At 42.3% G+C, this 144179-nt stretch overlaps 5 protein-coding genes across 7 annotated transcripts; all 5 read right to left on the reverse strand.

The window, feature by feature from the left end:
- Positions 1-10675: 10675 nt before the first annotated feature.
- On the reverse strand, positions 10676-22578 carry inhbb (inhibin subunit beta B). Its single transcript, XM_061724072.1, has 2 exons — positions 21583-22578; positions 10676-12098 (listed from the first exon to the last, which is right to left on the reverse strand). Exons 1-2 carry the CDS (start codon positions 21956-21958, stop codon positions 11278-11280), a joined length of 1197 nt encoding a protein of 398 aa, XP_061580056.1. The 5' UTR covers positions 21959-22578; the 3' UTR covers positions 10676-11277.
- A 19051-nt stretch (positions 22579-41629) lies between these two features.
- si:dkey-3d4.3 (leucine-zipper-like transcriptional regulator 1 homolog) lies at positions 41630-77780 on the reverse strand. Its single transcript, XM_061724557.1, has 8 exons — positions 77693-77780; positions 68110-68302; positions 57522-57604; positions 57365-57443; positions 53298-53341; positions 49675-49795; positions 47060-47249; positions 41630-43370 (listed from the first exon to the last, which is right to left on the reverse strand). The coding sequence occupies exons 2-8, from the start codon at positions 68267-68269 to the stop codon at positions 42758-42760; spliced, it is 1290 nt and encodes a 429-aa protein (XP_061580541.1). The 5' UTR covers positions 68270-68302; positions 77693-77780; the 3' UTR covers positions 41630-42757.
- An 8813-nt stretch (positions 77781-86593) lies between these two features.
- slc10a2 (solute carrier family 10 member 2) lies at positions 86594-93894 on the reverse strand. Its single transcript, XM_061724074.1, has 6 exons — positions 93387-93894; positions 90877-90995; positions 90318-90406; positions 89549-89724; positions 89287-89444; positions 86594-87654 (listed from the first exon to the last, which is right to left on the reverse strand). Exons 1-6 carry the CDS (start codon positions 93782-93784, stop codon positions 87467-87469), a joined length of 1128 nt encoding a protein of 375 aa, XP_061580058.1. The 5' UTR covers positions 93785-93894; the 3' UTR covers positions 86594-87466.
- Positions 93895-106820: 12926 nt separating this feature from the next.
- Positions 106821-120452, reverse strand: gtpbp8 (GTP binding protein 8 (putative)). Of its 3 annotated transcripts, none has more exons than XM_061724560.1 (9): positions 120338-120452; positions 117731-117831; positions 117401-117598; positions 117160-117313; positions 114258-114356; positions 112014-112144; positions 110842-110941; positions 107921-108039; positions 106821-107006 (listed from the first exon to the last, which is right to left on the reverse strand). In XM_061724560.1, exons 3-9 carry the CDS (start codon positions 117562-117564, stop codon positions 106916-106918), a joined length of 858 nt encoding a protein of 285 aa, XP_061580544.1. In that variant the 5' UTR covers positions 117565-117598; positions 117731-117831; positions 120338-120452; the 3' UTR covers positions 106821-106915. The 3 variants fall into 3 exon arrangements, with proteins under 3 accessions (XP_061580544.1, XP_061580542.1, XP_061580543.1); XM_061724558.1 differs by having other exon boundaries at positions 120328-120438; XM_061724559.1 differs by lacking the exon at positions 120338-120452 and having other exon boundaries at positions 117731-117905.
- A 4172-nt stretch (positions 120453-124624) lies between these two features.
- Positions 124625-127681, reverse strand: LOC133445625 (interferon-induced protein 44-like). Its single transcript, XM_061722949.1, has 5 exons — positions 127463-127681; positions 126350-126508; positions 125910-126078; positions 124981-125081; positions 124625-124897 (listed from the first exon to the last, which is right to left on the reverse strand). Exons 1-5 carry the CDS (start codon positions 127679-127681, stop codon positions 124736-124738), a joined length of 810 nt encoding a protein of 269 aa, XP_061578933.1. The 3' UTR covers positions 124625-124735.
- Between the last annotated feature and the right edge of the window lie 16498 nt (positions 127682-144179).

Raw genomic sequence — 144179 nt, forward strand, 5'->3', positions numbered from 1 at the left:
TTACACACTGATCTACGTTAAACTCCCAACACGACAGCCATGAGTCACAGGGATTCCTTTCCCCTGTAAATGGTCTCGAGGAAAAAACCCTAATCTGTCTCAAAATACCACTGCGAGCTAAATTTAACTGGTCAACAAGTCTGGGGGGGTTGATGTACAACAGCCTGAAAAATGTGCCGCAGGGGAGGAGGACAAGGTCAGAAACTGAGCCAGGGTGGGGGGTGCTAGCTCCTGGACTGATTACTAAAAGTCATGCAGAGAGAATAAAGCTTTAAACCAAGTAACTGCAGTGGAAACAGGGTGGAAACACCCTGTTTTAAACTGTGCAGGTTTTGACTGAATTAAAATTCATTAAATTAGTGGAATTTAAGTCATTTTAGTAAAATGATTTGTTTCTCTTATCAGCTTAAATCTTCTACACAGACAGCATTCATACTGTTCTCTGGTCAGTTATGGTTCCTCAGTTGGTTGAGCTGTCCCACAGGACTCTATACTCTGACCGATGGGTTTTCCTTTAAATGTGCTTCAATAAGGTCACATCATTGAAAACTGTTACTGTATGTTATGTAAGGAGGTTCTGGTCACAAAGGGATGAAAGGATGAAAAACTGAAGCAATAATTTGGAAATGTTTTTAAAACTAGACTTGAAATAACAGTATTTGGGTTATGTTGTGTTGCAGTGAGTCCTTCAAACGAAACTGACAGTGAACGTCCAGAACCTCTTTAATGCTGGAAAATTAATTTCTCTTTCTGGAACTGTCATCATTTTTATTCTAAAAAGATGGAGCCAACTGCACCTTGTTGCCAGTCATCACCGGTAAAGTCTGCCTGTGGATTCAACTCGGCAGCCTCAAAGCGTCGTCAGTGGATGATCGGTTTAGTCCGCGTTTGAGATCAAGGAATCCAACTTATGTGACCGTATGTTGTTTACAAACTGACAAAAGAGGATAAATGAACAAATGTGTTCAGAATGAAAGCAATGTAAGTTAGCCTCACCGATTAGCATGGTTTGAGCTAAGCTAACATAGCAGGCCAGTGTTGGTGCTCCAACCAGCTGTCGTTTCTGGATTAACAGAAGTTTGGGTAGAGTCAGCTCCTGCCAAGACCCAAAGGTTAGGCTTCAGAAACCTGCAGATGGCATCAAGGATGGTTTGTCCGGTTCTCTTCAGGCTATAGCTGCTCCCATGGGCACCAGGAGGTGCTGCCACTTGGATAAATATCATGACCATGTCCACAGAAGGACAGATGTTTGTCTCTAAGTGTGGATTTCGGCTGCAAATACAACAAACCTGACTTGAACCTCTTACTATGGCTACTCCAGACGACAGCCAAGAAAAGAACATGTTTCAGGTAAAATCCAGCCCAGTGTCCGGACCACAACACCTCCAGTCTCCATTCATTCCCCCCGTCTGGCTGCCAACGCTGCACGTTTGTTCAACAACACACACAACACAAGCGAAGGCTTTGTGGTGTCTGAGCGCACTCGGTGCTGGGAGTCAGGAGGTCAGGGTGGTGGAAGGTGGGGTGAGAAGGTGAGGAGGCCTACAGCTTGACGGGGAGACAGTTTTTGTGTGGAGGGGGGTGTCGACAAAGCTTCAGTTGTTTTAACAACCTGGGGAGGAACAACCCTGACATTATGACTCACAAAAATACACAGTGTGTGTCACGCTGACCTCTGGATGTCCAAACGTCCATCACTGTTGGATGTGGAGAGAAAAGACAGTGGGGATAGAACCACGCAGCAGGAACCAAGGAACCATCTGATCATCGTAGGATGAAGCATAGAAATAAGAAATAAGAAAAGTCATTTGGGCAATCCTAAGTACCCCCTTACTGCTTCCAAGAGCTGCAGCCAGGATTGATCATTCAGGTGTGTGTTTACACAACGCCAAGAGAGAAAGACATCGGCAATGGACTTAGAGAGGTTTCAAGATGTTTGTCAATCTTCCAGTAGTGGACATCCCAGAAGATGTAACCCAAGGTCAGACCATGGCATGACTTCTATGATGTTGTCACGCAAGACAACGTAAGATCAGTTGACTGCGCTCCTCAGGTAGGTGCAGCGTTGCTATGGCATCAGACATCGTGTTGTCAACAGCAGGCTCACCTGGCCGAGCATCTTTAAAAACATCAGCTTAGATCGGTGCTGCACTGTTTGGCCCGCGAGGAAGGGATTCCTAGACGTAACTCCCGACCTGTCGGAGCGTTGATGAATCATCGCAACGATAGAGAAAACACTCCAATGTTGATGTATGTGATTGACAGGCAGGTGGGAGGGCAAATAAATGATCTGGAGTTGTTTTGAACATTGCGGTGCAGCTCGGGTGGATGTGTCGCTGTCTTGTCATGCTTCCCACTGCCTGCCAACATTTCCACAAGTGGAATGTTAACGATGCCGTTGATGCCGCCCTCTCACGCCAAATCTCCCTGAGGGTGTGTCATTCCTCGTTTGTGGTAGCAGTTATAGACTGTAAAAGAAGAACTGGACAAAACCCTGGTGGCGTCATCGACAGGTTTCTGAGTAGTGTTTCTGAAGCCTCTCTCTCCTCGTACTGCATGGCGCCATGTGGCACTGGGTAGAACAAACAGGTCTGGAAGTCGGCTAGAACATGCCCACTTTATGTCAATCAGAGTTGTTACTTTACATTCCTTCGATTAAATCTGTCTGAACATCTTCATTTCAAGTGTCGTTCCCGAAACATCGTCTGAAACTACTGCTGCAGAGCGGAAACAAGGACTGGTGGAGCTCTGCCGGGACCCGCCACTGCTTGGCCTGCTGATACCAGCGTTAGATGTGTTTAGTTAGACAAACCTACGCAGCATCGCCAACTGAAGGCTGCAGACTTCCATTCGCACACGTCCTGAAATGATCTGTTGTGACTCCTTTAGCTGATCCATGGAGGACATTTGGATATTCACATCAGGACCTCCCGTTTCAGAGGCGCCGTCAGAAGTAACCGCTGCGTTTACAGACGCTGGTTAACGCAGACCGCCTGCTCTTAACCAGGCGAACCACAACCTTGACCATAGTGGCCACAGCGGTCACCGTGATCTAGGGTTGCCACCTTTCAGAAATAGAAATAAGGGACGCCCTGATTTCAGCTGCGCAGGAGCCAAAAAAAAAGCCCCAAAACTTCTAAACTGAATAAAAATGTGTTTATTTTATATGAAAAAACTAAATGCTTTGATTTAAAGTTTAAAGTGCTTTAATAGCATTGAACTTGCATGACTGTACTGACAGCCAACCATACTAGCAGCTGAAATATCCTCCTATGCTATGTATGTCCACATCAGCCCAGATGTAATATAGCCTACAGGTGAAGAATATGGTGTAAAAGTTAATTTATTTCAATAATTCAACTAGAATATGGTGTAAAAGTTAACTTATTTCAATAATTCAACTAGAATATGGTGTAAAAGTTAACTTATTTCAATAATTCAACTAGAATATGGTGAAAAAGTTAATTTATTTCAATAATTCAACTAGAATATGGTGTAAAAGTTAATTTATTTCAATAATTCAACTAGAATATGGTGTAAAGGTTAATTTATTTCAATAATTCAACTAGAATATGGTGTAAAAGTTAATTTATTTCAATAATTCAACTAGAATATGGTGTAAAGGTTAATTTATTTCAATAATTCAACTAGAATATGGTGTAAAAGTTAATTTATTTCAATAATTCAACTAGAATATGGTGTAAAGGTTAATTTATTTCAATAATTCAACTAGAATATGGTGTAAAAGTTAATGAAAATACGGTACAAATCGTGTCCCGTATTAGTTCAATACGGGACGCAACATTTTTTTCTCAAATAAAGGACAATTCCGTATTTTACGGGACGGGTGGCAACCCTACCGTGATCTAAGCGCCAAAAGTGATGATAGCTTGCCACACGTTGTGTTGGCTGCCAATCAGAAGATCACGCCCCTAAATATACATACGTGTATTGCTCATATCATTTTACCTGATGAGCTACAAAATCTGACTGTGGAGACCAAAGCTGTTTTATGTGGCGTAGCCAGACCCTGGTGGTCTGCAGAGGAACCGCAGCTCCGGATCCGGATGCTTGTGATCGGTAGAGGAACTGTAGGTTGCATGCTTGTTGCTATGGCAGCGCCATCCTGAGCGCTTTCACGTGGTTTGTTGACATAACTGTGTGCTCTTTCTCACAGAGAGAAAAAATACACACTCATACACAACCTCTAAAACCCCCGTTATCAGCTTAAACAAATATTGTCCTCCGCTGACCCCCCAAACATCTGATACCTTCACAGGTTCAGGTCACGACGGCTGTTGAGCTGACGGGGTCAACTAGTTTATCGCAGCCGTGTTCATTCTTCAGATTCAGCTAATGAATTTGTCGGTGTTCACGGCCCGAGGCGCAGCATTCCTCTGCCGGCATCCAGGTCCTCCGTTAACTGGCTCTTTGTTTCAGGCCCAACGGTTCATGTAAAAGCAGTCTGATCGTGAGGATTTGTGCTGCGGGCTCCTCGAGATGGGGGCTTGTTCCAGGCCTGTTTACGTCTCTACACAACCCCGGGTGACATTTTGACCTTTGCCACGATGTGGATTGTGTTCCCTCCAAGCTCTTTCTTAGACGGATTACCCAGGAGTAAAAAGGCTCTCCGACTTGAAAGCATATTTGTGAACGCTAATGAGCGAAAAAGCAAAACTTGAGGAGCTTCATGGATTGTTGGCTGGAGCTTCTCATCCTTTTTATTCGGCTTCACAGTCATGTTCAAAGTTAGTTTTAATACTGTTTCTTTCATTTTTCTTTAAAAAATAAAAACAATTCTTAGTATTATGCAAATGTAAGCTTAGATGGATCGCTCCATTATTTAAAAGATAAAATCTTAAATAAATAAATAAATAAATAAAACCATGTAATCCTGAGTACGGCCACCACTCATGCATGTCTGAGGGCTTTGGGCATTGGCTAGGGTTGCCACCTTTCAGAAATAGAAATAAGGGACGCCCTGATTTCAGCAGCGCAGGAGCCAAAAAAAAAGCCCCAAAACTTCTAAACTGAATAAAAATGTGTTTATTTTATATGAAAAAACTAAATGCTTTGATTTAAAGTTTAAAGTGCTTTAATAGCATTGAACTTGCATGACTGTAGAGACAGACAACCATACTAGCAACTGAAATAGCCTCCTATGCTGTGTACGTCCCCATCAGCCCAGATGTAGAATATAGATACAGGTGAAGAATATGGTGTAAAAGTTAATTTATTTCAATAATTCAACTAGAATATTGTGTAAAAGTTAATTTATTTCAATAATTCAACTAGAATATGGTGTAAAAGTTAATTTATTTCAATAATTCAACTAGAATATGGTGTAAAAGTTAATTTATTTCAATAATTCAACTAGAATATGGTGTAAAAGTTAATGAAAATACGGTACAAATCGTGTCCCGTATTAGTTCAATACGGGACGCAACATTTTTTTCTCAAATAAAGGACAATTCCGTATTTTACGGGACGGGTGGCAACCCTAGCATTGGCTAACGCTGTCCACCGCTGGGGACCGCTAAGGACTGCTGGGGACATCCGTGGTTCCACTCCCAGCAGGAATCTTTCTGCATGGACTTCACATGTTCAGCTTGTGCTTGGGGGTTTTCTCCAGGTTGTCCGATCCCCTCCCACAGGCCAAAAACACATTTGTTAGGTTAATTGATCATTTGAAATTACCCATAAGAGTGAGAGTGTGTGGTTGTCTATATGTGGCCATGTGATAGACCGGTGCCCTGTCCAGCGTGGTCCCCTGAGGTTCTGCCCCATGACCTGGCCCTGGATTGAGCAGGTGAGCTGCATGGACCTCTTCCATGATTGAGGTGCAGCAAACATTTACACACACCTCTTCATAGTATTATGGAATTAGGAAAGGAGTAATTAGTGTTGCCCATGTGATATTCTTCGATTCTTTTTTTTTTTTCTCCATTTTTGGGATTACCTAATACTATGAACCAGTATGATCAGATAATGTTTATTATGTTTTTATTGAAGAGTGTACAGCGCATGACTGTACACAACTGCATCTGTGCATTTATGACATAGAATCATGTGGAAATATGTAGACAGTAACGCTACCATCTGCATGCACATGCACACAGACGTTTAGTAATCTGGCACAATCTACAGATGTTTCTAGAGCTGTTAATCACTGCTGTAATTACTGTTCTACAGTTTATGAAAAACAGTCAGTCCTCAAGCAAGACAGGAAAGATATGTTTTTACGTTTCAACTAGTGTAGACCGGGGCTGAGATGTGCTTTTGTTTAGCTTGCAGCACCCAGCTATTTTAGCCCCGCCCTTTAGATAAGGTGGGGCTGACAGAAGATAGAGAATCGAAACACCGAAGAAGACACTTATGGTGCCAGAAGGTAGAACCGAAGATATGAAGAGGCTCTACCATAATACCAAAGAAAATATGTGTGCGACTAACGACGCAAATGTAAAAATACCAGATACAAGCTGGCCCCAAGATTGGTACAATACATACGTATATGAGGCCAAGCTCAGTGTTGTAAGTACACAAAGATACTACAGAAAATGCGTTTGCCAACGGTGTGTAATATAAGATACCAACTATACGTACAGGACTGTCTCAGAAAATTAGAATATTGTGATTTTCTGTAATGCAATTACAAAAACAAAAATGTCATACATTCTGGATTAATTACAAATCAACTTAAAAGCAGGCCTTTTATTATTTTAATATTGCTGATCATGGCTTACAGCTTAAGAAAACTCAAATATCCTATCTCAAAATATTAGAATATTCTGGGAATCTTAATCTTAAACTGTAAACCATAATCAGCAATATTAAAATAATAAAAGGCTTGCAATATTTCAGTTGATTTGTAATGAATCCAGAATGTAGGACATTTTTGTTTTTTTAATTGCATTACAAAAAATAAAGAATTTTATCACAATATCCTAATTTTCTGACAGTCCGGTATATAAAAAATACCGGTATATATATGTTGTATGTACGCATGTGTAAATGAAGTAAAAAATACGAAGAGGTCCAAAAACATGAATAAAAACACACCAAAGAATATACGAATACACCCAACCACCAAAGAAAATACGAACGGACCCAACCATTAAAGAATATACAAATACACACGACCACTAAAGGATATACGAATACACCCAACCACTAGAATATATACGAATACATCCAACTACGGTACTAAAGGATATACGAATATTCCAAATATACCACTAAAGTAGGGCTGGGCGATATATTGAGATTTTAATATATATCGATATATTTTCAAACGCGATATGGTACGAGACAATATCGTTTATATCGATTTAAAAAAAAAAAAAAAAAAAAAGTTTTTTTTTTTTTTTTTTTGATTTTGATATAGCTTATTTGGTGACAAATTGACTTGAATGTTTTATTTGAGATTTGCACAAATGTTTTGTTATTTGCACAACTGTCAACCTCAGGGGAAAAGTCTGCCTGTTACTGTCTACATTGTATTAATTGTACAGTGTATTTTAATTTAATTGTTATGCAGGAAAGGGATATTTGTTTTATTTTATTCAAGAAGCATTTTTATTCTCTATATGCAGGCAGTTTATTTTTATTTCATTTGTTTTATACATCTTGATATTGTGCAGACCTCTGTTAATAAAGGTACCTGTGTGACATTTGGCACGAGGCTTTGTATTAAAACTGACTGTTTTTTTAAGGGTTTGCCTCAGAAAAAAATGAAGCTAACAGAGATGCTATGCTATAATGCTTTGGGGGAAACCCCAATTAAGGCACAGAAAAAATATCGAGATATATATCGAGTATCGCCATTCAGCTAGAAAATATCGAGATATGACTTTTGGTCCATATCGCCCAGCCCTACACTGAAGAATGTACGAATAGTTTGGGTGTGTGGCCTAAATATGAAGGTATATGAGGGTCTGTATGTGTCAAACTTTAAAGAGAAAAACAGTAAACATCAACAAAACATAAGAGACATAAAAGTTATAACATACTTAAGAAAACATTTTATTTTACATTAACTGTACACATGACAATTCTTTGACTAAGTGATTCATAATGAACTAAAAATAACTTTCTCATTAAATAGAAAACTGAAACAAAAATAGAATTAAGATGAAAAATGAAGTGTTGCTTATTGTACAAAACAGAATGAAAATAGAGCTTAGAAATGAAACGCAGTTTATCGTACCCTGATGCAGCGACAGGCCTTTCACGAATCGTCTGTTCTGTACAGAAACTCAGTGACCTTCTCAGCACAACATTTGGCCTCTTTGGTTCCATTAATTAGGTAAAATACATCTGAGACATAATTACGTCTATAAAAATAACTTTTCAATGGCAGTTTCTGTTCGCTAATCCCGCAACTTTTCAGTGCAAACGTCACAACAATCATTCGCTTTGGAAAGGAGCGAAAGATTACATTTCAAGTATTTCTTTAACAATTGAGGACTGAAGGGAAGAGGACGAATGACAGAAGAGAACTGAGTGTGAAGAGCAGATGGAGGATGGGTACAGGCTACTATACATTGCATAGCTCATTCGGCACTTTTTTAGTGATCTGACAGGACACTCGGTACCCCTCTGAAGGCATTTTTTTGTTTGTTTTTTTTTTATTTTTAGTACAAGTGCTTTTCAGGGTGTGCATTTCAGTTTCTGCAAGTGCTGCACTGCACAGTGACGGCCCGTTGGGCCCAAATTGTGATCTCCGTGTCTTTGACGAACCTTGGAGGGGGAGAAAGAGGAAGCAGTTTTCTCTCTGACTCTCCCAGTGCACAGGCGAGGTCTTTCCTCACCCGGTTGTCATGGTAGCAGGGCCTGCCAACGTCCCAAATCCCAGGGGGGCTGAGGTCCAGGCCCGGCGTTGACACCAGAGAGCGGCGAGAGAGCGGCGAGAGAGTGGCGAGAGAACGGCGGCGCCGGTGGCTCCTGCGAGGCATCAAGTGCTGCTGGTCCGATTCCACCGGAGAGGACAGTCAGACTGCATCTGTCGGGATGGTCACGAAGTGCTGGTGTTCGGAATTGTGTCACACAATGAGTTGTCAGTGCTTTAGAACATCAAATGTCTCTCTTGTGCTTACAGTTGGAGGAGCAGAGCTAGGGGGCGGGGCCAGTCATGTCATCGACTGGTCATGTGACTGTCTTTAAGCGCTTATTTAAAATCTTCATTTACAGACGTGCAAAAGTTAGTAGCCCTTCTTTTAATCCTATATTTTTGGTGTGAAAAGATAAAAATCATCTCGTCGTAGTGGCTCTGATAATTAGACAAATAGAAGCGCAGATGAACATAAGACATTTCTTTAGTGTCACTTAGGGCTGTTCGATTAATCGATTTTAAATCGTAATCGCGATTATGTAATTAGAACGATGTTAAAACGTGAAAATCGTAAAATCGATTTTTCACTTTTTTTAAATTTTTTTTTTTTTACCTTGTCTGCACACATATTAATGATTGATGGAAATACCTCTCAATACCTGCAACAAGTGCCCCATCGGAGAGGCTCTTTAGTGTAGGAGGGGGCGTTGGAACATGCCACCGGGTAGACCGGCTCGTGTTCCTTGCAAAAAACTTGCAAATGTAATGACTGACATTACACACCTCTACCTCCTTCATGGGTTGCATTATTATTTAGCATGCAAAGACCCAGTTTAGTTTAATTAGAAAATGTCTTGTTTTATTTAATTGGAAATATAACTTACTGTATGTTTGCAAGTGCTGATTTGCTGATTTTTTTTTTCAGAGATAAAAATGTATATTTTATTATATTTTTTAAAACTTTTTTTCAACTTATTTTACAGAGTTTTGCACTTTATTTGTTCATTTTTGGTTTAATAAGAGCAAAGTTTGCACTTAAAGCCCAATGGGGCAAATGTTCAATAAAAAAACAGCATATTTGAAATCATTTCTTTGCCTTTTGTCAATTCACAAAATAATCGTAATCGTAATCGAAAATCGGATTTTGAGAGAAAAAAATCGAGATTTTATTTTTGGGCAAAATCGAACAGCCCTAGTGTCACTATACAAAGTAAACAAACGTAAGCAATGTCAGCTGGTTGCCAAGCAACCCGAATCATGTCTACTCTGCTGAGCGGGGCAGCGAGTATGAGGCGCTGAAACGCTGTCAGCAACCCCATGAGTCGACAGCAACAACCCACTGTCAGGTCCACCCCAGCACCTCAACCAGGTTCAGGTTCTTCACTTGCACCTGGTCATTTCCAGAACCTGGATTCTTCTATGTTTGTTGCTGTTTGAGATAATTTCCTGTCACATGACCCAGTTTTTAGCCAATGTTTAGGTTTGAGACAGATGCCTTTTTCCCTAAAATATTCTGGTCTGGAGAGGAGTTCATGTTCCACTCGCTGACTGCAGAGAGTCCAGCAACCCAAGACCACCACTCTTCCACCACCAGTGGGTCTAAGGTGTTTCTGCTGGTTTTCCTCCAGTCATTATTCTGGACATGAAGACCAAAACACGTCCACTGTGGTCTCCTGTGTCCAGAAGATGCAGCGACTGCCTTGAATGTTATCCACGTGTGAATATGTGTAAATGTGTAAATGTGTAACTCCAAACTGTTTGGAAATGGTTTTAAGACCCTTCCCACATTGATGTCCAACAATAACCTTTCTAAGACCACTGCTGATACCGTTCCCTGCTTTTATGATCAATGAATCAATTAATCAGCGCCTGACATCCTAATCCAAACACGGCATTTAGGCAGAAAACCCCTCAGAAAGTGTGAAGAGTGTTGCAGGGTGTTTTTTTCATTTGGCGAAATCTTTTTAAATAGTTAAAAACAGTTACGTGTTGTTTTGTTTCGGGAGATAGTTTTTGGCAAAGATCCTCTAGAATCAGGTGACATTTATGATTTTACACTCAAAACAAGATTAAAAGACACGCTCTAACTTTTGAGCAAGCCTGTAAGCCATTGTTTTTTGACTAGATATGGCAAACTAGAAGTATCATTTGGTGATAATGGTTCCCTTCTTGACTCGTCGCTGACCCGTCGGCTTCAGGACGGACAGAAACTGGCGGCGAGCGTTCCACTCAGGTAGATAAATACACACTCTCACGCCAGCGCACACTCACACACAGATACTAGGCTGGTCGCGGTGATTGCGTGCCTGCCGGCGTGGCGGGAGCCGCGTGCTCGTTCAGTAGATGCAGATGTTCTTGTAAGTGTGGCGTACAACAACGTCTCGTTTGTACAAAAGGCCTTTGTGACGGTTCTGAGTTTTGACGCCAGGGGGGGGGTCGGGGCGCGCTCAGGCGCAGCCGCACTCCTCCACGATCATGTTGGGAACGTCCCTCTTGACGATGTTGTACTCGTCGTCGAAGTAAAGCATGGACATGGTGCTGAGTTTGGTCGGGATGCAGCAGGAGTTGACCGAGCCCGGGCTCATCCCTCGCATGCGGTACTGGTTCACCACCGCGGTGTGGAAGGAAGAGGCTGATCCCGGGACCCCGGCCATGTAGGCCGGGCAGCTGCCTTCGCAGTAGTTGCCGTAGTAACCGGCCGGCGCAATGATCCAGTCATTCCAACCGATTAGGCGGAAGTCTATGTAGAACTGCTGCCGACAGCACAAACCGCCGCTGTTGCCGTCACACTCCAGACCCCGCTTTCGGATGCGGTGCTTCCCGTCCACCTGTCGCGTACGCACCACTAGGAAGGGCCGATGGGAGGGGTCGCCCGGTTCAACCAGCACAGAGGCCACGCCGGCAGCGTCACAGCCGTCGCACTGGACCTCCAGGTCCTGTCTGCGGTTGCCCTTCCCAAACACGGCCCGGACCGCTTCCGACAGTGGGAACGTGTGCCAACCGCTGCGTTTCAGGTCCACCCGCTTCTCCACCAGCACCCAGCGGCCCGTCCCCCCTCCGCCGCCTCCGGGGATTCCCTCGGCACCACCGAGAGCCCCTGCCTCCTGGTAGTGGATCTTGACAGTGATCTTCCGCCGGAGGCCCTTCTCAAGATTGCCCGGAAGCAGTCGGAAGTATAGCCAGAGGTTGGCCTGGGACACGAACAGACTCTGGTGTCCCTCGTTGGAGATCAGGAAGAACAGGCCGGATTTGGGAGACGTGTGTTCATCTGTAGGAGAGAAAAACAGAAAAGTCTGATTGTTAGTTAGAGCTACATCTGGTTCGTTAATCCGTCAACGCAAACAAAACGCTCCTCATATGACCACGAGAATAACAATCTCCAGTAACCTCCAAGTTCAAATGTCCAAACACATTTACAGTCAGGTAAAAACAATTTGTTTGGCGGAAAAACAGGCTTCAAAGTGCCCATAGATGGCATCACAGGGGGCGTGTCCTGTAATGAACCATATACATTAGGGCTGGGCGATATATCGAGATTTTAATATATATCGATATATTTTCAAACACGATATGGTACGAGACAATATCGTTTATATCGATTTTTTTTTTTTTTTTTACATTTTTTTTTTTTATGATTTTGATATAGCTTATTTTGTGACAAATTGACTTGAATGTTTTATTTGAGATTTGCACAAATGTTTTGTTATTTGCACAACTGTCAACCTCAGTGGAAAAGTCTGCCTGTTACTGTCTACATTGTATTAATTGCACAGTGTATTTTAATTTAATTGTTATGCAGGAAAGGGATATTTGTTTTATTTTATTCAAGAAGCATTTTTATTCTATATACGCAGGCAGTTTATTTTTATTTCATTTGTTTTATACATTTTGATATTGTGCAGACCTCTGTTAACAAAGGAACCTGCGTGACATTTGGCACAAGGCTTTGTATTAAAACTGAGTTTTTTTATAGGGTTTGCCTCAGAAAAAAATGAAGCTTACAGAGATGCTATGCTATAATGCTTTGGGGGAAACCCCAATTAAGGCACATAAAAAATATCGAGATATATATCGAGTATCGCCATTTAGCTAGAAAATATCGAGATATGACTTTTGGTCCATATCGCCCAGCCCTAATATACATACATATATACGGATCGTTATGCCACTTTTGGCCACTGCTGGGTTTTGGAAGCGTTGGATTTTCTTTTATCTGCTGGCATGTGAAAGGTGAAGAGTTATCTCATGCCCCAAGGATGAAACTTTAAGAGTGTTTCCAGGAAACTGACACTGAAGTCAGCAACTTCATCACTGGAATCAGCAATGTTCTGGTCAGAACGGCAAGTTAACGTCAGCGCTGCTCTGGGAATTTGCACCGCGACACACAAACCCACACAAGACCAACCGCTTTGTCCTCAACGATTTGTTCTCGCCTTGTTTCGTCCACTAACTCTCAATCACCGCGTCAGCTGATCTCCGCGGCAGCACCTGATAGGCCAACCGCGGCGGGGCCGGTTCTGGGACTGAACCCAGTTGGCCTCGGGTCCGGCTTTTGTAAATGACAGCACCGAGAGAAAGGGAGGAAGGACACGAGCGAGGACAGCAGGAGGGTGGTGGGCACGGCTGGAGCCCGCGGGGGGTTCACCGAGTTCGCCGTTCGTGTCCGGGCCGAAGCTGTGACCCGCCCCCTTCTACTTCCTTCCAGCAGCAGCGCCCTGAGAGTGACAGCTGAAAGCCCCCTGGGGGGGCGCTGGGAGGCGGCCACGCCGTGGCGCCGCATTCAAACGCGTGGCTTTGCAGCGAAAAGCGTGATGAGGGAAAATAAGCGGCATTTACATGACACTGGCCACTTTCTACGGCAGCACAATGAAGAGATCCCGGCTGTCTGAAGGAGACCCAGTGTGTTCTTTCTTCTCCCGGTTCTGCTCAGAAGCCTAATGATGTCTTCCAAATTACCCGAGCTAACTTGAAAGGTTTCTATTTCAGGAGACCTGCTACAATGTGCTCGAGCAGTGCCTTTGAAAGCAGTTAAATGACTTTGTTTGCCCACTGATTAGTGTGTGTCAGTGTCAACAGGTGGCCACCAAAGAAGGGCCCTGTCTTTAAGGTGCCTGTTCCTCCCGTAAACCACAGCCTTCCGTGATGGAAGAGGCCTGTTCAGACCGGCTCTGGAGCTCTGCAGCCCGTCAGCTGCAGCGCTCCTCACACACATCGCTCACTCCACATAAAGGAATCAGCTGTGAGCGCTGTAAACGTCCCCGGGCCACGAGAACTTTGCCTGCTTCGCCGCCAAGAGTCCGTACGTGCCTCGACAGCGCCGAGCCTCGAGGAGAGAAGAGACGAACGCACAGCGACTGTTGTAAACACACTGGGGCCTGTTTATATGACCTTTGGACACCTAAATCGCGCTGGGAGTTACAGATGGGTCTGAAGACAAACTTGAGAAGCTGCAACTAACCGGCAAGGCTGGTGTACAAGTGCAAGAGGCGAGAAAAAGTAGTGCAGCCCCTGAAAATGTCGGCTTTGGTTCTGTAAACCTCAACCGCCACAGGGACATGAACTAGAACAAGGGAAGTGTGACGACCCACAGCTTTTCTGAAGAGTCGCTCTCAAACCTGATCGTATCAGAGCTCAACTAGATGCCTTCTTGACAAAGGTTAACTCCGCCCACTCCAGTTAATGCAAACATTACATATTTGACATTAAGACCACAGAAGTCCTCTTTGGTCTCATTTGCTGATTGCCTTTATAAATTCATCATTGCAGATAGTTTAGAAATGGTTCTGTAATCCTTTCCAGATTCTCTGTGACTACAGCTGATGTTTTTCTCTCTTGGCATTATGTTAACACACACCTGAATACAATATGAAATACCCCCATGAGTCCCCAGCATCCACCTTTAGCCGCAATAAGGTGGAGTAGTGGTTCCTGATTGGCTGCAAATCTTTTAAGCTGCTTCAACCCTTAAAAAAATGTGACACGTACAGAGGACGTGGTCCGCCGGTCCAGGTTCAAGTCCCAGCCCGTGATGCTTTGCTGCACGTCTGCTTACTGTTGATAATAAAGGCCTCGACAGACACAAACATCAGAAGCAAACTTGGAAGACTAGTAGGAAATGATGATGCAGATACAAAAGAGCACTGATTCACTTCTTGACTTTCTTTTCTGGGTCATTCACAGCCTTTCCTGATCAGGACTGATGAAAATTAGGAGGAAGAGGACTGATGATGATGATGATGAGGGACTGATGAGTAGGAGGAGGAAGACAGATGATGAAGAGGAATGATGATGAGGAGGACTGATGATGTGGAGGACTGATGAGGAGGAAGATAGATGATAATGATGATGAGGAGGAGGAATGTTGATGATGATGATGATGATGATGATGATGATGATGTTGATGATGATGATGATGATGATGATGACAAGGGGGAATGATGTTGATGAGGACTGATGAACGGGAGGACTAATGATAAGGAAGAGGAGGACTGATGATGAGGAAGAGGAAGACTGATGATGAGGAAGAGGAAGACTGATGATGAGGAAGAGGAAGACTGATGATTAGGAAGAGGAAGACTGATGATTAGGAAGAGGAAGACTGATGATTAGGAGGACGGATGATGATGAGGATTAATGATGAGGAAGATTAATGATGAAGAGGAGGAAGAATGATGATGAGGAGGACTGATGATGAGGAGAACTGATGATGAGGAGGATAGATAATGATTATGAGGAGGAGGATATATGACGAGGAGGAGGAAAACTGATGATGAAGACTGATGTTCATGATGAGGACTGACGATGATGATGATAATGAGGAGGAGGACTGATGTTAATGAAGAAGAGGAGGAGGACTGATGATGAGGAAGAGGAAGACTGATGATTAGGAGGACGGATGATGATGATGATGAGGATTAATGATGATGAGGAAGATTAATGATGAGGAGGAGGAAGACTGATGATGATGAGGATAGATGATAATGATGAGGACTGTTGTTAATGAGGATGACTGATGATCAGCCACTGATGATAATGATGATGATGATGATGATGATGATGATGATGATGAAGAGGACTGGTGTTTAGAGCAGCACCTGTCTGCGATTTCTAAATGCTGTAGAAGCACTAAGGGGGTACTTGGGATTGGCCACATGATTTCTTTGTCCCTCATTGTTTTCAGGGTTTTGTTGAATAATCATGGTGTGATAAAAGATGAAGATTAGACGTTGCTGCTCATCGGAGGTTGTATTTGTTGGATACTCTGACTTGTATTATTTCTTTACACAATAAAACCCTGAGGATAAAGAGAGGAGGTACCAGCCTTTGCCCGTGATCACATCTCCTGATGAAATCTTAATTGGAGTCTTTAACGACGTCACGAGTTCACTGGGTGCAAACGGCTAAAGTGAACAGTCGAGCAGCGCCGATCTGAACTCTCCACTGACCCTTATCTCGTGCCCCCTCCCTGCCTCCCAGCTCCCTGCTCCGCTACCCTGGATACGGGACACCAAATCCGTCAGCGGGGACTCATGGGAGCGTATCAGCTCGGCACCGTCTCCATCACCTGCCCGGGGCGGCTTGGCAGAGCCGCCACCTCTGTGCAACCGGAGATAAGACGATGCCGCCGTTCACCCCGCGCTCACCTATCCACCTCCATTACACACCGCCCCTCCTCCCCTCCTCCTCCAGCAGCTCCCCTGGCAGCGTCCATCATGGGGGGGCCAGAGCCAACTGGCCAAGAGGCAGATGGGGGTCCGGGGGAGCAGGGACCCACGCCAGCACCATGGTACAATGCCACACAAAGGCTCAAAGGTGTGAGGAAGAATAGAGCTAAAAAAAAAAAACAGAAGCAGAAGAAGAAGAAGGAGGCCAGCGAACCTCAAGAACGACAAAAGCATTCTTTTCATCCCTGCAGTATGAACACAAAAACACCCATACCCCCCCAGAACAACCCCACTGGGACTCAGATGTCTCATGCATTATTCTGAGCAATTTTCTTTTGTTTTGCTGTTTTTTTCAGGAACATTGACATGTTCAGCAGGAACCTACACCGCTCTTATAATAATTGCCCCGCTTTTGTTCGCCTGTCATGAGCGCGCTTACATCGTCCCCGTTGGACGGCACGACCTTCGGCCCATTGAGGGTGATTGTACCAAAAGAAGTAGCGGTGCCTTTACTTACTGAATGATCGATCCAAAGTGAAAAAAAATTAAATAATGGGGGCAACCCTAAGTACCCCCTCACTGCTTCCAGAGGATTTAATAGCATCACTGACGAAATGATCATCAGCTGGTGTCCAGTCCTGTAGAAAAGTAGATTTTCCGGCAGTTTGCTGGTCTGGAAAATGAAGGTGTGTGTTAAAACACTGCCAAGAGGGAAATAAATCAACATTGGACTTCAAGTATCAGGTTCTGCTGTGAAATGGTTTTCCTCTGATCTATCTGGAAGATCGTTTTCTGTGGCTGCTGATGAATTCACATCCTCTTCTGCATCACTCACCTTTGGTGTGCCACAAGGGTCTGTTTTAGGGCCTTTATTGTTTATGTTATATCTGCTCCATTTGCAGCATATTGCCCTCCCTCTAGGAGCCCCCCTTCCTCTGGGACCCCCCTCCCTCTCAGTCTAAGATCTTTAGACTGTCATCTCTTTTAAAAAGCAGCTAAAAACTTTTCAAGCTTTTGCTTAGTTTTTATATTTTACGTTTTGTGTTTAATTGTGAATTTTATCTTGAAATGTTGCTCACTTTACTTCGAGTAGCAACTGTTGCTGCACTTCAGTCTGAAAATTACGACGGAGTATTAGGGCCAAACAAAAAAACAAAAAAAGGAAATTACGAGAATAAAGTCATAATGTAATGAGAATAAAGTCGTAAAATTACGAGAATAAAGTCATAATATTACGAGAATAAAGTCGTAAAATTACGAGAATAAAGTCATAATATTACGAGAATAAAGTCGTAATATATTATAGATATATAAATATAACTTCACAAGATGCTCAATATTCCTCATTTTAACACAGGGAGAAGAAGCTCGTCCTGTTAGAGTTCTCATAAATTATATTCTCATAATATTACGACTTTATTCTCGCAACATTACGACTTTATTCTCGTAATGTTACGAGTTTATTCTCGTAATTTTACGACTTTATTCTCGTAATATTACGACTTTATTCTATTACGACTTTATTCTCGCAACATTACGACTTTATTCTCGTAATTTTACGACTTTATTCTCATTATATTATGACTTTATTCTCGTAATTTCCAATTTTTTTTGTCTTAGTTTGGCCCTAATACTCCGTCGTAGAAAATGGCCAAAACCGTTTTGAAATCATCTGGAGTTCAACATTCTCCACTGGGAAAGTGGAAAACATTGGGACGGACTATCAGCAAAGACACACCCAAGACTCCGTCTCAGAGCCTACCGGACTCACTGAGGTAAGGTTCATGGAAACCTCCGTGCCCCTCCGTCGAGCACGGCGGTGGACGGATGACGGTCTGGGGACGACGGGACTAATATCACAGGCTTAAAATCAGTTTGAGAGTTTGTGACTGAAACACGAAACGCATCGATATTTGACTCACTGACGTCTGAACAGTCAACATTTTCTCAACTTCTCCCACGTAACGTTTTTCTATCAGAGAGATCAACTAGAACCCGAGTCACTAGAACCTGACCCAAAGTATCGGTAAGGTCGGAGGAGAGGCTGTTCTCACATGAATGTGTTCAGCTTCTGCTTAAAGAACGCTTCATCTCAGAAGTTCTCAGCACGAGTGACAGATCGTAGGTGACGGACCGTAAGTGACGGGTGCAGGGTTCTGTGGGCCGGTGCCTTCAGCTGTGTTTGCATACGTTCAGAGAGCAACAGCTGGCGTCTCTGGACTTCTAACAGACAGTGACACACACAGCTTTACTAAAGAAAGGGTCAAGTTGAAGGCCTGTGTTCGTATTTAAACTGGGGATTAATCGATGGGAGTACAGAGCGTCTGAATCTGGACTCGGAGGTCTTGTTTTCATCCCTCCAGATGATTCGTGGAGGCGGTTTAAGGACTTTATCTTCCACCCGTCCACGGTTTCCATCAGCCTGAGCAGCTTGCTAGCACCGGGCGTGGTGATTTGACCAGAGGATGAAGGTGACGGCTACGCCGGTCCCGTCAGTTCACATTTGCTTTCCAACACTTGCTGCCTCGTCCTTCGTGTCTCCAAGTTGGTGAGCCGAGCCTCAAAAATAGGATGTCTGTCTCTGGGTTTGGCTTAGGTGGGCTTTCAGGTGGCCACCTCACATGCTGACAGTCTGGTAAACCTTAAAACCAAAAAACTTAGTGAACCCTTGACAAAAATGAGATTAGCACCATCAAACACCAGGGCCTGAAATAGGGATGGGCGGTATGGACTAAAAAATGTATCACGATTATTTCTGGCATTTATCCCGATAACGATAAAAATGATGATAAAAAAGTAACAATTCAACTCCACTTTTTTAACTATGAATCTATCTCGCTCTCAGATCCGCCATGTTTGTTACACAAAAACGTCATCAACGGGAATCTTTCTTTCTTTCTTTCTTTCTTTCTTTCTTTCTTTCTTTCTTTCTTTCTTTCTTTCTTTCTTTCTTTCTTCCCTTCCCTCCTCCTTTCCTCCTGCTCTTTCCTTCCTTCTTCCCTTCCTCTTTTCTCCCTTCCTTCCTCCTTTCCTTGTTTTCTCCCTTCCTTCTCCCCTTTCCTTCCTTCCTTCCTTCCTTCCTTCCATCCTTCCTTCCTTCTTTTTTCCCCTTCCTTCCTTCTTTCCTCCTGCTCTCTCCTTCCTTCTTCCCTTCCTCCTTTCTCCCTTCCTTCCTTCTTTCCTTGTTGTCTTCCTTCCTTCCTTCCTTCCTTCCTTCCTTCCTTCCTTCCTTCCTTCCTTCCTTCCTTCCTTCCTTCCTTCCTTCCTTCCTTCCTTCCTTCCTTCCTTCCTTCCTTCCTTCCTTCCTTCCTTCCTTCCAAAAATCAGCTTTACACAAAAACATCATCAACGGGAATTTATCGTTTTTACCGCGACATGACAAATTCTTATCGTGAGGAATTTTTTGACGGTATATCGTGACCGGTAAAATATCGCCCATTCCTAGCCTGAACACATGGGATCATGGGAATTATATATTATAAGTATATAATTATAATAAACCAGCCAAGACATCAGGAAAAGAACAGATGACCTTCACAAGTCAGGTTCATCCTGGATGGTCCCACCTTGGATGGGGGGCTCCAAAACCACTGTAAAACAGCCAACAGCAAGAACAGTTTGTGGATGCGTGCAGAGACAAGGAGCTTCAGTAACTGAAGTGTTACATCATTGTTGTTCAGGGGGGGGCAGGAGTAAGCTTGTAGGGCCCAGAACATCATCTCAACTGTGAGAAACGGAGGTGGCAGCACCATGATGAGGGGCTCATGGAGTCACGTGGAAACGTCCCAAGAAATCACCCAACAAATTCCAGTTTGAGCGTGAAGGTGTCCTCCAAATAAACATTAACATAAATATTCCTCCAGATTAGTTGGAAAGTGGTTTACAGGACACATCTGGTCCTCACGATCCCAGCAAGGGTTTTGACAAGTTTCTGGAAAGTTTTTCGAGGCACTTGAGCCAAGTTGAGGAGATTAGAGTAGCCAGCAGCGATCAGATGTTGTCTAGGCAGCTGAGACCAAGCAGGTGCTTTAGCTCCATGTGGTGAAGTGGCAAGAAAAAGTATGTGAACCCCAGGAAATGTTTTTCTGCACCAATTTATCAAGAAACCTGAGCTGGTATTAACTTGAACAATCAGTTTAATTGGAAGGATTTGGACTGAATATAAGTGGACAACCTCAGACACTAGGTTAAATTTATGTTTCTGTGATCAGGCCGTCAAACCTGGTGTCATCGGTCTCTTCCGAACATCGGTGCTATTGGTTATTGATCATATTCAAATCTGAAGCATGCTTTTTCGGAGCAGAAACAGGACGATCGATAAGTGTCCAAGAAGAAACTGTAATCATACTTGTTTTAAGGTAGTTCTGAAGTGGGATGCCGACTCTCAGACATCCAAAGACCACAAGGTCTCAGTACCAGAATCTTCAAGACCGGTTCTTTGTTCCAAAGCAAATCGACCAGGAAGGTTTTGGAATTTGAAATCAGTCATGAAAAATCTCTGCGAAAAACCTTTGGGAACTCCGACCTTCAGCAGGAGGGTCCCCCCTTATGAGCCTGGTCCTGCTCAAGGTTTCTTCCCTCCTAAAGGGGAGTTTTTTCTTGCCACTGTTTGGCTTAAGGCTTTTCTCCCACTATGGGAGTTTTTACCTGCCATTGTTTATGTTATTATGTTATTTAAATTAAATACTTTCTGAAAACCGCGAATGAGATGTGTACCTGGCTGCGGTACTCTACTGCCCTTAGTTTTCAGCAACTTGTGCTTTTTATTATTTTACCTTCTTTTCTCATCATTTTATTTCATTTTATTTGTTATTTACGGTTGTGTCTTGCCGCTTTTAATGTTGATGTAAAGCACTTTGAATTACCTTGTGTTGAATTGTGCTATATAAATAAACTTGCCTTGCCTTATGTTTATGTAATAATTTCTCGTTGGTCATGTTCTGGGTCTCTGGAAAGCGCCTAGAGACAACTTATGTTGTATTAGACGCTATACAAATAAAATAAAATAAAATTGAATTGAATTAATTGGAGAAAGTCCCTAACTAATGTGGTGCGTGGGCCGGGCGCGCGTCCACAGCTGAGTCTTACCGGACTCCGCGAAGCTGATGATCTCGGAGGTCTCGGACTGGACCTCGTTGTTGAAGTTCTGCCCGTCCACGCTGGGGATCTCCACGCGGCCGTCCTCCCGCACCTTCCCCGCGTGCAGCCTGCGCAGCGCCGTCACCATGGCCGCCTTGGGGATCGGGTGGGTGATGTTGGGCCGCTCCCGCATCTGCAGCCGGTCCAGGATGTGCCTCTTCACCGCCTCCACGAAGTCGATGTCCACCACCGGCTGCTCCGCCGTCCTGAGGCCGCAGGAGGCGCATGCATGCGGGGCAGAGGGGTCCGAGCCCCCGCTGCCGTGCACGCGCAGGGCAAGGCATGCAAGCATAATAATGGCCACATGCAAGCCGGAGAAACTCATTTTTTTTAATCGAGTTACAGAGAAATGAACAGAAAAGGGCTCAGGATGTTAAACGCGTGTGTAAGAAAAAAAATGTGCAAGTTCCGGAAGAAAATCCACTGGAGCTCCAAAAGAAATCCACAGACGTCCCGGAAATATCCCCCCACAACACGCACAAAAGTGCTCCAGAAACTCTGAGTTCCACCCCAGCCTGTATCAATTCAGCGTTTTATTTTTATCCGGCTGTCTTGTGCGCAAAATGAAGGCTCATCTCTGGGATTTCGAGGCGCACGCACGCACATTGACGCGCAGCAGTCATTCCACTTTCAGTTCAAATCTGCCGCATCAGACAAAGAAACGCCACAACATGAGCGAGGAAAACCACCTGGCGACTACTTTCCATCCGTGTGACCCACAGTAAGAGAAGAAAAAAACAGCAGAAAGTGCACTTGTGGAGCTGCGAGTCCCGGTGTGTCCGTGTCTTTTACGCGCCCGTGTGTTTCTGGATGCTCAGCTGCGTTACTGCGTTACTGCTGCAACACCCCTTTTCTGTCTCTTTGCGATCCACGGAGACTCCGCACCCAAAGTCTTTATACGGAGTGGAAACCACGTGGGGATTTCCACCAACAGGCCGGCGGATTAGAGAGGCGCTCCTGCGTCTTCAGGTGCAGTTTGCATAATGTTTCCCCTGCAGGCGGCTGTCACACTCCTCACACTCCTCAGCCTCCGGGGCTGAAGTTGGGCTGAAGTTTGGCTGTGGAGACACTTCTGTAGCCTGCAGACACGACTCTGTAAAACAGCTCCCGCTAAGCTCCAAACATCACTTACACTGCCATTTACAAACTCACTTCAAGGAATAATGTACTACCAAAAAATATTAGAGGAATGTTCACAGAGAGAGAAAGGGGCTATAATCTAAGGGGAGAACAGAACTACATTTTAGAAAACTTAAAGTACGAACAACAATGAAAAGCATGTGCATATCGAACTGGAACAGTTTGGAGCAGGAAATGAAACAAAGTACTAACATAAATCTGTTTAAAAAGAGATACAAAAAATGATTTATAAACAGGTATATGGAAGAGGAAATGGGTTAACGAGGAGTGTGATAAACAAATAAAATAGGAAAAATGGTATATTATACTTGCTTAAGATATGTTTAGATATTTATGTGGATATTTATGTAGTATATATTATATGTTGAGAGGGATAGTTATAATTATGTAATATATGTTATATATTTATTATGTTTGTAGCATATATATATATATATATATATATATATATATATATATATATATATATATATAGGGATATATAGGGATATTTATGTAGTTTATATGGTGGATATTTATATAGATTTATATACAGTAATATTTATATAATTCTATATATTGATATAATATTTATATTTTCTATATACTTATATGGATAATTATGTAGTAATAGGCATGTTTACGTAGTATTTATATAGACTATATTTATATGGATATTGTGTATATATAATAATAGCAATAATGTAAATTCATAGTTATAGAGGAGTAGGAACTAGGAAATAGTGTATACTTCTTCCTACTCATTTTTTGAACCTATATGTGCATATGAAGATGTTACTGTTTATTTTTATTTCTTATATACATGTTCGAAATAAATTCATTCATTCATTCATTCATTCATTCATTCATTCATTCATTCATTCATTCATTCATTCATTCATTCATTCATTCATTCACTTCCACTCAATACGAGTAAGTCAGCATCATTTCATCCATCCACGGTTCTGGATGCTGGATAAAATATTTTACGTTGAATAAAAACCCAATAAACTTTAACGCTGCCTGCAGGAGAGTCGTTTGGTACAGACGTCGAAACAAACTCCATCATTCCAAACAAACGCTCAGATCCATATCAGAACTGTTTCCAATTGCACAACATCATATTTATTTATTTTTTATTTTTTTATTTTAATCTACACGTGACACTTTCCCTGAGGCGCTGTACTATTATGTTGTTATATGTTACTAACCAAGTTTTTCCACCCTCGGGATTAATACAATTCTATCTATCTATCTATCTATCTATCTATCTATCTATCTATCTATCTATCTATCTATCTATCTATCTATCTATCTATCTATCTATCTATCTATCTATCTATCTATCTATCTATCTATCTATCTATCTATCTATCTATCTATCTATCTATCTATCTATCTATCTATCTATCTATCTATCTATCTATCCAGACAAACGTCTCCATCTAGCGGTAGAAATAACTCATTACACCCTTGCTGCTGGTTCCTCCTTTAATTATTATGATTTATTTTTTGTGTGCAAAAACATTCTTACATTTCTTAAAAGTTGTCTGATTGTGACAGGTCTCATAATTATCGAAATAAAACCCTAGATAAACACAAATCTGGGTTCAAGTTAAATCAAAGTCAAAGTTAAATCCTAACCATGTCCGGTTTGGCCCGTGTTTGGTTTGGATCATGTCCGGTTTGGACCGTGTCTTGTGGATATTACAAAGTTCACATAGAGCGTCTCTAACAATGCTGTTGAAACATATTGGCCTGTTTTTTAAATTAAGATATCATCTGCCTTTATCCACACTCTAAACTATGTACAAAACTCTCACATTATAATGACTAGAATGTTATATGGTGCAACACGTACCCGAGTTATCTTAAAAAACATAAAAGCCTTCAAAAGAAGATAATAAGAGCTTTGTCATGAGTATTCTGCCCCCACATCTCATCTATTCCATCACTTTTGTCTCCTTCGGGTAACAGAATTAAATGTGTACCAAAACGTAACATAACAAATAATAGATTGACTGAGCTCGTTCCAGTCAGTGGTCTACAGCACACCGATAAAACCAAAAAAAAAAAAACATCTTATCTATGGCACAAGAAGAAGACCGAACCATTGCTTGCAGGGGCCCACAGATCTGTAACGAGATCGACAGGGCCTTAAAAACATTCAAATTCATCTCCACCATTAAAAAATCCTTAAAGACCAAATTGCTCTGTTGATTTACTTGAGACCATTTGTTGAATCTGTAACTGATTGATCAGAGGTAACAAAATCTGCGCTGTGTGGAATGAAAGATGTGTTTTTGTTGTGTTGTTATTATGCAGTAAGTACACTGTATGTATCCAGGATCCCCCCTTTCCAGAGACCTGATTCAGACATTGATAACTTATAGCTATGTACGATATGAACATCATTCTCTGTGCGTGTGTGAATAAGAAAAACTTAAACTTATCTGTATGAGGCTGAGTCCTCGCAGTCCCGTACCGTGAGTCTTCAGGGTTAATAAGGGCTAAGGGTCCTGCACATGTGGGCTGGATCTGGGCCAGATTTGAGCCAAACATTTCCAGTCAGTTTACAAATGTCTGATTTTATACCATCAACATTTTAGATTATCCATCCATTTTCATCTGCTTATCCAGGACCGGGTCGAGGGGGCAACAATCTGAGCAGAGATGCCCAGACTTCCCTCTCCCCAAGCCAGACAAGAGACAGTCATGTCCTGGGTCTTCCCTGGGGTCTCCTCCTGGTGGGACATGCCTGGAACACCTCCTTAGGGAGGAACCCCTCAGCTGACTCCTCTCAATGTGAAGGAGCAGCGGCTCTTCTCACCCTCTCTAAAGGAGCGTCCAACCACCCTGTGGAGGAAACTCATCTCGGCTGCTTGTATTCGGTCATTACCCAAAGTTAATGACCATAAGTGAGGGTGGGAGCCTAGATTGACTGGTAAATCGAGAGCTGCGCCTTTCGACTCAGCTCCCTCTTCACCACAACGGTCCGGTACACCGACCGCATAACTGCAGACGCTGCACCGATCCGTCTGTCAATGTTACACTCCACCCTTTTCGAGGTGAGAACCATGGTCTTGGATTAGGAGGTGCTGATTCTAATCCCAGCCGCTTTGCACTCATTTGCAAACCGCTGCAGCACATGCTGAAGGTCCTGGCCCGATGAAGCCAACAGGACAACATCATCTGGAAAAAGCAGAGAGGAAATTCAGTGGTTCCCAAACTCCCAAACAAAGACCCCTATAAATCCTGTCCATAAAGATTATGAATAGAACCGGTGATGAATGGTAGCCTTGCCAGAGTCTAACATGGACTGGGAACAGGTCTGACTTACTGCAATGCGAACCAAGCTCCTGCTCGAGTCGTACAAAGTACGAACAGCCCCTAGCAGAGGGCCCTGGCTGGACCCCACACTTGCGGAGCATCCCCTACAGAATACCACGAGGGACATGGTCAAATGCCTTCTCCAGATCCACAAAACACGTGGGTTGGTTTGGTAAACTCTCATAAACCCTCAAGCACCCTGTGGAGGGTATAGAGCTGGTCCAGTGTTCTACGACTAAGACGAAAACCACATTGTTCCTCCTGAATCCGACGCTTGACGATCAGCCAAATTCTCCTCTCCAGTACCCTGGCGTAGATTGGCCGAGAAGTGTGTTACCATATTTAAGCACATTCTCTGGTCTCCCTTTTTAAAAATAGGGGCACCCTGCCACGATTGCTACCCAAACCAGATTGCATCTGCCCCTCATGGCCCTTCCTGTCGGTGGTGAACATACTGGAAGGCGGGCCAACATCGCCAATTTGGGCTGAGCCCTGCCAGGTCCCACGTTCAAAGATCCAGCCAACAGGCTTTTATTTTTTCCGAGCCCCAGCCCCAGGGCTGGCTCCAGTATGGGGCCCCGGTGACGCCAATCCGGACTTCATAACAGTGCTTGTTGGTCTTCTATTCATGATTGGCATGATTTTAGACTAAATGTATTCAAGTAAGCAGAACTGATTCACAACACATTCAATTCAATTCAATTTTATTTGTATAGCGTCTAATACAACAGAGTTGTCTCTAGACGCTTTCCAGAGACCCAGAACATGACCCCCGAGCAATTATTACATAAACAATGGCAGGTAAAAACTCCCCTAGTGGAAGGGAAGAAACCTTGAGCAGGACCAGGTTCATAAGGGGGGACCCTCCTGCCGAAGGCCAGATTTGAGGGGGGGGGGTGATTTGTGTGTCATCAGCATAGCAGTGAAAAGAGATGTTATATTTTCTAAGAATGGATCCCAGGGGGAGCATGTACAGGGAAAAGAGTATGGGCTCCAGAATAGACCCTTGAGGAACACAAAAGGGAGAGGAGCAGAGGGGGATACCAATCCCTCCAGGCAGACAGAAGAACTTCTGTCTGTTAGGCAGGATCTAAACTGTTCCAGAGCCTCTGATGCCAGCACAGTGTTCCAGACGTGAGATTAAGATTCCGTGATCTACAGTGTCAAATGCAGCTGTGAGATCAAGGAGGATCAGGATGGCAGAATCTCCAGTCAGTGATTGACAACAAATCATTAAAAACCTTAAGTAGCACTGATTCAGTGCTGTGGAAGGCTTTAAAACCAGATTGGAGAGGTTCCAGGATACGATGTGTATCTAAAAAAGACTGTAGTTTTTGCAATACAAGTTTCTCCAGAATCTTGGATAAAAATGGAAGTTTTGAAATAGGTCTGTAGTTGGACAGTACTGAAGTGTCTAAATTGTTTTTTTTTTTTTTTTATCAATGGCTAAACAACAGCATGCTTAAACTTCTTAGGCATGACACCAGAGGCAAGGCTATTGTTTATAATTGATAAAATGCTGGGACCTGTAGTCTCAATTGTCTGTTTAATGAGAAGTGAAGGAACGGATTTGCTTAAAGCGGAGAGAGATATTGGCTCAAACTGACTAAAAGTGACAGGACAAGTGACAGAGATCGAGGGGTCAATAGAGGGAGGGGTTATCACAGCTCTGATGCTGGTAATTTGGGATGTAAAGTACTGCATGAATCTTTCACCACTAACTGAGGAGGTGTCCAACTCAACAGGCTGGTGGATATTGAGAGCAGTGTTAATAGTGTTGAAAAGAACACGGGGTTCGTTACAATTGCAATATCAGACAGTATCAGAAAAATATTTATTTTTTTCAGATTTAACAGTTTTTTTTAATATCTGAGCCATGTTTCCTTTACAATGTCAAAAGATACATTAAAATTATCTTTTTTCCACCTGCGTTACGCCCTCATACACTCTCGCATGACTGAGCGAGAAGTGTCAGTTAGCCATGGCTCTTTTTTTGTTTTAGGGCGCAGTGTTTTAAAAGGTGCAATTCTGTCCAGGATGTTTTCGCAGGTAGAATAAAAAGCAGAGGTTAGTCGCTCAGTATCAAAATGAACAAGAATTTGAGCCTCTGCAGCACTTTTAAATGCAGCAGAGAAACGAGTAGCAGTAGTTGGGTTTATAATATGGCACCTGCGCGCCGGAGCGCAACGGTTAGCGGTATGACCGTCAGAAGGGATTTCAAATAACATGTGTGACAGCATGTGATCAGAAAAAACAGCGTCATGGACCTTTAGGTTTTGCACAGGTAATCCACAGGATAGCACTTACCTAAAACTATTATGAAAAACACGTTTTTTCTTGCTTTAACATATATAAAGTGGTCTCCCCTCAGCCTGCCAACACAGAGAAGGAGGAAAGCAACCAATTTCTGCAGGGTCTGTACAGCCGCCCGGATGAGCCATCCATTGTCATGTGACTTCTACGAGCCGTTCAGATTTGCGCATTTTCGTTACATAACCAAAATGCAAACCACGCCTCGGTCGGCCTCCGCTGCATGAAACCACGCCCACAACTAACTCCGCCGGCCGGAGCTTCCGCCATTGTTCCGAAGCGGTGTATCGTGTGGCTGTTTCAACAACGAGGGACAGTAAAAATTAGGTTTTGCATCGACATTTACCCTCATAAAAGGATCAGTTCCAACAGTATGGACCCGGCAACTGCACACAAGGCAGCGGTAAGTGACGGAAATCTTTTAGGTTATTTATATTTGTCTACAAGTATGATCTTTGCATGCGTTAGTATTTAGCTTAGCTAACACCGGAGCTCTATTAATAATACATTTTTTTCTGTTTATGGTTTCAGATATTCCAAGCAATGCACCTGAAGTTGTTTATGTACGACACCTTCAGAAGACGCACGGTCCTTCCTTGAGCCAGCAATAGTGCATAAATGTTATTTTATTTTTTTTAACACTAAAGTTGCCATTTGTGAACATTGAGTGTTGTGATTTCTTTACAGTTAACATGATTCATTTGTCTTGTAACATAAGAAATGAAATGATGAGGAATCGGAGTAAAGAACTGTGGTGTACCTGTTTAGAATTCAATTAAATCTTCCTGTGTGAAGACGGGGTGACCCCTTCCCTCTTCAGGGAACTAAAGGCTGATTTTTGGTTCTGCGTTACACCAACACAGAGCCTACGGCGTAGGGTACGCGTCGATTTAACGCAGAACCGTAATTCAGGCTTTAAGATTCCAGGGAGTCGTTTACAACGTGTCATAACTGCATGCGAGCGTCCGACTATTGCGTCGAGCTGCGTGACATCGGACGCTCTCTGTCCACACTGAAACCGTTAAACTCGCGGCCAGTTAGGACAGTCCAATAGAAAATAAAGCAATGGAATTGATTTTGTCACTGGCGCTCGCTTGCATCGCATGGGACACGCTTTAATAGTGTACGGAGCCAGTTCTTCTGCCCGGAGCAAGGCTTTGTGTCCTCCCCTGCTACAAGCCATTCAGGCAGCCAATCAGCACAGAGCCTCATCATCATAGCCTCCCCTCCCCTCAGAATCCCTCATAGAGAAGGAGGTTAGAAGCGGTAAAAATAAAGACATGGCCCAGAAGCTGAATTTCTGATTTATGTAGAAAAAACAAGTTTCTGATTGTTTTTAAGACATCAAGGCCTGTTTAAAATATACATTAAATGCGATAATATGTCACCTTTAATCTAACAGCCAGACACATGTTGAACAAGATTAAAAGACTATGGGCCCAATTTACTAAGATCCTAAATAAAGAGTACTAAATTGCGTGTGCACTGAAAAAGTTTGCGCGTGCTGTTGTTGTGTGGTTTGCAGGTGATCAACTAAGATTGCTTGCGCAATTGATAACAGGTGCAAACTGCAGTATTTAAATGAGGTGTTGCGCGTTACGGTTTGCGAGCGCAAACTTTGCGCCATGGAGAGTCTGGATGAATCCGTGTATCATTCGTTCTTTCCATTTTCAATTGCCAATCAAAAACCAAAACATGAAAAAGTGACTGGTTATGTTGTTATTAGTTTTTTATTATAACACAAAAAACGGAAAAACGGCTGGTTTTTCATATTTCAATTTTAGGCACAGATCAAAAATACGAAATCGAAAAATGGGCCACAGGACTGAATTTGATTTTAATATTTAATTGGTCGGGTTTACGTGACCCGGCGGTGCTCGGCATGATCTGAGGAGAAAAAGACAATCAGAGACAGAGCTGGAGAGCGCTTTGATTCATCTATTTATGAGTTAAGTTTTTATTCAGATGTCCACAGTATATTGCAAATATTATATATTATATAGCAAACACTGACAGTAAATGTGTGACAGACGGGACCATCATATGGCCGAAAGAAGAGAAGAGACGTGTTCAGAACAGCGCACAGAGCGCACACTAAAGGCGTATTTATGGTTCCGCGTTACACCAACGCAGAACCGACGGCGTAGGTTACGCGGCGACGCACACCGCACCGCGACCCTACGCTGTCGATTTAACGCAGAACCATAATTCAGGTGAAGCTGCAGTCTGTCTGCGCTGATACTGACACAGCGGGTCGGAGCGGATTTGGTCATGATGTTTAACCTGTGTTTTGTGATTAATAAGCACGGGTTTTAATTAAATGTAATTTACGAAGGATGATTTCACGTTCAATAAGATAAATAATCAATAAAATACAAAGTTTTGGCACAAAGGCTTGGCTTGCTTGTGGGCGAGTGGAGTGGGGCACAATAAGAGAAGGTGGCAAGAAGGCGGAGAACTAAAGAAAAAGTGGCCTTTAATAAAACCTCTGCAACCATTTTTAAAATAGCATGCAGCAGAATAAAGACTCTCTCTCTGCGTATTCTTTGATTTTGGATGTCGCCTCCTTGCCACAATAACAGCAGCAGCAGATTAGCACCTTCCTTTCGAACGTATTAAATACAGACGAAATCACAATACGCGCAATAACTTTCAGGCTTGGTAAATCTCATTGCGTGTGTAAATGAACATATTTGCATTTTCCCCTCCCAGTATTTAGCGCTTTCTGGCGGTTACGCCCCATATTGATTATTCATCAGGGCAAAAGTATTAAATGGATTGCGTGCGCTATTCTGCGCATTTCAGAGACGCAGTCCTCTTTGCACGCCGTTAGTAGATCAGCTCGCACATTGGTTTGCGGGTGCTGTCAAGTTTGCACAGGTTTTTACGCACGCAAACCTTTAGTAAATCGGCCCTATGAGGTTAATAAAATCGTTTGAAAGAGGTTTGGAGGGGCAGCAAACATGAATGTTGAAATGTCCAACCATTAAAACATGATCATACTCTATTTAGTCATGATCCGTGACAGAAAGTGAGAAAAGTCCTGAATGAAGTCCTTATTATATTTCGGGGGGGCGGTATATTACAGCACAAGCCTCCCCCACGTCCAGTTGTCCTCAGGGAGTTTAAATAGGAGCAATCAGGGAATAAAAGTTCTGCAAAAGGGCTCAATTCACCAACACATAGCCAGGTTTCAGTGAGGCACAGCAGATCCAAGTTGTCTGTTTTGAAGAAGTCATTCAGAATAAATGTCTTATTCCCAAGCAAACGAGCATTAACAAGTGCAATCCTGATAGAAGCCGCCTCACTCTCCTTCTGGGGTGCCTGGCCGACTGGCCGAAGATTATGCAGGTTTACCCCACCTCTGCGGAGACGTGGTGAGCGAGCGTGTTGGGTGTGGACCTCCTCCGGAGGAACGCTGATTGGCCTCAGCCAGGTGTAAGCAGGTTCCAGGTAGCGCCAGGACACAATGACTGCAGTCCGTTGGAAAAACTGATGCCAGAATCCGATGTCTTGATCCTGGAGTAGGTGATAGAAGGAACTTCACCCTCACCAGCAGACCGCTGCGCTTACCCCGGCGTTTGCACGGCCCCGGGTGCCGATGGACAGGAGCGTGGCGTATACATGCAGGTATATCTGATAGAAGTGGATAGAAGGGGGAGGAAAGTACTTTCCATCATGATCACGATACGCCAGGTCTTTGTAAGACACACGGATGCTGAGGAGTGACTGTCGATCATAGGTCCTAAGACATTTAACTTTGCTGGTAACAAGTGTAAAAACCAGGACTAACACAGACAGATACAACAGGACTGACAGCAGCTGACGGCAGGCCAAACACACTGGTGACATCGTGGAAGCTACGTCACAGGTTCAAAATGCCAAAGAACCCAAAGAATCAAAGAATCAGATAATGTTCTCACACATTTGGAGAAGCATGGCATCAGGGTGAAGCTGTCAAGATGTCAGTTTATCCAGAGCAGTGTTGAGTATCTGGGACATTGCATTGATAAAGATGGTTTACATCCCACAAAAGAAAAGGTGATTGCCATAAAAAAAGCACCTGAGCCCAAAAATGTCACAGAACTGAAGTCTTTCGTAAGCCGGGCATACACTGTGCGATTATCAGCTCGTTTTGAGCCGATTTTCCAGTCGTGCGACTTTTTTTTGATCGGGCCCGATTTCTACCCAATCGTTGCTCGTGCCTCGTGCAGTGTACGTGGGGTAACGACGAGAGATTAACACCTCACGACGAGCTCCCGATCACAAATCGTGAGGTCGCAAGAAAATCCAGCATGTTTGAAATTCTCGTGAGGTACCGCACAGTTGAAGCAGTGCTGCGACCCGATTTGCCTCATCCTTTTGCAGAGATCATGCGCAATCTCTGATGTCACGTCAAAAACTATTATTTGTAGTTTAAGGGCCAAATCCACAAAAGGATTGCGCAGCTTTTGCGGCCGCTAAACCGGTGCAAATGAGACAAAAAGAGAGCGTCTAATTCACAAAGCACCCGCAAAGGGGGAATTGCTCCACAAACTGCGCTGCCAAGCAAATAGTGGCAGTCTGCGCCTGTGCCATTTGCATGCATGCAAATTAGGTAATATTCATACATTCGGCGCAAAATTGCCCCCTTTCTATGCAAATAAGCCTCATTGCAAAAAGCGCCTAATTCATAAAGGCCAGGGCTATTTGCCACACGCAAAAATAGTGGAGCAAAATACCGTCTTTTGGAAGCGTGTATTAAACTGCGCGCAAACTCCTCATTCCCCATCTCTCTGTTTCTCTCTCTCTCAATGTCATTCAAGCCTGTGTGATACTGAATGATATTAAGGGTGAAATCTATAGTCAGACATGACTGTACACAATCAGATCAAGTGGGGTTGTGGACTTATCTCGGATTTAAATATAAAAATAACAGGAGCTCAGGATTCATCCATGTACAGTAAGGGGCTGCTTTATTACAAACAATTCCACCATATAAACATATAAATCTAGAATGTGTGTGTTTAACAGCTTAATAATGTCATCACATATCACAACATATATTAGACTTATAATAAAATAGCGCTGATCGTGTCCCTGTGAAGCTCAGCATCAGTCAGGACTCTCAGCTGCTGCTGCAGATGCAGCCGCTGGACGGGTGGGCTGCCACCCGTCCCTTGAAATACGGAATTGTTACGTAATTGGGAATTAGAATTCATATAAAACCGTTTATTCCGTATTTCACAATCGTCCCATGCGCGTCTGTCACATACGCACACACTAGTTAAGCCTAATTATGCTTAAATAATGGTCCGCGTTAAATCGACGCAGAGACTACGCCGTAGGGTACGCGGCGACGCGCACTGTACGGTGCGCCAGCCCGTACAGTGCTCTGCGTCGATTTAACGCGGAACCATAAATCAGCCTTCAGTGTGTGCGCTGTCTGTTGTTGGGAAAACCTCTTTTTTCTCTTCTCACTTTGCTGGGACGCCGGTCCCTCCGCCGAGACACAACTTTTGCGGTTTGCGTTCTTTGTTGTGTCTAAAAATGATGCGCAGTGCCCACCCAATCAGAAACGGTACAGATATTTTGGGATTGTTTTAATATATAAAAAATTTAAATTATAAAAAACTAAAGGATCCCCATAACCTTTGATCAGGTAGGCAGCCAGGACGCACGTTTGGGTGGGAACAGCCCACCCCAAAACCAGCCTCGAGTTCCAGTACACAGAGGTCCGACGGGAGGATTATGAACGTATAGTGTGAGCAGACGGGTCGCATCCGAGCATTGGCTCGTACAGTGTGAGAACATAAATCGTGGGTTCTGAACTTTTGAACTCCGCGATCTAGTCGTGCAGTGTGAGATGGGGCAGTCTCATACGATTCAAAATATCGCACAGTGTATTCCCGGCTTTAGGCCTTCAGAACTATTACAGCCGGTTCCTGCAAAACCTCTCCACCGTGCATCAGGCTCTGCGTAACCTGATTAAAAGGGACTCAAAGTGGGTTTGGACTGCTGAATGTGCAAAAGCATTTGAAGATGCAAAGAAAATACTGCAGCAGAACATGGTGTTAGTACACTACAACACCCGCTGCCACTGCAAATTGCATGTGATGCATCACCTTATGGAGGTGGAGCTGTAATTTCTCATGTAACAGAAAATGGAGAGGAACGACCGGTGGCATTTGCATCAAGGACACTCACTGAGCCAGAGAGGATCGAAGGATACTTTGTACGCAGACAGGAGTTATCTGCTGATCAAGGCTGCATTCTCTGGGGGGCAACGAGTCATCATACCCCCAGTTTATTGACAGAGGATCTCCATCTCCATCTCCATGGAGGATCTCCATCATGAACATCCAGGTATCTGCCGCATGAAGGTTCTTTCCCGCAGTTACCTCTGGTGGCCAGGGTGTGCTCAGTCTGCCAAGCAGTCCAATAAAATGCCAGTGGTAGCGCAGTTACATCCTTGGTAGTGGCCAGAAAGCGTGTGGCAAAGAGTTCACATTGATTTTGCAGAGAAAGATAAACAGTATTTTTTGGTTGTCATAGATAGCCATTCAAAATGGTTAGAGGTGTTCCCCATTTCCTCCATCACTTCTTACAACACCATTGAAGTGCTGCGTGGTCCGTTTGATTCGTATTACCTGCCCGAAGAGCTAGTATCAGACAATGGCCCGCAGCTAGTGTCAAATGAGTTTATTCAGTTTCTGGAGAGTAATGGAGTCAAACACACTGCTGTACCTGCCTACCACCCAGCATCAAATGGAGCAGCAGAGAGATCAGTACAAATCCTAAAACGTGCTCTGAGGAAGAATGTGCTGGACGCAGAGGGCAAAGCTTCCTTGCCACTCAGTCACAGACTTGCAAATTTCCTTCTCATGTACCACAGCACACCCCACACAGTGACGGGACGTACTCCAGCTGAGTTATTCCTGAAACGGCAGTTAAGAACAAGTTTCAGTTTACTCCAGCTGGAGCTTGGCAGACGGATCGAAGGAAAACAAGCAGCTCAGAAGCATCATCATGACCAGGGGTCAGCAACCCGCGGCTCTAGAGCCGCATGCGGCTCTTTAGCGCTGCCCTAGGGGCTCCTGGAGCTTTTTCAAAAATTTTTCACCTTTTTTTCATTTTTTTCCCCTTTTTCTTCTTTTTTTCTTCCTTTTTTCTCTTTTTTTTCTCTTTCTTTTCTCTTTTTTTTTTTCTTTTTTTCCTTTTTTTCTTTCTTTTCTTGTTTTTTTTGCTTTTTTCTTCTTTTTTTCCCTTTTTTCTTCTTTTTTTCTTCCTTTTTTTTCTCTTTCTTTGTCTTTATTTTCTCTTTTTTCTCTTTTTTTCCTTTTTTTTCTTTCTTTTCTTGTTTTTTTTTCTTATTTTTTTCCTTTTTTTCCTCTTTTTTTTCTTCCTTTTTCCTTTCCTTTTTAATCTCGACATTTCGGCTTTTTTCTCGACATTTCGACTTTTTTCTCAACATTTGAACTTTTTTCTCGAGATTGTACTTCAACATTAATCTCAACATTTTGACTTTTTTTCTCTAAATATTGACTTTTTTCTCCACATTTCGACATTTCTCCTTTCACCATTTGTCTTCATTCTAAGGTTTATACCTTTAGACCTTTCATTTTTTGCGGATCCAGACATATTCGTTTTTTGTGTTTTTGGTCGAATATGGCTCTTTCAACATTTTGGGTTGCCGACCCCTGATCATGACAAAAGGGCCCCCCTGTTCATTTTTTCCTGTAGGAAGAGGCAGTTCGAGATTTCAGGGGAGTGGAAAAATGACGACGAAAGTACTGAAAAGACTGGGAACTGTCAAGAGGGACAGAGACGGCGCACACTGCATGTGGATCACATGTTACCATGGCGAGGAAACCAGGAGAGACTGCCAGTGTTCTTGTCTCCACCAGTTCCAGAAAATGTGCCATCAGTACAAATGGACAGTGCTGTTCCAGTTTCATTACCTACACCATCAGTGAGCAAGACACCACCCACTGTCATCACTGAACCAGATTCAGGGACTGCTGAGTTGCCATCATCAGCACCCAGATCACCCAGAACCAGAACCCCGCTGGTGGACCGCAGGTACCCAGAAAGGTTTCGAGTACCACCACAAAGACTGAATCTCTGAAGACAGTATATTTATCTGGTTGAAAAATGTATAAATACTGTTTGTATGATACTTTATGTTCCTGTTACAATTAAGGGTTAAGAGTTCAGTACTATGGAAAAATTATTACTTAAGTGGATTTTTTTGATTGTGGGGGTTTTTCTTTGGAAGAACGGCTACAGTTCTAAAAGGGGAGGAATGTAATAGAGTGATCTATGTTGTTTTTGTTGCCATCTCCTGGTGAATGTTAGGTAATGTGCTTATGTGGTTACCTTTTGGTTGGCCAACGATTTATGTATGTGGTGCGCAACCGGTACGCAGAGGTGGACAGAGTACTCGACCCCAGTACTTGAGTAAGAGTACAAATACTACTGGTCAAAATTTACTCCGTTACAAGTAAAAGTAACTCAGTCAAAATATTACTAGAGTAAGAGTAGAAAAGTACTTGCTTTTAAAGGTACTTAAGTATCCAAAAGTAAATGCTTTTAAATTTACTTTAAGTAAAAGTAAGAGTAAGAGTAAGAGTAAATTTCTTATTTTCCACATCAGTAAATTACTATATTTTTTCTAAATTAATTTAAGGATCTTTTAACTCTTGTTTCTGAGAATTAACTCTTTGAAACCAGCTGCACTGATGTGCTGCTTTTAGAACCACAATGTTATATAAAACCTGCAGAAACACCAAAAACAAATCAAATGAATGGGATCATAAGAGGACAGCAGATGATGCAGAGTTTATTAACAATCATGAACTGAAACCAAATGAACCTGCACCATCCAACTAAGTCTGGATCCCCCTCAAAGACCACTGCTTTACAAAAAACTACATCTCTGCTTTCAATAACTCAATGTTGAAGTCACTTAACTTTACAGGAAGGACATGTACCAGTACAATATAGCAATATAGAGCACAACAAACTGTGTCCCCATTCAGCCATTCAGAGGCTTGACATATTTCCGCTTTACGTACATCCCAGTGGAGAGCGTGCACTGTGATAGGTCTCCTCCTTTGACAAAAACAGCTTGTGTCCAATAGGATTTTAGGGAAGAAGAAAAAAGAGCAGACCTGAAAGTTACGAGTACTTTTCAGCCTTCCTAGAAATTTACTCGAGTAAAAGTAAAAATATTTGTCTTGGAAATGTATTCAAGTAAGAGTAATACGTACCAAAGAAATCTAATACTCAAGTAAAGTACAAATCCTCTAGATGTGTACTTAAGTACAGTACTCAAGTAAATTTACTCCGTTACTGTCCACCACTACCGGTACGGAAAGCTGCTAGTCTGTTTTCGTAAGCATGAAGTAAAGCCACTGTTCACTTCATCACCTGGCCTGCTTATTGACTCCAACCCAGTATATTACATTCACCTAATGTATTGAAAGTAATAATAACACTGTTAAAACAAACATATTGTGATTTAATAAAGAAAACTATGTGTGTTTTCTTACATCTCTGAAGTGGCACAACAAACTCAGGACCGAATTATGATGACGTAGCAGCGAGACAGTCTCACTAAATGCAGGCCAAGCAAAACCAGAGTTATGATCAACAGTGTACACTGCACTTTTTTCTGAATATTGTCATCACATTTGATGCACATTTGGTGCAGAAAATAATGGGAAAAAACCTGCCATTCTCATTAGCTCTTGCAAGCAAAAGCAAAAACCAAATCTTGAGACCTCCTTTCCTTTTGGTGTAAAAATGCATGTCAGCCAATAGACAAAAAATAAAAAATAAAAAATGATAACGCACAGTATTTGGTTGGTGAGGAAGAGGAGACCTTTGTGGGAGTGAAAGCGACAGAGATAGTTTTGAAATGCTGAGTCCAGGTGGAAACAGCTGCAGAAACACACCTGGAAGTGTCCGGACTGTGACGTGGATGTCTTGCGGTGGACAGTAACTTTTCTTTTGTAAATGGTACAAATAATTTGTGTGCCGTCTTATTTTGACACTTGATTTTTTTGGAAATCGAAAAAAAACATGAGGCATTGATTCCATTCTAATATAAAATGTGTGTATCTTTGTTGTTTGCTGAATTTACTCAATTGAATTAAAAAATACTAACTGGAAATTAGGAAGGAAATTAACTGATACAGTAGTCATTAAAGTCTCTTCAAAGATTCACTGTATAGAGTTATTGCTGTGGGCAGGAAGGATCTCATGTAGAGGTCTGAAGGGTCTCCTGTAGAGGTATGGCAGATCTCCCATAGAGGTCTGCTAACAACTAGTGATAGTGCCAGACAGTTCTTTGTTTTTCAACCACCAGCTGACAGGACAGTGACAACAGTGAGCAGTAATCCTACAGCCTGTTGGCAACGATATTTGGTTGGCAACGATAGTGCACATCCTCCTGATAAAGATATCTATGGGCTCAAATTAAAGCCATAAATATTTTGTATCTGTGAAAAGATGTTCACGTGTAATAAGGTTTTGCAGCTGTATAAAACAATTTGTGCTTGTGAAAATAAACTTTGTACTTGTAGAAATATTGTGTGCATGTGTAGAACATTTTTGTAGCTGTGGAATTAATTCGTCTGTGTGCAACATTGGATATACAAAGCTACAAACTTTTTTTTACAACTATGAATTATGGCACTGTTTTGACGTGCCAATAATAAGAGCCAATCAGCGATCTTTGGCACGCATTTCAAAGCCAGAGCAGTCGATAAAACAGAGTGGCGACAACTTTTGTTCTCGCCGCCAGAGCGGTCACGTGGTTCATGGAGGCCCCGCGAGTTTCCAAACAAAGCTTGAGCTGTCATGTTAGTCAATGGGACAGACAGCAGTGAGCTCGCTTTTGAACGGTAAATATTAAAATAAACCGTACACAGGTACATTTGCAGCTGATAATGAATCACTGTGAATACATCAATGTCAGTCACGTGTATTGAATGGCTGGATGACAACTAAAAGCCTAATTTGACAAGCTTTTCTGTGTTATTTGGGGGGAGGGAAAACTTCGCTTCATGGATTGCAGATAAATTAGCAACTGAACTGTAATCTGGTGCAATGCATCTCTTGTGTAGCTACATGAGATTCATGCAAGCGATTTAATACTCCCTTACAGGACTGTCTCAGAAAATTAGAATATTGATTTTCTGTAATGCAATTACAAAAACAAAAATGTCATACATTCTGGATTCATTACAAATCAACTGAAATATTGCAAGCCTTTTATTTTAATATTGCTGATCATGGCTTACAGCTTAAGAAAACTCAAATATCCTATCTCAAAAAATTTGAATATTCTGGGAATCTTAATCTTAAACTGTAAGCCATAATCAGCAATATTAAAATAATAAAAGGCTTATTTGTAATACATTTGTAATCAGCACAAATTATCTGTCCCCATATGATAAAATCCACCATCCCTCCCTGATTTTTTATTTTTTTTTACAACTCGAGTACTGTTGGGGACCTCTATGCTAAGTACAGTAGAGAGTGAGGGGAAGGATGAGAACAAGGCAATGTGGACTGCTTCGTCGAGTGGTGTGCAACCAACTATCTGCACCTTGGAGTTTACCTGGATAACAAAATGAACTGAGCAAAGAACACTGGGACTGTGTACAAGAAGGGCCAGTCGTCTGTATTTCCTGAAGAGGCTCAAGTCATTCAATGTTTGTAACATGCCGGAAATGTTCTACCAGTCGGTGGTAGCCAGCACGTTTTTCTTTGCTGTTGTGTGCTGGGGCAGCAGGCTGAGGGCAGCAGACGCCAACAGGATCATCAGAAGGCCGGCTGAGCCTCATTTGAGGAGGTATACACAATAAAAGTGGCAGAAATAAATAATATCCTATTATTATATAGGTCCCGGAACATCGGACGGGAGGGAGAGAAAAGGTCCTGTAAGTGGGGAAAAAAACATTTAATAACTGCGTGTGGTGACGCAATCAAACGGCAAACAGCGTGGAATGAGCGGCGTGTGGTGTTAAATGCAGCAAACATGTCAGCATGTCAGATCATTACTGAGATGTGGGGAAAAAGCAGAGGACACGAGAAATGATCCAGGCTGAGTTGGATTTGGGAAACGGCTTGGAGCTTCGCCGGTGTATGGAGAAGGATTGTGGACCAGGTAGATATATATGTCCGCAAACGACAAATCTGGCAGGTTTTTGGCAGACTGGAGTGGAGTCAGTAATTAATAAAGCTATTATATACGGATCGAAACCTAAAGTATCAATTTTCTGTAGATACCGTTGCTGTTCTTCGGGAGTTAAGTGAGTTATTAGGTGAGACGTCATATTGGCTGCGCGACGGAAAGGTCCTCGGTCGGTCCTCAAGATGGCGCTGACAACAAAAAATGTCACGTGACTGAAACCCATGAATACTGGACAACTCTCACCCTCTCCACCAGGTGCTAACCTCGAGCAGAAGCTCTTTCAGCATCAGACTCATTCGCCCCCGGTGTAACACAGAACGCCAGAGAAAGTCTTTTCTTCCTGTGGCCATCAGACTCTTGAATTCAGCCACCTCCTGCCGTGAGAGGAACAGTGGACACACTGATGTCACTCAGTCTTCAATCTTCACTTCATCACTTTACTGGTTGTACAGTTAATGCAATTTATGCTACTTATCACTTTGTCTCCGTATTACTTATTTAGTGTAATATAGTAAACTTATTTTTATTTATTTACTATTTTCCTGTATTATTTCCCCAACCTGTACTGTAACTGCTGCACAGAAATTTCCCTCAGGATAAATAAAGCATCTTGAATCTTGAATTCAGCTCTCAGCTGTTAAATTTTGCACAAGGTTGTTTAAATGTGCTCATTAAAAATAAAAGACAAGAAAGACGGACACTTCATTCGAAAATACACCTCTCAATGAACTTTGCTGCCAGTCTCCTTGGTGTTGCATCGACCACCACTATATCGTTCACCTGCTGCTGTACTTTATTGCACATGTGCAACTCTCACCAGGGATAGGAAGGGAGGGTGATGCCTCACTCTGTTGAACATGTGGTTACAATTTTTGGGATATGCAATTATCAGCAGAGATAGGAATGAGGATCAAGCTTCACGCTGCTGAAACTTTCTTTTTTCCCCGACATCTTCTATCAATTTTTGTAGACAATGTGTACTAATCATTTCACCCCTAGAGACGACATGTACGTAGCTGCTGCACAGAAATACACCAGACTTGGAGAGGGAACTTCTTCTGGTCTTGCTGACCACTTTAATGCTTTTACAGAATAAGAACTGTACCAGTACGGTTCAAGTTTTAGCCAAGGAAACTAAAACATGGACTTGAACCAGCAACCTGCCGCAGAAAACAACTCTGAACCTTCTGACTCACTCACAATCTTTATTTATTGGTATTAAAATTGTGCGCGGATCATTTTAAGTCCCGCCGGGTTTCACATCAGTTTGGTTCTGGGAGGAGTATCCGACCTGGCAGGTGACAGTAAATGAAAGTAGCAGTTCAGATGTTTCTATACGTCCATCTGTGTAAAATGGATGTTCAAGTGTTCTTTAAATACAGTGAGTACAGAAGTTAGTACCCACTCATTTTTCATCCTGTGTTTATTTTGCCAATCCCAAGAGGGAAAGACATCAGCAAACTGTAACTACATGTTAGTTTAGACGGGGTCATAAAGGTGTTTCTTAGCGATTCCGAGATCAACGTTCTGCAGCGAGGAAGAAAACACTCCAGAAAGTTGTCTTCCAGGAGTGGACGTCTCAGTAAAGGCAAAGCTCAAAAAGAAAACCATCTTAGAGCCTCCAGGCCTCAGCAGGTATGTTAATGACTGATGGATGACGTCCAAACCCTCAGCCCTCCACCACTGCGCCTCACAGGGGTATGAAGTGTTTCTCTTCCTCTGGACAGATTAGACCAGAGGGGAGATGTTTGGTCCATAACACTGTTTGGAGAAAATCAAATACAGCAGCTCAGCAGAAACTCCTCAGACCCACTGCCAAGCACGGTGGTGGAGGAGTCATGGTTTGGGCTCGTTTTCAACAGGAAGTGGTTCCAAACGCAGCAGCACATGTGCATGAGAGCGATGACATACTGTATAAACCAATCAAGCCTGTTGATCATCTAATATTAAGACCTGCTGGGATCAGATGATTTGATATTTCATTTCAATGACTGTGCATCATTACTTACAAATACTTGCGTCCTTCAAAAAGGTGTGAAATGTATAAATTCACATGAAAACATCATGAATTTAGAAAAGTATCAAAATAAATGAGTATTTTCTTATTTACAGGCTGTCAGAAACCCTTTTAACACACTTGTTTCTGCACTGATACGCGTGGGGTGTATTGGTTACAAAGTGCTACGAGTCCGTCAGGGTCATCTGCCAGGTGGAGATGGGACTGTGTCTGGAGTGCGGTCTCCCCCCCAACACCAGCATCAGATCAGGCAGATGATCGCTGATATCTCCATCCTCCCCATCCATCAGCTCCCCCGTCAAGCTCAGCTGCTTCCTGAAACCTTTGTTCTCAAACGTCAGGCAGCTTCCCATCAGCTTCGGGTCACTCCTGTGGTCCGGTTCTGAAGGGCGGTTCCTGTGTCTGTAGCTCTTGTCTGGGCTGAACGTCTCCAGCTCTATTGCGCCTTCTGAGCCCAGAAAAGTCTGTGGTGCAGGGTAGCACTTGTTGTTAAAGGCCTTGGATTTCCTGTCCAGTGCCTCGGTCTGGAGTCCCGGACCAGAACAGGGTCCGTCGGTGCTGGACGTGTAGCTGGGACCCAGCCCTGCGCAGCAGTGGTGAATTTTGTCTGGAGGGGAGGAGCCTGGGAGCGCGGCGACCTTGGTCCAGGTCTGAGAGCTGAAACAGTATCTCCATAAGCAGCAGTTTGGAGAGTTCTGGCTCTCACCGCCTCCGAAGACCAGCATGCTGTCTTTGTAGGTGACGGCCGAGTGGCCCACCAGCCTTGGAGGTCCAGACCTGAAGAAACAACCACAGGTGGAGTTAATGCCAGGAAACAAAGCAAAAACGCGATGGCCAAACACTCAGATGAAGAGCAGTCAGTGGTGGACAGTAACGGAGTAAATTTACTTGAGTACTGTACTTAAGTACATATCCAGAGGATTTGTACTTTACTTGAGTATTAGATTTCTTTGGTACTTATTACTCTTACTTGAATACATTTCCAAGACAAATATTTTTACTTTTACTTGAGTAAATTTCTAGGAAGGCTGAAAAGTACTCGTTACTTTCAGGTCTGCTCTTTTTTCTTCTTCCCTAAAATCCTATTGGACACAAGCTGTTTTTTTCAAAGGAGGAGACCTATCACAGTGCACGCTCTCCACTGGGATGTACGTAAAGCGGAAATACGTCAAGCCTCCCCTGAGGGGGATCCAGACTTAGTTGGATGGTGCAGGTTCATTTGGTTTCAGTTCATGATTGTTAATAAACTCTGCATCATCTGCTGTCCTCTTATGATCCCATTCATTTGATTTGTTTTTGCTGTTTCTGCAGGTTTTATATAACATTGTGGTTCTAAAAGCAGCACATCAGGTTTCAAAGAGTTAATTCTCAGAAACAAAAGTTAAAAGATCCTTAATTAAATTAAATAAATCAAATTAATTTAGAAAAAATATAGTAATTTACTGATGTGGAAAATAAGAAATTTACTCTTACTCTTACTTTTACTTAAAGTAAATTTAAAAGCATTTACCTTTGGATACTTAAGTACCTTTAAAAGCAAGTACTTTTCTACTCTTACTCGAGTAATATTTTGACTGAGCTACTTTTACTTGTAACAGAGTAAATTTTGACCAGTAGTATTTGTACTCTTACTCAAGTACTGGGGTCGAGTACTCTGTCCACCTCTGAGAGCAGTAGACATGTTCCACCATGTTGTAATACAGAAACAGAAAAGACTAAATGAAAAAGTGGTTCAGAAGATAAACCTGAGAAGCCCCCAGGGTCAACTCAGCACAACTCTCACATGGTCGACCTTCCCATCATTGGACAACCCGCTCTAACACCTGAGCTACTGCCGCCCCATCTACATGTGTCTGTACAAGACTCTAATCTGGGCCGCTGTGAGGCTACAGTCCTCCTGCATTGGTCACAGGTTTGAGTCCTGGCCTGCGGCCCTTTGCTACATGTCGTCTCCATTCTCTCTCTTTCTACCCTTTTCCTGACTACACTTTGAATAAAAAGCCACTAGAGCCACAGAATCTTTGAAAAAAAAAAGAAAGAAAAGAAGAGTGGTCTACAGAGGACTTCATCGTCCACTGAATGATTGACACGTGTCCAGGTCCAGACCAGCATTCCTCCACCACCAGTGGGTCTGAGGTGGTTCTGCTGGTTTCCTCCAAACATGGTTCTGGACATGAAGACCAAACATCTCCACGTTGGTCTCGTGTGTCCAGAGGTCTGCTGGTTTGTTCAGATGCAGGTTTGCAGGACATCAGTCCTTAAACTTAAAATGTATTTATATAGCACTTTTCATGCACCTGGAGTGCAACACAAAGTGCTTTACATTAATACATAAAATAACAATCTCCCTTGACCCCCCCCACTCCCCGTACCCTTATTCATACGACATACAAACAGCATATTATATAGATGCATACACACCCGGCACCCCCCACCCTTGTAATAAAAATGGAGTATGGCTGAGCACTGATAGACCAGGGGTCCGTTTCACAAAGCAGGTTCAACAAACTCTGAGTCTAATCCTGAACTCTTAGTTGATCTACTCTGAGATCAGAAACTCTGAGTTTTCGGTTCCAGAACAGCGGATTTGAGTTAATTTACTCAACTCTAAGTAGTTTCACCTGGAGTTAAGCGCGTGCGCCACAACTATAAAAAGCCAGTATCTATAGAGCCCTGATACAACAATTCACCATGGCAACCGGCGACACAAAAGATCCACATACTTTTTTTTTTTGTAAACTTTATTTAACATTTCAATTTACAAAATCCCTTTGAGGAAACGTTAGTTTGCATCTGAAGATCCACATACTTCACGCCGTGTCCTTTTTCACCCGAATGGAATTAGAGATTTTAATGCGCGCATACGGCGAATTTGAACATGTTTTTCGAAAAAAAGAGTAACACCGCAGCACAGAATATAATATAACATTAATTGAACAGATCTCTACATCATTCACCTGCAATCCTGTGGAACCCCTTGATGGCTTGGACAGGTTTATGTAGGCTTGCCACCCGTCCCTTGAAATACGGAATTGTTCCGTAATTTGGGAATTGGGAATTAAAAGTTGCGTTCCATATTGAACCAATACAGACACATATTATGCTCTTATTTATTCATGTCATAATATACAGGTGGAGGTCGGAAAATTTGAATATATTGCAAAACCTCATTCGTAGTAAATTCAACTTAAGGTGAAACAAATATTATTTCCCACTACATGCAAAGTGAGATATTTCAAGCCTTTATTTGTTATAATTTTGATGATTATGGCTCACAGTTTATGAAAACCCCAAATGAAAAATCTCAAAACATTAGAATATATTATGAAATCATTAAACAATTCAATCATCAAAATTATAACAAATAAAGGATTAACATATATTGCTTTGCCTGTAATGAGACTATGTATAATGTACATGTATTACGTGGTCTGATAACCATCTCCCGACGAATATTTCATTCTCTGCGCATTAATTCTGCACCTTCATCAATTGTGTCTTCATCAAAAGGATATGCCATGTTCGTGACAATGGACTTTTTAATGACAGACGGCAGAACTTCGCCAAAACTCCCCTGCTGACTGAATGAATGAGGAAATGAAATGTGCGTGCGGCTCTGAAAGAGGGGGAGACGCAGAGAAACTCCAGGTTCATTGAGATAAACCTGGTCCCGACCAGATAAGGTTCAGAGCGTCTGTTACTACGGTAACTGACCGAGAGCTTAAGTTACCTCTCTTTGTGAAACGGGCTAGAGTTACCTCTCTTTCTCTGGTTTGAGTTACCTCCCTTTGTGAAACAGAAAACTCAGAGTTTCCCTCATTTCAGGGTTAACAGACTCAGAGTTTTCACTAAACCTGCTTTGTGAAACGGACCCCAGGTGAGGAAACACCATCCTATGGGAACCATCCACACCGAGTGGAGGGTCCTGCTTCCAGGATCTTGTTAGACTGGAGATGTTTTCTCCTGGAAACTTTTCAAACTAAGCATCCTGGTCCAGGCTTTTTTCTAACTGAGCTGTCATTAAGACCTGCTCCACTTAGTTACTGTTGCTAACTCAGACACCATCAGCGTTTTTACAATTTTACATCAGTTACTTTCTGAGTCAAAAACATCTTGAGATGACAGATGAAAACATCCAGGGTAATTTACTTTAGAAAGACATAATTTCTGATCTACTATGAGCTACCCAACTAAAACACGTCTGGTGTTGGGTCGATCCACCCTCTGAGACGAACTCTCCCCTAGTGGATGTTAACGTTAACCAATTTATCTGAGATTGAGTCTGTGTTTCTACATAATTGAGAACAAATACGTTTAGGAAACATTGTTCTTAAGTCATGATGCAGTGTGGGGTGGGAGGTGGGGAGGGGACATCCGTCCTCTAAGGGAGAAGCTGCAGAATCTGTCAGGGAAGCCCTGCATGAAAGACGTTTTCACAGAGAAACATTTCTTCTCCACAAACTTACTTGTTTCTCAGCGACGTCCACGTGTGGTTGCTGCAACTCCACTTCCAGAAGTCTCTCTGCTCCCGCAGACCCTTCAACCCACCAAAAACGTACATGCAGCTCTGGTAGACGGCTGAAGAGTGGCCGTGTCGGGGCCCGGGGCCAGAGGAGCCCCGCTGAGGGCCGCTGAGGAGGGACCAAGTCATAGAGTCTGAACAGGTAGACACACAGGTAGAAGACCATCAGAGTTCAACTCAGATCTAGGCTCCCCACCCCCTCTGGCGCCAGCCGGGGCGCCAGAGGGGGTGGGGAGGATATGGACGGAATAATGTGATCCTTCCACGCGCTACGTCCGGCCAGAGAAACCCCACCCTGTCTGGTGAAAAGAAGCGGCCTGCTCACTCCTCAGGTTAAGGAGGAGACCTGAGCTCAGTGCAGGGCCCAGGACTGACAAAGGTAGGAGCACTGGGTGGGATCAACAGTTTTTAAAAATCTTAGACCCCGTCCACACGTAGCCGGATATCTGCGGGTATCTGCTAAACCGGAGATATTTTCCTACGTTTTGACCTGTCATCCACACGAAAACGCAAATAAACGAAGGTTTAAAAAAACTCCGGGCAAAGTGAAGATTTTTGAAAACTCTGTTTATGTAGATGCGTGTAGACACACACAACCGGAGTTTTGCGTTTTCGAACGTCACATTATGCGCCAAAACAACAACAAATCTGCTCTGACGTGCGACTTTTGTTTACTACAGATGATCCAGCATCTGTTCTCCAAGCTATTTATTAAATAAATGGTCTCTGCTCTTGACCACCACTTACTGCGTTACACCGACACAGAGGCTACACCGGAGGGTACGCGGCGACGCGCACCCTACGGCGTAGGGCCCGCGGAGCCCGCAGAGGTGCAGCTTCCCCGGGAGCCGCAGATGATCTACAGGTTAGAATGCCTATGAATGTGGTCGAAAACGCAGATCTTCGGTTACGTGTGGAAGGGTTTTTTTTTAAAAACGATGTAATGTGGATGCAAATTTTTTTATAAACGGAGGGGGGAAATATTCGTTTTTAAAAATACCCGGCTACGTGTGGACAGGGTCTTAATTTCATACAGTAAATGAGCAGCGGAACGTTCTGAACGTTCAAAAAACAAAAACAGACAAGTAAATGAAAGGAAATATAACATAAAAACACAATAGAGTAGTAATGATAATGATAATAATATTAATAATGATGGCTGGTTTACTACTTAAGTTTACTTCTACGGTAACTGTTCCTGTTAACTGGGTAGATGTGTGCAGTAGAACACCAGTGTTCTCAGGTGTACAGTAGAACATCAGTGTCCATCATATTTCCTGGAGGTTTCCTCTTCTCCTGTTGGATCTACGATGGTTTCTCAATGGTCGTTTTGCGGCGGGGTGAAGGCTCTGTAGATCCACAGATGTTTTGAGTCTCACGCCCGAACGTTCCTGGGTGTTCCACCCTGATCATAGAACGTTTGATCCGTAGCAGGCTGGCTATCATGCAGATAACTCACTATAGTGTGTAGGGGTGGGCAAAAATATCGATATGGCAATATATCGCGATACTTTTCCAGCCGATTCAATATCGATATTCAAAATTTGAATATCGTTTTTTTTTTTTATTCCCGATCTTTTTCCCATTATATCACCCAGTGCTCCTACCTAAGTGACAGTCCTGGGCATTGCCACTCTCTACCAACCCTGGGAGGGCCCTGCACTGAGCTCAGGTTTTATTTCACGTTTTATTTCATTTTATAATTTCTTTTTTATATAACACAATTGCCTGTCCTTAAAAAATGAAAAATAATGGACAGAGGTTTATTTATTTATGGATTTATATCTATACTGACTGATCACTGTGCCTGTCCTTGGTTTTAGTACCCATCTTTCTTGTGTTTATTATCATTTGCCACATAATTAAAGCAACCTCATACTAAATTTAATGTTAATTTCATATGATGTAAATAATATGAAAAACATATACAAATATGTTGTAACTTTAGCTTGTATAGTTATAATAAAACTTTGTTTTGACTCAGTTTGTCCCATGAATTGTCACTATAATCTGATGAACGTGCAACTCGGATTTTAAGATCCATCACTATCATCTGATGTACATATATACAACTTGGATTTTAAGATGTGTAATGCATTTTTAAAATTTTCGGTGAACTATGTAGAATATAATAATCGGGATATCGCATAATCGGGATATCGCAATGTGTATCGTATCGTGGCTCAAGTATCGTGATGCGTATCGTGAGGTCCTTCCCAATACCCACCCCTAATAGTGTGCTCTAAGCAGCAAAAGCAGATCGGATGAGCCTCTAGAGACATTGTTGGGTAATACTCACTCTGTTGCTCTTATTCTTTGTTTTTAAATTGTTTTCCTTTTGAAAAGTCAGTTGTGCTTTAGAATTGGCCATGTTGCTTATTTGGTCTCTGACAAGCACCTTTAAGGCTCTTCATCTTTTACTTACTGAAGTTTAGTTTTTAACTAGAAATGAACGTGTTGATCCAGAAAACAGACAAAGCCAGAGTCACTCATGAACTTCTTTAGCTGGCTTTTATTCAAGCTAGGAACCAAACAAAATGAATTCAGTTTTACACTCACCAAAGTTCAGAGTCCAGAATTCCTGCGAGGGTCCTTTGATGTCTACAAAGCCGCCGTACACCAGCATGGCAGAGCCGAGCACCACAGCACTGTGGCCTTTTCTGTTGGTGGGCATCAGCAGCTGCTCACAGAAACATGAAAACGGCGGCGTCACCAAGAGATCGTCACACAGCAACCAGAAACACTCCAATGTCATTGAACAATGCCACGTTTGACCACACAGGGGCGTACGCATCTGCCGTGGCAATAAACCAGCCACTGGTCTCATCTGTCTCGTCTATCTGCATATCCTCCAAAAATCTCTAAATCATGGCATTGGTCAGCTGGTCTCAACACAATTGACCAGATTTTCTGAAAGATAAGACGGAGTGGAAGGGAGCCCTCTTGCCCTGACGGGACGTTTGCGGCTGGATACATGAGAGGCTGGCAGAAGGGAAGGATTGTGTGCCTGTCCATACTGTCGGTTCAGGATGATGAAGACATGGATTTCTGATAACAGGATTTGTTCCTTTGGGAGGTTACTTGGCATAGACAAATTTGGAAAACGTCGGCAGCTATTCTGGGTCTTTCAAGGTGGCCTGGCGCATGTGATGGAAATGTTGTGCTCAGATTCAGATGCTGTGTGAAAAATAAATAAATAAATAAATAAATAACTAATACTAATAAAACTAATAAAAATATAAATCGCAAACTGAATGTGATTGTCGAACAGAATTTCAAGCTAGCTAGTTTTCAAACTGATTGGCGGGTTGGAAAAGACCTTGGAAAAGTTGGAAGCTCAATTTGGCTGAACTTGACCACAATTTTGTCTGTTTGGAGTCTCCATGTCGATGAACCAGAGAGACTTTAAGGCCGATGGAAAATTACTGGAGTTGGCCTGACCCAAATACAATTGTTATCTGAATTTGGCCTGGGCAGTGATGGAGCTCAGAGCCTCATCACAGGCTAGACCCAGTGGATGCAGACGTTGAGAGGAAGATTCAAAAGAAAGCCAAGACGTAATTGTAGGAGAAAAAAACCTTAAGATATTTGGTCAATTATTCAACATGCAGCACAAAAGACAGCATCCTCAATCAGAATCCCTAAGTATCTGTTGGTCAAACCCGCTCCATTTCAGAGCCCTGGAAATTAGTGAAAGACGGAAGATTTGTGGACTTTTATTTTGTTTTTGTAAATACCATGAGTTTTGTTGGCGTTAATGACTAGTTTCAGCCCACACCAGGTAATGATCATCATCAAAAGCTTTCTGGGGCTGAGCTAAGGCCCGAGTAAATGAAGGAAGCACAGTACATTACAGTCCCATCAGTATAAATGTGAACTTTAGCATGAGACACTTACTGACTGAGATTATTAATGTATAAATGACCAGACGTGGTCCCAGGACGGATCCATGAAGAACAGATCTTTGTTTCTGAGGTAGCAACCCAGTCTTTCTGTTAGTATGTTCTGATCCACTGTGTCAGAATTAAAAAAGCAGTACAGTGTTTACTATCTGGAAATTCTGTTCTATAATTTCGTACTTTTAAAGCTGCTGTTGTACTACGTCGTTTTTCTAAAACCAGACTGATATTCTGATCAGATTCTGTTAGTCAACGCATACTCTTTCACTTGTTCACTACCTGTGAAACTTTAACTCAAACAGACAACAACTCTAGATTAACTAGAATTAATCAGATCTACTGGGTCACCTCGCTCGGATGAATGGTTAGGGTTGGACAAAAGCAAATTTCCACCCAGGAAGGAATTCATTCATTTGCAGCAAGTTAAAACATGTGCAAACTATGATGCAATGAAGTAAAAAGAAAGAAAAATCAAAGAACAAATCTCCAGATTGTCCGCTCCTGCAGATTCTTTAGTCGGACCTTTTAAGAGCTTCATGAACTCCTGAGACTGAAACTGGGTTAAAGCTAAAACAAAAAGTATTTATCAAGAACTTTGCTGTGGATTCTGAGACCCACTACATTAAAACATATGAAAGAACACACAAAACAAAGGACTAAAAGGGGAAGTATTCATGTCTGAGCACGACTGCATAAGAGAGAAGGAACTGCTGAAGCACAGACGAACAGAGGCTGAAATGCTGAAAGCAGAATAAATGTAGCGGGTTGCTGCAACATGTAGAACCCCATCAGGTACAATTATTATGAGGCCATAAACTCACGTATAATTGGGGCGTAGTTTTTTTTGACTGACATTACAGCTCGCTGTCTTCTGGTGAACTGGACCTCTGAGTTGTGAATGAACACCTAATAGGAATGGGCGTTATTTTACCGTTCACGATAAACCGTCAAAAAAATTCCCCACGGTAAGAATTTGTCATTTTGCGGTAAAAACGATAAATTCCCATTGATGACGTTTTTGTGTAAATCTGATTTATGGTTCTGTGTTAAATCCACGCACAACATACGTGAAGAAAAAGAAAGAAAGAAAGAAAGAAAGAAAGAAAGAAAGAAAGAAAGAAAGAAAGAAAGAAAGAAAGAAAGAAAGAAAGAAAGAAAGAAAGAAAGAAAGAAAGAAAGAAAGAAAGAAAGAAAGAAAGAAAGAAAGAAAGAAAGAAAGAAAGAATAAATTCCCGTTGATGTGGTTTTTGTGTAACAAACATGGCGGATCTGAGTCATTACAGTTTTGCAGTACAGGTGGACTCATTTAATTGGTTTTTATCAATTCAATTTAATTGGTGTAGTTTAGTAGCATTTAAGATTCTTTTAGAGCAGTGTTTTGGGGGGTCCAAAGACTGAATGTGGTGATTGATTTATAGTTACAAAGGTGGAGTTGAATTGGTATTTTTTTATCGTTATTTTTATCGTTATCGGGATAAATGCCAGAAATGATCGTGATACATTTTTTTGTCCATACCGCCCATCCCCCTGGTCTGGAAGGGTCCAGGATCGAAGGTGGTCCGGCCAGAACAGATGGTTTCAGCTCATTGGCCGTTAGCTCCAGGCAGCCGAGTCACCACCCCACCCCCCTGCTGATTTGAGATGCTGCTATCTAAACGACATCTTAAACGAGGATGGACGGAGAGATTTGAAAATAAATGTTAGCACGAGCTAAGCTAAAACAGCTAGTTTGAGAGGTAAGGTGGGTGTGGTCTAGATAGCATCCAGATCGTGTTCATTAGATCCATTTCCTGTTTTGGGATCAACTGGAGTTTGGAGGTCTGCTTCTCCAACAAAGTGTGTCAACCAGAACTGTGAATCCTGGCCTTCAGAAACCTGTGGGGGTCTAGTTCTTTGTGTGGGTGATGGACCAAAACTGGACAGCAGTTCCTCCGGATAACCCTCGGGTCCACCTGCATCTCTTAGTTTTCATGTGTCCAACCCTTAACTACGCTTAAATGTTTCAGATCTTCTCACGAGTCGTTTTTAGAACAGTTTTCACCTGGAATCGTGTGACCAACTCACATACTGACCATGTAACCAGTGTATGGTGAACCCTAAGGACCCTAACGACCCACAGGAAGAATGGGTGGGTTCAAGTTCAAGTTTGTAGCTGATATTTCATTTGGTCAACATCCAGTCTCTTGCTCAAAAGTCTACCCGGTGAGGCTATGAAGAGTGACCGAGGTCATTAACTTGGCGTCTAAACACCTATAAAGGCAGCAGACTGGATCCCAAACATACCTGAGGGCTCGTCTTCCCCTGGCAGGGAACCCACTTCTGCTTGGCTGAAACACAAATGACAACAATAAATCAAAGTACAACAGAGCTTAAAAACTCATTACAACAGCAACAATATGTATGTGTATAATTAGATGTATATTGATCTATTATAAACATATCACTTCATCAATATCTGATTGAAAGGTCAGGTATTTTTTAATCCAAATCAGATGTTTATATTCAGAATTTAAATTTAATTTGTATATTACCTTAACCAGAATACAATGCTTCTTATTAAAGTGAGTTATTGTGACTTAGATGTAGAATAAATCACATTTCATGAATCATTCTTACTTTAAACAATCAAATATCTAGAGTTGACATTCCATGACATCGTTCTCCAGCAGCTCAACTGTTAAAGCTTCGGTGTTATAACTCTGCGAAACATTTCAACAGAAAACAAATGCAGGAAGCGACAAGGCGTGAAGGTTTCAAAGCAGGAAGGACTTCCTGTTGGGTCACAACTCCAGGGGACGTCCACTCAGGCAACGCAGCAGGCCTTCACTTCCATATACACACGTAGACAAAATTATTGGTACCCCAAAGTCTGGTTTTAGAAAACAATATAGCACAATAACTGCTGCTATTAAAGTTGTGAACGATATTGTTGAGGCACTGGATTGCAAGAAATACTGTGCAGCTCTATTTATTGACCTGTCAAAGGCGTTTGATACAGTCGACCATACCATTTTGGCGGATAGACTACACAGGATTGGTTTATCTCGGCATGTCATTCATTGGTTCTCTAACTATCTGTCTGACAGATCCCAATGCGTCCAGTTTGCTGGCTCCTCTTCTTCGTTCCTCCCTGTATTAAAGGGGGTGCCTCAGGGTTCCATATTAGGACCGCAGATGATACGGTATTATACTGTTCATCCTCTTCTGTAGTGCAAACTCTTGAACTCTTGCAGTCTGCTTTTGATGTTGTTCAGTCCCATCTGACTCAGCTTAAACTAGTCCTAAATAATAATAATGATGACTTGGATTTATATAGCGCCCTTCAAGGCACCCAGAGCGCTTTACAGAGATCATTATTCATTCATACACATCCTCACTGGTGGTGGTAAACTACATTGTAGCCACAGCTGCCCTGGGGCAGACTGACGGAAGCGTGGCTGCCATATCGCGCCAAACGGCCCCTCCGACCACCACCAACATTCATACACATTCACACGGGGCAAGGTGGGTAAGGTGTCTTGCCCAAGGACACTACGACAGCAAACTGGGACAGAGCAGGATTCGAACCGCCGACCTTCCGATCATTGGACGACCCGCTCTACCACCTGAGCTACTGCCGCCCCTATAAATGCAAGTAAATCGAAGGTGATGTTATTTTCAAATGGCAAACGGCTACCATTAAGTATTCCAAAAATATTAACTGCTCATGGAGTTGAACTTGAAACAGTCAAAACATATAAGTATTTGGGAATTATCATTGACGAGAACTTGTCTTTTAAACCACACATAGAAAAGCTGGTCTGTAAGCTTAAGATGAAATTGGGTTTCTTCTTTAGAAACAAATCTTGTTTTTCCCTACACGTTAGGAAATATTTAATTTCAACCACGTTTGTTCCTTTACTAGATTATGGAAACTTGCTGTTTATGAACGCACCTGTCACTTATTTGAGAAAGCTGGACACTGTATATCACTGTGCCCTACGTTTTATTACAGGATGTGGAAATCTTGTCCACCACTGCACTTTGTATGCAACTGCAAATTGTCCGTCTCTATCTGCCCGCAGACTTTCTCGATGGTTAGCGTTCATTTATAAATCTCTTCTTGGGCTGGTTCCCTCTTATTTATGTTCTTACATGTGTAGAGTCTCTAATCCTTACAGCTTACGCTCACAGGACGTTCTGCGCATGTTCGTTCCTAGAGCCAACACTGAACTTGGGAAAAAAGCCTTCAGTTACGCTGCTCCCCGGTCATGGAATGACATACAGAACGATCTGAGATTACCTGAACTGATCACTCTGGGGGAATTTCGATTAATTTTAAAGGATCGAGAAACTAGTTCTCTCGGGCAATGTGCTTGTTTTTAATTCAAATGGTGCCAAAAAGTTTTCAAATTATATGGACCCGTTTATGTTGTATGTAATTTGTGTTCCTGACTACAGTGTGTGATTGCTGTTTGTTGTTTTTTGTTGTGTTTTCTGTTGTAACTTATGCTGCCCTCTTGGCCAGGTCGCTCTTGGAAAAGAGATTTTTAATCTCAATGAGTCTTACCTGGTTAAATAAAGGTTATTATTATATTATTATTATAAAGAAGGAAAAACCCACAATTCTCACTGAAATCACTTGAAACTTACAAAAGTAACAATAAATAAAAATGTATTTAAAATTAAATAATCAAAATCAGCCATTACTTTCGAATTGTGGATTAACATAATTATTAAAAAAAAAAAAACTAATGAAATAGGGCTGGACAAAAATGAAGTTACCCATAACTTAATATTTTGTTGCACAACCTTTTGAGGCAATCAATGCAATTAAACGATTTCTGTATTTGTTAATGAGCGTTCTGCAGCTGTCAACAGGTATTTTGGCCCACTCCTCAAGAGCAAACTGCTCCAGTTGTCTCAGGTTTGATGGGTGTCTTCTCCAAATGGCATGTTTCAGCTCCTTCCACAGATGTTCAATGGGATTCAGATCTGGGCTCATGGAAGGCTTTACACTTTAGAATAGTCCAACGCTTTTCTCTCAGCCATTCTTGGATGTTTTTGGCTGTGTGTTTTGGATCGTTGTCCTGTTGGAAGATCCATGACCTGCGACTGAGACCAAGCTTTCTGACACTAGGCAGCACATTTCTCTCCAGAATGCCTTGATAGTCTTCAGATTTCATTTTACCTTGCACACATTCAAGACACCCTGTGCCACATGCAGCAAAGCAGCCCCAAAACATTACTGAGCCTCCTCCATGTTTCACCGTAGGGACAGTGTTCTTTTCTTCGTATGCTTGGTTTTTGAGTCTATGAACATAGAGTTGATGTGCCTTACCAAAAAGCTCCAGTTTGGTCTCATCTGTCCAAAGGACATTCTCCCAGAAGCTTTGTGGCTTGTCAACATGCATTTTTGCAAATTCCAGTCTCGCTTTTTTATGGCACATCAACTCTATGTTCATAGACTCAAAAACCAAGCATACGAAGAAAAGAACACTGTCCCTATGGTGAAACATGGAGGAGGCTCAGTAATGTTTTTGGGCTGCTTTGCTGCATGTGGCACAGGGTGTCTTGAATGTGTGCAAGGTAAAATGAAATCTGAAGACTATCAAGGCATTCTGGAGAGAAATGTGCTGCCTAGTGTCAGAAAGCTTGGTCTCAGTCGCAGGTCATGGATCTTCCAACAGTACAACGATCCAAAACACACAGCCAAAAACACCCAAGAATGGCTGAGAGAAAAGCGTTGGACTATTCTAAAGTGTAAAGCCTTCCATGAGCCCAGATCTGAATCCCATTGAACATCTGTGGAAGGAGCTGAAACATGCCATTTGGAGAAGACACCCATCAAACCTGAGACAACTGGAGCAGTTTTCTCATGAGGAGTGGGCCAAAATACCTGTTGACAGCTGCAGAACGCTCATTAACAAATACAGAAATCGTTTAATTGCATTGATTGCCTCAAAAGGTTGTGCAACAAAATATTACGTTATGGGTACCATCATTTTTGTCCAGCCCTATTTCATTAGTTTGTTTTTTTAATAATTATGTTAATCACCAATTCAAAAGTAATGGCTGATTTTGATTATCTAATTTTCAATAAATTTGTATTTATTGTTACTTTTGTAAGTTTCAAGTGATTTCAGTGAGAGTTGTGGGTTTTTCCTTCTTTAACTGAGGGGTACCAACAATTTGTCCACGTGTGTATTTGTGAGTATATGTGACCCGTGTGCTGGTTGTGCAGCTACGGTTACAGGAACGTGTGAAAAGGTATGGAAATGATTTCACAGAGGTGGAGGCTGGGGCTGACGTGCAACAGCACGCCTGACGATTACCTGGCACAGCAAATGTGCCTCTACTATGAAACTCACCGATGTCGAACACCCAGAGGGCACATCTGCACTGGGTGTACGCAGAATCCAACATGCCTCCAAACACATACAGGAACCCCTGAAGAGGTCGAAGCAGACAAGTTGAGTGGTTTGATGTTTTAATGGAGAAACATGACAGTTGTACTCAAGTTTGTACCTCATGAGCCACCATAGTGTGCTGCTCCAGCTCCTCTGGTGCAGCTTCGCTGCTGCAGGTCAACTCCGTCCATTCATTACAAACTGAAACAGAACACACGATCACATGACTGGTCACATGACTGGAAGGACGACGCTGCATCAAGAGATTCATGGCTTTTAGCACATGTCAATGACGACCATGTACAGTGGTAAGAAACAGTGAACCTCGGCTGTGAGCAGCTGCTTGAAGCTCTTCTGTGTCTTTTGTATCAAAGCTGCAGGTCCCAAATTCATTTTTGAACTCACCAGCCAAGTGGAAGGGCAGATTAAACAGTCCACCGGCCAAAGTAATAACTGGCCTTTTTGTGTTCCAGATTCATTTTCGTACATTTCATTGAGGTAAAGTATTATGTTGAATTCAAACTTAAAAAAAGATTCCAGAAAAAGGTTGAAACAGATTTTTTCAGGATGCAGTTTTACGTACATTAGCCACTTTAACATTGGCAGACAATGCGTTAACACCTGGATCCAGCCTGTCAACCTTTTTACGTTGACTGACGTGGGCTGGCGTGTCGAGTCAGCCCTGCCCATATCTCACATCTGACGGTACACTTAATAGCTGGTCAGGACAAATGTAAACCCAATTGATGCGAGGTGGCGGGTCGTGAGCGGGATTGGTTGATGACGAGAGGAGGATGTCCGTGAGCGCCTCATCCTCAGAGCCATGGACGTCATGAATCAGCGTTTTACAGAACCGTAGTCTACAACTGCGGTGGAGGGAGACTGCAGGTCGTATCTGTGCTACTCTGCTCACAGGGATGATGATGGTAAGATTGGTCCTTTCAGCTGCAATTACAGTGTTGAATATTCCTCCTGAGGAATTCCACTTGTGTTTCATCAAGTCCACAAGACATGATCCAGAAAGTAATGTGGACTGCCAGGCTTCAACTTCCTCCACGGTGTTCCTCATGAACATGACTTCTTTATTAGTCCCATGAACAGATGTTTCCAGTTCCAGTGATTTAGACCCCGTCCACACGTAGCCGGATATCTGCGGATATCTGCTAAACCGGAGATATTTTCCTACGTTTGGACCTGTCATCCACACAAAAACGCAAATAAACGAAGGTTTAAAAAAACTCCGGGCAAAGTGAAGATTTTTGAAAACTCTGTTTATGTAGATGCGTGTAGACACACACAACCGGAGTTTTGCGTTTTCAAACGTCACATTATGCGCCAAAACAACAACAAATCTGCTCTGACGTGCGACTTTTGTTTACTATAGAAATACAGATGATCCAGCATCTGTTCTCCAAGCTATTTATTAAATAAATGGTCTCTGCTCTTGACCGGCCGCTTACTGCGTTACACCGACACAGAGGGCTCCGCGGAGCCGCGGAGCCCCCCGGAGCCCCGGAGCGGCGGAGCCCGCGGAGCTTCCCCGGGAGCCGCAGATTATCTACAGTGCTTATGAATGTGGTCGAAAACACAGATCTTCGGTTACGTGTGGAAGGGTTTTTTTTTAAAAACGATGTAATGTGGATGCAAATTTTTTTATAAACGGAGGGGGGAAATATTCGTTTTTAAAAATACCCGGCTACGTGTGGACGGGGTCTTAGCCTTTAGCTGTTTCTTGTAGGTTTTTTACGTAATTGAGGATTCTGTGTGGTGTCTTTGGTACAGATGTACCGGTCTACCTGGCAGGTCTACCTGAGGGCAGGACAACCTAACTTAAAGGAGCATGAGGCAGGATTTATGAAAAAAATTTGTATACGTTTTAAGTTTTCTAGTAATAATGTCAGATGAAGCGTTCCAAACCCAAAAGAATGAGCCCTCTAGGGTATCTCTCCTTTGCCTTGAACAGGCTGTGTGCTGCAAAATGTGCTGCAATTCGGACCCCGAATTTCCCGCGCTGGGCTGCGGATGTGACGTCACATGACGCTGCATGTGCGTTCTCCCCGTTCTCCCGTGCCAGCTTCGCTGTTGGCTGCAGTACCCCAGATGGCCGTCGTGGTGAAGGGTGGCGCTAGAGAGTCTCATTCCTTAAAAGGAGCCTCAAGCTCCTTTAATACTGATTCCTTCAGCTGCTAACTCAAGAGGTTCACTGTTTTTTACCAATGTACTTGGTTGTCATTGACATGTGGAATCTGATCAGTTAAGCCGGGCATACACTGTGCGATTATCAGCTCGTTTTGAGCCGATTTTCCAGTCGTGCGACTTTTTTTTGATCGGGCCCGATTTCTACCCAATCGTTGCTCGTGCCTCGTGCAGTGTACGTGGGGTAACGACGAGAGATTAACACCTCACGACGAGCTCCCGATCACAAATCGTGAGGTCGCAAGAAAATCCAGCATGTTTGAAATTCTCGTGAGGTACCGCACAGTTGAAGCAGTGCTGCGACCCGATTTGCCTCATCCTTTTGCAGAGATCATGCGCAATCTCTGATGTCACGTCAAAAACTATTATTTGTAGTTTAAGGGCCAAATCCACAAAAGGATTGCGCGGCTTTTGCGGCCGCTAAACCGGTGCAAATGAGACAAAAAGAGAGCGTCTAATTCACAAAGCACCCGCAAAGGGGGAATTCCTCCACAAACTGCGCTGCCAAGCAAATAGTGGCAGTCTGCGCCTGTGCCATTTGCATGCATGCAAATTAGGTAATATTCATACATTCGGCGCAAAATTGCCCCCTTTCTATGCAAATAAGCCTCATTGCAAAAAGCGCCTAATTCACAAAGGCCAGGGCTATTTGCCACACGCAAAAATAGTGGAGCAAATACCGTCTTTCAGAAGCGTGTATTAAACTGCGCGCAAACTCCTCATTCCCCGTCTCTCTGTTTCTCTCTCTCTCAATGTCATTCAAGCCTGTGTGATACTGAATGATATTAAGGGTGAAATCTATAGTCAGACATGACTGTACACAGTCAGATCAAGTGGGGTTGTGGACTTATCTCGGATTTAAATATAAAAATAACAGGACGGAGCTCAGGATTCATCCATGTACAGTAAGGGGCTGCTTTATTACAAACAATTCCACCATATAAACATATAAATCTAGAATGTGTGTGTTTAACAGCTTAATAATGTCATCACATATCACAACATATATTAGACTTATAATAAAATAGCGCTGATCGTGTCCCTGTGAAGCTCAGCGTCAGTCAGGACTCTCAGCTGCTGCTGCAGATGCAGCCGCTGGACGGGTGGGCTGCCACCCGTCCCTTGAAATACGGAATTGTTACGTAATTGGGAATTAGAATTCATATAAAACCGTTTATTCCGTATTTCACAATCGTCCCATGCGCGTCTGTCACATACGCACTGATGAAGCATTTTGACCATTTGGCCCCCCTGCAGGGACACAACGACGCCTTGCAGATTGCTCAAGCCCCCCTTATGCTCATAGACATGCGGGTTCCAGTTCCTGGGGACCCCTGCCGGGACATTGTCACGCAAGGTCCGGCGTTCTGCATCCCTGCCGAGACTTCCAGCCCCCACAGAGACAAAGAACATATACGGACTTCCTGATCACTCAGGGGTGGTCCCAAAGCTAAAAGTCCCACCTCTCACTGGGCTGGTTTATTCCTGTAACTTTTGTATAAAAACCCTTTGGACAAAGCAATTTGTGTCGACACACCAAATACAGACTCGATCTGCGATGGTCATGTCGACCGCCGGCTGAACTGATTAAAACCTCTCTATACCACGAGCGGACTTCTGAACTGGTTTTTGATAAATTCCACAACAATTTGGTGCCGTTGACCCGGATGACAATAGACCTTCGATGGAAACTCCTGTTCCAGAACAACGGCGCAATCAGCGACTCTATCTAAATTTTAGAGGTTAAGGGATCCACTTACAAAATCCCAAATTATTGTTGCTGAGTTGTTGTCGAAAGTCTGTGAATTGGAGTGCCGGAGAATGGTTGACGTCATCCTGAGATTTTAGGTAAGTCCGCTGTGTGGTTGTGAAGGTTATATTTTTTATTATTATTTTGTGTTATTGGGAAGGTTATTGTAGAGATGTTTTAGGAATGCTGACAATTTCATAACACTTGAATTTGATTGTGTTGTGAGAATGTTCTGCTTCTCCTGCCTTAAGAATCTGACTCGCTCTTCTAAAAAAAGGTTTAATATCTCGGGTAACATTAAAGAGAGAAATGGCCAAGAGCGCCATGGTTGGTCTGGTACCAATAAAAAGATAGTCCAGGGGGACTATTCTTATGCATATGCAGGACGTGGGGTCCGTAAGTGTTGGAACACTGATATATTTGTGAGAAAATAGACATACTGTATGTAGAGAAACTGCCCTTTTATTTTATAAGTGGGGATGACACGCTCTCCCCAAAATGGAGTATATTTCATTTCTGCAAGAATCGACTCGCTCTTCTTTGCATCAACAGGAATGATTTATATGCTCAGGTAGACTGATAGTTGGAAAGTTTTTGGGAAGTTTTTCAGTTCTTTAAATACATGTATGGTAATCACGGTACCGATAGTTTTATTTGTTAGTTTTGTTTGTTACTTAGTTAGTATTAAATTGTTAAAATAACTAAAAAGCACTTCAAACTCCCTCAGATTTTTGGAGGGATGAAAGTAGACGCCGTAATGCAGAATCTCAAATAGCTTCGCTTACTGATCAAAATAAAAAGCTGATGGCTAGAAGGATTTAAAAACACAACGCAGACGAAAAAGAAATTAGAGAACCAGTTAAATGATAAAATCAAAACCTTTATCCGGTGAAACTGATTAAAGAATCAAATGACGATGACACTTCTGATGACGACTGGATTTTACAAAAATCCAAGATCTGTTGCCTACAAAATTTGGAGCCAAATAATGGTAAGAGATTTTAAATTAATAAACAAAATGGCTAGAGGAAACAGCGGTTAAACTAACTTTGCCACATGATTTGAAAAGTAAAGTACTTGATGCGCAAAGTACTTGATGCTTGTAGAATTCCCTTTTAATCCCACAGCTGTTGCCAAAATCACACCAGAGCAAGCTCAGACCTTTTTTCACAGTATTTATTGCCTTAACAGTTCAAAGGGAAAATTGATAATCCCAGGGAACTTTATGCTAAAACAATTTTGACAGCAAAAGAGAATTGTGGTCTGTCACGAGATCAGATTGATGGATTCCCTCCAGGGTACATGCAAAATATATATTTGCTAATTGCCCTCCACAAAGGGTAGGCCTGGATAACGCAAAAAAAAGAATCTGAAATGTATGAAAATACTAATGTCTTTTTCAAAAGTGTTTCCTACACAGGTTGAGCGCTGAGAGGAGGCGCAGAGGAAACAGCCAATGATCGGCTCCCATTGGGGTGAGCCAAATCAGAACATCCCAATTTACATAATCTTATCCTGCCTATGGTAAAATTCATCATGTAAGTGCATGGAAATCTGTCTGTGGCCTACTATAACGTCTCTGAATGCATGTATAACTAATCTCTAACTAGAGGTGTCAAGTAACGAAGTACAAATACCTCATTACCTTACTTAAGTAGAACTTTTGGTTGTGTTTGCTTCACTGGAGTAATTATTTTTCAGACGGTTTTTATTTTCAGACGGTTTTTACTTTTACTCCTTACATTTTCACGCAATTATCTTTACTTTTTACTCCTTACGTTTTAAAAAACAGCCTTACTCTATTTCATTTCGGCCTTTAAAAAAACTATCCAGTTAAATTGTGCCATCCGGATAGAGTGAATTTGGTTGTGGTTGGATGAGAAGTATAAACATATTTGGTTTGTACGTGTCTGCTCTCTGAAACACATGTTAATGCTCAATAGTACACATATATGGTTCTTTAATATATTTGCATTATACTAAGATGCATTCATTTTCAATGGCTTTTAGCCTTAATGGTTTTTCCCCGCTTATATTACTTTTACTTTTATACTTTAAGTACTTTTGAAACCAGTACTTTATACTTTTACTAGAAAAAAAAATGTATATATAATAAATTTTGAGTTGATACTTCAACTTCTACAGGAGTATTTTTGAACTCTAATATCTATACTTCTACCTGAGTAATGAATGTGAATACTTTTGACACCTCTGTCTTTAACACTCGTCCTGACCTTTCCTGTTTTCCTCACTGACGGCTCTGCTTATAAAAATGGAATACCATACGCAGGTTATACAATTTGTGATAATTCTTAATTGTTGAAAGCGCCCTCCTCCTCCAGCTCCACCCAAGTAGATGAAACTATATACTGATCAAAAGGTAAAACTGTTACAATCTATACAGATTCCAGATATGCTTTTGGTTGTGTATATTGTATTTTATAGATTTTATATATTGTGGGCGAACCGAGCATTTATCTCATCCTCGGAGATAAATGTGGTTAATTGATTGGTGAACTGTTACAAGCCTGTCAACTACCTTCATCTATTGCTTTGTTAAATGTGAAGCCCACACCCAGTCCAACCCTGTTTTCACTAGGCAATGCTTCAGCTGACCATGCAGCAAAAGAAACTGCCAAATTTGGCTTACCTGTCTATGTAAAACTTTGCCCTTCTATACCCACTAACGACCTGGTTTCTCCTAATGATGTAGCTCTCCTACAAGAAGACTACTGAGGTGAAGGAAAAACTGATTGTAGCATTCCCATGGTTGTAAAAATGTAAATAATTTGTGGGTCAGCAACGACGGCCGCGTTGTTGCACCCACATCCTTGTACCCGTGATAGCTGATGAGCAAAAGGGGGAATGTGTCAGATAGTGTTGAAAGACTGATAAGCTCCAAGATTTGCATCCTATAAAAATATTGCAAACATTATCAACACTTCCCCCCACCGTGATTTTTTTTTTTGAAGCTCTGCAAATAGACATTATGTGAGGGATATGAAATTATTCTTGTATGAAAATGTTCATGTATGAAAATGTTTTTGTATGTGCAGAGAATTTTAAACTGGACTTAAATGGACAATGTTGACACTTGTTAACACCCATTAGGAAGCACAAAACTCACGCTTCATGAAAGGATTATGGGTAGACCTATGACCATACCAAGCAATTCAGTTCTGTATATATGAAGAAGATGGACTTCCATGCCATGGATGAATCCATGATATCATTCTGTTGTACTCTAAACTTTTGCTGTCCAGTCAATCCACAGACAAGTAAAAGCTGTCCAGTCTCCTCCTAGTGACAAACCGTGCCATAACCTCCAACCCGGCAACTGGGTCTGTGTCAAGGAGTTCCGACGGAAAAACGCCCTGAAACCTCGCTGGTCTAAACCTCAACACGTCCTGCTCACCACCAACACCGCCGTCAAGTGTGAGGGGCGTCTAACCTGGTTCCACGCATCCCACTGCAAGAACACAACTCCTCGACCATGCAGTGGAAACCAGCCGATTCCTTCTTCTTCCTGCCCGGAAGTAGTTGAGCTCCAGCACCTGGGACCTCTGCAGAGGAGCAGGGGAGCAGGGGAGCAGGGGAGCAGGGGAGCAAAGGAGCAGCACAGGCCAAACTGTGACTCCACATGCTCTCCTTCTGAAGAACCGCTTGTTAAGCCTAAAACAAGCCAAAATCCACTATTATAGCTACCTTGCTACAATGGTTAATCGCTGTTCCATACCTCTACCAAAGGATGTTTACTGGATTTGTGGCGTGAAGGCTTGTGAATATCTTCCAAACGGTTGGTCTGGAATATGTGGTCTGGGCCATGCGGTACCAGCCATGAGAATCGTTCACATTGTTAGAAGAGAATTGTACACACACACACAAACACCATGGACAAGATTTTTTGGTGCCCTCGTTCCAAATTACGGAGTCATGGCAGCTTTGGAACAGATAAGAGATTTATCCCATGCAGTTGAAGATTAGCCAACACCACTGCAAAAGACATGCCTATGCTCTCACAAGAAATGACTGCTTTAGGGATGATGGATTTATTAGCTTCTCAAGGGGGAACTTGTGCTGTCATTAAAACTGAATGTTGTACATTTATACCCACAATGCCACAGTCCAAGAAATAACGCATCACTTGAAAGATATTGCCAAAATGTTACATACACCTGTCATAAGTAGTTTGTTTCATTGGTTTAAAGAACAGTTAGGACACGTTGGTTACTTGATTTTTGAATTTGCTTTGTTGGCTTGTTGTTATTTGGTTTCCGACCACATGTCTAAGGTTTACTTGCAAACATATGTATCACTCAAACTATTACTAAAATGATGTACTCCACTGTAAAAAAAAAAAAAAAAAAAAAAAAAAAAATTGTGAATTGATGAAGCATTTTGACCATTTGGCCCCCCTGCAGGGACACAACGACGCCTTGCAGATTGCTCAAGCCCCCCTTATGCTCATAGACATGCGGGTTCCAGTTCCTGGGGACCCCTGCCGGGACATTGTCACGCAAGGTCCGGCGTTCTGCATCCCTGCCGAGACTTCCAGCCCCCACAGAGACAAAGAACATATACGGACTTCCTGATCACTCAGGGGTGGTCCCAAAGCTAAAAGTCCCACCTCTCACTGGGCTGGTTTATTCCTGTAACTTTTGTATAAAAACCCTTTGGACAAAGCAATTTGTGTCGACACACCAAATACAGACTCGATCTGCGATGGTCATGTCGACCGCCGGCTGAACTGATTAAAACCTCTCTATACCACGAGCGGACTTCTGAACTGGTTTTTGATAAATTCCACAACAGCACACACTAGTTAAGCCTAATTATGCTTAAATAATGGTCCGCGTTAAATCGACGCAGAGACTACGCCGTAGGGTACGCGGCGACGCGCACTGTACGGTGCGCCAGCCCGTACAGTGCTCTGCGTCGATTTAACGCGGAACCATAAATCATCCTTGAGCAGCACGGAGGGAGGAGGGAGGAGGGGGAGCGGGGCTCTTCGCAGTGTCCTGATGATTTGTAATACAGGCTGAGCCTACCGTTAGTTCTTAAACTGTAAAAAAGCTGGGGGGGGACTAAAACATGAGTTTGAAAAGTGGGGGGGCATGTCCCCCCTGTTCCCAGTGGAAATTGCGCCCTTGCGCCTCACAGCGTTTTATTTTCACTCGCTTTATTTTTTATTTCTGCAGTTTTCATTGTGGACCAATGTGTGTGCAGAAATATGGAGAACACTTGAAACAGCTCCGCTCACAGACAAGGGCAAATTGCACTCAGCCGCAAAACTTTATGGGCGTGTTTGCTCCGGTATATCATTAGAGCAAAATCTTTTGTGAATAGGACCTTAAAGCGGGGCAAATTTGGGGCGCTAATGCAGCGCATTTCACAGCGCTATTTGCGGGCGCAATCTGTTCTTTGTGGATTTACCCCTAAGTGTTGCAAATTCACATTACAAATCATGTTTTAATAGCAAAAAAATACCGCATTTCCACGTAAGGTGCGGGTCGCCGCGTAACCTGCGCCGTAGGCTCTGCGTTGGTGTAACGCGGAACCATAAATCAGCCTTACGGCGTACCCTGCACCGTAGGCTCTGCGTTGGTGTAACGCGGAACCATAAATCAGCCTTCAGTGTGTGCGCTGTCTGTTGTTGGGAAAACCTCTTTTTTCTCTTCTCACTTTGCTGGGACGCCGGTCCCTCCGCCGAGACACAACTTTTGCGGTTTGCGTTCTTTGTTGTGTCTAAAAATGATGCGCAGTGCCCACCCAATCAGAAACGGTACAGATATTTTGGGATTGTTTTAATATATATATATAAAAAATTTAAATTATAAAAAACTAAAGGATCCCCATAACCTTTGATCAGGTAGGCAGCCAGGACGCACGTTTGGGTGGGAACAGCCCACCCCTGCCCCAAAACCAGCCTCGAGTTCCAGTACAGAGAGGTCCGACGGGAGGATTATGAACGTATAGTGTGAGCAGACGGGTCGCATCCGAGCATTGGCTCGTACAGTGTGAGAACATAAATCGTGGGTTCTGAACTTTTGAACTCCGCGATCTAGTCATGCAGTGTGAGATGGGGCAGTCTCATACGATTCAAAATATCGCACAGTGTATTCCCGGCTTTATTGATCCCACCAGTTATAAAGTCAAGCTCTACAGCCTGATAGCAAATACTGTTATTTATACTACTTTCATAATAACAATAAAAAATATGAATGCTGCAAAATAATAATGACCAAAAACCATTATGAAAAAAACTTGTGTAGCTGCGAGTATAAAAAAAAAACCTGTTGACAGGCCACGCCCACTGAGAACTCAGACGCCAGATTCAGCCAAGAACATAGCAATCAGTGCGTCTAGTTTGCAGTCGTCTTGGCTGGACATCCACTTCCAGGAAGAGTAGCTGCACTTCTCAAATGTCTCCAGCAAACTTTAAAACTTTGAGGGTCTTTTATCGATTAAAGTAGCCCTAAAGGGCCTGTTTAATTTCTCCGCCCACACGTCAATGTTAAAACTGTGTTTTTCTGTTATTGCGACTCAGATGAAGCTCATATCACCTTTCATGGAACTTCTTGCTGCTGTATATTGTTACTGACTGTTGCTGGACAAAGGCCAAAGTAAAACATAAAGCGTCCTTGTTATTATTAGAGCCGCTGTATAAACTTCCCCTGCGAACATCTGGAGTTGGACAGTCTTGAAGCAGACGTGCCACTGTGCTGCAGCTTCCTGTCCAGCCTCAGGAGAACTTCCTTACCGACACTGTACCTCCAGAAGTCCCTCCGGGAGCTGCTGTCTCGTCCTCCCAGCATGAACACGCATCCTTCGTAGCTGCAGCAGGCGTGTTTGTAGCGATCGCCTGGGGCCCGGCCGCTCTGAGGGAGCTGCGACCACAGACAGGGGTTGTTCTCACTCATGGCCACCTCACCTCCATCTCAGCAGACCATGTCCTTGAAGAATCACAATCCAATCACAGACTTTCATTTATTTGACACTTTCACAGAAACCACACCTACATGTGACTGTAGAATTAAAAAAAAATAGACATTAAAAGAAACCTCAAACTCTGCCAGTGTTCCTCTGAGAATAAAGTTTCTTCTTTTGATAGAACTATGTACACTGAGGTTCAAAGCGGAGAGCCTTTCGTTTGTCCTCATGAGACATGGTTCCTTCACAGTTCTGGCAATAAACTTTATAAAAACAAGTGGATAAGCCCTCTATGATGCCACTCAGGCTTCTAAAAGAGTGCTCTTAAAGCCTCTTTGTCTCATATATTATTTAAAACATTAACATTTATGTTGAGACTTCCTTCACAGTTCAGAAGTCAAGACAGCGCTGAGTAAAGGAACTGAAGACAGCTAGTAATTTTCTGTTCTGGCCATCAATCAAAGGAACACGCCCCTAAATATATTTAGTTGAATATATAATTTTACCTAATAAAGTTCATATAAAATTCCCCCATACAGTTTTTGTGAATGTGGAATCAAAGTGGTCAGTAGAGGACCTGCAGGAAGACTTCAATTCAATTCAATTCAGTTTATTTGGGAAGGGACAGTGTACATTCATATACATTTAGAATTAAAAATGCAAATGCACCCAATTTTAGCTGCAGAGCTAGTTTCCATTGGCAGTCCCCCGGCTAAAAATATAAAAGAAAGACAAGTTAAACAACAAGTTAAAACAAATACAAATAAAGCGTGCAAAAAGTTTCTGTTCTTGTTATTTTGCTTCTATTTAAGGAACAGGAGAACAACCTGACACATCAATCTTCATACTAACACGATCTTACAGACATTTACATATATTACAATAGTGAATATATTACACACAGTTTCACATTTAGCAGTTAAAAGTTTAGGCGGTAAAGTGCCAGAGTAATTTAAAGTGCTGGTTACGATAAAAGTGCTGAGGGTTTAAAGTTAAAGTGCTATAATGGAGGAAAGAGAAGGAGGATGGGAGGGGATAGTGAAGATGGAATGGGCTGCAGCAATGCAAAACCAGATCATATGTATTGTTCGGTTGTGAAATTTAAGGTTCTATGCCAGTTGTAGGTTAAACAGATGGTGGAGATGGGGTCGGAAGGAGAAGAGAAAGGAAAAAAAGGGATGTTACCACTTGCTCATAAAACCACAGAAGTAACAGCAGACCATGCTAGTAATTAGCTGTTGCGTTCGCTGCAGAATGAGTCATGCTGGAGGACTGTTGATCTGTGACTCTGAGTCACAGGTCACATGATTCCTGGTATGAGACTTGGTGTCAGGGGAAAAACACTGCCAACAAGTTAGAAAGCAGAATCCCAGGGAGAAATGATGCTCTCCTGCTGCTCGTAGTCATGGTGACTGCGTTAACTCCCGTCTATGTTTCAGCGCCTGGATATCAAACTGCTATGAGCATACTTCTGCCCTCAGAAGACCCTGCAGGATCCTGACATCCTTCACCACAAGACTGAGGGACAGTTTTATCCCTCAGTGTTCCATGAACACAAGTCCTGCCCCCCATCCAACCATCTGAGCAGCTTCAACTTACTCTACTGTGCAATCCCCACAATGTACTTTTAATCTTTATTTTTTAACTATTTTTGGACAGTAACTTGATCTGTGTGACTGTGAGAGAATGTGTGTGTGAATGCAGGTGCTGGTCAGACGACGACTACTACTACTACTACTAGTAGTTTCTATCAAAAAAAGAAACTTTATTCTCTACTACTACTACTACAATTTTGGAAAGTACAGCATGGATAAAGGATAGTCAGACTGCTGCAGTCCAGTTGGACACAGGTGCTGCCATGCTACTGCTACATATTTTTATTGTTCCCTTCCCACCAAACACAACAGTCACCAACTTGTCATAAGTGCATGTAGCTTTCTGATTGCCGATTCATAAGGACAAATCTTGTAAATCATCCTGATGAGCAAAGAAGTTAACTAGATGCATAAATGCTCCTTAAACAGCAGAGTCTTTAGTTTGGTCTAAAAGTAGGTACAGACCCTGTAGATCGGACAGAGTTTGGTAGGTCATTCCACCATCGGGGAACAATGGAGGAGATTCTAGCTCAGTGCTTCTCAATCCTGGTCCTCGTGGGCCCCTGTCCTGCATGTTTTAGATGTTTCCCTTCACCAACACACCTGATTCTAATTAAAGGTCCTAATTAGCGCGTCACCAAGGTCTGCAAAGCTCTGTTGATGACACACAGGTACTTTTATCACGGTGTGCTGAAGCAGGGTAGCATCTAAAACATGCAGGATAGGGGCCCACGAGGACCAGGATTGAGAAACACTGTTCTAGCTACTGATTACACACCACGTTGTGGTGGAAGCAGCAGGCGTCTTTCACTGGCTGAGCGTAGCCGTCGAGAGGGAGTGTATCTCTGGATGAAGGAGTGAAGGTGGGCAGGAGGCGATATATCGAGGATAGCCGATGTATCTCGGCTTCTACTCTGTGCGATGTACAAAATGACTCTATCGTGCATATTCGAATATAAATTTTCACGCATTTTGCTTTTAGCCGCGGGCATTAAATGACAGACTTTTCTCGCACTCTCGTCTCGTCTCTCCTTCTCTGAGACATAAAACAAGCGCACGCTGTTACACATGTCAGTCACGTGCTGTCGTGTGTGCATTATCATTGGCCCCCGACCAGCTGCAGGTGTCAGTGCTGCTGTCCGGGACCGCCGCTCACTTCCCCGCTTTAACTTTCCCAAACTCGGCCTGTTTGCGCCGTGAGTTCATCTGCGCGGTTGCTAGGCGCGGCGGACTCTTTTCAAAGCTAACCGGTTTAGTAAAGACGGGAGAGGATGTTTTCTCCTCGCACGACGTGCACGGCTCTCTCCGAGCCGAGGGGCCGCTTAGCGCGACACGCGCAGCCGAGCCTTTAGGCGGATTTATGGTTCCGCGTTACACCAACGCAGAGCCTACGGCGTAAGTGCGCGTCGCCGCGTACCCTACGCCGTAGGTTCTGCGTCGATTTAACGCGGAACCATAATTCAGGCTTTTCTCTTCCAAAACTGAGAAACGTCACCTAGTGTTGCTTAAATGTGGCCATGAAATCAATCACTATCATTGAAACAAAGTCAAACAAGACTATATGACGCCATATTTCTAACAATAAGTGAAAGTGATGCAAAGTAAAGGAGGAGAGGATGAAACATTGCAGTCCCTGCACCTACAATTTAATATAAAGGTACTCTAAGGGGCCCCTGCTGCTCAGAGCAGCTCATCCTGGTAAAAACAGGTGAAACCTGGTCATCCTGGTAAAACCAGGACCAGAAGATGTTCTTAGCAGATGTTCTTCAGACGGGGAGTCAGAGAGATGCAACGTGCACTTTCTATTTTGAAATTACACTTTTTATGTTTGTGCCACTCACTGCTTAGTAACTGTTTAATAAATACAGTTTTGGTAAATTTGACTTATTCCCCCTTTTTGCATGAAAATTTAAAATGAGCATATATTAATGCAGTATGAACAAGAATGTTTTAATGTAAATATAGAATCATCATACTGGTGTGATTGTAGGCATCAAAGTGTTAATTCAAGGCTAAGGCAAAATATCGAGATATATATCGTGTATCGTGACATGGCCTAAAAATATCGAGATATTAATAAAAGGCCATATCGCCCAGCCCTACTTTGAACTCGATGTGCGCTGCAACTGGAAACCAGTGCAGAGATGTTAGCAGTAGGGCCGCCACTAAGGATTATTTTCTCACACAAACCAAAGCAGAAGTGTTGTAGCTCATTTGGTTTATTCAGAACAATCTCCATGAATATGCACCAAAAAGTGCAAACGCTGCGTCATATTTTGTCGTTGACGCATTGCCACGCACGTGGGTCACCCAAAACAAGAACTAAACTGATGATTTCTACCAAAAACAACTGTCTTTTTTCAGTTCCATCTGCCACAGAAAGGTTCCTTTTGTGATTAGACTTTTTTATGTAATAAATAAGCAGTGGTGGACAGTAACGGAGTAAATTTACTTGAGTACTGTACTTAAGTACATATCCAGAGGATTTGTACTTTACTTGAGTATTAAATTTCTTTGGTACTTATTACTCTTACTTGAATACATTTCCAAGACAAATATTTTTACTTTTACTCGAGTAAATTTCTAGGAAGGCTGAAAAGTACTCGTTACTTTCAGGTCTGCTCTTTTTTCTTCTTCCCTAAATCCTATTGGACACAAGCTGTTTTTGTAAAAGCAGGAGACTTATCACAGTGCACGCTCTCAGACAGACATTGGGAGACAGACAAGACAGACATGGGGAGACAGTTTGTTATGCTCTATATTGCTATATTGTACTGGTACATGTCCTTCCTGTAAAGTTAAGTGACTTCAACATTGAGTTATTGAAAGCAGAGATGTAGTTTTTTGTAAAGCAGTGGTCTTTGAGGGGGATCCAGACTTAGTTAGATGGTGCAGATTAATGATGCACGTTTTCAAACAAGTTCAGTAACTTGTTGCTAAAGTTATTTTGGAGCGTTTTAAAGTTTCGACGTCGGGTCTGGTGTCAAAGTAAATCCAGACATGTCTCAGAATAAAGCTGAACGTGTCGGCAGCTGATTTGAAATCAAACTCTTAAGGCTGAGTTAATGTTCTGCGTCAAAACGGCGCTGTGCCTACGGCGTGTGGTACGCGTCGACGCAGACCACACGCCGTCACTGACGCCATCACTGACGCCGTCACTGACGTGCACCTCCCAAAAATTGTAATTACGCGTCGAGGCGACGCAGAACACACGCAGACGGAGAGGGCTGTGATTGGTTCGCTTGGTAGCAACACATTTGCGGTTTCCGGTTTGAAGCAGTCGTGAACTTTCAGCGCTCTTTTCTTCGTGTATGTGTGATTTTTTTTGTTTTGTTTTTTTTGCACAATAGTTGTCCTGATCTCTTTGATTCACTGTGATGGCGTGTGCACGCCGTCATTTTGACACAGAACCATAATTCAGGCTTTAGCCAGAAACTCTGATGTAACTCCGGTCTGGCGGTTGGTTGAAGCTCTGGCGGTGATCCTGTAGTTATTACTTTCTACCAATGTTCTCTAGAATTAAGACCCAATTTCAGTTTTATTCTTTTTTCATGTAGAGTTTTTATTTCTACATATTTGTTGTTTTCAACCACATTTCTGTTTTAAAAGTCAGGAAATAACGGCCCTAACATTGACACGGCCAGGCGCGCGTTAAACACAAGTGCTTCATTCAGGGAGAGTGACGGGATCTGATCTGAAAGCACCAATGTAAAGATGTTAGTAACACTCTGGACAACTTTGGGCTGACTCAGCATGTAACAGACGGCACACACAGTAGGGCTGAGGTTTTCAATTCCGGTCCTCCGGCCCCCCGGCCCTTCATGTTCTGGATTGCCATGTTCTGACAAGCGAATGAGGACCATTATTTGGATCATGTGTGTTGATGCTCAACCGCTCAACCAGGACAAAACAGAAGTTTTAATTATTGGTCCTGAAGCCAAGAGAGAGATACTTTTACCAAAACAAGATTTTAGAGTTTAGATCATCACATTGTGTAAAGAACCTTATGTTTGACTCACAGCTGAATTTTACTCCTCATATCAAAAACACAACTAAGTCCGCCCATTTCTCTCTCGGGCAAACACGGAGGTGCTGATCCATGCTTTTATTTTCAGTCATATCGATTATTGTAATGCCCTGCTTTCTGGTCTTCCTAAAAAGAGCATTTCTAGTCTCCAATTACTACAAAACTCAGCTGCACGTGTGCTGATGAAGACAAGAAGGCGGGCTCACATTACACCAGTTTTAGAATCGCTGCATTGGCTCCCTGTGCGCTTCAGGATCAATTTTAAGGTTCTCATATTTCGTTTTTAAATCTCTTAACGGTCTCGGGCCTTCTTATCCGTTTGATCTGCTGTATGATCCGCTTTTACCCTATAAACCCTGAGGTCCTCTGGCACCGGCCTTTTAATCATTCCCAAAGTTAGAACCATAACCCATGGTGAGGCATCATTTCAGTACTACGGCCCACGTCTGTGGAACAGCCTGCCGGAGAACCTCAGGGCCGCAGAGACTGTTGATGCTTTTAAAAGCAGGCTCAAGACTCACCTTTTTAAATTGGCTTTCTTGTATACCCTTGTTTTAACTAGCTGTTGTTTAAACCCATGTCTTATGGTTTTAAGTTGTTCATATGTTTGTTTTAGCAGGTCTTGCTTTCTAGACCCACCTTTAGGATTTTATGTTATGCTTTTAAACTCTTTTAGTGTGTATTTTAACCCCATAGACCAGGGGTGCCCAATCCTGGTCCTTGAGTGGGAATGGTTGTGGAGCTCTGCACCACGGCTTCACTGCTGTGGTGTGGACTAGGAATGGGTGATATTGTACCGTTCACGATAAACCGTCCAAAAAATTCCCTATGGTAAGAATTTGTCATCTCGCGGTAAAAACGATAAATTCCTGTTGATGACGTTTTTTGTGTAAAGCTGATTTAAAGAAGAAAGAAAGAAATGAGCCTGAAAGAAAGAAAGAAAGAAAGAAAGAAAGAAAGAAAGAAAGAAAGAAAGAAAGAAAGAAAGAAAGAAAGAAAGAAAGAAAGAAAGAAAGAAAGAAAGAAAGAAAGAAAGAAAGAAAGAAAGAAAGAAAGAAAGAAAGAAAGAAAGAAAGAAAGAGTTTTGGGGGCTCCAAAGACTGAATGTGGTGATAGATTTATAGTTACAAAGGTGGAGTTGAATTTGTTTTTTCTTTTATCATCCTTTTTATCGTTATTGGGATAAATGCCAGAAATTATCGTGATACATTTTTTAGTCCATACCGCCCATCCCTAGTGTGGACTCCTATCTGTCTGGGCCGGGATGGTCTCTGTGGAGGTGCCTCTGAACAAAGCGCTGAACAAATAAAAGTTGATTTGATGCAAAGCTACATCTAAAACAGTGTTTCCCAACCCTGGTCCTCGAGCCCCCCCGTCCTGCATGTTTTAGAATAGATCAGGGGTGGGCAATCCTGGTCCTCAAGAACCATAGTCCTGCATGTTTTAGATGTTGCCTTGCATCCACACACCTGATTCTAATTAAAGGTCCTCATCACTTCATCATCCAGGTCTCTACAAGTCTGATAATGACACAGTCATTTGTATCATGGTGTGTTGAAGGAGGGAAACATCTAAAACATGCAGGAATGCGGCTCTGGAGGACCAGGGTTCCCTACCCCTGTTTTAGATGTTTCCCTGTTTCAGCACACCGTGATAAAAGTGCCCGTGTCATCAACAGAGTTGTGCAGACCACTTAGAATCGACCAATTAGAATCAGGTGTGTTGGTGCAGGGGAGAACATGCAGGACAGGGGGGTCCCGAGTAGGGATGGGCGGTATGGACAAAAAAAATGTATCACGATCATTTCTGGCATTTATCCCGATAACGATAAAAATAACAATAAAAAAATACCAATTCAACTCCATCTTTGTAACTATAAATCTATCACCACATTCAGTCTTTGGACCCCCCAAAACACTGCTCTAAAAGAATACTAAATGCTACTAAACTACACCAATTAAATTGAATTGATAAAAACCAATTAAATGAGTTACACCTGTACTGCAAAACTGTAATGACTCAGATCCGCCATGTTTGTTACACAAAAACCTCATCAACGGGAATTTATTCTTTCTTTCTTTCTTTCTTTCTTTCTTTCTTTCTTTCTTTCTTTCTTTCTTTCTTTCTTTCTTTCTTTCTTTCTTTCTTTCTTTCTTTCTTTCTTTCTTTCTTTCTTTCTTTCTTTCTTTCTTTCTTTCTTTCTTTCTTTCTTTCTTCACGTATGTTGTGCATGGATTTAACGCAGAACCATAAATCAGCTTTACACAAAAACGTCAATGGGAATTTATCGTTTATTTATCGTAAGTACCTGTGTCATCAACACACCTGATTCTAATTAACAGTCGTCACCAGCTTGTCATCAAAGTCTGGACAGTTCTGTTGATGACACAGCTCCTTGTATCACGGTGTGCTGAAGCAGGGAAACATCTAAGACATGCAGGGCAGGGGGTCCCGAGGACCGGTTGAGAACCACTGCTCTAAATGACTGCCATTAACAAACCTGTGCAGACATTGATGACGAGATGATGACCATTCATTAGAATCAGGTGTGGTGATACAAGTAGGGTTGCCACCCGTCCCGTAAAATACGGAATTGTCCTTTATTTGAGAAAAAAATGTTGCGTCCCGTATTGAACTAAAACGGGACACGATTTGTACCGTATTTTCATTAACTTTTACACCATATTCTAGTTGAATTATTGAAATAAATGAACCTTTACACCATATTCTAGTTGAATTATTGAAATAAGTTAACTTTTACACCATATTCTAGTTGAATTATTGAAATAAATTAACTTTTACACCATATTCTAGTTGAATTATTGAAATAAGTTAACTTTTACACCATATTCTAGTTGAATTATTGAAATAAATTAACTTTTACACCATATTGTTCACCTGTAGGCTATATTACATCTGGGCTGATGTGGACATACATAGCATAGGAGGATACTTCAGTTGCTAGTATGGTTGTCTGTCTGTACAGTCATGCAAGTTCAATGCTATTAAAGCACTTTAAACTTTAAATCAAAGCATTTTGTTTTTTCATATAAAATAAACACATTTTTATTCAGTTTAGAAGTTTTGGGGCTTTTTTTTGGCTCCTGCGCTGCTGAAATCAGGACGTCCCTTATTTCTATTTCTGAAAGGTGGCAACCCTAGATACAAGGCAACATCTAAATGTTAAAACAAACAGGACCAGGGTTGGGGACCGCTGCTGTGATGAAGTCTGATGTCCCGCCCAGTCCCGTCTCCATGGTAACGGTCCTCCCCTGCCCGGGGCTGATGGTCCTGCGGCTGCACCGCCCTGGCCGTTGCGAAATGAGTCCTTTTCCTTCCCTAAAGTGTGAATATCGTGTAACTGCCCCCCCACAGAAGGATGTAACGACCGCAGCACATGTTATTGGTCGCTTTGACCGTGTGTTTTATAACGGTCTCGGTTCCTGACGACATTTGAGCTGCGCGACAACCGAATACGAGTCAACCGAGACGTAACCCAGTCCTTTTTTGAGTCAGGACATGTTTACAGTTGTGTAATTACAGTATCCGTCAACTCAGAGCATGAACCTTAAATTACCACTACTGTTCTAAAGGGCTGAGAAGAGGAAGAGGAAATAAGATGAACTTTTTCTTGGGGCGCTTTAGAGCAGCACCGCTACTTTTCTTCTCAGCAAACTAGAGCACAGCACGCCTTTGTTGCCAAACCACGCCTCGGCTATTGAAAGTGACAAAACTAAAACAATACATAAAATAAAACATTATACAACGTTGGGAAAGAGTAAACTACTTACGTGTTTCGCTCCAGACGTCTGTTGTGCAGCTGTTTGTTCAGTAAAGCTCCGGTATGCTCTGCAACATGCACTTCTGTAACGTTCAAGGCGCCTCGTAAAAGGCGGTCTCCTCCACGGAAACGAGCTGTCGAGCGCTATTGGATCCAGATCCTAGTGGTAAGTAGAGGAACTGCAGGTCTGGATCCAGGTCCTAGTGCAGTGGTCCTCACTCCTGGTCCTCGAGAGCCGCTGTCCTGCATGTTTTTGATGTTTCCCTGCATCAACACACCTGATTCTAATTAGTGGTCATCACCAATCTTTCCTCCAGGTCTGCACGGTTCTGTTGGTGGCACAGTCATCTGTATCAGGGTTTACTGGAGCAGGGAAACATCAAAAACATGCAGGACAGCGGCTCTCGAGGACCAGGAGTGAAGGCCACTGTCCTAGTGGTTAGTGTTACGTCAGGGGTGTCCAAAGTCGGTCCTCGAGGGCCGCAGTCCTGCATGTTTTAGATGTGTCCCTTTTTTTTATCAAACCGTGATACAAGGAGCTTGGTCATCAACAAAACTATGCAGACTTTGATGCAGTGGCGTAGCCACGGGTGTGCCAGGGTGTGCCAGTGCCACCCAAAGACAAGAGTACCTGGCTGCAGGCAAGATGGCCGACAAGGGCGCGGCCATTTTTTCCAGCCATACCGGAATTCCAGACCGGAAGTTGGTCTTCTTCGTGTATATTACAGGCCCCCAGTCTCGCGCTCAGCAGGCACGCCGATTGTTTCCAGTGGCCAGCCGCGGTACTGCAACAAAAAATCCCATGGGGCCCAGAAAGCTTTTTTCCCATAGACCGCAATAGTAAAAGAGAAGCCTCTAAAACTGTTCACAGGACACCTCCAGCTGTAATCACCACCAATTACTAATCTTTGTATTCTATATTTTTAAGTCATGGACTTTATATCCGTCAAAAATGTTTTATAACGGCCAGAAAAGTCAAAGAAAAGTCTCTTTCTGGGCGTGACGTCACGGCTGTGCCGTGCACTCGCAAAGCGCGGTCGTGTGTGTCTCGGGAACGAGGATGGCTGAAACTAAGCCGTTCGGCGGAATAATCACTCAGAAACACATTGCATTGCCAATTTGCACCAAACAGAAATGTTTAATAGCAAGAATAATAATGGTTTGTCATTCTTGTACTTAAACATTTCCGTTGTAGCCAACGGTGTATGGTTTGTGAAAATAAGATATCAGGCAGGAATAACACAAGTCTAAGACCCTGTCCACACGTAGCCGGGTATTTTTAAAAACGAATATTTCCCCCCCTCCGTTTATAAAAACATTTGCATCCACACATAACCGAAGATCTGCGTTTTCGACCACATTCATAAGCATTCTAATGATCCTGTAGATCATCTGCGGCTCCGCGGAGGCGCAGGTGTGGGTGTTTCCACTGAGATCCTCCTGCACACACACACCTAACGCACTTCAAATATGTATTCTTCTGTTGCTCTTTCATTTGGAGGCAGCGCCCTGCACGGGACTAAATGAGGGTCAATATTAACAAAATGAGCTTGTGGCGTGAGATCCCCACCTCACAATAAAACTGACCTCCATCAGGTTTGAGCAAACGTGCAGGGAGAGAGATGTGTCGTAGTTGTTGCGACGGTGCCGTGGAGTTTTAGATGTCATGTGTTTAACATCATTGTAGTGGCTATTTGTCCTCCAGGTGAATTATAACAAAGTAAATAAATAAATCAAAATATTCAACTCAAAGTATCAAACTATAATAATCAAACGGCCACTGAGACACCTAGGGAGTGGATTTACGCAGGATACAGAAAGTCCATTGTCCAGGCAAAAAATATAGTTTCCATGGTTTATTTTCCTGGCAAACAAACGAGCAAAGATCTTTGACGCCTTTCTTGCCCTGGTAAAAAACCATCTGCCCTCCCAGGTGCCCGGCTCACCTGTGTCTGCCAACCCATATATATAATCTCACCTGGTGCGCTCCAGCTACCCAGTACTTTCAAAATAAAACATGGTTAAGTAACAAAATAAACTTAATCAATACTAAATATCATAAACAAATTTTTTTTTTTTTTTTTTTTTTTTATTAACAGAACAAACAATCAAACAATACAAACGCAAGTCTTATCATCATAAACAAATTAAAACCGGTCTGGTTCGGCGCGACGAATAATAATATACACGAAGAAGACCAACTTCCGGTCTGGAATTCCGGTATGGCTGGAAAAAATGGCCGCGCCCTTGTCGGCCATCTTGCCTGCAGCCAGGTCCCTCTCCCCAAAGAGACAGCTGGCACACCCAAAAATTTGATGCATTTTTTTTTTTTTTTTTTGGTATAGTCTTCTAAGTATTCTAAATCTAGGCTAATCTAGGCTATTAGTATGTAATCATGATGTTCAAAATAATTCAAAATAAAAAATCTTATTTTTGCATGTAAAACCCCCGTCAGGAGATGTGTCGCGGCAGCTGGACTGTTAAACCTAAATTATGGTTCCGCGTTAAAACGACGGCGTACCCTACGGCGTATGGTACGCGGCGACGCTCAACGTACGGTGTGCGAAGCCGCGTACCCTACGCCGTAGGCTCTGCGTCGGTGTAACGCTGAACCATAAATCAGCCTCAGACAACTCATCAAATGGAAGGTGGATGGCGGACATGAGTTCCCGTCCATTATTAAAGTCTTAGACTCCTGCGACAAAGATGTTTTATCCAAGATTAACTGTTTGCATCGTATTCTGATAGCATTGCCTGTTACAAGTTGCTCCGTGGAGCCTTTTTTTAGTCGTCAACAGGACCAGAGCCGTCAGAGCGACGACGCTCACAGAAAGACTGAGGAGCCTCTCGTTGCTCATGTTTGAAAAAGATTTGAAATGTGCATTTTCTGTATTTAACAGCGTTTGTGTGTAATGTATATGATTAATAACAGCAGCACGTAATTATAGGCGCCCCTCTGCTCCTTCACCCGCCCCCCCTCTCTCCTCCCCGACACACACACTAGTATGAGCTGCAGCTCCAATGCGCGCCCCCGCGAGCACGCGCTGGAGCGCGAGTGTTTTGGATTGACTAACTTTATGGAGAGGTAGAAAAAAAGAAGAGAGGAAGAGAGAGAAAGAATCAGGACAGGCAGGGGAAGCCAACAGGTTGGTCTAATATTAGGTGAAAGTGTAGGAAGAGCCACTTGGTAGGCTAAGTGATTAATATCTAAATATGATTTATATGGAAAGATTGCATAAGCAAGATTTCCAATTTATTCAAAGCTATTAAAAATGCTTGTTGCACAAAAACCTAGATGCCCAGTATGGTTTGAATTTCATGCTGACCAACCTGTGTCCTTTTGGGAAAATGATATTATTTTATTTTATTATTTTATAATAAAACCATCAGGCCAACCTTAAGCCAAATAGTTGTGTTCTGCCTCTGGTTAAATAGCTTTGTTGATCATGCGTAATGTGGATACGTTATGGCTCTGAGTGCATGAGTGTTATATTTCACTATGTTTGCTTCATTGGGTGTGTGGTTATGTTTTTGTGATGTTTTTTTTTAGGACAAGCATAAAGTGTGGTTATTATATTACTTATTATTATATTATATATATTATTATACTTATTATATATTGAGAGCACACACAACATGTGGATATGTTTTGCACTGTTAATAATGTTGGATATACATGCTTTTGAATGTTTGTGTAGGTGTAACGTCTAGTTTTGTTGAAAATTTTTTTCTTTGCTGGTGCACACCCAAAGTCTCTTTTCTGGCTACGCCACTGCTTTGATGACAAGGTGGTGACGACCGTTAATTAGAATCAGGTGTGTTGATGCAGGGAAACAACTAAAACATGCAGCATTGCGGCCCTCGAGGACTGACTTTGGACACCCCTGTGTTACGTTATTATTCTAAGCCAGGGGTCTCAGACTCCAGTCCTCGAGGCCGCAATCCTGCATGTTTTAGATGTCTCCCTGCATCATCACACCTGATTCTAATTAATGGTCGTCACCAGCTTGTCATCAAGGTCTAGACAGCTCTGTTGGTGTCAGTCACAGCTCCTTTTAACACGGTGTGCTGAAGCAGGGACACATCTGAAACAAGCAGGAATGCGAGCCTCGAGGACTGGAGTCCGAGAACCCTGTTCTAAGCGTATCTATCTTAAAATAACGAAATAGAGAGAGAATCAGTGCGTCCGAAATGCCATACTAAACAGCCTTAAATCTCTATGAATCTCTCCTGCAGGAGTCTACAACTCCGGTCCTGGAGAGCACCTATCCAGCATGTTTCAGCTCTCCCTGCTTCAGCACACTGTGATACAAGTGGCTGTGTCATCAACAGAATTGTGCAGACCTTCACGACAAGCTAATTAGGACCATTAATTAGAATCAGGTGTGATGATGAAGGGAAACATCTATGACAACTGCTGCAATAATTAATTTCAGTTTGGGAATGAATAAATAATTTTTTAATTTGAATTGAATTTGAACATTACCAAAAAGCTATCAGAGATGATTATAGTCTCCTTGGATTCTTAGAAACACTTCTTAATGATATTTTTTTGTAACTATCAAACCTCTAATTTGTGAAATTTGCAAGAGTAAAAGTTATTTTGGGAACTACGATAGAATGATGTAGAAAGAGTTAAGAATTCCCAGTTTTCCAACTAGTGTGTGAATGCGGCATGAGGGTTCTCCTCAGTGGGCGTGCCCGGTGCTGACAGAGGGCGTGTTCGGGTGAGCGCTTTTATCATCACTCACAGCACCGTAAACCTGCTCGTGACCATGCTGGGGCTTTTACAAACAAGTCTGGACTTTGTTCTGGAGTTTTTTCCTGTTTCTTTTATGACTGAAAACCTTAATGTTTTCTGAGCTTTTTACCGCGACCACGTGGACTTGAAATGTGACGTTTCACCGCCTCACGTTGGACAAAACACCTCCATCCATCACCACACGTGCACACAGGCTAAACTAGTCCAGTTTAGCTGTCTGTTTCAGAAAACCTTGAGCCGTTCAGCTGACAGAGGTGTCAAAAGTATTCACATTCATTACTCAAGTAGAAGTATAGATACTAGAGTTTAAAAATACTCCTGTAGAAGTTGAAGTATCAACTCAAGTTTTTTACTCAAGTAAAAAGTACTGGTTTCAAAACTACTTAAAGTATAAAAGTAAAAGTAATGTAAGGGGGAAAAAAGCCATTGAGGACAAAAGCCATCGAAAATGAATGCATCTTAGTATAATGCAAATATATTAAAGAACCATATATGTGTACTATTGAGCATTAACATGTGTTTCAGAGAGCAGGAGATATGATGACTAGTTACCTATAAGTATTGTAATGGTGCAAAAAGTCAAACTTCAGAGGCCTGTTATCATTTATCCTAACCTTTATTGGAATGTACATCCAAGTTTAGTTGCAGGAATCTGAGGGAACGGATGTAAGAACAAAACTGGACAAGAACATCTGAAACAACCACAACCAAATTCACTCTATCCGGATGGAGCAATTTCACTGGATAGTTTTTTTTTAAAGGCCGAAATGAAATAGAGTAACAAGGCTATTTTTAAAATGTAAGGAGTAAAAAGTACAGATAATTGCGTGAAAATGTAAGGAGTAAAAGTAAAAAGTCGTCTGAAAAATAAATACTCCAGTGAAGTATAGATAACCAAAATTTCTACTTAAGTAAGGTAACAAAGTATTTGTACTTTGTTACTTGACACCTCTGTTAGCTGGTCAACATATGCAACTCCAGAAATAAATCACCAGTCCAAAGGACCCACATACTGGCACCGTGGAACTGAAGCGGGTGGACTGATGATCAGGTGTTCAGGTGGGTGCCAACAGAGGAAGACATCAGCAATGGTCTTAGAAGCAGCTGTTGCAGCACATCAGCTTGGAAAAGGTTTTGAAACCATTTCTAGAGTAATGGTTGGTTTGTAGTTTTATACTGACAATGATTGATCATGAGCAGAAGACACCCTGGACAGTGTCAATCAGGTGTAGATCTTCACTGATACAAATATTGTGTTTGATATACTTAAAAAAAATAAGTCAACTTGCATGAGATTATTATGTAGATCAAGAAAGACTAGTCTTTGTATAAACTACTTAATTTTTTAAATGTAAATAATACACTTTGCACTACAGTCAACTTAATTGTGTTAAGTTTACTTTATTTATCAAAATTAAGTTCAATTTAAAAAGAAAAAAAAAGAAAAAAGAAGGAAAAAAAGGTAAAAAAAAGAGAAAATAAGAAAAAAAGAGAAAAAAAGAAAAAAAAAATTAAGTTGACTTTACTTGCAAAAATTAAGTTTACTTTACTTGCAAATGAATTTTGTACATACTAAAAGTTTATACAAAGACTAGTCTTTCTTGATCTACATAAGAATCTCATGCGAAAAAGATGCCTTAATTTGTGGTGTTCTATTTAAACAAATAAAGCATTTTTCATCTAAACGTTGGTCAATCTGCCCAATAGATTACAATTGTTAAAGGAAAAGTACATTTTACATAAATACTGCTTGTTAAGGAAAAAATGCTCAATGTCTTGTTTTTAAAACAAATGCAGATTAAGTTCAAAACTAGATGTATTCATGTAAAGCAACAAACTTAATTTTTAATTGTTAATATCACAGATTTAAATATGTTATATTTACATGCGCTTAGATTTATTTTTGTGTTCCCAGGAGTGGATGTCCCAGCAGATTTACTCCCAGATCAGAACCAAGAGCCACACTGAGGATGGAACGTGTTCAAGTCTGTGACGGCAAAGCTAGAAGGAGACTGAAGCTGGTTTCAGGAGAACACTTCTGGCTGAGAACAACATGGAAGCAGGACTGAGGTCCACAAACCTGCATCTGAACAAACCACAGAATCCACAGTGGAGATGTCTGGTCTTCATGTCCTTTGTCCATATCAAGGATATAAGGAATTGAACTCTAATTTATGAGTAACTCTTTTTAACAGAAATGTGTTAAAATAAAAAAAAATATAACGTTGTACGAACTTTAAAATTTAGCCATCCTAAAACTAAGAGGCGCCTTTGTTTTTTTTCTTTTTATCACTAGATATGTATGACGGCCAGCTGGCCTGATGTTGCCTTTATCTAGTTATATGATGTTTGGAGATCTGGGTACATGTACTTTGTATGTTATATTTTAGGTGTTTAGGTGTTTTGAATTAACTTTTTCAGCGGTGCTGCTTTATTTTTCTACTTTGTCAATTGTATCCAAAATCAGTCTGAAGAAGAGCAAAATGCGCTCGAAACGTTATGTTTGATGTGCTAAATACATCTGCACTGGGGAGCTAAAGTGTGCGGTCTCCTCTCTCTTTTTTCCTGCATCTATATTTTGAGACCAGCACCTGTTGAGCTATTGGATGTGCGTGACCTATTTTACCCTTTGGTCTTCATGTCCATGATCTGGAGGAAACCAGCAGGAACAGCTCAGACCAATATCAAGCACCGTGATGGAGGGCTGGTGGTCTGGGGTTGTGGGACACTTTGTTGTCTTTTGGACCATGGGCCATGAAGAAACGTCATGAAGAAGAAGTGAGCCAACCTTCTCTGCAGCCGCCCGAGACGTGGATGGAGTCAGACAGCAAACCTCAGCTCGTGGGGGTGGTTGGTATTACCCACCGGGTTATTATTCAGAGAATAAAAATACAAACAGCTGTATGTTGTCTTTGATGGGGAGACCACCTGCTGTCAGAGGTTTATTTAAAAGTATTTATAATAAAATGAACCGTGTTTGTGATTTACTTCAGTGTTTATTGAGTTAATACAAGAACTCATATTTATGTCAAAGCACAAACAATTTCAATAAAACCAGTTCATGCCAAATTAGCACACGTACCAAATATTCTCAACACGCATAAAAACATCTGTGAAACTCTGACACACCGAGCAGATGCTTGGCAGAATTACACCGAACGCGATTAAAAAACTTTGTTTTATGACAGTTTAATAAAAACACAGAAATCCGTCTCTTCAGTCAGAAACAAGAACCGGTATCCGAGAACCTCAGAGAACCCTGACAGGCGGTCTGTCCAAATCCTCACGACCCCAGTACGTTCTGGTGCGACCCAGTACCTGCACAATAGTTCAGTAGAGTCCCTGTTGGTGCTATCTGCCACAGGATCTCAGTAAAGCTGTTCTACAAAGTCCCCGAGTCTGAAACATGGTACCATGACTAGGGTCGCCACCCGTCCTGTAAAATACGGGATCGTCCTGACAATTAAATGTTGAGTCCGGTATTGAACCAATACGAGACACCATTTGTTCCGTATTTTTAGTATGTTTTAGTAAACCAGTGTGGTTTGATTGATTGATTAGGATGTAGACTTGTTCAAAGTGAAATGAATAATTATTTATTTAATATAGAAAGTAGTAATAGCCATTATAAATATTATATATGGTTATTTAAAAAACAAATCATACTAACTGATCAAGAGTTAATGCACAAATAAACTAGCTAGCTAAATAAATAAAAAGAGGAAACATTTTTGTTAGAATATATACACCTTTTGGATGAACTGACTTTCTTTCAAGTCATAAGAGACAGCAAACACAGCTTGTCATCCTACTCCTCCCCGTGGTTACTGCAGCTGAGATGACACAGGGGTACCAGACAGCCAGACACAACCCCAGCTGCAATAGTGCTGACTGTGCACATAAACTGAATCAAAAGATTCTACCGGATTTGCTGATCATCTCCGTGTTTTATCAGGGCTTGTGTCGGGATGAGTAGGCGGGCCAGCTGGGCCACTGCGCTGTGTCCTGCTCAGGGATACTAGGGAACCGATCTGGGACCTTCTGGTCGGGTCGGCACTAGGTCCATCACTCCATGACCTTTAACTTGGATATCAAAACACACACACACGCGCACGCACGCACGCACACACATACACATACACATACACACACACAAACACACACACATATATATATATACCGTATTTTCTGGACTATAAGCCGCTACTTTTTTTCTAGGTTTTGAACCATGCGGCTTATACAAAGGTGCAGCTATTCTGTGGATTTTTCTTCCACCGCTCGGGCGCTCTAACCGGAATTAGAATAAAAACTAAGACAAAATAAATGCAAAGAAGAATACGCTACTTCTTCTTTAGCAGATAGTAGGTAGAAGCAGATTTCAAACAGATAAATAAATAAATAAATACTGGTTATTTTCTCTTGGTTCTGTCCCGTTTTAATCAGTAAAGTTGCTTCCGTGTTAAAAGACACTGTTAGGAAAGGATCTATTTAGGTACAAACATGTACATCATTTACAGTTCAAAATGGTTCTGTACATGTAGTAAATGTCTAATCTAACAACATAAATATTTGCGGCTTGCATATCTTTTTTTTTAAATAGAGCGGATGCAGCTTATATACAGGTGCGGCTTATAGTCCAGAAAATACGGTATTTACATTATATGAAAAATGTGAATTATAGTTGTGGAATAACAAATTGTTCAATCAGGTGTTTCTGACACTCGTGGTTAAAGCAGCTTTAAACAGCTTGATTGATCACACAAACAAAGGACTCTAACTGAAAATTATGATTTCAAACATTTCTATGTGAATAAATTAAAGCAGAGGTGGGTTCTGCGTGTAAATAAAGTTTTTAGCCACGTGCTGGTGGAAGACGTTTCCATCTGGTTTCAAGTGGTGTAATACCCAGTTCGACCAGCAGAGGGAACCGTGTGTTCACGGTGGAGCCTCCCTGGCGTCTGCAGTGGCTCTGTGGGAGTCCATGGCAGCAGGTCAAAGTCTCACATCAACAGTTTTGTGACATCACAGCTCCGTCTTCTTATAAGAGCCTTTCACGTCGCCGTTTGCGTTTTCGTCTGGCTCGAAGGCGTCGTTCTTCAGACCCCACTGCTTCTGCTTCGTTTCGTCGTCATCAGCGGTTTCCAAGGCTGGGGTTTCACTGTCTGTGTCGTCTGAACTGCGAGCGATGTACTTTCTATACACCTGGTAGCCTGTGGAGGGAAACGTGAACTCTTTAACTGGGCATCGTCGCTCATTCCATGCATTTCAAAGCCTAATTGTCCTAACTGGGAGGGTCAGGGTAACTGAGCCCATGACCCCGGAGCGTATAGTCGTGAGTCCTGTTTCAAAAGCATCTTATTGTTTTGTTTTATTTACTTGTTGTATTTAAATGCATGTGGTGTCAAAATAAATATAACACACAAGAGTCCGACAGGAGTTTGAAGTTTAATTGGACCACCGCCTTATAGGCTGATGGGGTGTATGTTGGTTAGTCCCGAGGTTGCTGGGACCCATATGGCGCTTTTGCATTAGTACCGCCTTAACTCGGTTCTACCCGCCACGGCCCCGTTTTGCGCTTTTGCACTAGGGGCTGAGGCGGGCAGAGCCGCTCCAAGCCGATACTATTTCTGTAACCATTCTGGTGAGGTTCTAATCAGTGCTGAGCAGGGACTATTTCTGAGGTCACCACCCTCCACGCCTCTGATTGGTCGGGGGGCAGGGCCGGCAGACGTTTGAATCAGGAAGCGGGAGTCAGCGTGAGAGCGACCCGCGGCTCGCAGCGATTTTATTATACAGCGCAAACGTCTGTTTGGTGATCCAACTCTGAGGTGCAGATGTTCATAAACCTGGTGGCTGACGAGAGAATTAAAAAAGGGATGTAGACGGGCTGTTTTACTCTCAGCCGCTCGCGGCTCCAGCTGATTTCTCATCAGCGCCGACACGAACAAAGGTGTTGCGCAATCGAGTACGTCCCAGCAGCTTCACCCCAACCTGCCCACTTCTCACCTGGCAGTGGAAAAACACACGGGGAGAAACGGGTAGAGCCGCGATGAGCCGCGCGGAGCCGAGCTGGGCTAAGGCGGTACTAATGCAAAAGTGCCATTAGTCACTCAATTGACCCTTTGTTAGCCTTCTGATTGGTCCCTGACTGACCAATCAGAAAAATCTTTCTCCCTGACTGACCAATCAGAAAAATCATTCTCCGTTGCTACATCCGGGTCAGAATATCCGGTTGGACAAAACAGCCACCTCTCTCGTTCACGTAAATGGAAAAAGCGTAGTTTTTACTTGCGTTGTATCGAAATTTAAATCACTGGATTCTTTTTTTAAAACTTCGTATTAGTAAAAGGAACACTTGGGAACACACTGCACACAGTGTAGTGAGGGTGCAGCGTACACTAATGACCAAACTGGCAGAAATCCGATGTACTGCCGAACGCATTTATTTATTTATCTTAAAATGGTTAAGCGGTGTGTTTTGGGGCACTTGTAAAAGTGACCCCCGCTACCCAGAGAGAATGACAGGAATACATTTCATCCCAAAACCAACAGTAAATTATGAAGGATAAAGCTTTGGATAAAGCTATGTGGACGGCTGCACTCGTAGTTCAACCCTTACAGCTAAACTAATCAAAAGATCTCGTTTTCACCAAAAACCTCCGTTTTAAACTCACTACACGGTACCTGAAGTGTTCCTTTTTATTTATATCTAGTTGCTGTTGATTTTCTCTTGTCCAATAATTAGAAATAAAGTGATGTAAAACCCTGTTTTTACACACACTATGCAAACACTGTATTAGAGCACGGCAGCAGCAGACTGACTGACGGAATTCAATTCTCACCTCCCACAGAAAAGACTGCTGCTGCCAGCTGGAAGATGCTGTAGATGAGCGGGAATGCAAACATGATCTCCAGCTCCTGGGGACTGAAGGACAGCTGGACGATGGTGCTGCACAGCTGGGAGTTCTGGAAACCGGTCTCCAGAGCGATGGTTCGACACCTGGACAAAGAACAGTGCTCATCAAACAGTGTGTGATAAAAGTCTGATTCCAAGATTATGAGCAGAACTCCACTAAACATTAACTGGACGCAGCAAGTACCTACCTGTACCAGGGCTGACCCACGAAACGGGCCAAGAGCAAACCCAGACCAAACCCGATGAAGGGGTAGATGGTTCCGATGATCCATAAGGAGGGAGAAATGGTCCAGGACGACTGGTAGAGGACCCCCCCAACCACAGCGATGATGATGATGAGGCCAAAGCCAGCAATGGAGCCCACCTGGATGTCACACAAACACAGCGTTTAAAACTCCTTGTATGAATGAATGAATGAATGAATGAATGAATGAATGAATGAATGAATGAATGAATGAATGAATGAATGAATGAATGAATGAATGAATTTTTATTTTTGTGTCATGTCCGAAGACCCATCCCTTTATGGGATTATAAAACACCAGAAACAGAAAATCATCAAATACACAATATCACACACTTAATTGGGAGCTGCACAATGAACACCGGAAAAACAAAAATAAATAAATAAATCAAAAGCCAGAATGGATATTTTTAAATATATGTTTCTTTTTCTTCGTTTATCCCACGCTTTCTCCAAATAGTCAGCAAGTGCAAATACTTTATGATCAAAAATCCATTTGAGTCTCTCAGAATCGCTTACCCACATCAAATCCAGATTCTTACATCTATCAAATAATTTTTGACGCAGCTCATGATACAGAGGACAGTAAAATAAAAAATGGAACTCATTTTCAATATCATTAATATTACAGTAAGGACAAATCCTCCTTGTAATTATCCCATCTAAAATGTTAGAGGCACTTCCTCTAGATGGCGCTATGAACTTTTTCATACCTTGAGGACCTTTTTGGCCTTGTGGGGCCATCTCTTTTTAACGTACATCCCGAAACCAATGGGAATAAGAAGCGCCGCCAGAGTGATGCCTGAGGACACACATTCAGTAGTGATGTCAGTTATAGTACTACACTAAAGCTGATACACAGTCTTTCATGTAAAGTATAAGAACAATAAATTCATTTTAGCGGATCATAGCTAGTACAAATACAACCTCTGAGGAACAACACTTAACATTTTTGCACCATAACATTATTATCAGCCGTTCAAGTAAGTGATAACACAATGCTAAGAGGGGAAAACAGCAGCAGTGGGTTTTAAATAGGCACCTGTTGCTGCATATCAGTCTGGAAATGGTTATAAACTGAGATCCAATTCAGTATCTGAGTCAGGGGCTGATCCCGGTGGAATGTTTTTTCTATTGCGTTTGCGATTTTATTGCAAGTTTTTAATTTACATTTTTAACTTAAAAACTAATTATGTTTCTATATATAAAACAAAGATTACAGGAGGCGTCCAAACTTTTGCTGACTGATAGATATTTCAGGAGCTCGCTTACCGATACTGTCAAACGGGATCTTGATGGTATCGCTGGACGTCCACACGCTGGTGTAGATGAACAAGCAGAGAGGCATCATCCCCAACGCCAAGATGGAGGAACAGGCCGTCATGCTGATACTGGATAATCACAACCAGAAAGACCTCAATATGTCAGCAGCTACAACGTGTGTTTGAATAAATCTGGTACACATGAAGGTAGCACCAGAGAATTCAGCAGAAGTGAATGAAGTATAGATATTATCAGGCCCGAGTAATAAAAAAAAAAGCAGAAATACGACTAAATCTTCCACTTTTAGATCTCATATCTGTAGTGAAAACCTAAACTCTCCCAATCCACTTGACCAAGATCATAATGTTGATTTATAAACCTGGCCCCAGGTTTTTGCTGCAGCTCTTTTGAGTATCTGACTCAGTTTCTCTGACCCAGGGTGAAATCCACAGGATTGCTTCTCTTTGATGTGGCATATCGTCTATCCGACCCGGTGAAAATCTAAACACTCGTTTTTTAATCACAGTTCCTGGACCAGATCGATTTTCCTGTTGCCTGGCAGAGTTTTTAGAGGTTTTTAACGAGGACTGTATAGAAGGACCAAATTAGACCAGAAAACTTGTTTTATTTGATTTGGGAATTTGCTTAAACTTATGCAATACTAGTTGTGACAGAACTGGCCTGCTCAGCCCAACAGCTCGTGCACCACCCGTTTTCCACCCGCTGACTCAGAACAGGAAGTTTCTAAAGCAGGACTGGGGCTGGAAATTAGGTGGTATGAGATGTATGAGAGGTTGACTAATTAGATTAGATTAGATTCAACTTTATTATCATTGCACATGTTAAGGTACAGGGCAACGGAATGCATTTAGCATCTAATATCATTTAATAAATACTGTTGTTATAATGTGCAGGTCAGACATGAATGGGTGATTATATATATTATAAACAGATGAGATGTCATTATATGATTTACAACAGATTTGAGTTACAGTATGTACATAATACCCCGTCAGAATGAGGAAACTTTAGTCTGTTTTCTGTGATGTTTGCTAGCTGTATCTTCCTGTAGCGGTCATAACTGCTGTCTGAGGCACCAAAAAAGATTTTTTTATGTGTTTCTTGTAGTCAGAAAGGGAAGACGTGCAGCAGCGGGTCACAGGCTGGGACTCAAACCTGGGCCATGCACAGAGATCTACAGCCTGTGTACCAGGGACGCTCGCTCAGGTGAGCTATCCGGCATCGCTGCAAAGGTCACAGAGACTGGGGATTACACAAACGGAGTGTAGTTTTCCACTGGAACGTGATTTGATGTGGAAAAACACGAGATTAGAAGAGGTTCAGAATTGTAGAAGACACAGCATTAGAGAGGGATTTTTAAGGTTCTTTAACTGCTGACTCAGAGTTCCTTAAAACGTTACAATCTGTAGTCTGAGCTTTATGAGCTTGTAGCATGTAGCAGGTTGCCAACAGTTCTGTTTTTTCTGTGGCATGCCACCGTCTCCTCTTTCTACATGTTCACTTAGTTGCTTGCTGCTGGAACCGTATTTTTGGTGAAATGGTCTTCCCGGTTTTAAAGCTGAGCTTCTTCCCGTTTGTTGGGTGTGTTGCATGTTGGTATAAAAAAAAAGGCTTGAATGATCTCTTTGACATCGCTCACCAGAAACAAGAACTCCTGACCATGATGTCCAGCACTAGGGGTGTAATGATACACTAATCTCACGATACGGTACGATACACGATATTGAGGTCACGATAACGATACGATTTTATAGCAGTATTTTTTTTAAAACCTTGAATGAGGAACATATGACTGGAAAAAATGGTCTTTATTTGAAAGACACAAAATACAAAACAATGCTGTGCCACAAACTGAATAGTTTCTCTCATGTATGACTTGACTTTTTTCTTTTCCAGAAATTTAACAACTAAAATTAAATAAATAAATAAAAGTAAATAAATACATTTTTGAAAAGTCCCAAACTCAAAATGCAACATGACTGTTATTTAGCTTATGACAGAGCTAAGAGCTTCAGCCACATGCTCCCAGCCTGAGGCCGTAAGGTGAACCCCGTTATCGTTTCATCCCGCTCCCACCCACTGGGAACGACACAATCTATACATCATAAAAAAGATTGATTCATGCTCCCCTGATAAGTAAAAGTTTGGAGCTCAAACCCCCCAAGAGTCCCGTGATCGGGGCCGCAAAACGGTACTAGTTTCTTCTGAGCGTAGTAAGATTTTGGTCCGTGGATAGAGGCGAGGTTGTCATGTGATCCCGCTGCACCAATAGGATGCACATTACTAGTAAACCCAATATATTAATATTAATAACCCAATATCGCGATACACTTTGTCACCTCCAAGACACGTATCGTGACGTTTTTGTATCGCAAAATTCAGTGGCACGATATATTGATACACTCCTATCCAGCACCCACCCAGCGTTTCAAGGGGGCCTCCTCTGATTTGTTTTCAAGTTTCAGTGCTCTCACCAAACCATCAAGAACACAACTCACCTGAGGTCCATGTCTCCATCCAGCCAGTAACAGATGATGTTGGAGCCGGATCCACCGGGACAGCAGCCCATGATGATGATGACGACGGCCTGCACCGGCAGCACATCGAAGGCCAAGGACAGGGCGAAGGCGGTGAACGGCATGATGCCGAACTGGCAGAGGAAGCCGATGACGATGCCCCAGGGCCTCCGGAGGTGGCCCAACAGCTTATTGGAGTCCACGGTGCAGCCCATGGAAAACATGACCATGGCCAGCATCACCGTCAGGACACTACTCAAGACGAGGCTCAGGATGGCGTTGTAGTCACTGGGAGGGACGAGGCAGTTGGCGCCCGAACAGATGGTTGCTTGAGCGTCACAGCCAGGAGACTCCAGGGTTTTCACCGACAGAACAGACATGATGGCGTTGGAGGAAGCAGCGGTGGGCAGAAAGGAGAGGATCCAGACCACGGGGAGGTTTTGACTCCAGAGTGTCTGAGAGGATGATGGTGACAGTGGCAGCAGCTCACTTCCCTTTATGCCCGCACTGCTGCTGTCACATACAGTTGGGAGGGACAGGAAAATCAAAAATTAACCAATCCTTAATGTTTTATGGGGTCAGTGTTCAGAAACGCATGCTTATAAAAAGGAAATCTGACTGAAATACAAAATGTGATTGCTCCACGGCTCCAACTTTTACGGGTAGCCGTTAAAACTTTATTGGTGGCTTTGCTCTTCAGCATCATCATGAGGAGGAAAGATGCCTACACTTGTCATTTACAGGAAACTCATAGTCCACTTTCTGCACGTTTCTTATTAAAAAGACCCGTCTGCTCTCTTTTTACAGTCTGGACTTTGACCATGTCATTCCCAACCTTGATTCTGTTATGTTTCACCGCTGATGTAGGTTTGAGGCTGATTGTTAAATTCTGTCTCTTTCATTAGTCAATGACTACACAATTCCTTATTTCAACCCAAGTGGGTTATAGTTTATTATAGTTTTCAGCACACAGGTCAATAACATAACAGCCCAACCTGTGCATTCAAAACTGTTCCTAGTGAACAGTTTTAATAATAATAATAATAGTAATAAACAAAGCAGCAATAATAACCAAAAATTCTTCATCATGGGAGACTTTTGCTTCTACTATAAACAAAAGGTATTATAATTCCTTTTTAGGCTAGTCTGACTTCATACAGCTCACCATACAGTATTTCACAAACATTGGCTACGTAAATATTTCACGTACATCAACATTTCAGAAAACTCTGGTCCAAATCAGAACATGTCAGTCCCAGAAAAGTATTATTAATCTCCTCTTTTTTTTCTCAAATGGCCATTAGTGCTTTACAGTTATTTGTAAGTCACAAAGTCCCTGAAGCGTCGTGGCTTCACCACTATGCGACCTGCTCTGGTGGTTACAAACAAAGCAAATTAAAGAAACAAATCTATATGTAAATAAATATTTCCTGTTTGAAAGGGTGTAGGATGAAGTTTCAAAAAAGTTTTCTAGTCCTACCCTTTCTAATGTTCTGTTTTTACCATTTCTTCATTTCACAGAACTTCTGAATGTGTGAAGGAGTAGACTCTGTTTGAACGGGCTCCTCCTTCCATTTGCCTATAGGCTCACTGTGAGCCAGTCCTGGAGCACGCCTGAGGTGTCTCTGGTTCCTCCTGAGAACACCTCCAGAGTCAGTGGCGTCAATTCAGCCAAAGCTAAGGTATGGCAAGGTTACAGAACTTAACTACAGTATCAATCAACATGCCCAGCAAATACTCATCACAGAAGTCTTCTATGTAGCTTATCTGTGAGGTCAAGAAAATGTGAACTTTTTCAAATCCAGTCTCACTCACATCCTGCTAATGTAACTATGAACACTACACTTTAGCAACGTGTGGATCAATTCAGTCAATGCACCTTTACGCATCCGTATTAGAGTAATCAACACAAACAGACACAGAGTAATTCCATAAATGTATTTAAAAAACAAACATTTACATTTTCCCCTGAAGCCAAGGTGTGGCGGCTGCCATACCTTGGCATACCCAATTGACGCCCCTGTCCAGAGTTTACCTGGATGTTGTAGGACCTAGCATCAACTTGCTTCAGCACACTGCCTTTTTTTCCAAACAGTGTGGGGTGCAAGTGGCTGTATCCTCACACAGTCACCTGCTTTCAGTGTGTCTAGGTCTCTAGCTGATCTATTGTAGTAGGCATTCCCTGCTGTGCCTGGTCCACTTTTGGCTGGAGAAGACTTGACTTTGTGGGCAGCAGCGTCCTGGTGCGGCAGCTGAGAAGTCTCTGCGCTGGACTCGTGTCTAGTCCTTGTGATGGCGTGTTGCGGTGATCCAAAAGTGCAAAATAGGGGTCCCGTCCTGCAGCTTTTGCCTTGAGCAGGAGTCTCTTTGCTGTCTTGACGACTGATTCCGCTTCGCCGTTGCTCTGTGGGTAGCCTGGTGATGAAGTCTTGTGCTGGAATTCCCACAGTCAGCTGAATCACTGGAACTCTTGCAATGACTATTGTGGTCCGTTGTCTGAAATGACAATATCAGGGATGCCTTGGCGAGCAAAATGGGCTTTCAGTTTCTGTATCACTGTAGTGGACTTTGTGTCGGGCAGATAGCCTATTTCCCAGAAATTGGAATAGTAGTCCACATTGATAAGGTATTCTCTGTTGTCAAATGAAAACAAATCAGTGCCCACCTTTGCCCAGGGTCTGTCTGGTATTTCATGTGAGTGCAGCGTTTCTTTTTGTTGTCTATCATCCACTGACCTACAGATGTCCCACTTTGCAACATATGTTCTGATCTGGTCCGTCATGCCAAGCCAGAATACACAATCCCTAGCTCTCCGTGAGCATCCTTCTACACCTAGATGTGAGGAGTGCAAGCAGTGTGTGATCTCCTTCCTCAGTGCATCTGGGATGACAGCACATTCACCTTTAAAAACGATTCCTTCTTGATAGCTCAGCTCCTCCTGAAATGAAAAGTATGGCCAGATTTCTCTCGGCGTCTGGTTCTTGTCATTTGGCCATCCTTGGTTCATTGTTTTTATGAGAGTCTGCAGTTTTTCATCTTTTTTTGTCGCAGAGCGGATTGAAATAAGTCTGTCCTCAGAGATAGGTAGGTGTTGTACCATATTAACAGTCTCTATTTCAGCTTTTACTGAGCCATATGATGAACACTCAGGTAGGTAAACTCTGCTGAGAGTGTCCGCTAGTAGCATGTCTTTTCCTGGTACATGCACTCATGGGCGTGGTAGTGGGGGGGAAAGTGGACCTGACTACCCAGGGCCCGAGTAGAGAGAGGGGCCCATGAAAATCCTGATTTTTTTTTTTTTTTTTTTTCGTGATGTTTTTATTTCAAATGAATTGGGCCCTCCAATTAATTGGTGTCATAATTTATTTCAAATATATTGATAACATCAAATGAGAGAATGAACTTAATGTCACAGTTCTCCCAACATATAAGACATTCTGGGGCCCCCCTCTTGGAGATGCAAAATGGTTTAGTCCGCCCAACAGCGACCGGCAACAGGTCAGACAGTGCGCCCAGATCAGAGACCTGTGTGCAGGACATCATGCTGCCCCAAAAACATAAATTGGGCTATCAGAAAAAGAAAGAGAGGAAACAAAAAGAAAGACGGCAGAACGAGGGGAGGCAGCTGCTGACTGCGTTCTTTCCCAAAGGTGAACCAAGTTAGCTTGTCATGCAAAGTCCAATTAAAGTTAACATAGTCCACTCCAGACAGCTGCTGCTTATATTTGTATGCTCACGTGAAGTCTTTAGCTTAGCTAGCAGATCTTATTAATGACTTTGCAAACAAAAAGACCCGTCAGTGGGCATTTAGTGGGATGTAAATTACATCTTTACATGTCATGTCAGCAAGCCTTTATTTATTTTTCTGCAAGATAAAAAACAATTTGACAGTTGACATTTTGTACTATTGCAGGCTCTATTGATAAGATGACATAGGCAGGGCTGCACATAAGTGGGCCGCTAGAGCGCATGCGCCGTCAAAATCCACAGTGCGCTGTCAATCTTGTGCTGTGAAGCGCTTTTGCGTACCAACAGCTGGGGCTCATATTATTGGTTGTGGTCAGACCAGAATACTAATATTAAAAAAATCTATTGCGAGAGCTTTTCCCCAGAACTGCCACTCAAAGTTGGTACTGGCCAATCACAGCGCCCTTACTCCCCCTCCATGCTTGTTGCGGCGGTGGGTTGGCTAGGAAGAGAGGTAAGGATCAGCTTTACTGAACAAACCCCGACACGTCTCGTCAAAATGTCCAAGAAGCAAGCGCCATTAAGTAATTATTTTGGCGTTCCACCGCCACCAACTACAAAGAGACGCCAAACTGAACCACTACCCGAATCGAACAGAAAACATGTGTTCGCCGAGAAGTGGCTGCATGATGTTACGCGGCGACGCGCACCGTACATTCGCGTTCCCGCGTATCCTACCCCGTAAGCTCTGCGTTGGTGCAACGCAGAACCATAAATCAGCCAGTGTCCGTCACTGCGTGCAGCAGCAGCAAGACGCTGCTCTCTGATTATGGTTCACAGTTTATGAAAACCCCAAATAAAAAATAAATTAGAGAATATTTTATGAAATCAATAAACAATTCCATCATCAAAATTATAACAAATAAAGGTTCAACATATCTTGCTTTGCATGTACAGTAAGACTAGGTAATATATTAGTTTCACCTTTTAAGTTTAATTATTGAAATAGATTAACTTTTACACCATATTCTAGTTGAATTATTGAAATAAGTTAACTTTTACACCATATTCTTCACCTGAAGCAATATTCTACACCTTGGCTGATGTGGACATACATAGCATAAGAGGCTATTTCAGCTGCTATATAGTTGGCTGTCTGTACAGTCATGCAAGTTCAATGCTATTAAAGAACACGTTTTTTCATATAAAATAAACACATTTTTATGCAGTTTAGAAGTTTTGGGGCTTTTTTTTGGCTCCTGCGCTGCTGAAATCGGGGCGTCCTTTATTTCTATTTCTGAAAGTTGGCAACCCTAGGTGCAAAATATGCCGGGAGCATCCCAATCTGGCCGATAAAAACTGTAACTTTTATACTGACTCTACAGACTAACACGCACCATAATTTGTAAATTCATCTTTATAAGTGAATAAATATCGTTTTGCCTATAACTTATTCCTGCATCCCTCTTTTATCGATCCGGCGAGACGGGTCAACGCGTTTTTGGAGCCCCAAGTCACATATCCAGGGGCTCCTCTGAGCACCAGACCAAAATAATTATGTGCAGCCCTGGACATAGGTCTTTGATGTAAAAAGCAGAAACCAGTCACAACTTCTTTTTTTCACATTGAAACTTAATATTTTTTTGTTCATTTCTACTGTACCTTCTCATTACAAAAGGAATGTAGCTTTTACATCAGAATTTGCACGAGTGTCATGGATCAAAATGTTAGTACACAAACCAGATGTAGCCTAATGTTTTAGGTATTTGAGCATAAGTATGCCACATGCATCAATTCAGAACCACTCATCAATATATTCTGATCTGATTGTAGTTGATTGTAGTTGATTGTACCCCTTTTTTTTTTCTCTCACGCGCCTTGCGGGCATAGATAGGAGCCCACTGACATTGAGAGTGTACAGGGCCCAGAATTTGGTGCTACACCCCTGCATGCACTACATCCAAATCATACTTATAAATGCGCATCAACATTCTCTGCAGTCTTTTGGGTGCGCTCAAAAGCGGCTTTTTCACTATAGTTTCTAACGGCTTGTGATCACTTTGCACCGTCACTTTGCCGCCATATGTATACTGGTGGAATTTTTCCATGCTACATACCACAGCTAAAAGCTCTTTTTCTATCTGGGCATAGCCCTGCTCAGTCTGTGTGAGTGCCCTGCTTGCGTATGCGACAGGCTTACCTTTCTGCATGAGTGCCAGACCTGTGTCCAAGGCGTCGCACTGTACTGTCAATTCCTCATCCGGGTTGTAATAATTCAGCACAGGAGCGTTCGCGATAGTTTCTTTCAGTTTGAGGAACGCGTCTTCATGTTGTGCTGTCCAATCCCACTCACAGTCCTTGTGGGTCAGTTGTCTCAACACCTGGTTTTGGTCCGAGAGATGTGGGCAAAACTTGGCCAGGTAATTTACCATACCCAGAAGTCTCTGGACTGCTTTCACATCTGCTGGTTTCGGCATCTGTGTGACGTACCTTTCCCGGGTCTATTTTTAGTCTGTCCACCGTCAGGTCAACTTGACCCAACTATTTGAAGTTCCATCCCACGTCTTACATTCAAATATTCAAAATCTTATATTAATTAAAAAAGAACATAGATTACAGCTTTGAGCACTTCTACTGTATTTTTCATATGTCGTTTTTCGGTTTTCTGAACAAGCAGTATTAGACAAGTATTTTAGGCTTTCAAGGGGAAGTTAATTATTGTGGTTAGTTATATGCACACTGGTGCTGTAAAGCAGTAAAACATAAAAAGATGCTGGAGGACGTTTAATAGCCTCTCTAACAGCTGTACACGCTGGCCAAGCAGACAGATGACCAGTCAGTAAATATATGCGTTAAAATGCAGCAGTTGTTCAGATGAAGCTGCTCTGACACGCCCTTCCCTTCATGCCCCTGCTGGACTGGGATGGAAAACATTTTGTTTCTGGAGCAATAAAAACTCTGGAATGATCCTCGAGCCTCTGCAGCGGTCCCGGTTGGAGCACCAGAAAGTTCTCTGTCACATGACGCGTTGTTTCCAGCGTCGTGTTGACACTCTTAAAAATACAGAGGTTGAGTCTGGACTTTAGTCACACTTGTTAAAGGGAATATGACACGTACAGCGTGGTTACCTGATGTTTTACTTGAAGACATCACGTTGTATCAACTACTGGTGGAGAGAAACATCTGAACCGATGAATAACTTCTACCGAGGCTGGTAGGACTGTTTCCACCATCAAGGCCCAGAACTTTTATCACATCCACTAAGCTGATGTGGCTTTAAAGAGGTTGGACAATCCCACTGGCTTATGTTGTTCCCGTTAAGAGGATTTTGATAGAAAATAGGGGCCTCATTGCATGGCATCATGGGAAAATCAAAAGAAATCAGATTCAAGACATCAAAAACAATAGTGGACCTTCGCAGGTCTGGCTTCTATAATTTCCAGATACCTGAAAGTCCCAAGAGCATCTGATCAAAAATAATACACAAGGTGCTCCAAAACCACATGAAAAAGCCAGATTACAGTTTACAGCTGCACGTGGTGACATAGATCTTCATGTTTGTGGTCTGATGACCATGTCAGACTCCGTAGGTTTCTCTGGTCGCCTCCCCAATCTGACCAGCGATGACATGTTTAGCCGCATGTTGTCGCTCCGCCGCTGGCTGTCGCGGTGGTGTTCAGAAAACGATATGGCCTTTATTGACAATTGGAAGACGTTTAGGGGAAAACCTGGTCTGATTAGGAGAGACGGCATTCATCCCACCCAGGATGGTGCAGCTCTTATTTCTAGAAATCTTGCCAATATTATTAGATACTCCCCCTGACAATGCAGGGTCCAGGCCAGGATGCAGAGCTGCAGTCTTACACACTTCTCTGCTGCTTCTCGAGGACTAACGCCTGCCAATAAAACTGTAGGATTGCATTATGTAATTGCAGACTCTAAAACTGTAGGATTGCATTATGTAATTGCAGACTCTAAAACTATAGGATTACATGATGTAATTGGCAACTCTAACCAGGTGCCTAGTAAAATAGAATTGGTTGCAGTTCCCCGCCCTCCAAAAGTTCAACAGGTGCAGCGTTATAGAGGCGTTAATCAAAATAACCTTGTAAAAATTAAAACCAATGTGCATTTGGTACCAATTAGAGACTGAAAAATTAGTTGCGGACTACTAAATATACGATCGTTAAACTCCAAATATCTGTTAGTAAATGATATAATTACAGAGAGCAGGAGTGATATTTTCTGCTTAACAGAAACATGGTTACAGGAGGAAGAGTATGTTAGTTTGAATGAATCGACTCCGCCTGGCTACTTTAATCATCACATTTCTAGAAGCACGGGACAGGCGTGGACTCGCAGCAATTTATAACTCCAGTCTCCAAACAAAATCTAAACCTAAATGTGATTATAATACATTTGAAGCCTCACGCTTAGTCTAAAACACCCGAGCTGGAAATCAGAGAAGCCAGTTTTGTTAGTGGTAGTGTACCGGCCCCCTGTTGGTGCTTATCTAGAGTTTTTGTCTGAATTTTCAGATTTCCTATCTGGTTTATTGATCAGTACAGATAAATTCATCATCGTGGGTGACTTTAACATTCATATGGATGTTGAAAACGATAATCTTAAATTAGCTTTCAATTCTCTTCTAGAATCGAAGGGTATCTCACAAAAAGTAAACAAACCGACGCACTGTTTTAATCATACCCTCTATCCTGTCCTCACCTACGGTGTTGAACCTGATAATCTGTTGGTGTCGCTTGTAAACTCCCTCTTAACCGACCACTATTTAATAACGTTTAAATTTAATATTGTCGAAGTTGAAGCGCAAAATAGGAGGTATTATTTTAGCAGATGTTTGTCCGATGAAGCTATTGCTAAATTTCGGGAGGCCATTGTTCATCTTACGATAGTGGAAAATAGTGAAGAAATAGAGGCCAGTGACCTGGGTTTTAGCTCTGCAGATGTTGATTTTCTTGCTAGTAACGCTGCTGATTTGCTGCGCTCCACCTTAGATGCAGTTGCTCCTTTGAAAAGGAGGGTTTGCAACCCTAGGAGCTTAACTCCCTGGTATAATTCAGATATCCGCATGTTGAGACAAAACATGCGTAAAATGGAAAGGAAATGGTACTCTTGTAAGTTTGTAGACTCCTATCGTGAATGGAAAGATATTCTAATAGTATATAGAAAAGCCATTCGCCAGGTCCTGGTCCAGGTTTCTTCCCTCCTAAAGGGGAGTTTTTCTTGCCACTGTTTGGCTTAAGGTTTTTCTCCCTTTAGGGGAGTTTTTACCTGCCGTTGTTTATGTTATGTTTACAGTATGTAGTAATTGCTCGGGGGTCATGTTCTGGGTCTCTGGAAAGCGCCTAGAGAGAACTTCTGTGGTAATAGATGCTATATAAATAAAATTGAATTGAAATTGAATTGATGAGACTGAAAGTGAACAATGATCATCACCCCACAAATTAATGCTCTGGCATGGATTTGTCTTCCAACCGGACAAGACCCCAAACGAACCTCCAGATTAGTTCCAGGGTGGCTTTGTTCAATTTACGCGTCTTCGGAGTTGGCAATATAAAGTCATCATTTATAGAAAATGTGTGGCACTGTAAAGAGCTACGTGCTGGACTCAGCTCCACCACATCTGTCAAGAGGAGTGGGATAAAATTCCAGGAGGATTATGTGAGAAACATGTGCTAAAATATTTGAGAGAGTTGGTCATCTAAAAAGACTGTCCTTCAGACAGGGGCCTATGTCATACATTTACCTCTGATGCAAGAGTAAAAGTAAAGTAAAAAGTAAAAAGTCTTTTAATGAACAAAACAACGCCGGCAGGAATGCAGAAGGTAATGAAGACCCCCTTCACGGGGCACCGCAGACCAGGACACGGGGGGGAACGACAGGACGACATACAGGAACAGGGCTGACGGGACGCAGCTGCAAACAATCAGGAGTTGAGGCCAAAATTATTTATCTGGCGGCATTTCCTCCAATTTAGGCCGTAAAAGAAAACAGTGGTTGTGTTGACCGCATTGCATTGTGGGTGTTGTGCAGCACCCGCGGGAAACTAAATAAAAGATTAATTCAGTCAACATTATTCATATATGAGTCACATCAGTTCGTACCAACCAAACGTTCAGTGACAAGTTAGATTTATATTAAAAAGACAACATTGATTACTTTTGAATGGTTCTTGTTCAGACACAGTTATGGGATATTTGAAGAATCTGGGTTTCATCCCGATTAGTCGTCTCCGTCATGTCCCAGCTCAGGGATGACTGACAGATGTCCGACCTGTCAGCAGCTCCCGCTGGTCACCCGGAACCGGAGTGTGGATGGGTCCAGTTCAGCAGAGACCCAGAAGGATCCTCTTGGTAACATAAATCAGCTGATGATCCCGTCTCCATCCTGGACCAGCAGATCAGCTGGTCCCTGAAGACACGCCCCCTCCAAACTGATGTAATTATCTAACGTTGTTGTTAATCTCACGTGAGCTGTTCTTAATTAATCATCTAATCTCATTAATCATCTCATCTCTTACCTTACGTATTTTTGTAAATATTTGTAAATATTTTGTAAATATTATCCGTTTATTTGGTGTTTACTACTTTTTTTCTCTCTTGTCTTCTCTCTAGTCTTTTTCTACTTTTTATATTGCTCTTTTTTATTATTTAACTATTTATGGTTATTTCTATTTTACATTTTTTGTATAAAGCGTGTGTGTGTGTTTTCGGCTGCTGCATGACTGAATTTCTCCTCTGGGAGATCAATAAAGTCTACTATTCTATTCTATTCTAATCATGCAATGGACGTCTGTGTTTTTCACAACCATCACTGAGGTGTGTTCACATCTTCACGTGACACAAAGTATATTTTTGAACTTCTGACCAAGAGGGTGGGAAATGTTTTTTGTGCATTGCATGTTTTGTCCTTGAGGCCCCTGGACTTCATGCTCCAGTTTCTGCTGGAGGAAAAGCAAATCATCAACAAACAGCAGTTACCAGGTTTTAACACATCCAAACTGGAGGCTCTGAGAAATTCTGTCTATAAAGGATGTGAACAGAACCAGTGATATAGAGAAGTCCTGGTAGAGTCCAACACCCACCAGAAATGGGTCTGACTTACCCACACCAATTCAAACCAAGGTTCTCCCATATTCCCAGATCACCTTCCACAAACACATCGAGACGGGTTGGACCCCCCCCCCCCCCCCCCCCTAGATTGCCATTAAGACTTGATGATCCAATCCCCGGTCGAATGATCCAAGTTAATTAGTAATTGGATGGTTTTAATACGACGCACAATTGTAAAGGAAGCGATTTTCAAAAGTATTCAGCTCATAAAATGAAAGGTGTGTGTAGGTGTATCATTCTCTGAATGTGTTAACGAGGAGGCTCTTATTCGTCAGAACTCTTATCAAATTTATATGTTTTGTGTCCTTCATAGTTCAGGTATGGCTTGATCGTTATCTTGAGATCTGCCTCCAGATAACAGTTATGTCAAGGTTAGCACCCACTCTCTTCCTCTAGCTCCCGTGAGCGGACCGCTCGGAAACAAACCAAACCTCCAGGAGTGCCATCTCGGGGTCGGCATGCCTCACAGAACATGATAGGTGTCCCGGTCTGTGACATCCAGTGGTGGACAGTAACGGAGTAAATTTACTCGAGTACTGTACTTAAGTACATATCCAGAGGATTTGTACTTTACTTGAGTATTAGATTTCTTTGGTACTTATTACTCTTACTTGAATACATTTCCAAGACAAATATTTTTACTTTTACTCGAGTAAATTTCTAGGAAGGCTGAAAAGTACTCGTTACTTTCAGGTCTGCTCTTTTTTCTTCTTCCCTAAAATCCTATTTTTAGACAGATATTGGGAGACAGGCACGGAGACAGACAAGACAGACATGGGGAGACAGTTTGTTATGCTCTATATTGCTATATTGTACTGGTACATGTCCTTCCTGTAAAGTTAAGTGAGTTCAACATTGAGTTATTGAAAGCAGAGATGTAGTTTTTTGTAAAGCAGTATCTTTGAGGGGGATCCAGACTTAGTTGGATGGTGCAGGTTCATTTGGTTTCAGTTCATGATTGTTAATAAACTCTGCATCATCTGCTGTCCTCTTATGATCCAATTCATTTGATTTGTTTTTGGTGTTTCTGCAGGTTTTATATAACATTGTGGTTCTAAAAGCAGCACATCAGTGCAGCTGGTTTCAAAGAGTTAATTCTCAGAAACAAGAGTTAAAAGATCCTTAAATTAATTTAGAAAAAATATAGTAATTTACTGAAATAAGAAATTTACTCTTACTCTTACTCTTACTTTTACTTAAAGTAAATTTAAAAGCATTTACTTTTGGATACTTAAGTACCTTTAAAAGCAAGTACTTTTCTACTCTTACTTGAGTAATATTTTGACTGAGCTACTTTTACTTGTAACAGAGTAAATTTTGACCAGTAGTATTTGTACTCTTACTCAAGTACTGGGGTCGAGTACTCTGTCAACCTCTGGTGACGTCATGATCAGAACAAGAGCGGACCAGGACGGTTTGTCTCGAAGAGTATCCAGCAGGAAAACTCTTCCGTCTCACAAGATCATAGCAGGAATGAGGTCTACAACCCTGCATCTGAACTAACCAGAAGACTTCTGGAACCATGTCCTCTGAACACATGAGACAAATGGGGAAGTTTGGTCTTCATGTCCCGAATCATGTTTGGAGGAAACCAGCAGAACCACCTCAGACCCACTGTTAAGCACGGAGGTGCAGGAATGATGGTCTGGACGTGGACACCTGTCACTCACTGAGTGGACCACGAATTCCTCTGTAGACCAGAATCTTCTGGAGAATAATGTAAAGACTGGCTGACACTGGGTCACGTGATGGGAAATGATCCCAAACACATCAGAATGATGAAAATAAAAGAATCCAGGTTCTGGAACGACCTGGTCAAAGTCCAGACCTGGACCTGGTTGAGATGCTGTGGTGGACGTCCAGAAACCTGAATGACCCGAAGAGTTGCTGAGCGTGTTATTCTCATCATCATGACAACTGCCACGGAGGTGTACAGGACTGTCTCAGAAAATTAGAATATTGTGATAAAGTTCTTTATTTTCTGTAATGCAATTAAAAAAACAAAAATGTCATACATTCTGGATTCATTACAAATAAACTGAAATATTGCAAGCCTTTTATTATTTTAATATTGCTGATTATGGTTTACAGTTTAAGATTAAGATTCCCAGAATATTCTAATTTTTGGAGATAGGATATTTGAGTTTTCTTAAGCTGTAAGCCATGATCAGCAATATTAAAATAATAAAAGGCTTGCAATATTTCAGTTGATTTGTAATTAATCCAGAATGTATGACATTTTTGCATTACAGAAAATAAAGGACTTTATCACAATATTAACATTTTCTGAGACAGTCCTGTAAGGAAATAAAACCCGAACATTTTGGGAATGTGTTCCTCTGAATTGGTCATGTAATAGTCACCGCGAGACCTTGACCTTCAGTGTCTATAAAACGTTTATGGCCGCTTGATTGCAGATCTACGACTGTTCCACACTCCGAGAGTTCAGTCACGTTTACTGTATATTATCAGTCTTATCAAATCACTCTGCCACTAATTTCTCGCTGTATTTTCCTATTTCAGATAGTGTAAATGAAACCAGGAGGAGAACTACCAGCAAGATTCATTACAAATACAGCGAACGCAGGAATAGGTGCTTTATTTTTTTATTATAAAATGAAATCCCAGCTGATGCTCTGGAGGAACCCGGTAGACGCTGGTCCAGATCCACCTCAGGCAAACATGGACCCCTCAGCTCTGAGGCGGGTCCTTCAGCTCCGTGCTGCCAGTTACATGGGTGACGAAGCATCTCAGTAGGTGGATTCCCGAGAACTGCAGAGAACTGTGGAAAAACAGCAGAAATGCTGATGGAGGAAATGAGAACTAACCGTAACTAGACACCATTTAGATCGACACCAGTGCGCTCTGCACTGAGGTTGGACTGGTGCTAGATCAGTTTTCTAACACAGACTGCGTTTACATGCAGTCAATACCCCTTTTAAAACCCGAATATTGGCAATAACCCGAATTTGCACGGCCATGTAAACACCAATAACCCCTTTGAATAACCCGGATTTGCTCATATTCGGGTTTTTAAAAACCCGAATATGACCCCTGGGTTACTCCTTTTAAAACCCGAATATTTGATCATGTAAACGCCAAACGTAATATCCCGATCAAACGGAACATGAATTTGTTTTCTGCGCATGCTCTGTTCACAAGGAATCCTGGTCTTTTGAGTCCAGGAAGTTCTTATAAACACGGAGAAACTCAAGACCACGCCACACTTTTGGAGTGAGGAGGAGACTAATTACTTCATAAATGTAATGAAGGATATGAACATTTTGTCATTTATAGACGGTAGAAAGTACCGGGATAGCCAGATTTACAAGAAGGTGAGCGAAAAGTTGCGCGAAGCAGCATTTGTTTTGAATTTGGATACAGGAAGAAGAAGCGGAAATGACGGGAATTGCGTCATCACGTTCTCCGTGCGTTGCTGGTTTGATCCAGATATCACAAATGGTAATTACCATGTAAACAGGGATAACCCTGTTTGCTCACGCATGTAAACGGAATATTCCGAATGTTTCAGTAACCGGAATATTAGCAATAACCCGAATTTTGACTGCATGTAAACGTAGTGACTGTGTGTGGTCTGGTGAGTACTTATAAACTCCGACGAGGATCAGGAAAGTCAACCGTTCTGATGGTTTCTGTGTCACAGCGCATGTCTGAGGGAGGAAGCTGGGCGGTCACCTGATCAGGAAGGGTTGGGGGAAGCAGCTGCTGGTGTGTGTTTGCACCACCTCCTGAAGACGGAGCAGGTTGGTCAGCAGTCCTCCTGGTCCACATTTGTCCATCTTTGTCAGCACCACCTGAAAGTAGTGTCCGACCGATCAGCCTTTTTTTCGATTATTTCGATCACCGATTAGGGGGAAATCAAAAAGACCGATAGCCGATATCAGCCGATACGATTATTACCCTTTTTTACCTTTTTGGGAGAAAACAAATTTCAATACAAGAATTCATTTAAATGAATGGTGAGCAATTTATTGCTTTAACTAGGAAGGACAGCAATATTCACTTCGCACGGCTCACACATCAAAAGTGCAAATTATGGAACATCAAACAAATCAAGCAGCATTTCAGTTATTAAAAATAACATTAAGTGAATTTTCTCTTTACATAAAATAAAAAAGCTGCCTATAAAAAATAACAAATTAAGAGGAATAACAGCCTCAATTTTAGAACAGTCAGGCACAATACTCCCAATTCCCAGACCCAAACCACAGCAAGTGCCTACTTGGAGGTAGTAACAGTAAGCTAACTAGTACACATGACAAACAACCAAACAGTACAGGTTGTGAAAATGGCTACACAGGTTGTTTTTTTAAGTGCAAATATTTACTTAAGTTTACTTAAGTTTGAGCATGTTGAACATTCTTAATAGAAAAAGAAAATGCAGTATTTCAGTAAATTTCTTAATTTTTCTTTAAAAAAAAAATCTAAATTATTTATTTTCGATTTTTTTTGGGGGGGGGGGGCGATACCGATTATTAATAAAATTATGAATATCGAACACCACATGTAGCAAACATCCACCATCGTACCACAACCACCTTCACTGGTTCTTACGTTTGACGTCTTCAGGTCAGAATGAGCTTCATTTAATTTTTAAACTTTGGACCTGAAACATGTTCCAAAAATTACGCTTTTACACCCAGGGACGACCCGGGACACCCTGGCTAGATTCCAAGCCTCAGCCGTCTCTGGAATGCTTTGGCATTCCCCTAGAAGAGCTGGAGGAGGTGGCTGGACCGCTGGCCCGGCGACCCGAACACGGATAAGAGGAAGTAGATGGATGGATGAGTTTCACCTGGTTACAGTTGTGGCTTATGTGAAGTTACATTAGTAAACTTTTGTTTATGTTCATGAATGAACAGCTATTTCCAGGAGGAAATGGCGTTGAGTCGGCAGAGAAAGAACTTCTACTGACATCTGCTCATCAGAAATCAAACTACAATCCCCAGTCTGAGACCTTAAGGGCTCATTTTTTACGTTGGTGGTGCAACAGAACAATTAAATAATCTCAGTGTTGGTTCGTGATGTTATTAAGTTTCATCGCTGTGTCAAAACTCTGTGTTTCCATAGCAGCAGGTATCAGTTTGAAGAGCTGGCTCCTGCGTGGGCCCTTCACGGTTATTTCTAACAGGAGCGCCCTCTGGCCGACCAGATGCGTTTCATAACCTGACAGCATGAATAAGTGACCAGAGCAGTTTTTAAATAGCTGAGTGGGAGCGTTCAGCATTAATTCAGTGTGGACATAATGACGAGGGTTTGGGACAGGACGACAAATTGACCTGCCTAATGACCATGGAAGCGTTTTCTGCTGGTGGGGCAGTTAAAACGAGTCCTGGAAGTTAATTATTCAGCTCGGGTTACATGTTAATAAAGACTCCTCTCTGGCCACAGCTTTTGTACTGACAGGGCTCTTGAGATGAAATCTGGACGTTGGACAAAGTTTATCATCAGTTCGAAATGTCTTTCAACTGTTTATCCATCCATCCATCCATCCATCCATCCATCCATCCATCCATCCATCCATCCATCCATCCAGCATCTATTATCCATCCATGCACCCATCCATCTATCCATCCATCCATCCATCCATCCATCCATCCATCCATCCATCCATCCATCCATCCATCCATCCATCCATCCATCCATGCATCCATCCATCCATCCATCCAGCATCTATTATCCATCCATCCATCCATCCATCCAGCATCTATTATCCATCCATCCATCCATCCATCCATCCATCCATCCATCCATCCATCCATCCATCCATCCATCCATCTATCATCTATCATACATCCACCCATTTACCCATCCATCCATTTATCCACCAATCTATCCATCCATCCACCCATCCACTCATCTAGATCCAGAGCTCCCTCTCTCAGACCACCTGCTCCTCTTGAAGTATAACGAGCCATTTCCGAGCCAGCTGAGAGATCTCCCTGGGTCACAGGACCTCCGTCCAGGTGACCACGCCTGAAACCCCTCCTAACCTGTGGCCCACCACTATCTCCAAGAACTTAAAAGAATCTAGGTGTATTTTCCTTGAGGCACACCTTTTGAGGTGTGCCTCCATTTTTCTTCTTCAACATGTGTCTATCTGAATCTCTCTTAGTCTGGCCCACCGCCCAGGACTGATTAGGCTTGGGAGACCCTGTCAAGGTCTCTTAAGTCTCCCAAAGGCTTCAGGTATCCTCCATAAGCTTCTCACAATATCCTACTGGAATTTTAGTCCACATGGAGACAAAGATCTGGGTTGATGTGAAGAACTGAACAGTTACGACATAATGACCATCATAACATTTGGAGGAAAATAAGAGGAAGGTGCTTGCAGGCCTCAGAAGACCATCCCCACTGAAGCATGGGGGTGTCAGCATCATGATGTGGGGATCATTTGCTTGAGATGCCGACAACATCTCAATATATCAGCCAAAAGTTAACGTTTGAATGTGGATGGGTCTTCCAACTGGATATAAGCCCAAATAAGTCCCCAGATTTGAAGAGTTGGGCCAGAATTTCAGAAGGATATTGTGAGAAGCTCATGGCGGGTTCAGCCCAGTTAAACCGTTTACTGTACAATCATGCGGGTGTCCTACCACATATGGGCATCTGGTCTCCTCACACATCTCCAGAGCGATCATATCAGCCTGCTGAAGACCGACACTGCCGTCAATCAACAGGAACGTCCTCACGAGACTGGAGGAAACGAGGAGAGAGAGACTTTCAGACTTTTCAAGGTCCAAGTCCGTCATAATACCATCACAAATGTTTCTCAAGGGTTCCTTCAGTTTCAGGGAGTTGGTCCTGACCAGAGGTGGACAGAGTACTCGACCCCAGTACTTGAGTAAGAGTACAAATACTACTGGTCAAAATTTACTCTGTTACAAGTAAAAGTAACGCAGTCAAAATATTACTCGAGTAAGAGTAGAAAAGTACTTGCTTTTAAAGGTACTTAAGTATCCAAAAGTAAATGCTTTTAAATTTACTTTAAGTAAAAGTAATAGTAAGAGTAAATTTCTTATTTTCCACATCAGTAAATTACTATATTTTTTCTAAATTAATTTAAGGATCTTTTAACTCTTGTTTCTTAGAATTAACTCTTTGAAACTGATGTGCTGCTTTTAGAACCACAATGTTATATAAAACCTGCAGAAACACCAAAAACAAATCAAATGAATGGGATCATAAGAGGACAGCAGATGATGCAGAGTTTATTAACAATCATGAACTGAAACCAAATGAACCTGACAAACGCAGGCTACTTTGGCGGTATCGTTTTGAGGAGGCTTGACGTATTTCCGCTTTACGTACATCCCAGTGGAGAGCGTGCACTGTGATATGTCTCCTCCTTTGACGAAAACAGCTTGTGTCCAATAGGATTTTAGGGAAGAAGAAAAAAGAGCAGACCTGAAAGTAACGAGTACTTTTTAGCCTTCCTAGAAATTTACTCGAGTAAAAGTAAAAATATTTGTCTTGGAAATGTATTCAAGTAAGAGTAATAAGTACCAAAGAAATCTAATACTCAAGTAAAGTACAAATCCTCTGGATATGTACTTAAGTACAGTACAAAAGTAAATTTACTCCATTACTGTCCACCACTGGTCCTGACTTCTGTCCAAGGCCACCCTCTGGTGGACGTCCTCTCAAACAACAGGGAGCGTCAGAAAAAGGAAACTGACTTCGGTTCAATGATGACAACATGTCAGAACCCTGAAGGGATGTTTCCATCCAGCTGAAATCAGATGAGAGCAGGAGAACAAGGACTTACTTGTTCCTGGTGTGAAGGTAAGGCTCAACCATGTCCACAAAGTCTTTAGGAGCTTTGTGTCCATATCCTGGCATGTCCACGATGGTGAAAGCTTTGCCAACTTTGAAGAAATTCATCTTTTTTGTGTGACCCTGAGAAGAGGACATAAAACAAAAACACACTTGAATCGTTGGATCAGAGATAGGGAAAGATCTGGATCAGAGCTTCTTCAGCTCTGACGTGTTTTCAGTGCTCCAGGGTTCCCTCATGGTTCAATTATGGTCCTCCGAGGCTCCTAGATGGTTCTTCCATAGGGGAATAGGAACCATCAGTTCGAAGAGTTTACAGAGAGTTTTAAATTGATGGTTCCCACATGGTTTTTTCAAAGTTCCTGCATGGTTCTCCCTGAGTCCCCCCTCCACCTCAGTCCTCTGGTTTTCATGTTGCACTATTGCTTTTATTGATCTTGTTTGTCGTTCCCAGTCTCCTTCTTGCATTCCTTTTGATGTTCCTTTTCTGTGAGTTGGATTCTCGTCACATGTTTTGTTGCAAGACGAACACCGTATTTGGTATATGACATGTTTTTGGCCTGGTTGCATTTTGTCCTTCAGATGTCTGAGTAAATGTCTGAGATTGATGTGTGCTTGGAATTGTGAGTGGATGGAAAGCAAGAGGCATCCAACCATCAACAACACCACCTTATTATTTTCTATATTTATTAATGAATTGCCCTTTGTTTTGAAGAAATTTAATATTGTTACATATGCCGATGATTCTACAATTTATGCTACTGCTCCTTTAATAGGTGAATTGAATTACATATTGCAGGAGGAATTAAAGGTAGTAGCTGAATGGATAGGTTACAATAAATTAATTCTTAATGTTGGCAAAACAAAATCAATATAGCTTTGTTCTAAATATCAATTTAAACCTGAACTAATATTGAAATTGAATATAAATAATATTTCTGTTGAACAGGTTTATGAGACAAAGGTTTTGGGTGTAATTTTAGATCATAATTTGTTATGGTCTAAACAAATTGATTCTGTAGTTTGCAAAATGGGAAGAGGCGTGTCACTAGTGAGAAGAATCTCAACATTTTTATCTCTAGATGTTAGGAGACAGGTTTTGAATGCTTTGGTTTTGTCGCAACTAGATTATTGTTTTGTAGTTTGGTCTAATACCTTAGTTAAAAATGTAAAGAAATTACAAGTGGCACAAAATAAAGCTGCACGTTGTGCTTTATCATGTCCTTATAGATCTAATGTGTCCAGCATGCACAAAAAACTAGGCTGGTTATCTGTAAGACAAAGGTCTACGTATGTTATGTTAAGTTTTCTGAGAAATATACTGGTGACACGCCCTCCGAAACAACTATATGACAGATTCCATTATCATTTTGCTCACCATGGGTACAATACTAGAATGACATCAGAAAGCAGGTTCATACTGCCAAGGGTGAGAACAGGTATGATTCAGAGAACTTTTTTTTACAGAGCCATGGTCGGCTGGAACTCTATACCAGTTTATATTTCACATGCAGGTAGCAAAGATTGGTTTAAGTTTCAGTTAAAACAATATCTTTTAAAATTTTATGAATGATGATTTTTTCATTTAGAGGGAACAAAGTGAAGGTTGAAATATAATTATAGGTAGTGTAAACCCTATCGTAATAAGGTGAAAAGTGGTCAAATAATTTTAATTTTAGATAAGGTCATTCCAGGCAGGTATTGGTTATAAAGGTGTTTTATTTGATTTCATTTCTATGTATTTATGTCTGAGAATGAGGGTGATTTAGTTCTATCCTCTGTATAGATTGTGATTAAGGGAGTTGTGTCTATTATTGTTTTGTTTTGTCATGTGTAATGTATGTCTGTATGTATGTATTAAGTGTTTATTTGTGTGTTGTTTGTATGTCGGACCCCAGGAAGAATAGCTAATGCTGTGGCTAATGCTAATGGGGATCCTAAATAAAACAAACAAACCACCTGATAAAAGTTAAACCATACCATACCATACCATCAGAAGATTTTTGATGATAATTTACCCATGAATCCTTCTTTTCATAAAATACCAGAACAAATGCTCACATTGAGGTGAAATGAACCTCACTTAATGGAGTTTACAATGACCCTCCTCAAAGAGAAAGATGGGGCTTCATCACCCAGAGCGTCAAATGTCAAAGGTCAAACCCACTCGTCTGACGAGGAAACCTGTATCCAGAGCTTGAAAGGAGGGCGTCTGTCATGGACTGGGAATACTCACTGGAGTTTTGGAGACTCTGATTTCCACCTCGGGAGTCAGAGAAAACAGAGCTTTGATGAGAGACGACTTCCCCACGTTGCTTCTGCCGATGAAACACACCTGGAAAACAAATTCATACACAGAAGTTACAGTGTTCTCAGGAGAACTGGACACGCCCTCCGTGATGTCATCCACAGGTTTCTGAAGAAGAAGGAGAAACGACTGGGTCACACCCACCTGTCAATCACAGTTAGATGTTTATCTTGGCTTATGCTAACCCATAATGCTAATTAACATCATATTACAGTCATTCTGATCAAATCTGTCCAAACAACCTCATTTCAAGAGTCTAAAACTGGAACCAAGACTAGTAGAGCTGAGACCCGGACTAGTAGAGCTCAAATCAGCACTAGTGTAACTGAACCACGACTACTAAAACTGGAACAAGGACTAGTAGAGCTGGATCCAGGACTCGTAGAGGTTGAACCAGGACCAGCAAAAAGTGGAACCAGAACGAGTAGAGCTGAAATCAGGACTAGTAGAGCTGAAGTTAAGACTAGTACAACTGGGACCAGGACTAGTAAAACGAGATCCACTGGGATTGTGACATTGCCTGCTTTGGGGTCGTTGGGTAACTTGGGCAGATTTCCACCTGGAACGGTCCTGAGATGATCCTCCGGAGCTCCTTCAGCTGTGGAGCTGCTGGTGAATATTACCAGTACCTCCTGTTTCAAATGCCATTTCAGTGGTGAAATCAGAAACAGTCACCGCTTTGTCTTCAGCTGATAATTGGACCCAGTTTCATTGGCTGCTAGCACCGGTAGCATCCAGAACAGTTGGCTCCTACACTTGGGCCATCCTAACTAACCACCAGCCCCCAACTGCTAAAGAGCTACCGGTGCCTGGAGTTCTATGAGAGGCTCGGTGGGGCTCTCGAGACTCCAAACTTTGTTTTGAGCCTCAGCTCCTGAAGGTAACCAGCGGCGCTCCGTTGGAAGTTGGGCAGGGTTTGTTGCAGCTCTGGTGGTAGACGTTTCAAATGTTGTTTAGGTAGTTAGCATCTTAGCATCAGGTAAGCCAAGATAACGTGCTTGAAGTGAGTGCGGTAAGGCAGGCGTGGCCCAACCAAACCCTTTTTTGGACCAACGACGGTTGGGTTGGTGTCATCTAGAGCAACAAAAAAGGTTGCAAACCAATTTTTCAAAAAAGCACGTTTGTCTGGCTGATTTTGCACAGTTTATAGTTCCAGACTAACAAAATATGAATGAATTATTTTCCCCTTTGAAGTCAATACAGTGAGTAGCTGAAGGGTGATAGCTTGTCCCTGGCTGTGTCAGCTGCCAATCAAAAGACAGCGTCCCTGATTCTACATAAATGCGTGGTTTAATACAACTGCCACAGACTACTGTGAAGTCTAGCTGTGTCTAAACTGTTTTTGTACTGTTGTCTTTGCCTCTGCACCATCACAGACCTCTGGGACATGACGGCCACTCATCCATCGCTCCAACGCCTCACAGACGGATGGCAGCTCTCACTGCCAGCCAGCGGTGGATTCATCACGCTCTGACAGAAACAGAGGTAAACAACTCACAACGCCAAAGCGAGCCGCTGTCCTGCCAACAGAACAGTCCACTGTGTGCTTAAACATCCGCTCATTTCAACTCCTCCTGACTAGTAAATGAGGCTTCAGGAGGGAAAGGCGCGTCACAGCAGCATCTGGGTCTGCACGTAAAAAGCAAACGTGCAGCAACTTCAGATCTAAATCAGGATGTTTTCAACGTCTACTGATAGCCTTACTTTTTGGAGACTTTTTGGACCATGTCCCAGGTGTAGTGGTGGACAGTAACGGAGTAAATTTACTTGAGTACTGTACTTAAGTACATATCCAGAGGATTTGTACTTTACTTGAGTATTAGATTTCTTTGGTACTTATTACTCTTACTTGAATACATTTCCAAGACAAATATTTTTACTTTTACTCGAGTAAATTTCTAGGAAGGCTGAAAAGTACTCGTTACTTCAGGTCTGCTCTTTTTTCTTCTTCCCTAAAATCCTATTGGACACAAGCTGTTTTTGTCAAAGGAGGAGACCTATCACAGTGCACGCTCTCCACTGGGATGTACGTAAAGCGGAAATACGTCAAGCCTCCTCAAAACGATACCGCCAAAGTAGCCTGCGTTTGTCAAGACAGAGCCGCAACAACGGCTACGCCTGCGTCAGGAGAAGAAAGACAAAATCAAAAAGACAATAGGATGGTGCAGGTTCATTTGGTTTCAGTTCATGATTGTTAATAAACTCTGCATCATCTGCTGTCCTCTTATGATCCCATTCATTTGATTTGTTTTTGGTGTTTCTGCAGGTTTTATATAACATTGTGGTTCTAAAAGCAGCACATCAGTGCAGCTGGTTTCAAACAGTTAATTCTCAGAAACAAGAGTTAAAAGATCCTTAAATTAATTTAGAAAAAATATAGTAATTTACTGATGTGGAAAATAAGAAATGTAATCTTACTCTTACTTTTACTTAAAGTAAATTTAAAAGCATTTACTTTTGGATACTTAAGTACCTTTAAAAGCAAGTACTTTTCTACTCTTACTCGAGTAATATTTTGACTGAGCTACTTTTACTTGTAACGGAGTAAATTTTGACCAGTAGTATTTGTACTCTTACTCAAGTACTGGGGTCGAGTACTCTGTCCACCTCTGCCCAGGTGCACAGAGACGTCTCCAGGTTCTTTGAATGTTTTCAATATCATGTACTCTAGACATTAAAATGCTCACATATCTGGATGAATAGATTTCTGTGTTCTGTTGTGAATTAAATATGGTTTTGTCCTGGAAGTCCTGGAATTCTCCTTTATTTACAGTTTGCTCAGCTTTCCAGCTTTTTCAGAACTGTGCTTGTAGTCTGTGTGCGAACGAACCTCCGGCTGCCTCAGAGCAGGCACGTGGTCCATCCTCTCTGCAGAGACGTAGTAATCGATCTTGTGAGACGGGGAGGAGCGGAAGAGCTTCTCTGCCTCCATCATGTCCTCCAGACTGGGATGAAAGAGATGAAACTGGGTCCTGTCCACAGATCTGAGAGTTTGATCATAGATCCAGCGGAGAAGGTCAGTCTGTGATTAAATATACTCAATTTTACACGACGGACGCAAACAGCAGCACCTGTCCAGGTACGCCTCCAGCTGACTGAAGGGGTAGAGCAAGCTCTGCATCTTTTTGTGAGGAAGTGAGGTGGCCGTCTGAACCGAGGCCAGTTTATGGACGCTCCGTTGGCTGAAGGCCCCAACTCTGGACTGAAGCTGCAAACGAAGATGGAGGAGGAACATCTTCTTTTGGTGATTTCGGACGGTCCTGCAGGTGCTGGAAGAACATACAGCAAGTGAACAAAACCTCTGATGATCAGCAACGTTGACGTCTTTGACTTTGTTGTGTTTATCAAACAAAAATAAACCAAAAAGAAAAAAAATAAAGTAATCAAGTGAGCAATCCTACCGTAAGTACCCCCTTACTGCTTCCACAGGATATAAGAGCTGCAGTCAGCTGCTACTGATCATTATTATTGATGAACTGATCGTCAGCAGGTGTACAAACTCCTAGAAAAACAGATATTTTGGCAATTTGTTGATCTGGAACATTTAGTTGTGTCTTGACACACTGCAGAGGGAAAGACATCAGCAATGGTCTCAGAGAACCTTTGACAGCATAATAAAATAATTTCCAAATTGTTTACAGTTTACAGTTGTATGGTGAAAAAGATTATTCACTTAAAGGAGCTGTATGTAAGAGCAATAATAAAACAAATCATAAAATGACCCCGATATGTCAACAGACATTTAAAAATCATGTTCATTTCAAATACTTATGTCACTGACAACAGCACTCAAGCCAGGATATTCCAGTTTAAAAAGAGGAGTTGCAGCCCTCAACTGATGTTTATGTTGTCATTTTTTGTTTTGGCCTGAAGCTCCACCCTCCACCTATCTCCCAATCACCAAGTCAGTATTGTTTCTGAAGCTTCACCCTCCACCTATCTCCCAATCACAAAGTCAGTATTGTTTCTGAAGCTCCACCCTCCACCTATCTCCCAATCACCAAGTCAGTATTGTTTCTGAAGCTTCACCCTCCACCTATCTCCCAATCACAAAGTCAGTATTGTTTCTGAAGCTCCACCCTCCACCTATCTCCCAATCACCAAGTCAGTATTGTTTCGGCATCCGGGTTGCCAGCTCGGCTCTAATTATCGCAGCCATGGCAGCCTACGTTCCTGCTGCATTCTGCAGCCTACCTGGCAACCTCTGGTCGGGGGGAGGAGGGGGAGGGTACACGCCGCTCAACAATATTTTGAAAGTGACTGCAGTACCAGTTTTGGACATTTCTTACAGATGGCTCCTTTAAGGAAAACATTCAAGACAGTTGTCGGTCGTCCCATAAGCGCATGTCCCAGCACATCTACCAAAAGATCATTATGAAAGGAACTGCATTTTTCTATTTTCGAGTCACATGAGGAAACCAAGTCTGGACCCCTGAACTACAAAAGAAACAAAAAGACTTCTGGAACAATGTCCTCAGGACAGATGAGACCATGTTTGGTCTTCATGTCCAGAACCATGTTTGGGGGAAACCTGCAGAACCACCTCAGACCCACTGGTGGGGGAGGGATGATTGTCCGGAGCTGGACGTATTCTAGAGACTAATGTGAGGACATCCGTCTCACAGATGAAGACTGGCTGAAACTGGGTCATGTGACAGGATATTGATCTCAAACACAGCAGCAGATCCAGTTTCTGGAAAAACCTGGTCCACGTCCAGACCTGAACCTGGTTGAGATGCTGTGGTGGACCTTCATAAATCTGTGTAGACATGGACGTCCAAACACCTGGAGAAGTATGGACCAGAATTTCTCCACAACCATGAGACAAACTAACAGTCAGACAGGAAACATCGACTGAGATTTCTTGCTGAAGGAAACATCTACTGTGGGTTCCTAGTGCTGAAGGTGGATCTAGTAACTAATTGTAACTTCCCACTTAATTTTTCTCTTTTGACACAAATAAAAATGGTCTGTGTTCTTGTTCATCTGAGGTTTTATTCTACAAATACTAATGATACTTTTTACGAAGTTTAGACATCAAAAAACAGTAATAAAAGAGGGTTGAATATTTTCATCTTCACTGTTGATTGTAAACTAGAAGAGACTAAAGACGGCGAACTGTTTGAAATTATGGGTGTATTGTGGGTGTATCAGGAATTTACAGAAGAGGTTGCGACTTTATTCATCTTAATTTCTTCTCAGTCATCTCATTCTTCCCACAATGCAATGTCTTATTCCCATGCAGTACACAGTGTAACAGCGCCCTCTAGAGGTCCTCAAATTGCAGTGCAGGCATGTTATTGTAAGAACTATTCTTTGTATGAACACAACACACACACACACACACACACACACACACACACACACACACACACACACACACACATATATATATATAATATCTATATCTATATCTATATATGTATATATATATATATATATATATATATATATATATATATATATATATATATATATATATATATATATATATGTAACGGAGTAGGATAATATTGATTAAATTATGCAAAAGGAGCGCAACACTGCCATCTGTTGTATCACAGTGGTCACTGTGGTAAGTTGTGCTCTTGCATGGTCCAGGGTGTTTATTGATTTTCTTTCGTTCCAGAAGTTAATGTTTTGTATTTTGCCGTGTAATAAACTTACAAGGATTTAAGTTTTCATGTATCATGTGTTATCCTGAGACCACTGCAGATTCCTTCTCTTCATACCACTGTTTAAATGTGTGTTGCAGAGGAATAACAGAAACCTGTGTTCTACCTGTAGACGTCTGTCCTGTGTGGAAGCGACAGTAGTGGAGCTGCATCTTCAGCTGTGACCCGTCACACATATGTGTATAAACTAAAATATAAGATTTAATCGTCAACCGCAAAGCAATGAAGTTATAGTGATCAGATCAGCTCAGAGTCCACGTTTTTTATTATATGTCAAAATAAAACATAGATCACACGCACTCATTAACTCATTTTCAAGTTACCTTAATCCACCATCTGGGGTAAAGCGACGTTTCTTTATGTTGTGATAAAAATACAGAAAACAGCAAAGTCCTTCATGACTGCTGCGAGTCCGCTTTGTTGTGTCCGACACTAAAACAAACCCAGAGGAACCAAAGAAATTCTACTCAAAGGTTCCGGTTTTTGTTTTTAAAGCGAGTAATTTTTAGCTTTGAGCTCAAGTTTCATTCAAGATCACAATTTGCTAAATTATACTGAACACTTCCCGAGAAAAAAAAGCAAAATAGGTTTAGAGGGTTGAAGACCAGCCTAAACTGTGATTTAATAACGTTTTCATTTTACTGTCTTGCTTATTTCCTTGTTTAAAACTCTTTATTTTCTATGACAGGACCTGGAATGTTCGAAATTCAGTTTTTTAATTGAAAAATTTAGGTGGTAATAATTATCAATTAAGAAAACTTCCTGTTATAACCAAACACAATGCTGCCTTAACCAATCAGATTACATCTCACTGTCTTGATTATCCATCTTCTGCAAATTAAAAACATGACTCAAGACATCAAAAATTATTTTGCATATAATATATTTTAATTTCATGAGTCATTTTTAACTGGTGTGGAAACCATTGACTAAAATGTATTTAATAATTAATTTAGTTTGTGTAATATATCAAATATATCAAATTTTAAAAATATAAAGTAAGAAATCTAGAAACATGTTATATACAACACAGATTTATTCAAAATTAAATAAATAAATACTTAAATTATGACATATTCAATCAAATAAATTAATGACAATGAAATAAATAATAATTATTTAATAAAATATATATTTTTTAAATGACAACGTTTTTATTTCAAATTATTTCATATTGGTTTATTTATTTCATGACACTTGTATTTTGTAATGCCACGTTTATGTAATACATTTCATGACACTTTTATTTATTTCATGGCTCTTTTATTTCATGTTCTTATATTCAAATGAGGGGCGTGCGGCCCCTGCGGCAGATTGATACAAGACTCTGAAAGTAGCCTAAACATTCAATAAACACTTTATTCATATCACATCAGTCATGAGTGAATCATGAGTCATTTTTTCTCAGGAAGTGTTCGTACCAACCAACCTTTCAGTGACATGTTAGTTTTATTTTGAAACCCAACTTTAGAAAACCGTTTTTTTCGTCTGTCGGTTCAGTCACAGTTATGGGATGTTTTAAGGACCCGGCTTTCATCAGTACTCGTCCCATACGGTTGCCATGGTGACTGGTGATGTCCGACCTGTCAGCAACTCCCGCTGAAAGGTTCATGTTGGTCCGAACCGGAGCGTCGTTGGGACAAGTGATGATCCAATTTTCATCCTGTGTGGTCCCTGAAGACTCCCTCCTGATCCTGCATCAGCCGTGTCCTCTAATGGCGCTTTTATACTAGTACCTACTCAGCCCGACTCGTCTCACCTTGCCCTCATTTATTTTCAATACCCAGATCAGAAGTAGGAGGTTGGAGCGAAGCTGCTGTGACGTATTTGATTGTGTGATCTAAACAAAGAAGACAGCAACACTAAAGATGTAGAACCTGGATGAGATGATATATGTGCTGCTGGGTCTGTGGCTTGTGTTCGATATCAAGTAAAAAAATTAGAGGGAAAGAAGCTTCAAGTGGCAACGCTTTTTTTTTTTTGTTTGTCTCGGCGCTGTTGAAAAGTCAGCTGGAGACGTGAGCGGCTATGAAGTGACAGATCTCCTGGTAGATCTGGTCGTTCCTTATCGTCCGTCTAGATCCCTTTTTAATTCTCTCCTCAGCCACCAGGTTTATGAACATCTGCATCTCAGAGTTGGATCACGGAACAGACTTTTGCTGCCATTGTTGGTCGAATAAAATGAACAAGAAGCCACGAGTCGCTCTTTCGCTAATTTCCGCCTCCTGACTCAGACGTCGGACTCCCAACCCCCTGACCAATCGGTGGCCTGTAGTGTGATTACGTCAGATCCAGGGCCGACAAAACACGCTTAGAACCTCGGTAGAGTAGTTACCAGTGTTGTGCTAGTTACTGAAATATAGTAACTAGTTACCGTTATTAGTTACTTCATTAAAAAGTAACTCAGTTAGTAACTCAGTTACTTAGACCAAAAAGTAATGCATTACTATGAAAAGTAACTTTTTAGTTACTTTAAATAAAAACATTATTTTAAATGCTCCCATTTAATGGCCCCCTAACCTTCATTTCAGCAGGTACTGTATGGATTTGCATTGGGCCTTGTGTTCTGCATTCTAAATAGTCTCCCCGCTTCTTCACTTCCTGTGTCAATAACGTTGGTCGCTTAGCAACAAGCTGAGAACGGCCAATGAGCTTCAGCAGCAGCTCAAGAACAGGACTGTTTGATAAATTGTTCATTACAGTTCTCAGATATAATCCATGGTGGCATGTCGGTTTATAAGAATCTTAAAAGAAAAAAGAGCGACAACAACTACCTATAACTATTTTCTTCTCTCGAAAAAACACACCTGCACCGCAGGCTTTAGGAGAAAAAGACGCTACAGAGCGGAGTCGGGATGCAGCAGCTCAGAAGAGCAGTGGAATACGTGCGAGGCGGTGCTGATCTCCGCAATTTGAAGCCTTCTATAATAATTGTAAAAAGAATTTCACTTACCACGGGTTCTTTTTGTAACGTAACCCCTGCGAAAAACCAGGGATTACTGTAATGACAATATCTCCACTTTGCGAAACTCGCCTTTTCTTGGCTCGCCATGACCGCTCTTGTTTTTGAATGCACACCCACTACGTTTCCTCTGGTCTCCGCGTGTGGGGAAAAAAGCTTCACTGTAGCCAGAAATAACATAGTCACGCACCGTTTGGTTACGGTAATTGCGTTACTGAATTAAAAATTAATGCGTTAGAGTATTATGGCCCTTTTCCACTAGTACCTTCTTCTACCCGCCACGCCCCCGTCTTCCGCTTTTGCACTACGGGCCGAGGCGGGTGGTGCCGTACTTTTTCTGTATCTATTCTGCCGAGGTTCTAAGGCTGCGTCCCAATACTCCCCCTCGCCCTCGTTTTCTTCACTAACCCTAACTTTTGCGCGTTCCCGTGAAGGTAGTGGTGTCCCAATTCCTCTTTTCACCTAGGGGGAGTGGGCATAACGAGGGCTAGGGGCTGAGAATAGCCCCTTCAAATCGAGGGATTTCAGATGCTGACTTGGCGAGCGAGGGGGTATGAAAATTTCCCAGAATGCTTTTCGTCGTCATTTGCGGACTGAATCAAAAAAAAAAAAAACATGGCGGACATTTCTTATTTTTTTGGGAATAAAATCAATATTTTGAGTTAGTTTCTGCATAAAAATGCATTTTGATTACATTTCTCGGCGCAAACCAATATTTTACTTTCATAATATTCACTCAGTGAATGTACATAATCCCTTTTTTGTCCGTTGTTCGCTAAGATCGCGCCGGAATATGGTTACGTACCCTACGTAAGCTACGCCATAGGCTGCGTCTATTTAACGCGGACCTAAACTCCGGAGCCGGCAGACAGAAATCTCTAAATTTCGGAGCAAATTTCTTAACAGGCGTAGCTACAACTGTTAGATTTCATCTATTAAACCAACATCTTCCTAAATGATTTATTTCAGCCAGCGTAATTCTCAACAGAGCTGCGTCCCGGGAGAGAGTTTCTCTCCCGGAACGACGCAGCAGCTTGACCCGGCGGACACGTCTCTTCTCGGGCTGTGAGCTGAGGCTGCTCCCCGGGGGCAGCGGCTATTCTCATCTCCGAAAACATCGGGTAAAATTTCTTAACAGCCGTTATTTGGATAAACTGAGCCCCGGTTGCGGATCTTAAGGTTACCTTTATGCCTGAAAAAATATTGGCTAGAAAACTGGTTGACCCTTGACCTGTACAACACGGTCCTGGTTATTGCTAGGGCCCTAGTAACTTCAGCTAGTAAATTTTGACTGGTTAGGCTTTAATTACCAGTCTGGTTTCAGCATGACAGGAAAGCGATCCCGACCACTTAATGCAAATCTCAGCAGGGGTACTCTTACGACCCCGAAAGCGCTTCTTACAAAGGCACCTTCCTGGGCTGACCGGACAACTTTCTATCAATTGTGCAGCTGCCTTCATGTTTATCCAAGACCAGTTCTGTATGGGCTTCATCATAGCAGCTCTTAACAGGGTGGTTGAGCGTGCTCCCACGCTGATGTTGCTTTGTTTGATTGACAGGGTTTGGTTGGAGTTTGATTTGCCAAGATGGCATCTTCCACCCCTCCAAAGCCACTCGTCAGGAGCATTCTATCAGAGGATTAGTGGTTGGTTAAAACATTAAAACTCAGAAAACTTTATTTCAAATTTGTAAGATATAAAAGATCTACATCTGATTTTTACATCTGTTTTGATAAATGATCTTGATTAGCAGATCGTTCCTCATTCTATTTACTTCTTTTCAATAAAGTCATCTCCAAAGTCGACCATTTTTCTCAGGGCGCTCAGGATCAGAACGTCAACGTCATTATTCAGGTCGATTTCTTCGCTGTAGTTCTTCACAGGAAAGATGCAGTTCATCGGTATTCCCACAGCTGTGCTGAAGTCCTTCATCTGAACGTTGGAGAACCAACAGTCAGGTTTCTTGCTCCTATTCTGAAGATTTTTAAAGGTGAATTTCACACCTGTTCACTCACCTTCTTCTTCAGGTGTTTGCTCCTGTACACATTCTTCAGGTCCTTGTTGATTTCACCACAAGCCTCATCGATGTGAGTCATTAGTGTCATTTGGGGAATTCCTGCAGACAGATGATGAGATGTTGAGATGTTTCCTACATTCAATGACCAGAGTTCGGTTTCTACCAATAGGGATGCTACAATGAAGCGTTTCTTGAATTTACTTCACCCAAGGGTAAAGCTTCCTTTGACTTTATTTACTCTACTATGCCATCTACTGGATAAAAGACAGAGACAGAGCTCAGCAGGAGGTCCTGCCCAGCTCTGCTGCTGGTCTCCATTGAGGGGGTCAGTGGAGTTAATCAGCACATACAAGTACCCCGGGCTTCACTGAGACAATAAACTCAACTGGTCCACAAACACAGATGCACTTGTCAGGAAGCGGCAGAGTTGGCTCTGTTTTCTGTGGAAACTGGGGTACTTCAACACCTGAATTAAACTCCGCCTAATTTTTATCAGTCTAGGATGGACGGTTTCCTGTTCTGTAGTGTGGTCTTCTGTTCCCAAGACCATCCAGCTATTCAGCTCCTCACAAAAGGCGAGGGGTGAAATGGACTTATGGACATGAGCCTGGCAAAGCCACGCCCCCATCTTATCCTACCAGCGTCCACACACCCCAACACCCTCATATTAACCCCGACCCAGCCAGTCTCTTCATGGCTGAATTAGTCCTCTGGGCAGCTGTCTAGACTCTAGACCTTAATCCTCACTAACTGTATGGTCCTTGCTGTTGATTGGCTGTTTTTTTTAATTCACCGTTTTTATGTATGTATCTTTTAAAATTCTTTAAGAGTTGCATAGAAAGTATGTTGTTGAGCATCTACACCAGCATACTGGATCTGTATCTCAGAGAAATCCCTCCATCAAATGCTCCTGCCAGGTGTGCTTACCCAGGTTTTTGGCTGCTTCTCTGATCTCATTTATCTTCTCCAGAACTGACTTCTTGATCTCTGGAATGTTGGCTGAAATCACGCAGACCAGAACATGGACTTTGTCATCAGGAGAGGGGTCCAGGTTGTAGCCAGGATTGGTCTCAGTCAGAGGAGTTACTGGGTTGAACTGGAGAACAAAACACAACAAAAGCGCGACTGAAAGTTTTATGTAGCAATGCCACTTCTGACCACATGGGGCATATGGATCTGCTGAGTCATCAACAGTGTACTAATGAGGGGAGATTGTCCAGCACATCTTTCAAAACCGCTTTGTCCCACTAAAGGTTACATACACCAGAGGCTAACACATAAAGCTATCACTTTGCAATGTGCTGCCTCAGTGTGGTCAGAGGTGGTATTTCTGCAGATCATCATCCGTCAGTTCCAGGTGAACGTACGTTGTGACCCTCCCTCATGTGTCCTTGCATGGCCAGCTTGATGTCCTCAGCATGAACACCTTCCTTGGTCCCATCCTCCAGACCCATGACATCATTGAAGACCAAAGGGAAGAATGTCTTAGAGCTTCCTCTCCCAGTCCAGAATTCATGAGTTTCATACTGAAATAAAAAATGGACAGAAGTCATGTTTCTGGGTTCTGGTGTTGCTTGGAGATCCATACATACCTACATACATACACACACATCCCTAATGCCTCCTCTTGGTTGGGCATGTCTGAAATTTCTTCCTCAGGGAGGCCCCAAGGAGACATCCTAACCAGATCAACCACCTCTGCTTGTTCCTGTGGATGTAGAGGATCAGTGAGTCTAGTCCTAGTCTCTCCTGATGACTGAACTTCTCCTCTCATTTCTGCTGCTGCTCCAGTCCTGACTAGAACCAGGAAACAAGACCATATGAGTCCAGTCCTCAGGCCCCTGCACTGGCTTCCTGTCGCTCAGAGGATAGACTTTAAAACATCTTTGCTTGTGTCGAAGTCTCTTCATGGCTTAGCGGCAAAGTACATCTCTGACATGTTGTAGCCACATGAACCAACCCGGACTCTGAGAACCTCAGGGACTGGTCTCCTGCTGGTGCCCAGAGTCCGGACTAGATCTGGACCAGTCTTCCAGAAGATGTGAGACAGACCTCAACTCTAACAGTGTTCAACTCCAGGCTGAAAACAGTTCTGTTTAGCTGTGAACGTGACAACTGAAAGGACTGTATCTGCATTCTTCCTTTTTAATTTAATGTATTAATTAATGATTGTTTGTATTATAGAATTATTTTATTTGCTTTCTAGTGATTTTATGTAGCTGTAAAGCATTTTGAATTACCTTGTGTATGAATTGTGCTCTACAAAGAAACTTACCTTGGCTTTCCTTGCCTAGTCTAGCCGAGCCTTGCCTTGCCATGCCCTGCCATGCCTTGCCTTGCCTAGCTTTACCTTGCCTCGTCTACACATTTTAACAGAAGATCCTTTAACGAACTGATCAGTAGATTCCAAATATCCTGCTTTATTAGTTTTCAGAAAGCTGCAGTGATGAACATGAGCTCCTGAGGTCTTGTGTTCTTACACTTCCTGTGAAGCTTCTGCCAGCAGTGATTGCATTGGCTGGTGCAGAAATGGTCATTCTTCCTCGGAGGATGTTGCTCACAGAGTTGATGAGGCTGGACTTTCCAGCTCCGACGGGCCCGTGCAGGAGGACCCGGACATGTTTGAAGTTCTCGTTTGCAGGTTTGTAGTCCTGCACATACTGCAGATCCTTTGCTTTCTCCCTGAGAGCAGATAACATTATTATTATTATTATTATTATTATTATTATTATTATTATTATTTATTTGGATCCCAGTAGCTGTCATCAGTTTGACAGGCACTCTTCCTCGGGTCCTATTAAAATGAAGTATTTTAAAAGCTCCTTTTGTAGAAGCTGCAGTAACATTATCAGGTTTATTCCAGTGTCACAGCTCTAGACTGCGCAGATCTGCGCTCCGCTTCTGTTCTTGGTACAGGTCCATTGCCAAGAGTTGCTTGCCTGGTTGAATGATTGTGCTTGTACAATAGAGCAGGTTCTCCAGTTGTAATAATGTTTCTGAAAAAAACCCCCATCAGATTACATTTAAGTCTGTCCTCTCTTCTGAGCAAAAGAGACGGCATGTAGAGCAGCAGAGCGCTGACTCCCACAGGGCAGGCCCAGAGCTGTGTTCTGTGCCGTCTGTAACTTCCAGGTTGTCCAGGTGGGACAGCACTCAGGACTTAGTCACCAGGGTTCCAGATGCTGGAGTTATAAATGAGCTGCATCTCCTGATATAAGACATATTTCAACCCATCTTCTTCACCCACATGTGTTTTCCAGGATAACTGTTTGTCACCCCAAAGAGTTTCACCTCTCACTTGTTCCATGTCCATACCTTTCAGTACAAGATGAAGTCCATCATTACTTTTTTGGTGTTCAGCTTTAAACGGCACACTCTTTGTCTTTGATACATTCAAAACCATCTGTTCTCATGAATACAGTCCAGAAGCAACTTTTAATGCTAATACATTTTGTTGTGTTGCACCTTTTCAGGACAAATGGCATGTCATTAATAAAGATTGAAAAGAGCACTGGTCCTAGGCAGCTGCCTTGGGGCACACCACATTTCAGGGGTTTGCGAGAAGAAAAAAACGTCCATTGAAAAAATAGATTGTGACGTAGACGACAAACAGCTATTTACCCATTTTAGTGGTGTGACATCAAATCTGTATGCAGATAATTTTTTAAGTAATAATTGATGATCCACTAAATCAAAGGCAGCACTTAAGTCCAAAAATACTACACCCACTATCAGCCTCTCATCAATGCAGGATAACCAATCCTCTGTCATTTCCGTAAGTGCTGTACATGTCCAGAGATTTTCCTTGTAGGCATGTTGTGAATCAAAATTCAGTTTATTATAATTTAATACTTTAAATGAACCAAACATGCAGCAGCAGCATTCAGATTCTATGCTTCACAGATCTAGAATAAACTTCCAGAAAACTGAAGAAATGCCGAAACCCTCAGTTCATTTAGATCAAGATTAAAAACTGTTTACAGTTGAATTATTTAAACCATCTGAATTTAAAGGGGACCTATTTTGGCATCTAATGCCTATTTTAAACAGGCCTTGAATGTCTTAAAAACAAGCTTTTGGATTTTTTTTTGCTAAATAAATTAGAAATTCAGCCTCTGAGCCATGTCTTTATCATCCCATTCTCTAACCTCATTATCTATGCGGGATTCTGAGTGGGCGGGGAGGCTGATAATGAGGCTCTGTGCTGATTGGCTGCCTGAATGACGTGTAGAAAATGGCCAGCGGCCAGCGGAGTTGTTGTTGTTCCGGCCAGAATTATTTGTGAGCGTGGTTTCACGTGTCGCTCCCGTCGTTACGTAACGACGGGAGCAGAATCTGAACGGCTGGCAGAAGCCACATCACACTGGATGGCTCATCCGGGCGGCTGTACAGACACTGCAGAATTTGGTTGCTTTCCTCCTTCTCTGAGTTGGCAGACTGAGGGGAGACCACTTTATATATGTTAAAGCAAGAAAAAACGTGTTTTTTATAATAGGTCCCCTTTTACTTTAAACTGTTATTTCAGTTCTAGACTGCAACTTATTATTGTTTTTCCTTCTCTTTACTTTTCATGTTTTATTATAAAAAGCACCTTGAATTGCCTTGTTGCTGAGATGAGCATCACAAATAAACCTTGCATCGCCTTGCTTTGTCTTACTTCTTTGGCGTAACTGTGACAGTTTAGAGAGGTGGATGTAGCTCAGAGGGTGCTCTCTTTAATCTTTAAAAGATATTTGAAATACAGTATATGACTCTCCTGGTAAAAAATCAACAAGGAAATAGACAAAAAAACATCTTATGATAATAAATATGATATTTAGTGTGTGAAATAAATTACATTGACAAGTGTCACAGGTGAACAGGTGGGTGTTTAGTTTTGGTCAGCTCCTGTTGGGAATTCTGGTCTGACCGGAAATTTAGGAGATTCCACCTGCTGCTGTTTATTGATAAACTATGCAAATCTGTGCGTGTGCGTGCACGCGTGTGTGTAGGGTAAACTCACTCCCAGCGTACATCCCTCCAGGGTTTGTCCAGAGCTGCACAGAAACTTGTGTTATTGTTCAAACATGGAGGAAGAATGTTGCTTCTGTTCATGTCAACAGTTGGTTAACAACAGCAGACTACGCTGCAAACTGAGAACTTTCACGAGAACTAACCCTCCGTGACGTAACTCAACAGTTTCTGAAGGTTTTCAGGGGTCGGGATGACATCACCTTGACTCCGTCCACCCCTGGTTAATCCAGAAACCATCTGACCGAGCAGGTCTGATGGGTGTTTGGAACAACCCCACCTGACCTTACCACAAACTAGTTATCTCAATGTGGATTAGCTCATGCTAACTTATGATGCTAAACAGCATTATCGTACAGTCCCGCAACAGTATCACCAGTTATCACTATAGATTAGAGAGAACTAGGCTAAATCAGCTAGTTCATGGTAACTGAGGTAAGGTGGGCATGTTCCAACCAGCTGCTACAGTAGGCTTCTTTATCCTTCCCATCTACAGTTACATTCATTAACCAGACGGGCGGAGTCAGTTCCTGTAGTCTGTACCCAGAAAAGAAAAAAGGAAACATCGACAACACCACTCTTAAGAAATCTGTGGGGTACATCACAGAGGGTTTATGCACTCATGCTCAGTTTTTATCTTGATATGGTTTAAATAATCTTGGTTTATAAATTGAAAAGGTCTTACTGGGAGATGGGGAATCCTCTTCTTCTACGGGGACAAACAGACAAACAAGATCAGCAGTTTTTTATTGCACATGAGCATTTACAGCTTTTGTTTTTTTCTTCTACGTATTGTATATAAATAAATAAATAAATAAGTATATATTTCTACTGTGTAGCTGTGTCACTTCTGACCACATACGAGCATCTACATCTGCTGATGAGTGCGGATGTTCATCGTTATGGTAAGATACATAAGTTCTTAATTGGGTCGTTAAATTTGGCTACATATACTCAGCCAGGTAATACCATGTGGGGCTCCAGTTTTTACATTATTTACTGTATATCTCAAATGCAGCCCACAAATGCAGTGCTGGCTGGATTAATGCGCAACTATCATGAAGACGGCGACAGTGACAACATTAACTTCTTCTGTTCCACTCAAATTTAAAGTCATTCATATTTAAAGCTAGATAAAGTTTATATTTGTCAGAGTTGGTTCTTTTGGTTGTGTAACTCACCAGGAGGAGCACCTCTCAACCACCTCCATATATCCACTAAAGAGACAATAAGAAAAGGAGACAGGTTAAACCTGCTGTTCAGAAAAACAGCTGAGGTGAAACATCTACAGCAGTTCCCAATGGCTGGACCAGTGAGCGGTTACTATGGTGACATGTTCCAGGAAGTCATGCGCGCTGTTTGCATAAATGTTTGGCAGCTTTTTGTCGAGCTCGTTTTCTATCACTTTAAAAGGGCCCTTGTGTGTCTGTGAGCAGCTCCAGCATGGCCCGAACAGGAACTTAAAAACTCAGCCTGGAGCTGAACTGGCATGTTTACGGTGAGTTTATGAAAACCACAGGCTCAATCTGCAGGTGAGCAAACGTTTCTAAACTCAACATTAGCAAGTAAACGTCACAGATAAAAAAAAACAAAACACCTAAATAAGAAACATGATAAATACAAAAGGATAAGATAAAATCAATTACAACCAAACCGAGTCAACCGAGTCAACTAGAAGCTTGTGGAAAAAAAATGTCTTCAGCAGGCTGTTTTTATAATCCTCAACAGATTCAGAAACATGTACAGAATTAATCAAAGGAGTAAAACACTGAGTTCAGTTCTTGAAATGTCCTCACCGATCATTCCTATCATCGTTAATTTTCACCCGCTGCTCTTCCGACGGCCGCCTTCCTACTGTAGTGCAGTAGGAAGGGAAAAAGGTTTCCATCTAGACACAAGGGCGTGTCCAGTAACAACACAACCTGCACGGCTGCCAACTGCCAAGTATTATGTTCTGTTGGACTTGAAGAGAAAGTGAAAGTAACATTGACTGTTTTCTGTAAATTGGTGTGTTTCTCTGAAGTCACGTGGTTCATAAAGGAATTAATTATTAAAGGAACGAGTGAAGCGTCTGAAATCAGTCTGCAGCAAAACAACAGCAGGATGAGCAGAGACCTAGAGAGACTCTTTTTCGGACACCATGCCCAAATCAGAAAGGACATTTCTATTCTTGTTCAGTTTGTTGTCATTACCTATCTAAATGTTTTCATTATTTGAGCATTAAAGTAGAAGTAGAGTAGAAACGTGATATTTTAAAAAAAAATATTCAGAGTAAACAACAAACCTGCATGTTTTATTTGTTTTTATTTAAAGCATATTTAAATGACGTTTGATGATGATGTTTGTAATATTCAAGATTACATTTTCAAGATTCAAGATTCTTTATTGTCATTGTTCATACACAAAAAATACAGGTGCTTCATCCCAGGTGCTGGTCCTTACATAGATGAAGTGCAGACTAAATATAAATATAAATATGAAAAAAAAGAGGCAGCACGGTGGCTTAGTGGTTAGCACTGTTGCCTCACAGCAAGAAGGTTCCCGGTTCGACTCCCAGGCCCGGCAGGGGCCTTTCTGTGTGGAGTTTGCATGTTCTCCCCGTGCTTGCGTGGGTTCTCTCCGGGTACTCCTGCTTCCTCCCACAGTCCAAAAACATGCATATTAGGTTAATTGAGGATTCTAAATTGCCCGTAGGTGTGAGCGTGAGTGTGCATGGTTTGTGTGTTTATATGTGGCCCTGTGATGGACTGGTGACCTGTCCAGGGTGTAACCCCTGCCTCTCACCTGAAATGAGCTGGGATAGGCTCCAGCAGACCCCCGTGACCCTGAAAAGGACAAAGTGGGTATAGATGATGGATGGATGGAGATTAATAAAACAAAGAGATACTAAAGTAAACAATGCTACACAGCCCACGATCTTCTGTGCTGCGTTGACCACTCTCTGGAGCTTCTTCCGTTCCCACCTCAGTGCAGTGGGAGAACCACACTGGGATGCAGCAGGTCAGGATGCTCTCAATAGATGATCAATAGAAGGTTGTCAGCAGCTTCTAGCTGACAACACCCGGTGTCTCAGCAAAGCGAGGAAATCATCAAGGACCCATCTCACCCCGGACACTCACTCTTTGAACTGTTGCCATCAGGCAGACGTTTCAGGACACTGAAATCACGCACAAACAGACTCAAGAACAGTCTCTATGCCAGAGCCATAACTACACTCAATACTGCTAAATACTCAAACTGACTTTTTCCATGTGCAATACTGACTGAATCGTGCAATACCTGCCAAATGTGAATACTGTATGTTGTCTTCCTGTTTGTGTTCTTTTAGAGATTATTTATTTTTATAGTTGTTGTTTTAATATATATATATATATATATATATATATATATATATATATATATATATATATATTTTTTTTTTTTAAACCATGCACCAGAAGATTGCACCCAATTTCGTTGTACCTGTACAATGACAATAAAAACATTCTTTTCTATTCTATTCTATTCTATTCTATTCTATCTATTCTATTCTATTCTATGTTGTTCTTCCTGAGCTCTCTCAGGAAGTGCAGATGCTGTTGATCAGGGGTCCTCAACCCTGGTCCTCGAGGGCCGGTGTCCCTGCAGGTTTTAGATGTTTCCCTGCTTCATTGTACCATGATACAAGTGACTGTGTCATTAACAGAATTGTGCAGCCCTGGATGAAAAGCTGATGACGATGATTAATTAGAATCAGGTGTGTTAAAGCAGGGAAACATCTAAAACATGCAGGACACCGGCCCTCGAGGACCAGGGTTGAGGACCCCTGCTGTTGATCCTTCTTTGCGACAGCCTTGGTGTTTGCAGACCAGGACAGGTCTGCGGAGATGGTGGTACCTAATGGCCCTTTTCCACTAGTACCTACTCAGCGCGCTTCTACTCACCACCCCCCCGTCTTGCGCTTTTCCACTACGGGCTGAGATGGGTGGAGCCGTGCCAAGCAGATACTTTTTCTGTACCGAGGCTGCCGAGGTTCTAAGCGTGCTGAGTCGGCCCTGGATCTGACGTCATCACACTACAGCAGTCATACTGACTAAAACACACTTTTACACTAATGGACTGGGATCCCGAGGACGTTCCTCCCGGAATCCCATCCATGATGGTCTGTTCTCCCCTGTTAGGAGCCAGCTGGTCCTCAGGAGGGCAGAGGGGAGTGCTGGTCCTCTCCCTGGTTTGAGGTCATCTGTCTTCTTCCTGCTGGATTCAGAGCGACTGTTGATGGATGAATGAATTACAAAAAACAAAGAACTCCTAACAAGTTGATGATGCTGAAGAAATCCCAGGGTTTGTTAAAGCTTCTCTCTGAAACACCTTCCTGATTTCAGTGTCATTGTTGTTCGGTTTGGTTCGAAGTTTAGTTACAACTCCTTTCAGAGATTCCTTCGCGGCTTTGTTCACTTTTCATTAATTCATCCATTCGTTCGTTCGTTTGTTCATTCATTCATTCAGTTTTTCTTCAACTGATTGTTTTGAACTGTTGGAAAAAGTTGAAAAGTGGTCACTGACGTGTTAACTGTTTTTCTTTGTTTAGACGCAGGGGTGTCGGACTCCAGTCCTCGAGGGCCGGTGTCCTGCATGTTTTAGATGTGTCTCTTTTTTAGCACACTGTGATACAAGGAGCTGTGTCAGCAACAGAACTATCCAGAGTTTGATGACAAGCTGGTGATGATGATTAATTAGAATCAGGTGTGTTAAAGCAGTGAAACATCTAAAACATGCAGGACACCGGCCCTCCGTGGATTCAGTTTGACACCTGTGGTTTAGGATACATGGCGAAGGATCGCTAAGCTTCATCGTGGTGAGTTACAGAAACAAATACAAGAACTGAGCCCCATTTGACATGATGAACTGTAGCTTGCTCCATTAAAAAGAACAGAGACTTCTTAAATTGCCCCCAGGGTTTCAACTTTGACTGAATTGAAGAGTGTAACATCATGGTGGTGGTTGTCCTCCCAGACAACATACACATGTGGCCTCCACATGAGACATGGCATTAAAAAGAGGCTCTATTTGGGATTGTCTGGTGGATCCATGTTGGTCTCAAAGGTGACCTCGGGTACATGAGTGATGAAGGGGAATAGTATTTTATCTGGGGCACACATGAGTCAACCATATGAGGAACCCAAATGGGAGATTCATGTGGAGCCAACAAGGAACCAGCTGATCCTACCAGGTCCTACCAGACTTATTTTTAAGATCATTTATATCTCCAAATATCGTCTGGGAGGAAGTTTAAACTGGGACAGCCATGTGGACATATACTTTTATAATTATCTGCACATAAGAATAGCAGTGAAAAAAGTATTTAAAAAGGAAAGAGAACAACCAGCTGATGTTTGATGTATTTTTCTTTATAGAGAAAGAAGAAGAGAAGGATACGCCGTCTCCCAGTAAGATACAAATGAACTTTATTGCGACCAAAGTGATTAAAAGTGACACTATTAATATTAACAATATCAAGACTGAAGCTGGAGAACTGCCTCTGTGACGTCGGCCACAGGTTTGAGTTTTGGATCTGTGGCAGCAACTGACTCCGCCCACGCTGTACATTTTACAGAAAGGTCCTACTGCTGGTACCCTACTGTAAAAGTGTTGAAGGCTGAACTGTACTTTAATCTGCAGTTTTAATGCTGTATTGCAATGTACAGCAGTCCCATATTTCCATTTACAGCAGTATTACTGCATAAGGTTACAACACCACAGTACCTCAGGTTACAGTAGTAGTACTGTATTTTCATACAGTAGGTGGTATAATCATTGTATTTATATGTACTACTGCTTCAGTTACAGTATTAGTTATTTTTCATTTACATGAATCCATCATTTAACTAATGTGCAGTCAATACTTTACATAAAAGTATTAGTACTTCAGAATGCTTTTACAGATCTCCAACATAAATATGAGTATGACATGATGGTATACTAATATTTCACCTAGTTTTACTTTTACGCGTTGAAACTTCAGTTGTATGTCAAGGCTTTACCTGCTTAGCCATGTTTCATTCCCGGATACACAAAAGAAAATTACAACCACTGTTTCATCTTATGATCACTTCAGATCATGAAAGTGTCCTTTATGTTGCCCTCAGTGTAATAAATTTAAGCCTGATTCTTCAGTTTATAAACCAACACAAAAATGTAATGTAATGTACTTTATCTATACAGCACTTCACAACCTTTCGCTGTACCAAAGTGCTTTACAGCAGATAATAAATAAAAAGGAGGATAACTAAGAACAATCAAAAACAATAAAATACAATTGGATCTAATAAGATAAATTAAGATTAAGAAGTGTCATCACACTACTGGGTGTTAAAACCCATCTTAAATAGGTCGGTTTTTAGTCGAGATTTGACGATGCCAAGCAGTGGCGAAACAACTCAGCACCAGGCCCCGATCTAAGATCATTAAACCGGGCCCTGCCCATCACAATGCAAAACAGACACGCTGTGATTGACGCAATCTCACAGCAGATGCATCACCATTCAAATGACAACGGGCACTACTGAAAGCTTTAACCCTTAACACAACCACAGCGCAGATAGATATGTTTAAAAAAAAAATCCACATCAATAACACAAGCACATTGCAATTTGGTGACACGGCAGAACACCACATTAAAACAATCATAGTGCATAAACACAACAAAAAGCATATATAACCAACAGCATAATGCACACAGTGCGCTGGTGTGCGACAGAACACCGGCAGTGCCAACAGCTGAGAATAAACCCACACAGCGCACAGATTGAAATTTGGTGGCACGGCGGCACACCACAAATAAAAACATCATAAACAAAAAAATAAACAAAAATGTTTTAAAACATCATAAACACGCATAAACACAAACAAACTAGTGATAGACTATCACTATAACAAATATTAATAATAAAGGTCATTACTTACCATTACAGTTTGACTTTCCGGGCCTTCCGCTGGGCAAAGTCATTAATTAATTCCTTAAGATCCAGCTGACTTGCCCTGACATTCCTCTACGCAAATATGGGTTACACATGCGCACTACACCGGCATCATCCGAGATCATCTATAAATTTAAATTTTTATTTAAACTAGATATATCTTTATAACCAGCCCATAACATTTATGTAAACACACACACCTCAAAAAAAAAGGGCCCGCACGTCCCCAGGTCCTGTGCGTGCGGGCGCTGGACACGTGCGGGCCCCTATGCAGTCGCATTGTCTGCATATATGGTAGTTTCGCCACTGATGTCAAGATCAACAAGCCGCATCTCGGCGGGGACTTATTCAAGAGCCTGGGGGGGTAAAGGAGAAGTTTCGGTCACCCCAGTGTTTATAGTTCGGGACTTCCAGCAAAAGTTGATCTGTTGACTTCAGAAATCTACTGGGATTACGGACAGTTAAAAGCTCAGATAGATACAAGGGTGCGAGTACACTTTATCACAACAGACAAATATTGAAGTAATATAAAAAATACCAGTACGGTAATAAAAAAAAGAGGAACCTTTCACTGTTAATCACAACAGGTGACATATCAGCGTACCACAACGGTATTTGGTAGGTGCATTTGAACCCCCCCTCCCCACACACACACACACACACACACTTCCATATTAGACCAGTAAAGGTGCGTCACCTCAGTTAAACAAACACTTTCAGTTTCAGTATTGATCAGGACCTATTATCTTCATATATATAACCTTGTAAAAGAGCCTGGTTTCAGCTCCACCCACTAGCGGAGCAGGCGGGGGGGCAGAGGGGGCGGCCGCCCTGGGCACACTGCTGGGTGGGGGCTCACGCCGAAGGGGGAAAAAAAAAGCGTGCTGAATAAAATAAGGAAAGTTGGACTATATAAAGCGGCTTTCACATAGAACGCGGTTTGCACCGCGCACACCGCCGGGGTGGGCGCAGACTCGGCACAGAGCAGGGCGCAGAGCATGCGCGCATCGCGTACATATTTGTTGCTTGGCGACCGGAAAAAAGTTTTTACGGTCTGGCGCCGTTTTCCCACTCGTTTGTACGTACAGAACTTAAAACAACACCTTAAAAAAAACACCAGAAGAAGAAAACCCGGGGTTCTGCCCCCCCCCCACCCCCCATGCCCACCACCGGCACGCACCATTCATGACATCCCGTGCATTCCGGTGACAGGCAGAGAGGGTCGCTACAGTATTAACACGTGGTCTTTTCATAACCATATATTGATAAATGATTCAATTGATCCTGATATGAGGCATGGAAATGCTATATCTTATTTTAAATTAACATTTTATTGTTAAAAGAGCAAAAGAATATCACATTTCTACCACTTTTAAACACACCAGGCCTATGTCCAAATTCTGGGAGATTTCTCTCCACTTTTGTCCCTTTTTATTGATGTCCCGATAGGCCTGCAGTCTCATCCCACAGCTCCTCACACAGACTCACAGCCAAGATCATTCTTTCTTCCATCTTGATCGTCTCTGATCTACAAGCTGCAACTTTTCTTTTTTCCCTCCAGCACCTTCTCTCCTATTGGACACCGCCGAGATGCCGTCACAGGGCGCACGGTGAAATAAAAAAAAATGTTCAATTTGCAGCGGCAGCTTGCACGGGTCTTACGCCGTCTTGCGCCCTTGCAACCCGGCGGCGTGCGCCCACTTGCGCCCTTTGCCGCCGCGCAAACTGACCTCGGCGGCAAAGCCCTGCGCCCTTGCTGCGGCGGCAGCACATACACAACGAATGGGAAAGCCGGCGGCCGCTCCCACTGTGCGGCCTCTATGAGAAAGCCGCTTAACACTTGCATTCATAAGGATACAGTTGTTTAAAAAATAAAAATGAAAGAAATAGTCCCTTCTCCTCTTGTGTGTCTGCCTGTCATGCACGGGTACGTGCGCGCTCGTGTTGTCTGTTTACTTTTAGCCAGTTGTTGCATCAAAAGTGTAGCCTTAAAGAGGACCTATTATGGCATTTAATGTATATTTTAAACAGGCCTTGAATGTCTTAAAAACAATCTAAACTGTGTCCCATGCGACGGAGCTTCTGCGACAAAATAAATTCCATTGCTTTATTTTTTTTGTATTGGACTGTCCTAACTGGCCGCGAGTTTAACGGTTTCCGTGTGGACAGAGAGCGTCCGATGTCACACAGCTTGACGCAATAGTCGGACGCTCGAATGCATTTATGACACGGTGTAAACGGATCTTAAAGCCTGATTTACGGTTCTGCGTTATATCGACGCGTACCCTACGCCGTAGGTTCTGCGTTGGTGTAACGCGGAACCATAGATCAGCCTTTAGTTACCTGAAGAGGGACCGGGTCACCTCGTCTTCACACTAATTCACACAGGAAGCTTTAATTGAATTCTAAACAGGTACACCACAGTTATTTACTCCGATCCCTCATCATTTCATTTCTTATGTTACAAGACAAATGAATCATGTTAACTGTAAAGAAATCACAACACTGAATTTTCACAAATGGCAACTTTATTGTTAAAAAAATAAAACATAAGTTGTATATAAATAACATTTATGCACTATCGCTGGCTCAAGGAAAGACCGTGCATTTCTTCTGAAGGTGTCGTTGAAGATCTGAAACCATAAACAGAATAAAAATGTATTACTAATAGAGCTCCGGTGTTACCTAACACTCCGTTAGGGAACACTGGAGCCACCGGGGCTCCTCCCCGGTCCGGTCCTGAGTGGCCCCGGTGCTCCGGAGCTAAGCTAAATACTTAGCCCATGCAAAGATCATACTTGTAGACAAATATAAATAACATAAAAAAATAACGTCACTTACCGCTGACTCGTGTGCAGTTGCCGGGTCCGTACTGTGGGCACTGATCCTTTTATGAGGGTAAGTGTCGATGCAAAACCTCATTTTTTCTGTCCCCTCGCTGTGGAAACAGCCACCGCTTCTGAACAATGGCTGACGCTCCGACCGGCGGAGAGAGTTGTGGGCGTGGTTTCAGCAGCAGAAGCCGACCTATGGAAATGAGCGCCTATCGTTACGTAACGATAGGCGCAGATTCTGAACGGCTCGTAGAAGTCACATGACACTGGAAGATTCAGCCGGGCAGGGTGTACAGACCCTACAGAATTTCGTGGAATTTCATGTTTCCTGTGTTGGCAGGGTGAGAGGAGACAAAAACGTGCTGTAACGTGTTTTTCATAATAGGTCCCCTTTAAAGCTGATGGTGCAATGATGAGGCCACACACATACTGTAAATAGTTTGGATTTGAAAAAGTTTTAAAATTAAAGTTTTTGCATTTTGGATCTTTCAATGTCCTTATTTTAGCTTTACTAGTCATGGTTTTAGCTTTACTAGTCATGGTTTTAGCTTTACTAGTCCTGGTTTTAGCTTTACTAGTCCTGGTTTTAGCTTTACTAGTCCTGGTTTTAGCCAAGTAACATGTAAGAACTCTGATGGTGTAGGGACTATAATCATGTAAGAACAGAGATTATGTAGGAACTCAAACATGTAAGAACTCTGATGATGTAGGAACCCTAACGATTCAGCTGGATGACTTCTGTTCAGCACATGTTCATTGCTGCATCTGTCTGTGAGATTTGTTCCTCGTTTTTCTTCTTCTCTCCCTCATCTTTGGCGGTTTTCCTGCTGAAGAATAAATGCTGCTGAAGCAGTTTTTTTTATGTTTTTAAATTATCAAAATGACTTTGAACTTTCACTCCTGCTTCTCTAAACTCCTGGATTTTAACCACACCTCCTGAAGGACAGTCCACTCTAAATATTTGAGCCCCAAATTCCATCCAGTTGGAGTCTTTGTTGATTCCTGTCATTGTTTATTGACTTGTTTTTAAAAGATTATCATGCAACCTGGTACAGGCGTTGCTGAATGCAGGCAGTGGTATCTTTAGGCATAGATTCATTGCTATGACAGTGTTTTCACTGTGTAAACTAAAAAAAATGAGATGAGGATAAATATGTCATTTTCTTCCTTTGGTTTATCACAATTTGCTCAGGCATGTGAGCATTCACAATGTTTCTGACACTAGAATCGTAGTCTGGGAGGTCTTAGTCCATCCATTGAGACCAAAATTATGCATATTGCCATGATAATTGTGGACACATTGTTAATTTGAGTTGGATAGGTAGGTTTAGGTGACTGTCACCTCCAGAAAACCCTAAGGGTTAACAGGTGAAGGTGAGGAGTTCGAACAAACCAATGGAGGATATTAAAGTTAATACGAAGCTCTCCCAGCTGTTGAAATGTCTATCCGTGGACACTGATGCCAAACGAAGTGGATCGATCATAAGTCAGAGCAACAAAGACGCCATTATTAAACCTGTATGGCTGAAATGACCGCATAGTTAAGGACAGACCTAGACAATAGATATAAACACACAGTAGAGCAGCAAAGCCAAACACAGGCTCCTAACACATGAGGGCAGCATATCACAAGGTTCATGTGTACCTTCAGTGGGACAAAAAAGTATTTCACGCATTCTGGGGTGACCACATTCAGTGATAACGTCTCAGCAGATCCACATGCCACCACGTGGTCAGAAGGGGTATTGCTATATAAAAGTTTCAGTTGTAATTTTGTTGTTTTTGTTCTCCAGTTCAACCAGTAGCTCCTCTGACTCAGACCGATCCTGGCTACAACTTGGACCCCTCTCCCTATGTCAGAGTCCATGTTTTTGTCTGTGTGATTTCGGCTTCACATATCAAGAAGTCAGTGCTGGAGAAGATGATGAGATCAGAGAGGCGGCCAAACACCTGGGTACGCACACCTGGAAGGAACTTTTCACCGAGGGATTTCTCTGCTGGTGTAGACTGACTCTTCCAGGTCATATAGAGCCTCAAAGGTTTGAATCAAGACGAGTATTCACCTTACATTCAGAAGGTTTTGTTGTCTCAATCATCAAAGATTATTAGCTTCTTTAGTCCTATGATTTTTATCTCTTGGAGAGAAAAACTTAAGCAATAAACTGTAACATCTTTGTATCTGCAGGAATTCCTCAAACGGCAATGATGACTCGGATCGATAAAGCCTTTTTCACATAGAGGGCGCACGCGGCGGCCGCCGCCGGCTTTACCTTTCATTGTGTATGTGCTGTGTTGGGCCTCACCCATATGCTCATGTGAACTATGAACTTATAAATGTATGAACATTTTGTGAATGTGTATATTCAACTTTGAAACTGCTCAGCCGAAAATCGGCTATAATGTGTATAATGCGCATCCAATCGCAAACGAGGCACCGATGAGGTCACCGCAGCGCGCATAGGATCAAAACGCCGCGCTGCTCCTTTTTCCTTCTCTTCTCCCTTCATCAACCCAGTGGGTCAGTTCGTCCACCTTTGGCTCCGGGCCAAAGAGACCACTACATCCCATGCATTTAACTTTCATTCATTTTTATTGATTGTTGTTTTTCTTAATTAATGATTTTATAATGATGTAGTGTGCCATCAGGATTTATTTGGGTATTTATTTACATCTGCTTTGATACCCGTATGTAAATAAATTCTGATTGATTTTTAATGAGTGGTTTCTGTTGTTATTAGGTTAATTGGTGATTCTAAATTGTCCGTAGGTGTGAGCGTGAGTGTGGTTGTGAGCATGGTTTGTGTGTTTATATGTGGCCCTGTGATGGACTGGTGACCTGTCCAGGGTGTAACCTCTGCCTCTCACCTGAAATGAGCTGGGATAGGCTCCAGCAGACCCCCGTGACCCCGCAAGGGATAAAGCGGGTATAGATAATGGATGGATGGATGGATGGTTTCTGTTGTTTCATGCAATTTTGGTCACAAACTGATTGTTTGAGCAGAGCCAGTGCTCGAATCTCAACCTTCAATTATATTATACTATACTTAAACCTTAATCATCTGAGACTGATTTTCTGCTGTTAAGTTATCATTTTCCCTGGATTAAGGCCCCGGGGTGGTGCCCCATACGAGAATTATTATCATTTTGATAGTTCAATTTGATAAATAGTCGACTTTATTCATTATTACTAATTATTAATAAAATGATTAATAGCCTTCGATAACTGATCAGCTTAGCAACCTGTGTGGCACAACAGCTGCCTCCGCGCAAGGGCGCAGGGTCTGCCGCCGAGGTCGGCTGCGCGCATCAGGGTGCACTCCGCTGAGTTTGCGCGCTGCCTCCGGGTTACCGCGCAAGACGCCCCAAGCTGCTGCTGCAAATTGAAATTTTTTTAATTTCACCGTGCGCCCTGTGACGGCATCTCAGCGGTGTCCAATAGGAGAGAAGGTGCTGGAGGGAAAAAAGAAAAGTTGCAGCTTGTAGATCAGAGACGATCAAGATGGAAGAAAGAATGATCTTGGCTGTGAGTCTGTGTGAGGAGCTGTGGGATGAGACTGCAGGACAGGGACATCAATAAAAAGGGACAAAAGTGGAGAGAAATCTCCCAGAATTTGGACATACCTGGTGTGTTTAAAAGTGGTAGAAATGTGATATTCTTTTGCTCTTTTAACAATAAAATGTTAATTTAAAATAAAATATAGCATTTCCATGCCTCATATCAGGATCAATTGAATCATTTATCAATATATGGTTATGAAACTACTCCTCCACATTGAGAGGAGTCAGCTGAGGTGGCTTGGGCATCTGTACCGGATGCCTCCTGGACGCCTCCCTAGGGAGGTGTTCCAGGCATGTCCCACCGGGAGGAGACCCCGGGGAAAACCCAGGACACGCTGGAGAGACTATGTCTCTCGGCTGGCCTGGGAACGCCTCGGACTCCCCCCGGAAGAGCTGGAGGAAGTGTCTGGGGTGAGGGAAGTCTGGGCATCCCTGCTGAGGCTGCTGCCCCCGCGACCCGGTAACGGATAAAGCGGGAGAAGATGAGTGATGAGTGATGAGTGAGTGAGTGAGTGGTTATGGAACTTTTTTTCGGTCGCCAAGCAACTTGCAACAAATATGTAGCCTACGCCAGGGGTCTCCAACCCCGGTCCTGGAGAGACCTATCCAGCATGTTTTAGGTGTCTCCCTGCATGAACACACCTGATTCTAATCAAGGTTCGTCATTAACTTGTCATCAAGGTCTGGGCAGTTCTGTTGCTAACACAGCTCCTTGTATCATGGTGTGCTGAAGCAGGGAAAGATCTAAAACATGCTGGATAGGTGCTCTCCAGGACCGGAGTTGGAGACCCATGCGCGCATGCTCGCCCTGCTCTGCCCCGACTCTGCGACGAGTC

This window comes from Cololabis saira, chromosome 6, assembly GCF_033807715.1.
Source record: "Cololabis saira isolate AMF1-May2022 chromosome 6, fColSai1.1, whole genome shotgun sequence".
NCBI classification, from domain to species: domain Eukaryota; kingdom Metazoa; phylum Chordata; class Actinopteri; order Beloniformes; family Belonidae; genus Cololabis; species Cololabis saira.

Bases quoted from the DNA above. Each gene is read 5' to 3' on its own strand.
- si:dkey-3d4.3 (XM_061724557.1), bottom strand. From the start codon at position 68,269: ATGAGTGAGAACAACCCCTGTCTGTGGTCGCAGCTCCCTCAGAGCGGC. The intron at 57,444-57,521 runs GTACAAACTTGA...CGACCTCTTCAG, and splicing joins ACACTATGGTGGCTCATGAG to GGGTTCCTGTATGTGTTTGG. The intron at 43,371-47,059 runs GTAAGTTTGTGG...TTGTTTCTTCAG, and splicing joins TGGACGTCGCTGAGAAACAA to GTCTGGACCTCCAAGGCTGG.
- slc10a2 (XM_061724074.1), bottom strand. From the start codon at position 93,784: ATGTCTGTTCTGTCGGTGAAAACCCTGGAGTCTCCTGGCTGTGACGCT. The intron at 90,407-90,876 runs GTAAGCGAGCTC...GTGTGTCCTCAG, and splicing joins GATCCCGTTTGACAGTATCG to GCATCACTCTGGCGGCGCTT. The intron at 89,445-89,548 runs GTAGGTACTTGC...TTCTTTGTCCAG, and splicing joins GTGGGTCAGCCCTGGTACAG to GTGTCGAACCATCGCTCTGG.
- inhbb (XM_061724072.1), bottom strand. From the start codon at position 21,958: ATGAGTTTCTCCGGCTTGCATGTGGCCATTATTATGCTTGCATGCCTT. The intron at 12,099-21,582 runs GTAAGACTCAGC...TCTCTCCTACAG, and splicing joins CATCAGCTTCGCGGAGTCCG to ATGAACACACGTCTCCCAAA.
- LOC133445625 (XM_061722949.1), bottom strand. From the start codon at position 127,681: ATGTTATCTGCTCTCAGGGAGAAAGCAAAGGATCTGCAGTATGTGCAG. The intron at 126,079-126,349 runs GTACGTTCACCT...TTTGTTCTCCAG, and splicing joins ACATGAGGGAGGGTCACAAC to TTCAACCCAGTAACTCCTCT. The intron at 125,082-125,909 runs GTAAGCACACCT...ATCTGTCTGCAG, and splicing joins AGAAGCAGCCAAAAACCTGG to GAATTCCCCAAATGACACTA.
- gtpbp8 (XM_061724560.1), bottom strand. From the start codon at position 117,564: ATGTTCCTCCTCCATCTTCGTTTGCAGCTTCAGTCCAGAGTTGGGGCC. The intron at 117,314-117,400 runs GTGCTGCTGTTT...TCAAACTCTCAG, and splicing joins CTGGAGGCGTACCTGGACAG to ATCTGTGGACAGGACCCAGT. The intron at 108,040-110,841 runs GTAGGACACCCG...CACTACTTTCAG, and splicing joins AGACCAGATGCCCATATGTG to GTGGTGCTGACAAAGATGGA.